Below are 128,331 nucleotides of genomic sequence, written 5' to 3'. Positions count from 1 at the left end.
AGAGTTCTGTTCATGCGTTCAGCTACGCCATTCTGCTGCGGTGTCCCGGGAATAGTCTTCTGAAATCTAATCCCATTTGCAGCACAGAATTCTTTGAATCCTCTGTCGATGTACTCTCCGCCATTGTCTGACCTCAGACATTTTAACTTCAAGCCTGTTTCATTTTCAACCATGGCTCTCCACTTCTTGAATATGTCAAATGTGTCAGATTTATTTTTCAAAAAATAAACCCATACTTTCCTGCTTGAGTCATCAATAAAGGAAACATAGTACCGCAATCCTCCAAGAGAAGAGACTGGGGATGGCCCCCACAAATCTGTGTGTACCATCTCCAACTTTGTAGACTTTGGAGTTCTGCCATTTTTCAGGAAACTAAAATTTTTTTGCTTCCCAAAAATGCAACCTTCACACATGTTGAAATCAGTTGATTCCAACTTTGGTAACTTCCCCTTGGATAATAGTACTTTCATTCATTTCTCACTCATGTAACCAAGCCTTTGATGCCATAGGTTGGCATTTGCGTCAGCAATTGCAACAGTATCTCTAATGCTTGAAGTCATGTATAGAGTACCTGTTTTTGTGCCTCGAGTTACTGCCATAGCTCCTTTTGTTATCTTCTACATGCCACCGGTAAATAGTACCGAATGCCCATCAACATCAAATTGTCCTACAGAAATCAGGTTTCTCATGATCTTGGGAACATGTCACACCTTCGGTAGCAACCATGCACTTCCATTGGGCAGATTGATTGGTATATCTCCTATGCCTTTGATTTCCAACGCTTCACCATCTGCTAAGTACATCTTTCCGAAATTACCAGTGACATAATTCTACATGATTTCTCGGTATGCTGTAGTGTGAAATGAGGCTCCTGAATCTAATATCTAAGATTCAATTTGGTTGTCGATTGAAAGGAGTAAGGCATCTTGGAGGTCTTCTGTTGTGGCATTAGCAGAGTCATGCTCATTCTTTTTCTTTACTTCCTTGCAATTATTTTTGAAGTGGCCAATCTTGCCACAATTCCAGCACTATACTTGTTTTCCGGACCTAGATTTACTTCTGCCTCTTCGGGACTTTGACCTGCCCCGATTTGAACTTCCACTAGCTCATCTACCTCTTATCTCGAGATTTCAGGCAGAACTGGAAGTTGATGCTTCTTCTGTATCTCTTCTATGAACTTCCTCGCTAAGAATATGGTCCCGGATATCTTGATATTTCATCTTTGTTTTGCCATAAGAATTGCTAACAGCTGTTCTCATGACTTCCCAACTTTTTGGCAATTGAGCCAGAGCAATCAATGCACGTACTTCAACATCAAATTTAATCCCCACTGAAGCTAATTGATTGATGATGGTGTTTAACTCATTCAAATGCTAAATAACTGGAGTTCCTTCTGCCATTCTTAAGTAGAATAGCTTGTACATCAAATGCACTTTGTTATTGGCTGATGGCTGCTCGTACATGTCTGATAGAGCTGTCATCAAATCTGCTATGGTCTTTTCCTTTCCCACGTTGCGTGCAACTGATCTTGACAGTGTTAGTCGAATGACTCCCAACACTTGTCTATCAAGGAAACTCCAATCTTCATTGCTCATGTTATCTGGCTTTCTTCCTAAGAGTGGAAGATGTAGTTTCTTCCCATAGAGATAATCCTCTATCTGCATTCTCCAGTAGGCAAAGTCTGTACCGTCAAATTTCTCGATACCAGCACCTTTAGCTTCTTCTTCAGCCATAACTTTACAAATGAGTTCAAATTTAAACAAACAAAAATCACTGTTGCGTCTAAAACACTCGAATTAGCTGGAAACGAGTCCGGAATCGTCAAAATTGGATCAAAATTGAGTTTAAATAGGCCAAAACAGTTTCGGCCAACCAGAGTGCGACAAGTGGCAGGATGGCGTCGGCTCGGCTCAGCAACACGGCGCGGCTCAATAACAGGGCTCGGATCGGCTCGACTCAGGAACACGGCTCGGCTCGGCTCAGTCACGACTACACAGCTCGGCTCGGCTCAGGAACTCGGCTCGATACGGCTCGGCTCAGGAACGCGGCTCGGCTCGGCTCGGCGAGTGCAGTACACACGTGGGTTCCTCTAGGGCGCGTGGGAGCGTGGATTTCACGCGTCTTCAACCTCGGGTGCGCATGGGGCGCGTGAGTTGCAGCAGATGCACGCGCTGATCTTTTCGGGGTACGTTTGTGGCAACGGATTCTTCTCGACGCGAGGAATACCCTGGAGTTGTCAAAAATTGATTTCGACCAACTTGAATTTTCAGGCAGCTCGAACTAGAGCTCTGATACCAGTTGTTGGGAGCTGGTCGGAGACAGAGATGGTTCTAAATAAAGGAGAGACAAAATTTAACGTGGTTCGGCAATTGCCTACGTCCACAGCTGCTGTAATTTCACTATGAAATAATTTTTACAAGAAACCTCTCTTGTAAACTCTCTCTGCTCATCCACTCTCTTTCTATCTTCTCTGCACAGCTCTACACGCAGCACACACTCTCTGTTTTCTCTCTACACTTTTCTGCACTCACACTCTCACCTCATCACAACACTTCTATTTATAATACTGATTGGGAGTCGTCGATGAGAAGGTACAATTGAGAGAGGCTGCACCTTTTGAATTCGGTGCATTCGGTGCCTTTCGGTGCATTAAACGAGCACATGTAATGCATGACCCACCACTCTTGTCTCCATTCGCAACAATGAGGAGGAGGATAAATTATAGTTATTGTATCATATTGAGTGATGAGTTCCTTCACATGCGGTGTGCTGCCCATATATTAAATTTGGTTGTTAATGGTGGTTTGAGAGAGATTTATCAGTTAATATCAACGATTAGATAAGCCGTCAAATATGTGAAGTCTTCACTGTCAAGGTTTTCCAAGTTCAAGGCTTGTGCAATAGAAGAAAATATTAGCAAGAAGATGCTTTGCTTGGATGTTACCACTAGATGGAACTCCACATACTTGATGTTGAGCACCGCTGTAAAACACAAATTAGCATTTGAATGCTATTATATGTATGTGGATAATGAATTTGTGAACCCCATTAGTGATGAGTGGAAAAAAATACAGATTTTTATAGAGTTACTAAAAATATTTTATGATGTTATATTGAACATTTCTAGTTCTTTATATGTGATAGCTAATGTATATTTTCAGGAACTATGCACAATCGAAGATACATTAATTGATATGTGCATGAGTAAAATTAGCATCACTAGGACTATGGGCACGAATATGAAAGATAAGTTTGAAAAGTATTGGGGTAGCACAGATAAATTTAACTTGATGATATATGTTGCTTTTGTACTTGATTCAAGATACAAAATGTTGTCAATGAGGTTTTGGTTATGACGATGCAAAGGGGATGAGTTGGGAGATAAAATAGAGGCTAAGGTTAAACTCTTGTTAAGCCGCTTGATTGAGCAGTATAACAAATTTCTAGTGGGGGGAGTTTTAATGTGGCTCAAGAGAGGTCAAACACTACTTCTACTTCTTCTAGTAGCTCGATTAAATTTGATAGCAAGTTAGAAAAATACCTTGAGAAGCAAGGGTTTATGAAGTTTAGATCAGAACTAGATAGGTATTTGTCGGAGAGATGTGCACCAAAATCACTCAGTTTTGATATCTTGGATTGGTGGAGAATTAATGCTGCTAATTATCATGTTCTTACTAAGGTAACACGTGATGTGTTAGCCACCCTCATTTTCACTGTTGTGTCGAAGTCGACATTTAGCACTAGAGGACGCATCTTGGATCCTTTTAGGAGTTCATTGTCTCCAGAGACTGTTGAAGCTCTTTTTTGCACCCAAAATTGGTTAATGACCAAACCTGTCGACATCCGAGAGTTGAAAGAATACATAGAGTTGATGGACCTTGAAGGTAAGTTTTAAACTTGAAATCTTTTTTTAATATCTATCTAACTTAGTTCATTATACATCTAACTCTATTTTTTTAATATTTTTTTAGATGATTATCTACTTTTATCTTCACAACAGGTTGCTGTGAATCAGCCTTCCCAATCATGTTGAAAAAAATTAGAGTAAGTGAAACTTTTATTTGTTCTGTTTATCTATTAATTAATTCTCAGTATTGAAAATATATATGTGAATAATGTTGTGGACAAAAATATATTGAGGTTACATCAATTTAAGAATTTGTGTTCTTAAATTTGTAGGGCCTTAATTATGAATATTGGGGACATGATGAAGAGCTGGACTAATTGTTTATCCGGGTAGTTTATCATTCTGTTAACTTGTTATTCTTGAATGGTTTGATTCCATAGTAAACTCATATAGCATAGAACTTAAATAATGTTCACTAAGAATCACTTCCTTAATTATCAAATAAAAAATTAAAATAGTCATGAGTACTGGTCATACTGAAGGACAAACTCAAATTACAGCATATATGGACTATGGTATCATAGAAAAGGGATATTGTTTTTCAACGTGTACGTAGAGGATTCTGAAGTCTGATTGTATGCACCATTTCGAACAAATAGATACTCTTGTATGCCTACCAGCAATTTTACAAGAGTGTCTACTTACAAAAAATTATTATTATTTTTATATGAAACCATGATGCTACTTTTGTTCAATACACGCATTTGTATAGGGATTTCCTGAAACTCACTACTCATGATCTGCTGTTTGGTGGACTCTGCATCGTATGATGTTATCTGGGTTTTTATGCAGTTGTGTGGGAAGGTGCATGAGATCATTTCATGCAACTATAGAGGCTGGTACAAATATGTGTCTCTCTCTTGGCTTTTCGCTTGGAGGATTACATGTATGCTACTGCTTTATGTGTACTCTGAAATATGAATCCTTTTTATTTTTTTATTTTTGCATCAACATTTATTTTTTCTTTTTCAACTTCATAGGGCTTTAGGTTTCATTTCATGTTACTAGGGCTGTACAGGAACCGACGCCGCCGACGCCAACCGACCGCCACCGCACGGAACCAGCCGAAACCGGCAGGGAACCGGTCGGCCGTCGGTGCTATTTATGTAAAACCGATGTCGGTCGGTTCGGCAGCGGTTCACCCCCCTAAAAACCGTTGAACCGGCCGACTATTTATATTTATATATTTTTTAAAAATATACTTATCTAAACGGCGCCGTTTCACTCAAAACTAAAGTGAAACGGCGTCGTTTTATGGCTTAGTATTGGAAAAAAAATTTAAACGAACGGCGCCGTTTTAACTCTAGGGTTAACACAGCGCCGTTCCTCTTCCCTTCGTCTTCTTCTTCTTCTTCTTCGTATCTCTCTCTCACCAGCCGCCGCTCCTCTCTCCCTCTCTCTCTCTCTCTCTCTCTCTCTTTCTCTCTTCCCTTCGTCTTCTTCTTCTTCGTATCTCTCTCTCTCACCAGCCACGCAGTCACCGTGGTCTCTCGCTCTCTCTCACGGCGCACACAGCCACCGACAACGCCGACGAACCGACCGGAGTTACGCCGAGACCGAGGACGACGGTTTCCTCCCCCTTCTCCGGCCGGTTTCGGTCGAGATTTTCATCAGTTTCACCCCATCGGTTCGGTCTTGGTTTTTGTCCAAAACCGAAACCGATATGTCGGTTTTCACCCCTACATGTTACTAGTAAGAACTTTTGTTTATTCCCTTTGAAGGACCACTCTTCTTCAGGATTCCATGTTAATGTCCCTTCTTTGATTCTTGTTTTGCAGTCTGATGAGTTATCATATGCTATTGCTCGTGGTCCTATTCACTGAATTCAAGTATATTTTAAGCATTACTTTTGGCTAGTTGTATTCTGAATGTGTTTTTCTAGATTTGTTTTGTCCTTTTATTTGTTAATCAAGTGGGTGTTTGTAACTTTTGTAGCATTACACAATTTCTATATTGGTTTGGATCTTAATAATTGTTGTAAAAATAACAAAACGTGATCAATTTATATTTATAATCACATAATCAGAGTGGCTACAATCTGACACAAGTTTTTTTTTTTTTTTTAAACCGAGTTCAACCCAAAACCCAGAATTTAGATTTTTCAAAACCCGAATGCATCCGGGTTTCGGAGTGGGTCTGACCCGGCTTAATCCGAGTTGGGTTCTAGCCCAGATTTGACTTAGTATCTGAGTGTACCCGGATTGAAAACCGAATAAACAGTCTGCGTGTAGTATATGTGGGAAGGGGGCAGATGAGTAGAGACTCTCTAGAACACTTTTTAAGGAAAAAAACCACTATACCATCTGAATTGTATCGCTACAGTGTATCACTCCCTTTTTTTTTATTTACCAATTAAAAAAGTGATTTTAAGTGTATTGATATATATTTTTATTTATTAATTAAGAAAATAATTAAAAAAATGTGAAAAGAAAATTTAAAAAAAAAATTACACTGGGCGGTCACGCCCAGCGGTAAGGAACTAAGGCTGCCATCCCACTTTTCAAACATCCCTCCCGCCCAAACGCAACGTTCAAATTCAAATCTCACTCCTTAGAGACCCCTCTACTCTCTCTGTGTGTAAACCAAACCGAAGCAGTGTTTCTTTCTCCCATCGAACCCTCTGCACTATCCCTCTCCCCCAACCATGGCAATCGAAAAGAAACGCCCCTTACAGACCAGCAATGCCGCCAACATTGACCCAGCCCCCACCGCCGGACCAACCACTGCCAAAACCATCGAAGAAATGTACCAGAAGAAGTCCCAGCTCGAGCACATTCTCCTCCGACCTGACACCTACATTGGCTCCATCGAGAAGCACACCCAGACCCTCTGGGTCTACGAGTCCGATCGCATGGTCCACCGCCCCGTCACCTTCGTCCCCGGCCTCTACAAAATCTTCGACGAGATCCTCGTCAATGCCGCAGATAACAAGCAACGAGACCCAAAGATGGACTCGCTCAAGGTTGTCATTGACGTGGAGGGCAACTGCATCAGCGTCTGCAACAATGGTGATGGTGTACCCGTGGAGGTTCACCAGGAGGAGAAAGTATACGTTCCGGAACTGATCTTCGGGCACTTGCTGACCAGCAGTAACTACGACGATACGGAGAAGAAGACCACCGGTGGGCGAAACGGATACGGTGCCAAGCTCACCAACATCTTCTCCACTGAGTTCGTCATCGAGACTGCAGATGGGAGACGCCAGAAGAAGTACAAGCAGGTATATAAGAACTATTTAAGGTTCATTTCTTTTTCTCAACATCAATACCTGGCAATTGTATTTGGTTTTTAATTTTTTCGGATATTACAGTTCTGTCTTGCGCGGTGTGGATTTCGGTCTGAGTTGTCAATTTCCGCTGGGAGTCTTAGGTTTTTATTTCTTGTGTCATATATGTTTATATAATGATTGAGTTCTACTCTCCAGTTTGTTCTTGTAGTTATGAGGTACGTTTACAACTCAATTCTTGGCATTAGTGTAAGTAAACGTGCCAATAAATTATTGTTTTTAGGGTGTTTTCTTAATGTGGTTCAGAGTTTATGTTCCTGATTTGTTTGGTAGATTCTTGGGCCTACTGTAATTGGTGCTAAGAATTCTTGGTTTTGATGTGGTTCAATTATTTGCTGGTTTGCATTTATGTTTTCTTAGTGATCGGGAAGCACTTCTAGTATAGGTTCCGGCCCGCCAGGCTCTAAATTAAGGTTAAGTCGTTGGGAAGTCATATTTTTCATCTGTGTTCTAACTTCAGAAAATTGGTTTTGCTGATCTGAAGGTATTCTGTAACAACATGGGAAACAAATCAGAGCCAGCCATATCAAAGTGTAAAGAGAGTGAGAACTGGACGAAGGTGACATTTAAGCCCGACTTAGCAAAATTTAACATGACCCATCTTGAGGACGATGTGGTTGCGCTAATGAAAAAGCGGGTGATTGACATGGCTGGCTGCCTTGGAAAGTCTGTAAAGGTTGAATTAAATGGAAGTAGGGTCCCTGTAAGAGCGTTTACTGACTATGTGAATCTATACTTGGATTCTGCAGCTAAATCCGAAGCCGAGAAACCTCCAAGGTGCTTCCTATGAAATCTTGTTCTCTATGTCCATTCTTCTGTTGTTATTTTTGTTTGAAGTTATATGGATTTTCTTACTAGATTCTTTGATTTCCACAGCTATCATGTGAAAGTTAACGATAGGTGGGAGGTATGCGTGAGTCTTAGTGACGGGCAGTTTCAACAGGTATCTATAAGATCTTTTGAAGCAAAGGGAATAACGTGTCCATTGCAATTGTTTGAGGCTTATATCAATGGTTTTCCTTACCAGGTCAGCTTTGTGAACTCGATTGCCACGACCAAGGGCGGAACTCATGTGGATTATGTCACTAGTCAAATTACAACCCATGTGATGAATTTCGTAAATAAAAAGAACAAGACTGCCAATGTCAAAGCGCATAATGTGAAAAACTACTTGTGGGTTTTTGTCAATGCTCTGATTGACAACCCTGCTTTTGATTCCCAGACCAAGGAAACTCTGACGCTTCGTCAAAGCAGTTTCGGGTCCAAGTGTGAGCTATCACAGGATTTTCTTGCTAAAGGTTTGTTTTGCCTCGTCCTTTCCGTGTTATTTTATTTGTATGACAAATATTGCTGATTATTCATCATTGTAGACATTAGAATACTAACATTGAAGCAGTTGAGACTGATTCTTACGTACCAACTATTTTACAGTCACAAAATCCGGAATTGTGGAGAGTCTCTTGTCGTGGGCAAATTTCAAGCAGAGCAAAGATCTTAAGAAAAGTGATGGAACAAAGACAGAGAAGATTCATGGAATTGAAAAGCTGGATGACGCTAACAAAGCTGGGGGTAAGGAATCTGACAAATGTACCTTGATTTTGACCGAAGGAGATTCGGCAAAGGCTCTTGCAGTAAGTTGTCTTACCATGCAGTTCATTTTCCCACCAATGTACATTTTGGGTTTCAATTTCATGGTTTTTGACATAATTGGGTCTGTACAGTTGGCCGGGCTTGCTGCTGTGGGTCGCGATTACTATGGTGTGTTCCCGCTGAGGGGTAAATTGCTCAATGTGAGGGAAGCCACCAATAAACAGCTCACTGAGAATAAAGAAATCGGCTACATCAAACAGATTCTTGGACTTCAGCAGAATAAAGAATATACCAGTATCAAGTCCCTGAGATATGGTCACCTGATGATAATGACTGATCAGGTGTGACGCCTTAAACTTCTCTTTTTGCCTTTTGTTGTTGTTTTCAAGTTAGATTTCTCTTTACAATGCCAACAGGAAGACATTTATACTGCTGCCAATTACTTGGATAAGAAACTTTTAGCTTCTATGCTTGTACAGGATCACGATGGTTCACACATTAAAGGGCTGTTGATCAACTTCATTCATTCTTACTGGCCATCACTATTAAGAGTTCCATCTTTCTTGATTGAGTTTATAACTCCTATTGTGAAGGTTAGTATTTTTAGTCAATCAATTCAATTGTTTGCAGGCGTTTAGTATTCATTGAAAATCTTTCTTGAGGGCAAATGGACTGGTTATCATCTTTGCAGGCAACTCATAAAAATGGGACACAATTATCATTTTACACCATGCCTGAGTACGAGTCGTGGAAGGAAAGTTTGAGTGGCAATGCAAGTGGCTGGTCTATTAAGTATTATAAGGTTTGTCTTTTCTGTTTGTTATAAGCACTGAGAACCAATTAAATCACCTTTTATTCCTATATCTGTTGTCTTTATTCTTCATCTTTCATATACTTATTTGTTTCTGATTTATAGGGGCTGGGAACAAGCACATCAAAGGAGGGGAGGGATTACTTCGCGAATCTTGATAAACATAGGAAAGATTTTATATGGGTAGATCAGCAAGATGGGGACGCCATCGAGCTAGCATTCAGTAAGAAGAAGATAGAAGAGAGGAAGAATTGGCTCAGGCGATTTGAGGTCAAAGTTTTCTTATCTTTTCTTCATGTTGTTTTTAGTGAACTTATAATTTGTCTCTGAAACAACTTTGTCGTTTTGTGAATGTGCAGCCTGGTACTCACCTTGACCAGACGGCCAAACTCATAAAGTACAGTGACTTTGTCAACAAGGAGCTTATATTGTTTTCGATGGCGGATCTTCAAAGGTCTATTCCTTCGATGGTTGATGGCCTGAAACCAGGTCAAAGGAAGATTCTTTTCTGCTCTTTTAAGAGGAACTTTGTCAAGGAAGCAAAAGTTGCCCAGTTTTCTGGTTATGTGTCTGAACATTCAGCTTATCATCATGGCGAGCAGAGCCTTGCGAGTACCATCATTGGAATGGCGCAAGACTATGTGGGCAGCAACAACATTAATCTTCTTCAACCAAATGGCCAGTTTGGCACCCGCAATTATGTAAATGAACAAACACCAATGTGACACTCTTTGAAATACTGAAGCAAGCCTTATTTTCACATTTTGAACTTTGTTTATGCTATTTGATTTCAGGGAGGGAAAGATCATGCAAGTGCTAGGTACATATATACCCGACTTTCTCCTATCACAAGGTTTCTATTCCATAAGGATGATGATGACCTTCTTGAGTACTTGAATGAAGATGGGCAATTGATTGAACCAACTTGGTATTCTTTTCACTTGTCCTTTCTATTTGGTAGGAGATTTTTTGCTTTTATTTATATGAAGGTCCATCTTCTAAACAAGTAAAGCTTATGAATTTTTTTGTCTATTTTAGGTATATGCCAATCATACCCACAGTTCTTGTAAACGGTAGTGAAGGAATTGGAACTGGTTGGAGCTCTTACATTCCTAATTATAATCCAAGAGACATAATTGCAAATCTAAGGCGCTTGTTGAGTGGTGATGCCTTGGTGCCTATGGATCCATGGTATAGATGGTTTAAAGGAAGCATTGAAAAGACTGCCAAGGAAGGTGGGAATGGTTACATTGTTAGTGGAATTATAGAGGAAGTGAACGAGACAACTCTCAAGATAATGGAGCTGCCAGTTCGTCGTTGGACTCAGGATTATAAAGAATTTCTGGAGTCTATTTCTTCAAGTAATAGAGAATGCAAGGATCCCTTAATCGAGGTAAAATTATTTCAGCCCATCAGATATTATGATATCCACCGAAACGTGTATGGGAATTGTATACTGTTTCTCATGAAAAATTATGTTGGCTGCAGGATTTTGACATGAATTGCGATGACGTAATAGTAGAATTTGACGTCTTCTTGAGTGAAGAGAACTTTACTAGGGCCAAGCAAGAGGGTTTGTTGAAGAAATTCAAACTAACCACCACCATTAGCACAAGTAACATGCATCTGTTTGACCCCAAAGGCGTGATAAAAAAGTACGACACCCCAGAACAAAGTATGTTTTTGAGAAAATTAAGTACTTCGATTCCTCATTATATTTCAATGATTACATGCTTTACTGATTATGATTTTCCTTCCCTCAGTTCTTGAAGAATTTTTTCACCTACGACTTGCGTTTTATGAGAAAAGAAAGGTGAGCTTACTTGTGGTTATAGGAACAATGTCAATAGCTGCTCAATGTTTTTAGCTGATTTTAGTGGGGAAAAGCCATTAACAACAATTCCATAAACACGCAGAACTTTCTGTTGGAGAAACGTGAAATGGAGTTGTTGAAGTTGGAAAACAAGGTTAGGTTTATACTTGCAGTTGTGAATGGAGAGATCATTGTGAGCAACAGAAAGAGAGCTGATCTGTTTGTTGAGCTGCAAAGAAAAGGTTTCACTCCATTTTCCAAGAAAACTAAAGCTGTAGAGCCAGAGGTTGCTGGAGCAATTGATGAAACAGAAGAAACAGAAGACAACTCTCCTGCTGTTAGCAAGAATGGAGTAGTGATCAGTGATTATGAGTATCTATTGGCCATGGCAATTGGAACCTTGACCATTGAGAAGGTTCAGGAGCTATGTGCTGACAAGGATAGGCTCAATAAGGAGGTCGAAGATTTGAGAAAAGAAACTCCAAGGTCCTTTTGGATGAAAGATCTGTATGCTCTAGAGAAGCAACTTGATGTACGATTAAATAAAGCAGAATTTTATATTATGCTTCTCTGTTTCTTTTACTTGACTGATTCGTTTTGTGCGATTCAGGAGATTGAAAAAAGTGATGCTCAGGCAGAGGAGCTGAGAAAGAAAATGAGAAGCAAAGCAAAGGGTCAAGCGCCTGGTAAGGCTGGTAGACAAGCGCCCAAGAACCAACGCAAGGAGAATAAGAAAAAGGCAAATAATGCAGACTCAGTTACTGAAACCATCTCAACATCGTCTACATCTGCAATGGAATTTGGTGAGCCTGGAATGATATCATTTTTGTAATGCCTGAATTTTTTATTTCGATTATTATTTTGATTTTGTTTTTTGCATTTGTTTGCTTTATCAGAAAAAGCTCCTGAGGTGGTGAAACCCAAGGGGAGAGCGGGCTCTAGGAAGGCTCCTACCAAGGTTTGTTCTGTTCCAATATTCCATTCTTCCCCTATAACGGATCTTTCTTGAACTCATGCTGCTTTTATTTTTTTGTTTCCTCGTTTTATCAGCAGCAAAGGTCCACTGTAGTCTTGACTGATGAGGATGACGACGACGACGAGGAAGTGCTGGAGCTCAAAGAACGACTTGCTGCCTATAACCTTGAATCATCTCCTGATCATTCAGCAGGTAAATATCATATACGTTTTGATTATGAATTTGCAAGGTCATTGACGTGTCAGGGTGTTTTAAGCTTATCTTTGGTTTTGTGCCCATAGCCATGGAAACGGAAGTGCCTAAAGTCCCAGCCAGGAAGAAAGAACCTAGCAAGAGAATTGCTGCGCTGAAGAAGCCCTTGGCAACTGTTTCAGAGATATCTTCAGATGATGAAGAGAATGAGGTGGATGACGAAGACTTTGAGCTAGAAGCTGTAGCTGCCCCAGAAAGGGGAAAGAAGGGAGGTAGAAAACCAGCTGCAAACGCCAAGGCTGCTAAGCCCCCTGCAGCAGCAAAGAACAGAGGTGCAGGCAACAAACAGAAACCTCAAACGCTGAGCCAGAAGCTCATATCTGACATGCTAAAGCCTGCTGAAAATTCATCTGGGATTTCACCGGAAAAGAAAGTGAGAAAGATGAGGGCATCTCCATTTAACAAGAAAAGTGGTTCCGTGTTGGGCAGAGTTGGGGAGGCAAATGAGTCCACTGAACCCGAAGAAAAATTGGGTTCTGCTTCTACTTCTGGCAGTACCGAAGAAATGGTTGAAGTTGTGCCAGCAAGATCAAGACCTCAGAGGGTGAACCGCGCGCAGAAAAAGTATGTGGTGAGTGACTCTGAAAGTGAGAATGCCACTGAGGATTCTGACTTTGTTGAAGATGAAGAGGAAGATTAGATTAGGAGTTTGACTGTAAAAACTCGAGATTGGGAATTAAATCTCATTCCCTTCCCCCCCCCCCCCCCCCCCCCCCCCCCCCCCCCCCCCCCCCCCCTCTTATATTTCACTCCAATCTTCATGGATTAATTGGAAGGACACATTTCTTCTCCCTTTTCAGTTGAGTTACTCAATTTTTTCATTTCCATTGTTACGCCATTATTTTCGGGGGCATTGAAGAGTAGTTGTGCCTAAATGGATTATCTCAAATGTGAATGCGCATAGGAAAGAAACATAAAGATGATATAAAGAACTAATGTACAAATATTTGATTACAAAAGAAGGGGGTAGACAGTCTACAACGCTATTGGTTATTACAAATATGGAATGAACTTTGAAGTTGGGGAGCCAACCATGATTTGATTGCTTTGGAGGGTCTAGGAGAGAGGTCTCTCCGTGCTCCATATTCTCTAGTAAAATCAAAAGTTATCTTTCGACAATTGTAAAGACAGAGAGGAGTTATCTTTTGGAAAGAGAAGAAGTGAAGCAATCAAGAAAGAAATCTTCATCTTCTTGGGAGTGGAGTGGCTTGTAGGACCACACGACACGTGCCAGTTGTTAGAGGTGATAGATTGAGGGGGTGGTAAGTGGCAACGGCAATAGCTGCACATTTTGATCTAATAAAAGTAGTCTCTACCTTTGAATTCCAAGTAACAAAGCACAATTACCATTAACCAAAAAAGAAAAGCCATTTTTCCGTACACTACTGCAGCAAGTTTCTCCTGGAAATAAAAGAAAAGCTTCATTATAATTTATCTCCATCAAATCGCTACCCTAAATTGGAACCTTTTTTTAAACATAAAAGAGATCTTGCAGTCTATGTACAGATGCCGGTAATCTGGTTAGCAGCTCGCACATACACCACATAAAAAAAATATATCTATATATATTAATAACAGAAACCTAGAACAGAAGATACAACAACTAAGACATAAATGTGGTGGCTCCGTCAAGTTACCGCAAAGACATTTCAACACTTGCAGATACAAATATCTGAGAAGGTGACAATTCAATAGGAAAACCTGCTGATCACATGGCAAGGTTTCGTTTTGTAGCTTCCATTTTCAGCAAAAGATCTTTAATATCTGCTTCCATCCTCTTCTTCATATTGAAATATTCTTGATGTGCTCTCTGTAGGGCATTGAATTCTTCAAATTTTTGTTTACGCATATTTTCACCCTCAGACAACCGCAACTTTGCAATTCGACTCTTATACTCCTCTTCAATTTTTTCACTCTTTGCAATGGCAATGCGTCTCAGGCCATCGGCTTCTCTTCTTGCATCTTCAGCACGTTCTTGGAACATTTTAGCCTCTGCTTGTTTGATTTTCACCATACTCTCCAATTCATCAAAGACAGGTTGCTTTTGAACACTTGATTGTAATTCTGACTCTAAAGTGCGTTTGTCGTTTCGGTCATAACCGAAACTAGGAAGCATACTAGCTGCCCTTTCCAACTGAGGGCCCTTCTCTGAATAAAGGGACTTTAGCCAAGTGGGATCCTGGCTTGGCCCAGCCATCCCATTGCTTTCTTTACCTTGCTCCTTCCCAGATGAGATTGAAGGATTGCCAAACTTGGAAGAATTAGCATCTGCATCAAGCAGCCAAGGATTCAATTACAACCTTGCGGTTCAGCATGCCAATTCAATGCAACCATACATAGGAATGAACACTGCTTATTTTCATTTGATTACTATGACTATCAAGTATGGACCCATGACAAAAATGTTCGATATTTACTCATTCCAAACCCAATACACAATATATTGGGTTTGGAATGACATACTTTCCCCCCTTTCTATACCTTTATTGGTCTTATATATAAAACTTTAAGGGCATAATATGTGAACTTATATTATCTCCAATCCTCTGTCCAAATTGAAAGGTTTAATTTATAGACAGAGAGACACAATATGTGGCTTTCACATGACCCTACACCATTCAGGGTCCCAAGACAGATGACACTATATGTTGTAGGGGGCTTATATCTATCTCACAATCCAACTCGGAAAGCCAATTGAAATGATTCGAAAGCCAATTGAAAAGGATCATTATCCTAAATCGGAATATGGATTTTACAATGAAGCAAATGTTGAGTGTGTCCACCAGATGGTTTACCAGTTTCTAACACCACTTATACGACAGAAGTCAAATGCTAAAAGGCACACACAACATAAACAAGCAAAACCAGATACATCACAATTTTGAATAAAATATCAACGTAAGGCAGATCCAAATGATAGTCTACTTGGGAGGGAAAGAAAAAGGGGAAAAACATCTACAGGACAGACTTTCTAATTCCCCCAATCTTCGAATTGGTTTTTTTTCTCATTCTTTTCTTCTTAACTGGGTTCTGTTTTTTTAGGCACATTGTATCTCATATGAAATAATTGATTCTCAGTTTAATTCATATGTAATTTTCGAGTTGCCGAAAGGTCAATATTTAAAGTACAAATGGTCCGATATAATCCAGGGAAGAAAATAATACAATTCCTTCTAATGGAAAAATAAAGAACTCACCCCTAAGGAAAGCCATAATATGACCGTAGACATCAGGAAGGTCAGACTTATTATGCAATCTTGTCAGCATCTTGTCAGCAATTTCATGAAGTCGCCTCCCCCTCGTGTCCTTGCTGTCACCAAAGATTCTCCTCACATATTTGAGTTCTCTAGAAAGAGTTTCAGCCGTCCAATCCTTGGCAAAATTTTGAAAAACCTCATTTACAAAGCCGAACATTTCAGAAGGATGATCACAAGCAACACAATGGAACTGCATCTCGGTTGTCCCATAAGTCCCTGTAGCACTCCGTCCATTTCTGATATAAGATTCCCGTAACCCACAATCGGTATGGCACCAGTGTAGACAAACATCACACCCCACCCAACTACATGTATTTGATGCCATGTCAAACTTGGAACATATAAGACACATACAGGCACTGCAAAATCCATTTTTCTGCACACAGACCTTGCAATCACATTCATCCACTGGCAAAGGATTCTTACAGTTAAGATTTCTGCATTTTAAGTACAGAAAAACCTCTGCCAAATGAGTTGGTGAAACACTGTCGTCCTGTTGAAGATAATCAGGTAAACCAGTTTTCAAAGCGACCAAGATTTCCAATTGAGCCCGATGGGATTTCAGTAGGTTATCCATGGTTACGTCAGACCTATTCCGCAGTGCTTTCTGAAATGCAAATAATTGCGGTCGCTTGTCAACATTCAACATGATCTCGTTAATGCTCTCTTTTAGACACGCTATGAATTCTGCCGTCATGTCATGAAATTTCCTAGCCATAACATGCACTGGTTCAGCAACTATCCTGGCAATGAAAGTCACAAATTCAACTCCACCTATCAGAAGCTGTTCAGGCTCCTTCTGGCTACCAGTCCTATATAAACTACCCCCACTCTTCTCTCTCATTCCTCGCTTCCTGTCAAAACTATAATTTGATCCAATATCATGAGATCCTACACTCTGGGAAGGTGATCTAACATCATCAATGTGCCTTGACTGTCCTCCTGAAAGCTGCCTCTGAAAACTCAACTGCCTCTCTAGCCCATTGGCTATTTTAGAGCTCCCTTCTAAAACCCTATGATGTCCTTGCACGGCTTGGCCATTAGAAGTGCCCTGTACCACTTGAGACTGACCAAGAGAGCCATTTCCATTCATCAAGATTCTCTGATACAAGGGAACTTCTTTTTGCTTGGACTCATTCTGAGACTGTCCCTGCCACTCGATTCCCTGAAATATGGGGCGGCTGCCCACTGATTGTTCATAGTTGTCCATCAAATTCTGCGTCAGAGAACAGCTTGGGTTGTGATAAAATGACTGAGAACCAGAAAACGACATTGATGCAGTAAATCCATCCGAGTTAGTGCAAAATGTATTACTCAAGGACTGAACACTCCTTGCTTGACTTGGGGAACCGGGAGTAGCTTGATTCGTATCAGCAGCACTAATCGGTAACAAAACATTCGGTAAGCTTAGCGAAAGATCTAGTGGCTCCAGCATCAGCTTTTCATCCTTCTGCTTACTATTAACACCAGATCGATCGTCTTTCTCTTCTCTTCTAACAGGAGAGCTACTAAACAACTCGAACCCACGAGTACTAGGTCCTTCCATATCTCCATTATCCCTGCAAGTCTCGAACTCCCTGGTTTCCCTTCCAATCCACACATCATCTTCCACAGAATCTGCAACATGGGTAGGGGCAATAGACACACTTTTGCCTTTATCCTTGAAATTCTGACTCTTTAAACTCTCTGTTTCTATCCTCATATTGACTTCAGAAACTCCATTTCTGTCCTCATTCAAGGCGGCTATTTCCACATCCTCTCGCTTGGCCGCAAGATCTATTATACCCTTGTCTTGTTGTTTACCCTCCTCTTCAAATCCCATCGAAGTCTTACGAAAAACCACTGAATCCATCTTTGCTTCCTCCTCACATTGCCTATCTTTCCTCGCACCTTCTTCTTCCTTATTACCTTCTTCATCATTTTCCACCAATCCATCATTGCTCTCACTTTCACTCTGTTGTACTTCTTCATCAACTTCCTTTTCTTTCCCCTCCTCATCATTCGGTAGCTCTCTCTCAATCTCCATATCTATTTCCATGTCTATCTCTTCCTTGCATAATACTTTATCCGCTCCATCTTCCACAGCCATATATGAATCCTCAACCCGGCACTCGCTCTCAGCCTCAACCACCTTATTCACACTATTACCCAGCTTTAAACCTACATGGTCTCTGACCTCCGTTTCCGTTTCAGCCCCAGCTTCATGACCCAATTCACGCTCAACCCCACGTACTGATTCCGAATCCAGGTTGGGTTCTGGTTCAGTCCCCGGCTCCGGCTCTGGCTCCGGCTCAAGCTCGCCTTCCTCCATTTCACTGCCACTCTTACTGTCAACCTGCACCTCATCGGTACCCCTCTTTGCCGTCTCCACATCCACACTCCTCGATTGTTCGCTCGCTGCCGATTCCCTCGACCAACTTGGAGATTTCGATTTCGATTTAGAGTTGTCCTTCGAGTTTTCGTTCGTCCTCGGACTAGCTCTTGAGGCTCGTATCGGTGATGAACTCGAATTTAAAGCCCTCATCATCCTCGACGGCTCGCTTGCAGCTGAATCCCTAGACCACGTCGGCGACTTCCCGTCCCTCAAGCCAATTCTACTTCCTCCTCTGCCGCTCTCCTCCGAATCTTTGTTTCCATTATTATTGCTCCCGAATCGACGCCAGGACGACACACTCCCCTCGCGCCGCGACCGCTCTGATGCAGCCGAAGAAGACCGCTCCGATCGAAACCCCTTTGGGAACTCTCTCCTTGTCGACGACAACCCGCCGCAAAAGCTCTCCGACCGATGCATCAAAGTTCGATCATACCCTCCTCCTACTGCTCCACCTCCTCTGTTCTCTCCGCTGTACCGATCAAAGCCACCCTTTCGTCGATCGAATCCTCCCTCGGAATCGTGGTCCGATCTCTTACGCATCATCCGAGAGCCCTCGCGATCCTCGTCAGCGGATCGATCCCGGTCGTACCGAGCCATACCTTTCCGTACACTGTCGGGCTTGTAGTAGAAGCTCCGGTGCGAAGATGACGACGACCGATTCGGGTTCGGGTTCGGATCCTTGCACTTATCTCCATACGAATCGAGATCCTCGCTAGACCTCAGCCTCTTCATCTTTGAAAGCTACGAAATTCTCTGAACTTTCTTCTTGCAAAATTCATATACGAACTCACGGAAACTGCCCCCTCCGAAAAAGCAAATCTAGGGTTTTGACCGCAAGAAGAAGGATGGAGCTATGAAGAGAGCTAGTAGAAGTACGCCTAAGTTTATGCGAAATTATACGTACGGGGGATTAGCATAAAAGAAAGAAAAATAGGGAGAGGTCGGAGGAGAGATGTATCGGAGAAGTTGACCGGCGAGAAGGAGGGGTGGGATTGTTGGGATTTGGTGTGGGCATAATTGGAAATAAGGGTAAAAAAGAAAGAGAAGGTGGTAGAGTCGGGGGTTGGGCTTATAGCGCAGTCAACGCAGTTTTAACTACTGAAGAAAACACAGAGAGCGATTTGGATACGCAATGTGCGTGGAAAGCAATTCTGGTAAAGGACAAAAGGGAGAAAGAAACAGAAAAGGCCGGGGTGCGTATTTCGCCACACGGCGCATGGTAGTTCAGAACTCGTAATATGGTGCCAGTGGGGTATGATAGTATCACAAAGTCTACTCATAAGCCCCTTGTTTCACCCACACCACACACCGATGATGAGGATTTGTTTTTTTTTTTTTTCTTTTACTTTACTGCATTTTACTCCCCAAATTGCTCTTTTCCCAGATCAGGTTTCCTGTTCAAATTTATGAAAAAAAGACGTTCTCCTACCGTCGTTTGCCATAGCCTTTCACCGCCGATAACTTCGTTCTCCTACTGCAGTGTTTCAAATCATCTTTTTACACTATGATTCTCTATATGGCAATCTCTCTCTCTCTAAAAAATTTCAGTAAAAAGATTTCTAAAAAAACATTCTCTTGCTATTGTGTTTCAGATCATCTTTTTACACTATGATTCTCTCTCTATGGCAATCTCTCTCTCTCTAAAAAATTTCAGTAAAAAGATTTCTCAAAAAACAAAATCCTACGATTCCATCAGGATGTCATCTTCCACTTTAAAGGAAACTGAAAAAGAAATTTTACACAGGATGTCATCTATCGAATAAGCAACATGAGCGAGAATCAGGACTCCAAAGATGCCAACGATGAACTCCAAACACATTTCAACTGAAACGCTTTCGTTGATTTTCTCCGATCTCCATAGGGAACAACTTTGGAGTTAAATTATGACTCTCAAATTCCTTAACCAACAAAAATAAAAAATAAGAGGAGGGTCCTATGCAGTCCTATTCTCTTATTTTAAGTTCTCAAGTCACAGATCAAGAGGTAGCTTTTTTCATGATTTATAGATGTTCAAACTAAAAGCTTGGAGATTTTCTTAGATCTCTAAGAGATTTTCTTGAGGGCTATCAACGGGGAGAGGGATTTGGCAGAGGGATGGAGGGAGGGATTTCAAGGGGGATTTTTTAGTCCTCTTAGGACTTTTCACGAGGGGTATCGACGGTATAGAGGGATTTGATTTTGGGAAGGGGGGAGACGGATTCGGCGGAATGAGGGGTTAGCGCTGAGGGAACATGATCTTTGGTTAAGGGAGAAGAAAATCTTCAGAAGAACGGAAGAAGGAGAGGGGAGGAGCGAAAGCACAACTCAACTTAGGGTGGACCATTTTTTTAAATAGACCGGGTCTGCCACATCATCAGTGTGTGGTGTATGTGATCAGACCGGCTTAAGAGTAGAATTACTCTAACTTAAAATATTATTTTTAATAGAATACTCTTACGTAAAATCTATAAATATCGTATAATTTTTTTAAAAAATGATAAAATTTATTATTAAAAAATTAATTAATTTATATAAATATTTTATTTATTTATTTTTTTAAAATAATTATACGTTATTTATATACTAGTTATTGTATTTTTATTTTTAATATATGCAACCCAAACCTATAAAAAAAAAAAAAAAGATGAAGGATAAATTAACTATTTTTTTCCTATTTTTCTCACAAAACTACTCATAATTATGGATTTGTTAAATGAAATCACGTATTGGAATTGCATCTACTCTCCTTTTAACCCTTGCATATAATTTAAGTAGAAAAATATTTATTATTTATATAAAATATTTAGATTTTTGTTTTTATTTTAACCGTAAATGAGTTCCGGTCCCGTGCACGTACGTGGCGTTTTTCTATAGGTTATTGAGATGCCAAAATGCTTACACTTTTGTCGGGGTGGGGGGTAGTTCTAACCTTAAAATTATGGTCAGCTGAGATGGATTGCTCAGAAGCCCATTGCCACTCCTTGACATCGGAGTAAATGACAACTCGCGAGCTTAAACGGCCTTGTGTTCTCTGCTCTACACGTGTTAGTATCTCAAAGCGAGTACGTTCCAATCTCATAGATGGACATCTTATGTAAATAAAAACGTAAAGAAAAAGCAAGGAAGGTTTGACTCTATGTAAGACTTTTGACGTCACGATTTTTGTACTTTAAAGGTGTAGGTTTGAATAAAGGGAACTGTGTATCGTAGCCGTTGATTGAACATGGGTCCCACCATTAGAATAACGAGTGCCGTGTTGTGAATGGTCTGGGGACTACTGATACGAAGTCAATGCCACGGATTTAGTAACTGTTGCCCAAAGAGATTCCCCTTAAGAGTCCCGCAACTGTGCCGCCACACTTCACCGCTCAACTGTATCGCTAAATCATTTATCATTTTTTCTCAATTTTTTTTAATTATTTTAAAAAAAAATTTAAAAATATAAAAAAAATAGTACACTAAAAATTACTTATTTAATCATTAAATAAAATAATTAAAAAATAATAAGCGATGCACTTAATCAGTATAATGCGGACAGCATTGTATCCTACACTAATATTTCCACAGTCAGAGCACTAGCATTAGTTTCTTTATATGCATATTCAAAATCATAATTTTTAAATATTGATTTTGTATATAAAGAAAAACCTCCATATTAGATTATGCATTTTTAAACCAAATAATACTAAAATATTATTATTTTTTTAATTATTATTTTTATATATTTTACAATTAATACAATGTGCTCAAAAATACAAATTCCATATATTTAAATATTACCAATTTTATATATCAAAATGACTATTTTTATCAATAAATATTAATATATATTAAAAAACACTTTGTATCATCAACTTAATATAAACTTAATATATCAAAATCATATTAATACAAATTTCACAAAATTAATTTTAATGGGTAGGAGAGAGAAAAAATAGTAAAATAATGTTTGAAGAATGAATTGTGGTTCTTCAAACTTGAATAAATATTATTCATAATTCTTCAAAATTTTAAAGATACATAATCCAATATAGACTAATTTAGAAAAATATTATTCAAATATAAAGATGCATAAGCCATTTCCAATACTCTTACCACTGATAAATTTTTACACAACCACTTCTCTCACATGATTCTGAGTGACATGTTGATGTAAAAAAAATTAATTTTTAAAATTGAAATACGGGTTTTAAATAAGAAAAAGTCTAAACTCAGCCATTAACCTTGCAGCCCCGTGCACGCCTTCCAACGTGGCAAAATGAAAACGGTGGGTTGCAAGAAAAGCTTCCTGAAGCTTGTGTTCTCTGCCCCTTCCCTATTTCATGCTGAGATGCCGAGAAAACAAAAAACCTAAAACAAAAAGTGTACATACTACAGAGTCTACTTAATTAGATTCAAATCTTATGAGTTTCGAAATTTATTTGGTCTATGACTGGAATCTTCTTTTCTGAACTAATTTTTATGGGTGTGCTCTCTTTTTTTCCTATAGTAAAATGCTAGTTAGCGGGACAAGCTTGTAGGCTCGTACCCCTGCTTCGACGTCGAAGAGTGGGTAGCAGCAGAGAACGCTGGTTGATGCTCAACCTAACGATGGAGCTCAATCACTTCATCCAAACACCAATCTGAGAGAGAAAAAGGATAAGAGAAGAGATATGGAGCTGAGGAAGATCTGAGGGAGACAAAAGAGCTGAGGAAGATCTAAAAGAAATGAAGGAAACAGCTGCTGACCTACATTGTGGTGGTTTCGGTTGTGTTAAACTCTCCTTCCTCCGTTCGACTATGCTTTTCTTTGTTCTTTTTCTTCTTTTCTACTTTTTATCTTTTTTTATTTTTTAAAAATATAAGCATTAACGTGGCATTTTGCCACACCAACGGCTTGCGCACACAAGCACAAATTTATACATGTACGTAGCAGTTCTCTTTAAATAAGAGTGATATATGTATTTAGTAGGAGTGTGATCGTTTAGGGTTTATTATGATTTTGTACAAATTTTGAGACTAATTTGATGTATTCTATTTTTGTATTTTTAAAAATCGATTACGTACGGATTTTTTTTTTAAAATAGATATTTTCGGTTTTATTAATTTCGGTCCAATTTTTTTTATTTTAATAACTCATTAAAGTAAAATGTAATTAATATACTGGTGCATACTAATTAATTAAAATAAAATATAATTAATATATTAATTTATATTAGTATTACTAATGTATTATATATTTATCAAAAGAAATATATTTAAATTTTATTAGGCCATCAAATATAATTAATATATATTTTATATTAATAACATACGATCAAACAAATGTTTATATTTTAAATTAAAATTTTATGTTATAAATTATAATATAAAATTATTTTATATATAATTATATTATTTATATATATAAATTTCATATATAATTATATATAAAAATTATATATATATATAAAATATTTTATATAATATTAAAATTTAATTTCATATATATATTTTTTAAATCAGTTGAATCTGGTATTGGAAAACTAAAAACTAAAACTGGATTTTTAAAATGTAGGAACCGGTTGATTTGATTTAAATTTTCACTCCAGTGTTTATAATTTTACATATAAAATTTATTTTATCAATTTAAAAAAAAAAAGTAATAATCTTGGTATCAATAACATATTGTGATCAATAATGTGATTGTGATGTAAGTAAAAATTGTATAAATTGCATTTTCTTTTAAATAATAAAATTATCAAAACCCTGTGCCCCTAAAAAAATTCAAGGTAAATTAGAGATATTTTCCTTCTGATAAGACTTGCAGCCAGTCCAAATGATAGTGACTGTTTTGTCTTCTCTTTGCAATTTCCTCCCTTCTCAAGCATCCATGATTCGTGAACGTAACAACCATCTCTACCAACTCACCCTCCTAAACTTCCATCATTCCAAGTAATTCCCATTTTACCTTCCATGGCTGCTCTGCCTCTCCCAGTTGGCCATTCCTTATACAGAAATCACAGCACAATTCAAGGACCCAGAAAGACCAGCAGTTCAATTCCAAGAACGCTCATCCTTTTATGCTGCCAAAGCCACAAACCTGAAGAAACTTCCAAACCCAGAACGAAGAAAGAGAACCGCAGAAGGAAGTCGCAGTTGCCGGGATTTCTTTCTGGTTTTGACAAGTTTGGGAAGGTTATGAAAGAGAACCTAAGCCCACGGCAGAAGGGTGATTGGAAGGACGTGATGTTAATGAGCTTATCATTTGCTGTTTATGTGTACATATCACAAAAGATTGTTTGTGCATATTGTGCTTGGATGGCCATGCCAAAGCAACCGTGGTAGGCATTTTTACTGTGTTGGCTAATTGGAAAGGGTGTAGCGGTTCGAATTTATCTCCTCTCTGTTTGCGTTTTCATCTCTTTTTCTGTTTGGAATTTTATCATCTTTCTTGTAACAGGACTAGTAGAAATAATTAGAGATACCCAAAGCTTAACCACTTGAGAGGAGCACTATCCTAGATTTTTTCTTCAGCCGTTCATTGTACTCCACCTTGATTATGCAAAGAAAATGATAATATAAATAATACCATAAAACCAATTCTAGCGTTGAACTTGCCCACAAAGTTAATACGCTTGTGAATATAACATCAATTCATTGTTTTAGGGTCTTACAAATTCGTCAAAAGTTCATTTGGAAGCAGATTTAGGCTGATTAGCTCGTACTCGAAGAAATTTTTGGGTGCCTGTCTCTGAAACCTTTGGCCACAAAACATACAGTACCAGAAATCATACGTGCTAAGGACACCACCCCTTGGCACATCTGCTTTGATTACTCTGCTTTATGCCCTCCACGCCTGAAAAGGCCATAGATTAGCAACAACAGCCATTGCCAAAAGCGAACCACCCAATTAGTTCGCTTTGGTTTTGATTCAGGTCTTGGTCCAAACAGTCCTTTGTAAATCTCCTTTTGCTTCTGATAAACAGCCTTGTCATGTTCAGCAAGCACACGTAACTCCCTTGTAATTGCTTTGTCCGCCGGTGCAAATTTCCGTGCCTTTAGGAAGTCCTCCCGGGCAGCATCAGTTTGCCCAAGTTCTGCTCTGGCCTTTCCTCTCCTAAACAGTGCTTTGACGTTGTTTTCTTCCTCTGCCAACACCTGCGAGCCCATCATCCCATTAAGTATCGATGTTTTCTTTTCTGAGAATCAGTTAAACAAGTGTCGATGTCCTTGTAACATACGAACCTATAATTTAGGTTAATTCAGTTAGAAATTATTTAGTTATGTTCTGATTATATTTATTCTTTTTATTAATTACTTATTTATTAAATTATCTCTATGGTAAGATTTTAAGTAATTAGATTGCTACGACATGTTTTCTAGAAAGATTAGTAACGTCTAGTGCCTCGTATAGGTCACGAGCTACGACGTGAGATTTCAGAAGCACCGCTAAGAGGTAAATAGTATGATCATATAAATGTACGCGTAATGTAAATATTATAATTGGGTATGATAATATGATATGGTTTTGATGGTTATCTACGTTGCGCTAAGAGCCAAGTCAAGGTTAGATCGCTTTCACGAATTTCTATGAATTACGATGATTTACATGAAAGTAAGCCTATATATATGTTATACTTTTATGGATTGTTGATTAATGGATTGAATGTTACCAAAATCACATGGAAGTCATGATATGATCATATAATAATTTAAGATAGGTATTCTATGAATTAAAATAGCCAGATCATGCATGCTTCATTCATGTAGTACTTAGACCATATATGCCATGTATTGTTCATGCAATAACTTAAGTCAAGCATGCCATGTAATAAATAGCCAGATCATGTATGACATGTTCATTAGTTCTCAGATCATGCATGCCATGAAATGTCATAAAATGATTAAATCATGTTAGGCCATTTCATGCTATACTATACCATGTACAAGAATATATCATGTTATGCCATGCCATGTACAAGAATATGCCATGCTAGAAAAGTCTAAGAAGTCCAAGAAAATTATCATGCATCAAGAAAGATAAACATTTTAAGGTAACACGGACCCAAGCGTGTTTACCACAGTTATGCTAAGACGGTACCACAGACTCAAGCGTGGTTACCACAAGTTAAGTGAAACACGGACTCAAGCGTGTTTCACTCCATGTTATGCAAGTTAAGTGAAATACGGACTCAAGCGTGTTTCAGTCCATGTCATGCAAGTTAAGTGAACATGGACCCAAGCATGTTTCACTCCATGTCAAGCAAGATAAGTGAAACACGGACTCAAGCGTGTTTCACTCCATGTCAAGCAGGATAAGTGAAATACGGACTCAAGCGTGTTTCACTTCATGTCAAGCAGGATAAGTGAAATACGGACTCAAGCATATTTCACTTCATGTTATGCAAGTTAAGTGAAATACGGACTCAAGCGTATTTCACAACATGACAAGTTATGTGGTGCCATGGACTCAAGCGTGGTTCACTATGAAATAAGTACAATTCAAGATAAACAAGTTACTCATGCATTCACGCTTCATGTTTGCCATGATTATGAATGTTTCCGCTCATGTTAATCCATGAATGTTATATGAAAGTTATGATAAGGCTTTAAAAATCAAATTTATGCTAAGGTAGATAGTATTTTACGGTATGATGTATTATTTACTGAGTATTCGACTCATTTTTGTTGTTTGTCTTTTTGTTTTCTTCTATGTTGATTGCCACAGATGGTGATTATGATGATGCAGAGCTGGATGGCCAGGAGTAGATTTAGTATAAGGACTTAGAGACGAATAAGTGTCATTTACACAAGAATTAAGTTTCTTTTATGTCATTTCAATAACTAGTCTTGTTTAAGATTAGCTCATGTTTTGCGTTAATCAGTTTCAAGTTTCAAGACTATTTATATCCTTTCAGTTAAGTTTCTTTCAATAAATGAGGTATTTCAGAGTAATGAGTCTCTTTATCGGGCCTTTTATCATGTTTGTTAGTAACGTCTCTATCCTACGGGAACGGGGTGTTACAATTGGTATCATAGCCCAGGTCGAGAGATTCTGTAGACTCTTTTTGTTTTTTTTTTTTTTAAAAAAAAAAAAAGAAGAAAGAGAGAGAAATAAGTTAGGATAGAAAGTACCTAGGACGACTCCTGGCCAGCTTGAGGTTCACGAGGATCTTTATGATTATGTTTTAATTATTGCTTTGCTTGATTGAGTGCTTCATTGTTGATTGATTGTATTAGTTATACTCATTGCATGAACGATGTTATTAGAATGGCACCGGTTACTAGGCGTAATGAGCACCCTGAAGGCTCCATAGAACCACCATCGAATGAGCCTGAGGTATTGGCTGCTGCTGCTACTGCTACTAGACTTCTTCGGTACCTTGCTGATGATCAGGGTTTAGGAGTGAGGAATCCCAAGGTCGGTTGCACCCTAAACCAGTTTACGCAACAGCACCCTCCGACTTTTGACGGCAAAGCAGAAGCACTTGATGCAGAGAGTTGGATAAAAAGAATGGAAAAGATTTTCAGAGCTCTGTTCTGTATTGACGAACAGAAGGTAGAGTATGCCACTTATGTGCTCGCTGATGAGGCAGATGAGTGGTGGACCTCTACCCTGGAGCTACTGCAGCTTGAACTTGGTGAAGGGGTACCCATCACTTGGGACCGCTTCAAAAAAAAAAAAAGGGTCTTTTTGGACCGATTCTTTTCTCCTGCACTCCGGGAGGCAAGAGCTAGGCAGTTTATTGACATAGCTCAGGGAACCATGACGGTGGAGCGCTATGCCGCCACCTTCGTGGCATTATCGAGGTTTGCAAGTTATCTGATTCCTGATGAGGAAAAGAAGTGTGAAAAATTTGAGCGAGGCTTGACTGTCCCCTATCCGTTGCGACACCTACCGGTGAGCACGTAGTTTGCGACACCATCCTTAAGAATTGCCCTATAGATATTAGTGGGAGGCACCTGCTAGCAGACTTGGTAGTTTTTGATATGATGGGGTTTGATGTAATTTTGGGAATGGATTGGTTATCCCGAAATCACGCCTGTGTAGACTATTTTAAAAAGGAAGTAGTTTTCAAAACCCCGGGCAAAGAAGAATTCAGCTTTTGTGCAAAGGGAGGAAACTCCCCACCTCGACTGATCTCAGTTTTGCAAGCAACCAGATTACTAAGACAGGGATGCTTTGGGTTTCTGGCTAGTCTTGTAGCACCGCCTGTAGAGGGACCCAAGCTTGAAGATATCCCCGTTGTCAGGGAATTTCCGAATGTGTTTCCGGAGGATCTTCCAGGGTTGCCCCCGGATCGGGAGGTTGACTTTTCAATTGATCTCCTACCTGGGACGGCACCTATATGGAAGGTACCTTATCGTATGGCTCCGGTGGAGCAGCTGGAGCAGTTGAAGGAGCTGTTGGAGAAGGGTTACATCCGCCCTAGTGTGTCACCATGGGGCGCACCGGTTCTTTATGTGAAAAAGAAGGACGGTTCGATGAGACTCTGCATTGATTATCGAGAATTGAATCGGGTGACAGTGAAGAACAAATACCCCTTACCAAGAATTGATGATTTGTTTGACCAGTTACAAGGGGCTCAAGTTTTCTCCAAGATTGATCTACGATCAGGCTACCACCAGCTCAAAATCAAGTCAGAAGATGTTTTCAAGATGGCGTTCAGAACTCGTTACGGACACTATGAGTTTTTAGTCATGCCATTCGGTTTGACGAATGCCCCAGCAGCCTTCATGGACATGATGAATAGAGTGTTCAGGGAGTATGTAGATCAGTTTGTTGTTGTGTTTATTGATGACAATCTAATCTACTCTAAAAGCCCAGCAGATCATGAAGGACATTTGAGGGTTGTGTTACAGATATTAAGGAAGCAACAGTTGTTCGCAAAATTCAAGAAGTGTGATTTCTGGTTGAAAGAGATTACCTTTTTGGGGCATGTCGTGTCAAAAGAAGGAATTTCAGTAGACCCGATGAAAATTGAAGCAGTTGTGAACTTGGCCACGCCAACCAATGTTAATGAAGTCAGAAGCTTCTTAGGTCTTGCAGGGTACTACAGGAGGTTCGTCGAGGGGTTCTCCAGTATCGCAGCCTCGATGACTAAGCTAACGAGGAAAAATGAGAAATTTATATGGACTGAAGATTGTGAAAGAAGCTTTCAGGAGCTGAAGAAGAGACTAGTCACAGCTCCTGTACTCATTGTTCTCTCTGGCAATACAGGATTTATCATTTACAGTGATGCTTCTCTTAAGGGTTTGGGATGTGTCTTAATGCAGCATGGGAAGGTTATTGCCTACGCTTCTCGACAACTCAAGAGTTACGAAGAGAATTATCCGATGCATGACCTAGAGCTTGCAGCTGTCGTGTTTGCCTTGAAGTTATGGAGACACTATCTCTATGGGGAAAAATGCGAGATTTATACCGACCATAAGAGTTTAAAGTATTTCTTTACTCAGAAAGACTTGAATATGAGACAGCGCAGATGGTTAGAACTTTTAAAGGATTATGATTGCAACATCAACTATCATCCAGGTAAAGCTAATGTAGTGGCAGATGCCTTGAGTCGGAAATCGTCCTCTAGTACCCTCGCTTCTATGTACACCCCTCAGAAGCACATTCTTTTGGATATGGAGAGAGCAGGGATAGAGATGATTATGGACACACAGGCTCGGTTGAGCAGTCTGACTTTGGGATCATCATTAATAGATCGGATAAAAGTTGCCCAAAATAGTGATCCAGGCTTAGTGAAGATCAAAGGAGAGGTACCAGAAGACAAAAGGCCGGAATTTTCAATATCTGGGGATGGCACTCTGAGGTTTAAAGGAAGGATTTGTGTTCCGAATGTTAAAGGGATGAGAGATGTGATTTTGAAAGAGGCTCACCGCTCACTCTATACAGTTCACCCTGGTAGCACTAAGATGTATAGAGATTTGAAGCAACAGTTCTGGTGGAGCGGTATGAAACGTGAGATAGCTAATTATGTGGCTCAGTGTCTAACTTGTCAACAGGTCAAAGCAGAGCATCAGAGGCCATCCAGGCTATTACAACCACTCCCTATACCGGTTTGGACCTGGGATGAAATTGGTATGGATTTTGTTTCAGGATTTCCTAAGGCACCAGGGGGTCAGGATGCGGCATGGGTGATTATTGACAAATTGTCAAAGTCAGCTCATTTCATTCCAGTTCAGATGACGTATTCTACAGACAAATTGGCAGAGTTGTATGTACGCGAAATTGTCAGGTTGCATGGAATCCCTTCAAAGATTGTATCAGACAGGGATACTCGTTTCACTTCAATGTTCTGGGGAAGTGTACAGAAAGAGTTAGGGACAGAATTGACCTATAGCACAACCTTTCATCCGTAAACAGATGGGCAGTCAGAGAGGACAATGCAAATTTTGGAGGATATGCTTAGAGCTTGTGTGATGGACTTCAAGGGCAGTTGGATTAAATACTTACTCCTGATCGAGTTTGCATACAATAACAGTTACCAAGAGAGCATTCGGGCGGCCCCATATGAGGTTCTTTATGGTCGTAAGTGTCGGTCACCCCTTTATTGGGATGAGGTTGGAGAACTTAGAATCCTTGGGCAGGAAATTATTCAAGATATGCGTGAAAAAAATAACTGTCATTCGGAAAAGGCTCGCCATTGCGCAAGAACGATAGAAAAAGTATGCAGATCAGAGGCGTCAAGAGCTGCAATTTGAGGTAGGAAGCAAAGTATTCTTGAAAATTGCACCGATGAAGGTAATCATGAGGTTCGGAAAGAAGGGCAAGTTGAGTCCGAGATATTTAGGCCCCTTTGATGTACTGGAGAGGATTGGAGCTGCAGCTTATAGGTTGGCTCTTCCACCGTAGTTGTCTGCCATTCACGATGTTTTTCACATCTCCATGCTTCGGGAGTATATACCAGATCCGACACACATTTTAGAATACGAACCCCTCCAAGTTCGTGAGGATCTCACCTACAAGGAGTTCCCAGTTGGGATCCTTGCACAAAAGACTCAAGTCCTCCGTAAGAAGACCATTCCGATGGTCAAAGTACTTTGGAGTAACCACACGGAATAAGAGGCTACATGGGAACTAGAGGAGGACATGAAGAACAAGTACCCATACCTATTCGATTGAGGTACGTAATCTCGAGGACGAGATTTTTCTTAAGGAGGGGAGATTGTAACATACGAACCTATAATTTAGGTTAATTCAGTTAGAAATTATTTAGTTATGTTCTGATTATATTTATTCTTTTTATTAATTACTTATTTATTAAATTATCTCTATGGTAAGATTTTAAGTAATTAGATTGCTACGACATGTTTTCTAGAAAGATTAGTAACGTCTAGTGCCTCGTATAGGTCACGAGCTACGACGTGAGATTTCAGAAGCACCGCTAAGAGGTAAATAGTATGATCATATAAATGTACGCGTAATGTAAATATTATAATTGGGTATGATAATATGATATGGTTTTGATGGTTATCTACGTTGCGCTAAGAGCCAAGTCAAGGTTAGATCGCTTTCACGAATTTCTATGAATTACGATGATTTACATGAAAGTAAGCCTATATATATGTTATACTTTTATGGATTGTTGATTAATGGATTGAATGTTACCAAAATCACATGGAAGTCATGATATGATCATATAATAATTTAAGATAGGTATTCTATGAATTAAAATAGCCAGATCATGCATGCTTCATTCATGTAGTACTTAGACCATATATGCCATGTATTGTTCATGCAATAACTTAAGTCAAGCATGCCATGTAATAAATAGCCAGATCATGTATGACATGTTCATTAGTTCTCAGATCATGCATGCCATGAAATGTCATAAAATGATTAAATCATGTTAGGCCATTTCATGCTATACTATACCATGTACAAGAATATATCATGTTATGCCATGCCATGTACAAGAATATGCCATGCTAGAAAAGTCTAAGAAGTCCAAGAAAATTATCATGCATCAAGAAAGATAAACATTTTAAGGTAACACGGACCCAAGCGTGTTTACCACAGTTATGCTAAGACGGTACCACAGACTCAAGCGTGGTTACCACAAGTTAAGTGAAACACGGACTCAAGCGTGTTTCACTCCATGTTATGCAAGTTAAGTGAAATACGGACTCAAGCGTGTTTCAGTCCATGTCATGCAAGTTAAGTGAACATGGACCCAAGCATGTTTCACTCCATGTCAAGCAAGATAAGTGAAACACGGACTCAAGCGTGTTTCACTCCATGTCAAGCAGGATAAGTGAAATACGGACTCAAGCGTGTTTCACTTCATGTCAAGCAGGATAAGTGAAATACGGACTCAAGCATATTTCACTTCATGTTATGCAAGTTAAGTGAAATACGGACTCAAGCGTATTTCACAACATGACAAGTTATGTGGTGCCATGGACTCAAGCGTGGTTCACTATGAAATAAGTACAATTCAAGATAAACAAGTTACTCATGCATTCACGCTTCATGTTTGCCATGATTATGAATGTTTCCGCTCATGTTAATCCATGAATGTTATATGAAAGTTATGATAAGGCTTTAAAAATCAAATTTATGCTAAGGTAGATAGTATTTTACGGTATGATGTATTATTTACTGAGTATTCGACTCATTTTTGTTGTTTGTCTTTTTGTTTTCTTCTATGTTGATTGCCACAGATGGTGATTATGATGATGCAGAGCTGGATGGCCAGGAGTAGATTTAGTATAAGGACTTAGAGACGAATAAGTGTCATTTACACAAGAATTAAGTTTCTTTTATGTCATTTCAATAACTAGTCTTGTTTAAGATTAGCTCATGTTTTGCGTTAATCAGTTTCAAGTTTCAAGACTATTTATATCCTTTCAGTTAAGTTTCTTTCAATAAATGAGGTATTTCAGAGTAATGAGTCTCTTTATCGGGCCTTTTATCATGTTTGTTAGTAACGTCTCTATCCTACGGGAACGGGGTGTTACAGTCCTAGACTCTCACTGGCCACTATTTTCATGGGTAGTGATTGTGTGTGTGTGTGTGTGTGTGTGTGTGTGTGTGAGAGAGAGAGAGAGAGAGAGAGAGATTGTCCTTTTCTTTTTTTAAATGCATGTTGCCCCGTCACAGAATATCATATCATTTAGTAGATAGCAGCTAAAAGCTGTCAATACTTCAACCTACTTTCCGGGTTCTACAAAAGGAGCAGCGACCTGGTGTGAAACGAATGGACTTAATACAGCCCCACATTACCCCTTATAGATATAAATGTATACCCATAAGTGCTCTCTAGCTTTGCATGTTATTGTCTGGATGTGCATCATACCAGATGGCAAGGTGCAAGGTGCAAGGTGCTGAAGACTAACTAGAGATACAAACTGTCATTTGGGTTGTCTGGAAAGCAGCTGGTAGACTTTTTGATGTTAGTGTTAAGGATATAATATAAATAATTAAATCTATTTTTTTCTATCTGCTTAAGTTTTTGGGATACGCAGTGATTTAATATAGTATTAGAATAGAAGTTTTGAGTTTGAGCCTTGACTCCATACTTCACCACATTAATTAAAAATTTTACGTGTTGGGCCTACTTAGTGAGGGAGGGTGTCAAGGATGTAATATAAAAATATAAATAATTATATTTAACTCTTTCCATTCGCTTAAGTTTTAGGGATAAGGGATGGTTAGAAACATTTGATGGGGAAAAAGAAGTCATCCTCTGATCAGTTATCCGAAGGAATAAGAGAAATAAAGGATGAAAATAGCCATACAGCACAATATAGAACAAAGACAAATTTTATGGAAGATTATGTGGTGCACAGAAACATGTCATTGTAAGTTATTATATTGAAGCTGGAAAGGAATTTCTAGAATTTATGAAGGCATATCTAGGTGGCTCATTTGCTTTTAATTGATTCATCATCAGATGAAAGCACTACAGTTTTTTCCAAGCAACTTGAAAAGACATTTGAAGATGTAGGCTCAGAGTAAATATGCCAATTCATGCATTTTTTATATCCCTAAGTATGACTCAAGATTCTTTAAATTCTTTTTTTTTTTTTTTATTGACACTGGGTGTCCGGGAAGTCCTGACTAATCCGAAGATGAAAAGTATATAGCATCTGAAATGAAATTAAATCTGTCCATGAAACATCAAACTACATACGTACAATGCCGCACTGCATGATTGCCTCATCAAAGCGCTGGAGCTTTATTAGACATGCTGCCATGTTAAGGTGACATGGATTTTTAACAGCTAAAGCCATGTCCCGGTACTTCCCAAACAATTGGAACATGAAGTCGTCACCCATATATGCAATGGCCTAAAATGTAGAAAAATCATCAGAACTTACTTAGAAACAAAGAAAAATTACATACAAGTTCAGATGCCAAGAAAAAATATTATCCAAGGAACATTAGTGTGTAACCATTTCATACTGTTGCATAGCCTCCTCCAGTTTTTCCTCCTTAAATAAATCATTTCCATCCATCTTTCTTCGATCTGCTGCACCAATCCTTTCCTCCACAGTCATGTCAGCACGAGCTTTTCCCTATGAAATGTATTATCCATCACCATTATATGTGCTGTTAGCATCCGACCAAGGTCAAGCTCATAGAATCAAACAGAAACTTCGAATATCCATAAACAAGTACTTCGAAAGTCATTTAAGAGCAACTTACTTCTTTGGTCTCATCAAACCCTATGAACTCAACTTCATATATTATGTCTGCCATAGGTGGAACATTTGGGAAAGAGAAACTTCCTTCTTTCCCATAACCTAATTCCCAGCCCACATGTAACAGGGCATGTTCGCCAGATTTCATGCTGGACAAACCAATAGCCAAGCCAGTCATTTCTTTCTTCTCTGTTGCAAAAGAAAATATGTCAATGTGCTGCAGCATGTCCAACAGAGCATAACACCAGATAAATACTGGGCTGGTACTTAAAATGATTATGCACAACATGTGAATGTGAATGTGTGAGGCATGTTTATGCACTGTATAAAGTAACTGCATTCTCCAATATTATTTTTCTTCTGTTGTTTTTTATTCTTTACTTTGAATCTAGTTGAAATAATGAGAAGTGACATGTAGCCATCCCAACATTGCAGAATCAAGCCTCCCATGAGCTTCTGGTCCTTATGAAGTGAACCTAAATAAATAAAGTTAGTGAATCACGATACCAGTTTGAACCACTTTATCTATTCAGCCACTGAACTAAATATGATGAACCCTGCTGTAGAATACTCAGTAATCAGGTATGAAATGATCATTTATAGAAAGGTTCAGATAAGGAGGAACAAACAAAACTAAGGGTGGAAAAACAACAATGAGACCACGCACCACATAAAAAGTTTTATGCAGATTTAGTATACTTTTGGGAAGAAAAAAAGGATCATATATAAATGTACCTTTTCCTAATACCAACTCAAGCGGTCTTTGTTCCTCCCGCGTATCTTCAAACTTGTGCTGGGTGCTTTCCGTCCATGCCCTGTAGTGCACTATCACACATGCAATTTGGAAAGCAAAATGAATTAACATTATCCATAAACATCCCGTGAGAAAATCTTGAATAGATTCTTTGATAGTTAGAACATAGGAACATGTCCAGAAAATCAAACATGTAAATCAATTCAACTACGTCTTAATCTCAACTCATTAAACAGATCCACCGAGAGCATACAAATATGCAATGGTATGATAGTACTAGTTTCTAATTAATGGTGGATGCAAGAATTCAAGGATTTTGATTTTCATGGGAAAGAAAAGACCACCAAAAGAAGCCTATAATAATATTATTAATGCTTGAGGTAAATCTGCCAGAAGTACAAAAATAAGCAACTATCTGGCACTTACAGAAGCATGTAGAATATTTGGATGGCTTTTGACCATGACCTTCCTTAATAATTTGCTTTGTAACTTTCTCGTGAAGGATTTCCACCTCTGAGTCAGCTTTTGGGGGCCCATTAGCATCTTGAGGAGGTTCCCCATGCACAAATGCAGCAGTTTCGGCAACTATTTCATTTTCATTATCTTCACCTGGAAAAGTGTGGCCATTCAGGGTATAAGTACACATGGGGATTCCTGATGTTACATTCTAAAACCAACGTTTCAATGCAGCTGTTGCAACTAAGAATGTCCTTTTTTGAAATTTTCCCTCAACAATACCCATGCAGAGAGAAAATACCATTTTCTTCTTGCTAATAAGGCGAAAGTCAGAGAGAGGAGAAATCTTGTAAGAAATAAGAGCGAGAAGCACTCTCGTAAGTAGAATAATTCAGTATAAATGACCACAAAACGGAAGCAAAATAAATGTATTTTTCTATTTTATCCTACAAGACATAGAAGTTAGATCATGCAGACACAAAAGCTAGAGTCTGCTCAGTCTGAATCTAACCTACAATAAATGGATTTTCAAGAATGACCATTTCATGAGACAAGTTCAGTCTGCTGCGTCTACTAGTCCCACCATCGTCGGCTAGTCACATAGCTCTTTGTAAGACTACATGCAATCATTACAGTAACAAGGAGAACCCATTTCGTATGAGACCTCCCACCATCTAGTATACTCCTTTTGCTAAGTAAGATAAAACTTTATTTTTTTTTATTGGCAACCGGTGTTCAGGAACAAAATCCTGACTAATCCAGGGGGTGCAAGAGCCCTCTGCAAGGAGTTTCCCACAACTGTAACTCAGGTAATTCAAGGGAAAATCTCAACCTGATGGCCCCCTAGAAATTGTTTGCGCCCAAAGACTTGAACTTTAGATTTAGAGGGAGCATAGCACCAAGACCAAGGCTCTTAAACAAAATGGCACTATCCAAGTTCTCAAGGAATATACATTAGATACACTTAAGTAGACAAAGAAAGAGATCAAGAAAATTCTAAAAGCCTTTTTTTGGCAAGTAATAAGAATTCATTAAAAGGCACAATCCAAGTGCAAAGGAAAAAGAACACAAGAAACACACTAATAGGTCCACCACCCTTTTAGACATCACCCAATCTAGCCCAAAGACTCTTTAACAAAACAGATATATCAAGACATATTTCTTAGAATATAAAATGATTTTTTTTTTTTTTTTTCTGATCGGTAGAATATAAACTGAATATATGGCACCTCAGCTTTTGGTAAGCCTGAAAAAATGTTACAGCTAGTACCAACAGGTTGATGTCAACACTCTGCATATCAGTTACACTAGGTCATCTATAGGGGTTTGACTGCATCATCACTCCCCAGGGGTTTTCAGAAGAAGTGAAGCATCAAATTAGATGTCCAATTCAGGGATTTTTATTAATATACAAAATTATTCTTAGAATCAAATCATGTCAGATGGAATAAGAGGTTGTCCAGAGCATGGCCTATAATGACTAAGCCTACAAAGAAATGTCATGAAAATATGAGTTAGAGAAGTAAGAATATCTATTCAGTTGAAAACACTGACTCCTGCTCTGATACTCCAAGAGCACCTTAAACCAGGTTTTTCATAAACTAAAATTCCCCTTACAGAATGGTATTAAACTGTAAAAATCTTAATAGGCAGCCGGAATGTACAACCTAGTTCAAAGAAACTTAAATTTAAAGAATAAGAATTAATTATATGTCTATATGTATGGCTGATATCACTTGATCAAAACGTTCCACGTATGCAGTGCTGCATTACACTGCCGCACAGTGAAGTTTATACTGCACAATAACTAGTAAGTATAAACTGAACAATATCCTCAACGCTTGGAATTTCCCTTCACTGTATGTTAAATGTGGCAATATAAACAGCTCACAATCGTTTCCGTGTAAAGTATCAAACAAAAAAACTTGAAAGTTATCAGATAGGCACTAATCCAGCACAGGAATTACAAAGATCAAACATTTGATTTTCCAAATTGAAGTTTGAAATTACCAAGTGATTGACTTTGATGCTCGTGAACTTCATCCATTTCTCAAAAATTCAGCGAAACCCGAGGGCTCTCCTGAAGTTCTGCAAAGACCCAAGAAGAATAGATCGGTATATTACAATTCGAAAAACCCGTACACAAAGAGAGGATCGAAATTCCAAAGCGGATTCTACACGCCGTTTGGTAACCGAGAAAATGAAGCTGGAACAACGAAACAACTATGAAATCAGAGGGAAAAGCTCCAGTCAGGTGAGCTTTAAACAAGCCTAGTTTAGCTCAGTTGACTTAATTTCCTGAAAACAAATAGGCCAAAAAACACCGTCCGATTCCGGAACCTTTTACGTGCACTCATTCTAGTCAACCAAACGGATCACAGAGAGAGAGAGAGAGAGAGAGAGAGAGAGAGAGAGGACTGAAAAGGGTCAAGCTTCCACTTACGGTGGGAGGAAAGGGATCAGAATTCAGAAAGCTTACCAATTGATAATTTTGCCGAAATATGAGCAACATAAGAATTACCAAACCGGATAATTTTTTTCACGCCAATATATAATTTATAATTTTTATGTTAAAATATTTATTTAAATAAAAATTAAAAAATAATAAATTACATATATTAATATATGAAGGCGAAAATAAATAGCAGCATTTCTCTTATAATTTATCGTATTTAAAATATATTGTTTTTTTTTTTTTTTTGTTTTAAGGGGTGGCATCTAAAAATGTTATTTACTGTTTAATAATTATATAATTAAAATATTTTGAAATATGCCATATTTTTTTAAAAATAAAATGTTTTTTAAACTAAAAATGACATAAAAAGTTATTGTGAGATCAAATGGCAAACTTGTAATTATTTAAAATTTGTTTGAATATTTTTGCTTATTGAAAATCTTCTTTAAAATTATAACTACATTTTGAATTATTTGGAAAATAATGTTTGGGAAAAAAAATATCAAAATGATTGTTTTCTTGAAACTAACTTTTCAACTTTGTTAAGGTTAAAAAGTTTTTTAATATCTAACAACTAAACAATCTAATATTATCATTAAACAACTTTTGAAATTATTAAATTTTTTTTATAAGAGAAAATATTATTTATACTTATAATTTATATTTATATAATTATATGTATTGATGTGTCAGTTATTGAAAATTGTAAAAATTTTAAAATTTGATATTTGAAATTCAAATTAAATAAAAAAAAATTGATAAAATAAGGCTGTCACGTTAGGTATAATATTGTGCAGCATGTTAAAATGATAAAACGCATTCTATATTTTCAGGAGGCTCGGTTTGGATAGTAGGTTAAGTTGAGATGAAAATTTAAAATATTATTTTTTAATATTATTATTATTTTAGAATTTAAAAAAATTATATTATTTATTATATTTTGTGTTAGAAATTAGAAAAATTATAATGATAGATGAGTTTGGCTGGGTTGGCTCTCCCCCCACATTAGATAGATGGTTGATTCTCCTAACACTACTCCTTTATTTTCTCCTCAAAAGATGCATTCATTTACAGCCACTCATTATTCTGACCGTCAAAGCAAAGAAACGGTGACATTAATCATTTGCAACAAGAAAACACAAAGAAATTAGTAAATAAGATCCTTTTTTTGGATCAAAGAAAGCAGGGAATCGAAGTGGAAAGAAAATGGCAGAAAAGAGTTTAGAAGATGACCCATGTTCGGGTAAGCTAACAGCAATATTTACAAGGGCGGCAAAACATGTTTTCGGTTTCTTCTTAATGGTGGTTCTCTGCAATGTCACGCATTTCCTTTTAAAGCCCTTTTCACAACCTCGTATCACCTCTGATACCTTTGTAAGTCTCTCTCAGCCTCCATTTTCTTTCAAGAAACGAGCCAAAAAAAAAAAACAATTGTCTGTTCATTGTTCTCAACTTTGAAGCATTGTTAACAATGTATATGTATATATTCGTGTGTTTCCTAAGTAGGTGTCTTATAAATTAAGTTTTTTTAAGACAATATATAAATAATCAAATCCATACCACCACATATATTACACTACTTCCCACATGAATTGCATTTCGTGCATATAGCGTAGGGGCTAGAAGTTTGGTTTGAGTTTAAGGAAGAAGATAGTTATAATCATATGGTTGTTGTCTAACATGACTTCTTCATCCCAACTCCAAAACCATGAATAGTTTAGGATATTTTGCAACATGGAAGGGGGGGTCATTGATGTATATTGGTGCATGCCATCATTGGAAAAGGGGAGAGTTGCATGATGCATGAAACCAAGTTTGTGCTAATAAAAAACACAAAACCTACCAGTAACTTGCATTGCATGAATCCCCTTAACCTCTTTCGTCGTGATTAAATTTCTCTGTCTTTTTGTTTTTTTATGCAGATAGGGATGATCATCGGCAACTTAGGCATCGTGCATTCCTTAATTGATAAATCAGCAGCTCAGACTTTGCGTTTCATAATCGATTTTGGGATGATATGCTACATGCTTGTGTTGGGTATAGAAATGGATCCATACGTGCTCTTTAAAGTTCCAACTCGGGATGCTAAAGTAGCCTACGCTGGAATGCTCTCCACATTCATCCTAGCCTGCTTCCTAACCCCATATCTTAATTATACACACGAATTTAAGATACACTTCACCCTCACCCTCTCCACTGCCCTCTCCAGCACTGCCTCTCCTGTCCTGACCCGCATAATTACCAGTTGCAAAATAGGCAAGTCAGACATCGGCCGGCTTGTGATTGCTGCAGGAATACACTCTGATTTTATATCCACTCTTCTCATTTCCATTGGCTATATTGTATGTCCAATAAGAGAAAAACCTTCAGGTAAGAGTCGACTTCAAGAAGGCATAGAGATGAGTTCTGCACTAGTTCTCCAAACAGTGATCACTGCCAAAGTTTCACCCATTATTATGAACTGGGTTAACAATGAAAACCCTGAAGGCAAACCCATGAAGGGTTCACACCTAGTGCTCTCAGTTGCCTTCATGGCCTTGGTATGCAGCTGCTCGCCTGCATATGGGTACAGCCCCATACTTAGTGCCTTTATGGCGGGGATTTTCTTGCCCAGGGAGGGGAGAGTATCAAAATGGGTTATTAGCAAAGTCAACTACTTGTTAACTACCATTTTCTATCCAATTTTTTTCATCTGGATGGGGTTTGAAGCTGATTTCCGGGAGTTTCAACCTGGCGAAATAGGAACTTGGACACACCTAGTTCTACTCTTTGTGATAACGACAGCCGGGAAGGTAACTGGAACGGTCATCTCAGGGGTGGTGTTGGGGTTTCATTGGCCGGAGTCAGTTGCACTTGGGCTGCTTCTCTCTACAAAGGGCCATTATCAGATCTACTTGGCTATTGCTGCTAGAACTGTAAGAATCTATTTTAGTATCTTCTTCACAATGTTTTGTTCGAAGGAAACTTCATATATTCTCTTTTTCTTGTGACTTGATAATCTCTATGATATTTATGCTAAGACGAGTCTAAGCCACCGTCCATTTGCTTTTTAAAAAAAATTTCTCAACCTTTCCTTTTCTCTGTTTGGTATCTTCATGAGTTGTTAAACACACAAAATGCTTCTAATTGTAGTACAAGGCAAGCTTTTTGGGGCCTAAAAGCAGTAGGCATATAAACACTAAGGTGCCTACAGGCCACCAGGAAATGGGATATTTTTGTTCTATGTGTTTCTTGTATCATTCTTTGACACCAGGCTATATCCGAAAAATCATGACAATACGTAAATAGATGTGCAGCTAAGGCTAAAGGGTTGCAATGCAACCTGAAAAAGAAATCATACTACTCAATAAATGATTCTGCGGTAAATAAGAAGAATTATCTTGAACAGCTAACAAAAATTAAATTTACTCATTTCATCCCAATACAAGTAAGAAACAGAGACTAAAGACTGCGACAAATGATGGTGACATATCCATGCCCATGAGCACTAGAGAGCTACTCATCACCATATAGAACGACCATAATCTTGTGACTTTGTGCTCTTGTAACCAATGCAGGCTGGTACCACAACAACTACAACCAGCATCGTAATGGTAATTGCAATCTTTTTCACTGTTGTGCACACCCCATTAGTTGTTGCGCATATAATTAAACGTGCAAGGAAGCGCGCACCAACTCAGCGAATGGCACTTGAATGGCTTGATCCATCAAAAGAACTCCGAATCTTGTTGTGTGTTAACGGGCCTCAAAATGCATCTGCTGCCATCAACTTCATGGAGATCTCTCGAGGCACAGCTGACCATGGAATAGAGGTGTATGTCACTGACATGATCGAACTCACGGACCAGATAGCAGCCACACTTGTGCAAGGTGATGATGGAGTAAACACGTTGGCTGTGACCGACGAGTCAGTGACAGACATGAGAGAACAAGTAACTACTGCAGTTCAAGCCTATTCAGATATGAATGGTGATGGTGTCACAGTCAAGCGAACGCTTGCACTCTCCACGATCAATGGCATGCCCCAGGAGATTTGCATTTTGGCAGAGAACTTGATGGTAGCACTCATCATATTGCCATTTCACAAGAGCCAGCGTGCAGATGGAAGATTGGATGCAGGCCATTCAGGGTTCAGATATGTGAACCGCAAGGTAAAATCAGAATATTTTACCAAACTTTTAATCAGGAAAAGCACTAAATTAAAACCATCTCTCATCCAATTATTTGAAAGCTTGTCTTCCAAATTGTAGCTTGCTTATAGATGTGGTTTTCAACAGGTTCTCAGGAGTTCCCCATGTTCAGTGGGGATTCTGGTGGACAGAGGTCTTGGATTGATAGAAAAAATATCAGGAGCACATGTATCTCTCAATGTTGCAGTTATTTTCATTGGTGGCAAAGATGATAGAGAAGCACTAGCCTATGCGGGGCGTGTAGCACGGCATCCAGGAGTAAAACTCACAGTAATAAGATTCTTAGTGGAAACCAATTCAGAGAATGCATCAAGAAGAACAGGCAACAATAAGGTCAAAATTGCAGAGCAGGAAGAGGAAATGAAACTTGATGATGAGTGCTTTGCACAGTTTTATGGAAGACATGTTGCAGGGGGGCGCGTTGCATACATGGAGAAGCATGTTATAAATTCAGCTGAGACCTATTCTACTTTAAGGTCATTGGAAGGGCAGTATGCACTTATCATTGTAGGACGAGGGGGGAGGGTAAACTCAGTATTGACAGTGGGAATGAATGATTGGCAGCAGTGTCCAGAATTGGGTCCGATAGGAGATGTTCTTTCGGGTTCCGATTTCTCAGTGAAGACATCGGTTTTGATCATTCAACAACACAACGTAAAAGGAGAACTAGATGGACTTGATGATGACTTCTCGATTATGTAAATGTCAAACTAAATGTGGTAGCTTAGGACATTAGGAACTAATTGTAACAAGGTAACAGATGATTTATAGAACCTTAGTTTGTAAAAATGACAACCACTATGTGAGAGTTTGCAGTGGGATTGGCCAAAATTATTTATCTAAAGCGTGCAAAAACGAAAAAAGTAATTAAAAAAAAAAAAAAAGATTAGAAGGTAGAGATACAACTGGTAGAAACAGCTATAGAAAAGTAGAAAATGAATGGTGCGCAATTCAGTGTGCGAGATGAGTGTTGATCTGTTACAGAGGCGAGTCATTCCTTTAAATTCTATTAGTAGTGAAGGGTCGTGGAAACGATGATTACACTTTGAGCTGTTCTTGAGTAGTAAAACGAAAACAATGATGACACAAGTGTCCTGGTATCCAGTTGCTGTTGTGATATATGTATGTTCGATCCCACTGTACACCCGTTTGTTCTCTTCCTTCGGCCTAAAATCCGACATCCATTCGAAAATTTCCTCTCTTTTTTCCGCATGAGCTATCCTCCTAACAGGATGAAACAATTAGGCATATAAAGGAAGTCCATCCAAACTACTTGGCAGAGCCAAAATCAAGCTTCTATCAGGATTTAACTTTAATCTTAACATATGGTAATAACACCTAAGTCAATATCTTGAGATGGTAATAGTCCCAGTTCAGAACGAAAATCATGAAGCCATAACGCATTACCGCAATTCATCTTCAAAAGATGAACCAAATCAATGGGGCTGCTTACGAATGAGACCCACAAAGGGTGCATCGATTCATAAAAAGATCCATATGGTCCAGTTAATTCTGCAATTTGCTTGAAGGGCTGGGCACAACAAAATGCTATTAATTGAACTACCATCAAATTCTTCATTAGAACATTTTTTTAAGAAAAGACAAACTCCTCATTAGTATATTTAACATTCTTCCTGACTGCATAGAGGTTCATTAATCCATTACACAACATCAAATTCAAAGTAAAATTCCTGTAAAATTCTGACCCTTCCAAATTCCAACTGAGAAGAAGCACCCTAAACGTGAACATTGAACACGCTGCTCCATTGCTTGCCTTCAAAGCATATTAGTAGTTAGTACTCTCTTGAATGCTTTGCCAACTCAGTCTGCAAGCAGGGATTTAAGATTGTAAGAACTGAGCGGTTTGATGTTCACAAGAATATGCGAATGCTTGAAAATGTGAGATCAGCATATCTTCAGAACTGAACCCCTTAAATTATTTAACCTTAAGAGTGCAACACTCATATCCTCTCGATATCATTGACAGGAGGTTCCTAGATATTTTGTCGTTCAACTCACTTCATGTTGTCCAAAACTAAGAGGACCAAAATCAATGCAAACACACAATTCACTTATCTCTTTGATATGAGGAATTAGGACCATTGTGATAGACAATAAAGCAGCACTATTGCCTTTTTCTACTTTAAAAAAAAAATCTAAAATGCAAGCATCATCTTTGTATGTAATGAAATAAAATTTTATTATAGAGGAATAGCCACAAGTACACACATTGTATACACCAAAACCTCCAAACAAAAGGCTAAACAGTAGTACGAATGGTAGACATTGAACTCATACAAAGATTACGCTTGGTTAAAAAGAAGAAAGCACTAGGGCCAAAGCTGAGACTAAGAAAGTTGCAACTTTTGAAGAACCCACAGCAAGTATCCTAGTTTTTGTCTGTGGAAACCTATCTGGCACTGGATGCTCTGAAGGAAATGGAATGATTCTACATCATCTCACAACGCCACAGATCTTTCCACGCAAAGAAATTGTGCGGTACAATATGGAACAAAAAAACACACTAGAAAGTAGATCCAACTGGAGGGAATAGATGCCCTCTCTGAGTAGAAAACAAGATCCGTCCATTCTAGACTCCAAAACAATATTCATCCAACATACCAACCTTCCCAACATGCACCCAGCAAAGATGGCAAGTGAGGAACCCATGTTGGACCCACCATGAGACAGGCTCTTTCACTCACAATCTTGGATCGATTCAATTCATTTCTAAGACTATATACAGCAAGATGTCACCATGGAAGATATAAAAAGATTATTACACCAAAAAATATGACAAACTAAGACATTTTCCCCACTAAGCTTATATGTATATATATTATATACCAATGTCTTGATACATGAGATTTTCTAAAGATGCGAGCATGGGAAAGAGAATTTTTTTATTATTAATCAAGGATTTTATCAATGAAATCATTGGCATAGCCAACGTACTCAAGAAGTATACAAGAAAGACAGCATGGAAAAGAGAGATTAATATTTACGGATACTTATACTTTCAACATTCTCTCCAAATGCAGGATAAATAAGGATGTTATACCTCGAAAGCATTCTTCAAATGATCAAGTTCCTTGTCAAGATCATTGATAGCGTGGTTATACGCCTGCATTGGTGATGACTGGCTTGTGGTGTGTATCTAAAAAAAAAAAAATCCACCAAAGCATGAAGAACAAAGTCTACACAACATTAAAAAGTACGAAGAGACCAACTCATGAAAAATAAAGAGTGGACTTTTCAATCATCAAAATATAGTATAAATGGTAGTTGTATCAGTATGAGATGCCCCCAAAAATAGCTTCTTAAACGAGCATTAAAAAACACAGACTGAAAAAGAAATCATCTGACTGAAATGCCAAAATAAAAAATATTCAACTAAGATAGGTTTTAGAATTAATATCCCACAGTGGAATTAGCCTACAGACTGCACAAATATATATATATATATATATATTTTTTGGAAGAGGGGAGAGAAAATCACCAACTCTAACAATGATTTTATACTGAAGGGGGTGAGGAAGCTTGTACCCGGCGAATAAAACATTCGGGTCCCTGTGCAATTGCCTGATAAAGACGAAAAAAAGCAAGAAAAGCAGGAGTTTTATTATGATGTTTTAGGAAAAGTAATAACTTAAGATAAATGGAATGAAAAATTCGAAGACAGTACATGCGAATAATGTTGCCGATTGTGTGGTCCTCTCTCTCGACGGTGAACGATGCAGCGTTGATTATCTTCGTGTCCCTCTCGTACGACACCCTGAAAATTAAAAGTTAAAAGAAACTAAGAAAATGAGGGTAGAAAGAGAGGGGTTTAGAGATAAATCTTTGTAGAAAGATACTTTTTGGTGCCTTCAGGGACGACGAAACGTTCATAGCGGTCGGGAGCGTTCATATCTTTTCTTGTTCTTCTTCTTCTACCGCTGCTTCTGCTCTATTAACGCCCTTTCACGGAACTGAAGTCATACGCTTCTGCCATGCTACACCATATTGAATGATGTCATTTATATAACTTTAGAAAAAGAGAATACCTTCCATCAGGTGCATCCGACCTATTTCAAGCAACACTCCAATTGTGGCATGCCACGTGGACCCCACATTCTCTCAAAGGTAGACCACACTGCAGAGGAAGAAAAAAAAAATTATGTCCCTCGCTTCCTCGTTTCCTCTCATTCTCTTTTCTTTTCTATAGTTTCTCTCTTCCATAAGGTAACACCACTCTCACCATTTCCATCCCAAACAAAACTTTGTCACCTTCACCTCCCTCATAAACGACTTCGGTTGAGACAATCTCAACTTTAGGAGAATAGGTAATGAGAGATTCTGGAATAGAAACCCAATCAAGAGAGTCCTTGGTCCCAACAGGACGCTCCTCAATCGCTGGCGAGAGAATCGTCTCGATATCTATTTCAAGAGATGGAGCTACTATCTGGGACACCCTAGTAGGAGGGTCTAAAAGGACTCCATAAAACTATAAGGAGAGCAACTCCTCTCTCAAGGAAAGGTTCTCAAACCCCCTTTCGTTGCCTGCTGGGGTCGTAGAAGGAACCTCGGAAAAACTTGAGGGGCCCCTTGGGCTGAGGAACATTGGCCATCAAATGGTTGGCTTGGACCTGTTGAAGGGCCTCAACCCCAACCAACTTACATGGTGAAGAAGGAGAAGATGCAGCTTTGAGAGACGAGAAGGGTTTCCCACCCCTCTCCGAGGATGGCTTTGGCCACGAGACAAGCACAAGAACAAAAGACTATCCCGAGGGAGGCATTAGGGGTGCTACCCGCACCATACGGTGCGGGGTAGCCCCCTCCCCGCACCCCGCCCCGCACCATGTGGGGGTGGGATTTTCCTCCCCGCCACCCGCCCCCGCATCCCCGGGGCGGGGTACCCCGCCCCGCTAGGCGGGGTGCGGGGCGGATACCCAATCCACCCCGCCTTATTTTCACTTAAAATATTAACTATATTTTATTATTTTAAAAAATTATTTCTAGATCTAAAAGTGATAAAAAATATATTTTTAGATCTAAATTGTAAATTTAAATTTTGTAAATATGACTATAATTTAAAAATGATATAATTTTTAAATTTACTAATGCATATTTTGTGTAAGTTGTAGTGTAATAGTTTTTAAGCTATATAGTTTTTAAATTTGCTAATGCATAATTTGTGAACAAGTCTAACAAATTATAATATATATTTATATATACACAATTTGTAAAATATAAATATATATTTATATATATAAACATATATTTATGTTTTTGTATATATAAATATTTATGTTTATATATATATATATATAATATATATATATAGGTGAGAGCGGGGCGGGGTTGGGCCCTCCCCGCCCCCCGCCCCCGCTAGGGGGACTAGATGCGGGAAGGGGGCCCCCGCCCCGGCCCATGCGGGGCGGTGTACCCCGCCCCGTCGTGCGGGGGCGGGGCGAACGGGGGCGGGGTAGCAGAGTGCGGGGCCCCGCTGCCCACCCCTAGGAGGCATCGATGTTGAATCAAAGTTGTTGTGGGCGAGAATGTCCCTACTGGGTTTCTTCCCTTTCCCTACCATCGAGGGCCTAGGGGAATGCCAACAAACTTGGAGAATGGCTAGTTGCATCGGTATACATCAATCGACAAAAGCACATGTTGGTCGGGGGAGCAAGGTATCATCAGAGGCTACTCTCATCTAGCAGGGCCTTGGAGTAAACATCATTCATGTGTGCCTTCACCCAAGCCCTAACAATCTCAATTTGACTCACCTCATCGGGAGTTGCCGACAACTGAAAGTTTTTGTCCTTGCAGCCAACTCCTTGGATGGCGCGAAAGGGATAGTTGCATCAGTTGACAGGAAACTCTCATCCTTTGCTTGACAGGAAAAAGAAACGTCGGTTCCACCGCTTTACCCAATTCTATTGCGGCGCTAGATAGGCCAGTGCATGGATGGACCGAAGTTGCACGTGTTGCTGTTTTGTTTCAAGAGTTGTGGGTGTGAAGGAACCCGCGAGCGGTGAGGTCAAGGCATTTTGAACCCACCTCCAATGCCAGCTGCCAAATAATGCAATAGGACACCAAGATTCTCCACTCGTTTGAATGAAGTTGTACAGGGCCATCTTCGAGGCGTAGCTGTCAAAGTCTATCGCTCCTTCTTGGGGCATTGACACCACAAACTCCATTATGTTAGGCACCTTCAAAGTTGATTTCAGAGACTCAAACTCACTGGGAGTCACCATTGATTGCTAGGAAAACCCATCAAACTGTTGCGACTTGGTATGAGCCTCAGGAGGGTCTAAATCCCCAGGAGCCAATAAGGATCTTGAGGGATTGACATAATTGGAGCTATTGGGAGCAGCATAGGAAGAGTTCTTGGAAGCCATGAGAATATGAAGATAGAGGAAGGGGAGGCAAGAAACACACATAAGAGGGGAATAAAGGGAAGCAAGAAAGTATAAGGGATTCAGAGAAGGAAGACAATAGCAAGAAATGCAGGTAAGCTCCAAATGATGAAGGGGTTGGGGTTTAAATAATCCCTGAAGACTATTGGGATCCTAGGTCGTGGGAACACATGCACCCCGTGAGATCAATAGATGGGCATGAATCCCACAACACGATGACACCATCAATGCCAAGGAAACTGAACAAATGCAATCAAGTGCCAAATTTAACTATTAGAGAACATGCCACAAAAACCCAGAGAGAAACAACCACCTAACACCATTAATGATAGAGAAAACTGGATGGGCACAATCAGGTACAAACAATCTAGGGCATGTAACCAAAGCTAGGAAGAGTAGTAAACAATCTAGGGGGTGTAACCAAGTACAAACCACCCATTTCGAAAGCCCTAAAGTTCAATGGACACACAATCACATACAGGTAAGAATAAGAAGAAAATGACAAAAATAAATTCTCACATAACGAGTCCAATAAGAATTGGTGGAGTAGTTGTAAAGAGGTTTTCCCTCCCTAAGCGTGTGTGACAAGCCCATGAGGGACCTCAAAGGGCCCAACAACCCTTCTCTAGAGAAGTCATTGGTCCTTACGAAGTACTTAGCCCGCAAGCTAAACCAACCCATAAAGCAACTCCATGCGGGAAAGAAGAACGGTAGAGACAAATGAGACTCGTTGCTTTGACACCCCCTAATAACACCTAGCACTAGAGAACCTGTACAGACAGGTGGGTGAGAGATGTGTAGGACACTCGATCTCTTGGCAGAAGGTATGAAGAGACTCGACGATGATCACTTGCAGGCTAAAGTCTATTGAATGAGCCACGTCACATTAATGACACCACTCTACGGACTCCATGCCACATTAATGACACCACCCTATGAGCTAAGTTGCATTAAATGATTCTGACCAAACAATAGTCAAAGTGACATGACACCCTAAGGCAAGGTATGAGATGTCCTCCCCAGAAGTCTCATATAAAAGCCGACCTCCAAGTACGAAAAACTTTCTCTAAGCTCTGGCACTCTAGCACAGACCACTAAGGAGATATACTGACTTAAGTATTGGAGACTCTCTGGTTGACACCAAGTACCTCCTTGCCCTTTCTTCTATTTTCCAGAGTGTGTAGGTATAAAGATTCATATTCGAGTTGCAGAAACCCAGACTAAAGGTGTACGGAACACAATGTTAACAACTTGTGTGCTATATAATAATAAAAGAATAATGCTAGATACAGTTTTATGGTGTATAAGTCTATTAATTATTAGACTAATTATTAATTTTTGTAATAATATGATGGATAGATAGCATCATATCAACAAAAGCAAGATAATAATAAAAGTCTAATATTAGATACATTTTTAAGTTATGCAAGTCCCATATATTTATTTTGAAAAGAAGTAAGGTTTACATTTAAAATTTTTTTTTTTTTCACATAGATATTAGATTTATCTATTTTTATTAAAAGGAATGGACGAAATTTACATATTTTAAAATTGTAAATATCATTTGTTAAGATAATAAAATGATACAAACATCGTTGCATCATTGGGTGATCGCATGGCACCCTCCCAAGACAGTAATATTGCGTTGAAAACCACCAGGCCAAAGGCAAACAGGCGGCCGCTTCACTTCAACAAAATGTACGCCGCGAGCGGAGCCAGAGAATAGCGATCCGTCGCTCGCGCACACGGTCCCTCAAGTCTGAACCAAACGCTCAGGAAACGAAAAAAAAAAAGAAAAAAGAAAAAGAAATTATAGTCTACAAACTACATGGCCTTTCACGTAGCTTGCCCAATTACATGGTATGGTTCCCTTAACCAACCCCCCCTCTTTAAACTCTCTCTCTCTCTCTCTCTAAAAAGTATCTCTCTTTCTCTGCTTCTTCGTGTGGTTGCAGTCAGCGAATTTGTTCCTGTTCGCTAGGGTTTCCGGGGAGCCTTCACAGCGCCAATGCCAGGATTGACTTCCTGCTCGATGTTCGTACCATCGATCAGTTTCTCAACGATCCCTCCTCCTCCGGTATTTTGGCCAGTCCCGAGTACGCCGCCGCCAGTAACCACACCTTCCAGGTTCTTGTCCCCAAAGTCGTCGCCCTTCCTTTGGTTTTATCCGACGGAGGGGTTTTTGGTGGAAATGCAGTCGACGAGGTCGCGCCCTCCGTATCGACCCAGAGCAAGCGCATTGCCCTCCAGAAGAAGACGGCCGCCGCGATGGTCGCCGCGGAGGACTACGCCAGGCGGTTCGAGTCCGGTGATCTTTCGGCGGTGAGTGAGCTTCCTTGCATCTCGATTCGATTTATAAGGGTGACTTTACTTGCGTTTTTTTTGGGGTTTGGATTCTGTTACGATTTTAGTTTTTCTAAACTTCCTGAAATGTGAGTTTTGCGGTTGATTGCGAGCTTTGGTTTGTGAATTTTAGGAACTAGGTTTTGCTTAAGCTTGCATTTTGCGTTTCTGTTTTATCTATATGAAGATCGTTTAAAAAAAAATTCAACGTACGAGATTTGTGGGGAATTCGCTTTAGTTAGGCTGTTGAATGTTTACCAGATGAAGTTTTGTTTTTTATTTTTTTGGCTGGACATAGTTTGTTTTTATGGGAATGTATCTTGTTATATACTAGCAGTTCTATGCTAAATGCTTGTCTTTGGTATTTGTACTTCAATATACTAGATTTGTACTTTTCTCAATGTTGTTTGGTTCTTGAATGCCAAAAAATGTGGAATGCATTCTAAAGTTTTCTGATGCTAGATTGACGAATCCAAAAAAAAAAAAAAGTTTTCTGAGGCTAGAGCTTTTTTTTTTTTGATACGTAAGAAGTTAATTATATTGATATGAATGAAATAGGCATAGCCCGCGTACACAGGAAGTATACAGAAGAACACCTTAATACATTCTAAATTAAAGACAAAAAGTCATGAGCATTGTTTCCATCTAGTACAATGGCTGAAAATCAAACTATTGAAGTGTGCATAAAAAAGTTCTGAAACACCTCTATTGTGCGTTCCCTATCTTCAAAGCATCGCTCATTTCTTTCCAATCAAGCACACCACATGATACACAACGGGATCATCTTCCACACTTTCGCCACTTGAGGACAGCCTTGAATTTCCTTCCAGCCAGAGGCTAGAGTTTGGGAACTATAAGTTTATACTGAGTGGTTTTCATTTCAATTTGGAGTTATGTGGCAATATAAGTTAATTTAATGCTTGAGATTCTGTTTTGTGCTGCAGTTAACTTCTGTATTCTTTTTGTTTTCTTCTTGTTTCCATTTTGACTTATTTGTTATGTTCTAGTTTCTTCTGTGGCTATCCTGATTGGGCTTTCTATAAAACAGGATGCCTCAAGAGGTCAAGCTGAGGAAGATCAGTCCAATGTGAATTTAATGTGTCGTTTGTGCCTTTCTGGTGAAAATGAAGGTAGTGAGAAAGCAAGAAGGATGCTTCCTTGCAAGAAGTGTGGCAAGAAGTACCATAGGAGCTGCTTGAAGTCTTGGGCTCAGCATCGAGGTAAGATTATTTACTGGTTAAACATCTCTATGAAGCTCCAAGCAACACATTCTCTCATTTGTGGGAGTTGATTACAGATTTATTCCACTGGAGTTCATGGGTCTGTCCCTCTTGTCGGATATGTGAGGTAAAAAATGATGTGCAGTACCGCTAGATCCTTGTTGTTACATCTTTTCATTCTAATTAAAATTATTCTTTCTTTGAAGCTCTAGAATGGATAAAGGTTGCTATATATCCAGTTGATTTTTTTATTTTTTTTAAGTAATTGATTAGAAAAGAAAGTACAATGGAGGGTTGCAATCTTAGTACATGATAGGAATTGCAACTCGTACGTTATCCAAAAAATCCAAGACTATAGAATATATGTGGACCATGGCAATAGTATAATATTACTTGAAGCCAATGGATAGTGAATGTAATCTTTGCTATTTCTTTATTCCTTGCCAGTAGAAATCAAAATATTTCTGTACTGTATTTTTCCTGTCATTAGCTGTTATAATTTATTTTTTTATACCTTTTAAATTGATTTGATTTGCGCATTAACAAAAATTAGAGTCTGTGTAATGCTCAGGATCAATCGATAAAACTATCAGTTCATAGCACTCCCTATTGTCCATTTTATTAGCATTTTTTTCCATGTTTTTGTGTTGTTTTGAATTTTCACTTTGAATTGTTTTGATATGAAATTTAAAGTAGATGTAGTTGAAACTAAGATTATGGGCTCGTTTGGACACTTGGAGTATCACAAAATTCTATGAATAAAATTTTTTTGACCGATCAAAAAAGAAGAAGTGAATAGTAGTGAAATAGTTTGAGTTAAGATGTTTTATTGGGTTTTGGGAAATGTGAGAGAAAATGTTGAATAAAAATATTATGAAGTTAAAAAATTGTTTGAATTTTATTTTTGTTTTGAAGTTTGTAAAAGTTGTAATGATTAAGTAATGATTAGATGAAAAATTTGAAGATATAGAATTGAGAAGTGTTTTGTGCTTGAGTGATGTTTGGAAAGAAAATTGTAGGAAGTTTTGAGAGTTTCTCATCTCATCTCAATACCCAAACAAAGCCTAAATTTCCAAAGGAAACTTTGTCTAGCTGTGACCTACAATCTAATTTCTTCTACTTGCAACAGAAGGGGGTGAGGGATCTAAAACTCTTGAGTTATATTTGGAACTGACGGGCTTGGTTTATTGGAAATGGACGACCCCTCTGGTTGGTATTGGGTAAGCATGATTAGCAAACTGAAGGAATTTAATTGGAAGAATGATGATGTGCTACATGAAGCTTTACTGGTTTAATTTGGGGCAGAGAAATTTCTTTAGTGGTTGTTCTAATGTTGGTATAATGGGAATGAAAAACTGATAAAATGCCATTTTTAAGATATGTTAGCAAAGATTTCCTCACGATGAAGGACTGCCAGTCCTGCAAAAAATGTAGCTAGACTATAAGTATGGGCCCATTAATTATAGAAGGTCTGATGTCCTGAGTATTCAAATGACCAAGATGGTGCACCATAACATTTGTGGGATTCCTACTGATCAAGCTTTTAGTAAGCACTTTCCTTTCAGCTAAATCTGCTTTCTTCTCAATACGCTTACCTAAACTCATATTCAGAGACCAGCTGTGGACTTTCAAGGATATCAAATTATTATAGTAACAAGCTTTAAGAGATATGATATGATGCATTTTTTTGCCTATGTTGTACCATGTGCTGCCTCTGTATGAGCAGAATCAACAGAAATATCAGTCAGGGTTTGAAAAATAAGCTACCAAAGTAAGGTCAGGACTACAACTTCTGTAGCTTCTTGGGATCCTTTTTTTTTTTTTTTTTAATCTAAACTTTGTCAATAAATAATAGGAATACCCGAAGGTTAGCCTTTTTCATCGACTGTAAAGCATTTTCCCCTTGGAGTTGCATTTACATTATAACTTTACTCGTCAAGTTCCTGCATATCTTGTTGGTATTACCTGGTTTTCCCTGTTTATAATTGATATCTTGTGTATCACATTTTTTTTTTTTTGCCTTCTGCTTTCTCTAGGTATGCCTAAAAACAGGAGACCCCAACAAATTTATGTTCTGTAAAAGGTGCGATGGTGCTCACCATTGTTACTGCCAAAAGCCTTCTCACAAGGTGAGTGTAAATTGTTTCTTCTCAAGATTCTATATCTTAGTTAAAAGCTTGCTTAGGCTTGTGGATAGTGCAGAATGTCAACTCTGGCCCTTATTTGTGCCCGAGGCATACAAAGTGTCACAGCTGTGGCTCAACTGCCCCTGGAAATGGCTTAAGTGTGAGGTATTGATTCTTAGACGTGATATGCTGTTTGTATACCTCCTGTGTACTTGGGCTATGCCTATTTACTTATATTAATAAAGTGTTATCATATAAAAAAATTATTCTTAGACCTGATAACAGACTCTTTTATATGTATTTGATGTTTAATTGATTGTTATAGTGTTTTGCACTCAATTGAAGTGCTTAGGGTGTCAATGTTGGGCGCTGGGAACTATTTCGTGATCATTAGGCCTTCTAGAACTATGCTTAGTTGTGTCCTAACTTTAATGTACAACAAATGGGGAAAAAGTATATTCATTGAGATTTAGTGCTCATGATAATTAATGAGCTTATGGCAGTAGCTTTATTGACTAGTATATAAGAGCTTAACACAGCTTGCTAATGGTCTTTTAAATCAAATTGCATGTCCGTATCCATAAGCAATGGGTGCAGTGCTTCAATTCTGTATGGACGTGGCACTAAAAAACATTGACGCAGCTTATTGTTGTTTGCACTTTTAGTAATTTTAATACTTATCTTAACTGGTTGTGGAGCCTGGATTTGGAGTGTGTGGTTCTGGATTTGTACCGCCAAATAAAATTTGTATTTAATATCTTTTTTGATGTCGAAAATTTGTATTTAATATCCATGATGCGTCTTTCTATCTTTCATTTTTTTATAGCTGCTTTTAGATATTTTTACCATGCTTTCCACCCCCAAACTCTAGCTAGCAAATAAATTGATGGAAATAAAAGACCACTTCACCCTTCTCTTTTGGAGTTGAGTACAGGGTCTACCATACACTGTAACACTATGGATTCATGGTTTGCTTTCTAAATGTACAGGTGGTTTCTAGGTTACACTTGCTGCGATGCGTGTGGAAGATTATTTTCGAAGGGGAACTATTGCCCTGCTTGTTTAAAGGTATCGATTATGCTCTTGATATTTATTATGCTCTTGATATTTATCTGCCTTTAGAAGTTCCTTTACATGATTCATTTGCACATTTTGCATTGGCTGTATAATGCACACTTAATGGTTTTAGTGGGATGATTATGACAAAGTGCATTCAAAGGTTGTATGCTTGAATGTAGTACATGAGTCCTAGTTCAATTGACATGTCCTCTGCCAATGAAAATGGCAAGGAGAGTGTTGTGAGTTCAATATCCAGGGTTCATATAAACTTACCAATTCTTGGTAACTGTATAAACTTATCAATTCCTGTTAAAAACGGGAAAAGGTTCACTTGTATGTGACTTCATTAATGTTTAAAATCTGTTACTCTCTCCCTCTCTCTCTGCGCCATGAGTTGATCCCCCCCCCCCCCTCCCCTCTCCCCCCTGGCCACAAAAAAGGAACTCGACTTAGTTGTGTTGGTCCAATTTTGTAGGTATATCGAGATTCAGAATCGACACCAATGGTTTGCTGTGATGTTTGCCAGCACTGGGTGCATTGCCAGTGTGATAACATCAGGTTCATTTCTGCCTCTGTTCTTAGTGGACCAACTATGTTTGTTCTGTCCTATTGTGTTTTTTTGCTGGTTTCCTGGGACAGATCATTAGGAAAGGTTAGTTGCAATAGTAAATGTCTTCGAGAATAATTCAATTATTAAGAATTAGCTTTTTTTTAGCCCTGAACTGGTGAACCATGTTTTACAGTGATGAAAAATTTCGGCAGTTTCAAGTAGATGGAAATCTTCAGTATAAATGCCCCACATGTCGTGGGGAATGCTATCAGGTTTGGTTAAAAAGAGAGTGCATTCTTCCATTTCATTTGTTATCAGGTTTTGGGTTTGGGGGGTTCTTGCATTTGACTGTTGTTTTTGTAACTAAAAATATCTGTATGTCAGGTCAAGGGTATTGAGGATGCTATTCGAGAGCTTTGGAGAAGAAAAGATGAAGCTGATTGTGATTTAGTTTCTAGCTTGAGGGCTGCTGCAGGTTTGCCAACCCAAGAAGAAATATTTTCTATTTCACTTTATTCAGACGACGAAGAAAATGATCCCATGAGAATGAAGAATGACCTTGGACGGTCCTTGAAGTTTTCTCTTAAAGGGTTGGTTGAAAAGTCACCAAAAAAGACCCAGGTTTATGTAAAGAAATCGTTGAATAAAAAGTATGCCAAGAAAAAAGAATATGAGGCACCTTTAGTCATTAACCTAGAATATCAGGAGAGTTTTGAAGGACACAACAATGCCCAATCTTTTGGATACAACTCGGATGACAACAGCAGTGATGATAAGCTGTTCTGCAGTAAGGAAGGTCTACAAAGGGATTCCTTTCCTGTGGCTGGAAGTCTGAATCAAATCAAAGGGATTTGCTCGATCAATCAGCCAGGTGTTTTGAAACACAAATTTGTTGATGACGTGATGGTGAATGATGAAGATAGGGCCCCCAAAGCTGTTCGACTCGAGAATGTTAAGCCTTATGATTTAGATACTGGAGAAGACTTTGGAAAACATTCTTGTAAGTCAAAACGTGTGAGAGGGAAGAAGATAGTTATAAGTTTAGGTCCCCGAAAAAAAAGTGTAACCAACTCTCCTATGTCTGATGCTTCAAGCTGCCAAAGAGAAAAAGATCTGATGACCCCTAAAGGTATGTATACCACTTAGAATTTTGTTTTCTTTAGTTTTATCATAATTATTGTTAGACAGGGATGGTTGTTATGATATGAGGATAGCCGTGTGTGTGTGTGTGTTTGATTGGGATTTGTAGTTATTGCACAAGATTTGTTTATTGCTGCTGAATTTGATATGGGTTCGTCTTTCTTCTTCCTGTTTTTAGGAAAAGGCATTGATAATTATGCTAAGAGGAGAGTAGTTTTATTGATTTTTTGTCTGTGAATGGTATAGTTTCTTCTATCAATCTGAGAAAAGTGATCACATTGTGTAGTTTTATGAGAGTTAGTATACTTAACAATATAAGTGGAGAATTCAATTGGATGCCTTCCATTTGATTCTTGGTATTGGTGAATGATACTTTAAAGGATTTTTCAATAGTTATTGTGATTTGCACAACTCACAAGGGGATCTTGTATCTCCATTTTTTCAATCATTGTTAATGAAATATTGTGTATGATATCTGCTATGGTGCATGAGGATTTGTTATTAGGTTTGCCGTGGGACCAAGAAATGTAGATAAATTGATTATTTCACATGTAATGCCCTATATTGAGTACAAAAGGGTAGAGAGGATAATGTACTGCTTGGGAGAGAGAAGTTCTTGGGGGTTTGTAATGAATCTAAGGGGTTCCAATTTTAATCTTCACTAGCCTTTTTGGAGTATAAGGTCAGATGTGGCTTGGGATAATTGTGGGTTGTTACAAATGGTATTGGAGCCAATTCTTAACTGGAAGAGTGGAATTTGAACCGTGCCACTTACAATGAAAAGGCTTGATGAGAACTTCAGAGATTTTTAGCTAGGAGATTGAAATATCCCAGACTGAGTATTGGAGGGTAGTGATTGAGATTCCACATTGTCTAGGAGGAAGAAATTCTTGCAATTTGTAATGATTCCAAGAGGCTCCAATTGTAAGCTTGGCTATTCATTTCGGAGTATAAGCTCATTCATTTAAAGGAATGAAGTAGCAAATGGTTAGTCAAGATGACAATATGGTAGCATGTGGATTGGATGGCATTCAAACGAGGTCGGTGGGCCTTATGGAGTTGGGTGTGGAAGAACAATTATCTCTTACTTTAAAAATGAAAAACTGATATTGAATGGCAGCTATAATGACTGTATAGGGTTTGTGGCTAAAATTGGAAGGGTTTGTGGATAGAGTCAAACAGTGGTGGTCTTCCTATCAGTTCCAAGGTACTCCCTGTTTTATTTTTGCGGGTAAATTGAAAGCTTTTAAAAGAGACCTAAAAGTGTGGAACTTGGATTTGTTAGGCAATGTAGGGGGAAAAAAAAAATAAAGTTGCTGGAACTACAAGAGATCGAGAGGATTCAAGAAGTACAACCTCTTACTTAGGAAGAACAAGATAGGAATTTGGAGTTGGTTGTAGAGGTTGAGAGGATGTTATTATTAGAAAAGATGTCTTGGCGTCAAAAGTCTTGGGCATTGTGGCTGCGGGAAGGAGATTGAAGCACGAGTTTCTTTCACAGAATTGCAAACTCGCATAGGAGCTGAAAGTTGGTGTGGAATGTAGAGACGAGCAGGTACTCCACAATCATGTTGTTGACTTCTTTGAGAACCTTCTAGCGGAGCAGGTGGGATGGCGGCCTCCACTAAATGTGATGGACTTCGATACCATCGGGTCGAGCGATGTGGCACGCTTGGAAAGGGATTTTGAGGAGTTAGAGGTTTATGAAGTAGTGAGGAAAATGACTAGGGATAAGGCTCCTAGACTGGATGGTTTCTCTATGGGTTTATTTCAAGATTGTTGGGAAGTGCTAAAGGAGGACCTCATGAAGGTTTTTCAAGAGTTTTTCTTGGCTGGAAAATTTGAAAAAAAGTCTTAATACCACTTTCCTTGCACTGATGCCCAAGAAAGTGGGGGCCACGGAGATCAAGGAGTTTCAGCCTATTAGTCCAGTGAATGAGGTGTATAAGATCATCTCTAAAGTACTTGCGAACAGATTGAGTGAGGTGATGGGGAAGATTGTTACGAAACCTCAAAGCGCCTTTGTAAAAAGTAGACAAATTTTGGATGCAGTGCTTATTGTAAATGAATGCCTCGATAGTAGACTGAAAGTCGGGAACACAAGAATCATGTGCAAACTTGATGTGAAAAAGGCATATGACCATGTTAACTGGGACTTACTTCTTCATTTGCTCAAGAGGTGTGGTTTTGGGGAGCGATGGAGGGCGTGGATCCATTGGTGCATATCTACGGCAAAGTTCTCTGTGTTGATAAATGGAGTGTCACTGGTTTTTTTCAGAGTTCTCGCTGTTTGAGACAAGGGGACCCATTGTCAACCTTCTTGTTTGTTATAGTCATAGAGGCTCTAAGTAGGATGCTCTTGGCTATGGTTGAAAATGGCTTTCTAGATGGATTCTCGATCGGAACTCCAGAAAGGGGTATTATTAATATTTCTCATTTACTGTTTGCAAATGATACACTTATTATGTGTGAAACCGAGCAAAATCAGATTCAAGTCTTGAAGGCCTTCTCTTTTGCTTTGAGGTAGTTTTCGGTTTGAAGGTGAACTTGGAGAAATTAGAATTGGTGCCAATTGGGAAAGTTTCTAACATTCGCCAATTGGCTAGAAAGATGGGATGCAAGATAACCTCCTTTCCTATTACTTGGGACTTCCGTTGGGGAGTGCCTCGAGAGTGCCTTTGATCTGGGATACAGTGATCTAGAAAATAGATTGGAGATTGGCGGGGTGGAAGAGAATGTACCTGTCGAAAGGTGGAAGGATTAAATTGATAAAGAGTACACTTTCTAGCCTTCCAATTATTATTTTTCTCTCTCTTCCCAATGCCAACAAGTCTGGCGGCCCGTATTGAGAAGCTTCAGCGTGATTTCTTGTTTTTTGGGGGGGGGGGGTTTGGGCAAGGAGTTCAAGTTTCACTTGGTTAGGTAGGAGCAGGTTTGTCATTCTATCTCTGGGGGAGGTTTGGGTTCTAACCTAAGAGTATTCAATCGAGCGTTATTAGGTAAATGGTTATGGAGATTTGCTAGGGAACCAGACACTCTATGGAAATTGGTGATTGAGAAGAAATATGATGGTTTATGGGGGGGATTGGTATATTAAAGAAGTAAGGGGGGCTTATGGAGTTGGGTTGTGAAGTAAAAGGGGGGGGGGGGGGGTTTGGGCAAGGAGTTCAAGTTTCACTTGGTTAGGTAGGAGCAGGTTTGTCATTCTATCTCTGGGGGAGGTTTGGGGGTTAGAAACCTAAGAGTATTCAATCGAGCGTTATTAGGTAAATGGCTATGGAGATTTGCTAGGGAACTAGACACTCTATGGAAATTGGTGATAGAGAAGAAATATGATGGTTTATGGGGGGGATTGGTATACTGAAGAAGTAAGGGGGGCTTATGGAGTTGGGTTGTGGAAACACATTAGAAGAGGGTGGGGAGTGTTTAACCGTTATGTTAAGCTTCAGTTGGGTGCGAGATCTAGGATCAAATTTTGGAGAGTTGTTTGACGTGGCAACAAGGCTTTAAAAGATTCATATCCTTCTGTTTTCCAGATGGCAAGTGCCAAGGATGTCTCAGTGGCGGAAGTTATGGAGATATCGAGGGGGCAGATTCTCTGGAATATTAATTTTAATAGGGCGGCACAGTACTGGGAAATGAGCAGCTTTACAGATTTCTACAACATCATATATTCCATAAGACCAAACATGCAGCAAGAGGATGTTTTGTGGTGGACTCTAGTAGGCAAAGGTACTTTTCCGTTCGTTCCTTCTATAGGGCCATTTCTCAAGAGCCAAATTCTCAGTTTCATTAGAGAAAGATTTGGAGACACAAGGCACCTCCAAAAGTTTCTTTCTTTGTATGGACTGCCTCCCTGGGTAGGATACTTACCACTGACAACTTGAGGAAAAAGAGGATTATTATTGCAGACTGGTGTTGCATGTGCAGAGGTGGGGGAGAGTCGGTAGATCTTCTTCTCTTGCATTGTGATATAGTAAGATCTCTCTGGAATGAGGTATTTGCTCGATTGGATATGGCCTGGGTTATGTCAAAAACCGTGTAGGCTGTTTTGGCTAGTTGGTCAAACATAAGAGGTAGGCAACCAATTAAAGCTATTTGGAAGATGATTTCTCTATGCATTATGTGGTGCTTGTGACAGGAGTGCAATGAGCGGACTTTCGAAGACCAGGAAAGATCGTTGGAGGAGCTTAAAGTTTTATTTTTTAGAACTCTTTGTAGTTGGGATATTGCTGTGGATTTTAATGGCATGCCCCTTAATGATTTTCTTGCCGCTAATATGCCTACCTAGTTAGGGGATTAGAGTTGTATTTCTGGCTTTACCATTCTTTGATCAATATACTTTGTTTATTTATCAAAAAAAAAATGATTGTATATTCCCACTACATGACTTGCATCATTCTCAACCAATTCCTTATTTTAATATTTTCCTTTCTTTGTTGTCTTCCACATTTTATTTAAAGCGACTTACTGAGCAATTTTACTTTCAGAAACTTGTTTATTCAAATATTATTATTATTATTATTTTATTGGCACTGGATGTCCAGGAACAACGTCCCGACTAATCCCGAGGGTGCACAGGCCGTTGGCCAGGAGTTTCTTGCAAGTGCACATCGGGTAATTTAAAGAGAACATCCCCCCGTCTGATAGTCTTTAGAGATTGTTTGCGCCCAAGGAGATTTGAAGTTTGAACCTTAGATCTGGGGGGGAGCATACCCTCAAGTCCAAGGCCTTTACCACTTGAGCCAAACCCTAGGGGTTTATTCAAATATTATTTTCTAGACTAAAATGTATTTAGGTGTTCTTTTGTATACTTCTTGTGTACACAGGCTTCGCCTTTTTCATTCGTATCAAAAAATTTTCATCTTACCTATTAAAAAAAAAAAATTATCTTCAAGGCTCTTGCTTCTTTGGTTCTGTTGTTTAGTCTGAACAAGAAGGAACGCAAAATGTATGTTTCTAATATAATGAGTTTAACTTTTTTTCTCTGTACACTACAATTTTCTGTGAATTGAAAGATGATAATTATAGTATGTATCTGTTTTGGGATGACTTGTTGATTGACAAATTGATGTTGGATAGACATTTTGGTATTGCAAAACTTGGTGATGAGGTAGGAGTTGTTTGGACTTTTTCATCCACTGAAAAGTATGATCCTCCACTCTTTATGTCTAAAACCACTTCTAATTTACAATAATGTATGAAGTTGATATTTATTTAAGTTGCACTAAAAACTTCGTTTGGACTCTCTGCAATTGGCAGGAGACAGAACTGATGGCTTTGGCCAATTGAAACTTTTGAAGGTTGCCGGGAAAGAAGGAAATTTGCTAAAATTGAGAGAAGCTAAGCCTGAAACTTCTGATGTGAACATCAAATTTGGCAGAGGTGGTGCTGAGGCACATGAAATTATTACTCAAGAGCGTACACAAATGTTACTGGGAAAGAGAAACAGTGAAGGAAACATGGCTGCAGCAGGGTCCTTAGGTGAAGTAAGAGGTAGCAAGGAATTGTTGGGGAAGCCAGCAGATAGGTCTGAGAAGTACGACGAATCCAATGATGATTTTGGCCAGACAACCGGTTCACATTTGCCAAAAGATATCAAATCCTTGCTGAAGTTCAAACTTAAGAAACCCACTCTTGAAAACCAGAATTCTCCTCATCCCGAGGAAGAGAAGAGTTCTATCAAGGGTCAAAGGTCAAAAAGAAGGAGACCATCTCCCTTGGAGAAAACATCATTTAATGAAAGCAGTTTGATGGATGCTAATTGGATATTGAAAAAGTTGGGTAAAGATGCAATTGGAAAGAGAGTTGAAGTTCATCAGTCATATGACAATTCATGGTGAGTTTTTTTTTTTCTTTCCTAGTTTTTTTTTTGGGTGGGTGGAGGTTGGGAAAAGGTAATCACGAAGGAAAAAAAATGAGAAAAATATAGTCCACTAGAAACAGTGTATTAGTTGTCAGCCGAAAGAGACCTTTTTTTCAAGTTTTGTGTACCAATTTTTGTCTTCAAGCGGAGAAAACAGAGTCCACTAAAAAGGTAATCATGAAGGAAAAAAAAAATAGAAAAAACATAGTCCGCTAAAAATTTGTGTGTTAGTTGTCAGCTGAAAATGATCCCTCCCCCCTTTTTTTCAAATTTTATTCACCAATTTTTGTTTTCAAGCTGAGAACACATTTGATTGTTCTATCTATCTACAATAGGAAGTCTAGAATTGGTGTAGGATGCATAAATAGTTTAGTATGATTACTTAGAAGTCTACTCATTTTTTTAACTTTTTTTTTTTATCGGTAGGATTAAATGAAAAAGCGTGTCCTCATTCCTCTTGAGTTTGCAAACTCCATTAACACCGAAGGAAAAATGAAGTAGTTTGCTGTTTTGTTGAAAATGCCATGAAACTGAATGATGAATCCCATACTTTTTCAAACTCAAATGTCTCCATTTCCCCTGAAATAATTATGAATCCCTCAATTGCCGCGTCTCTGCAGTCTGGGTTAATTATCCTTCCTTATCCAGGCACAAAGGAGTGGTTACCAACATAATTGAAGGCAAATCATTATTATATGTGACCCTAGATGATGATAAAGTGAAGACCTTGGAGCTCGGCAAACAAGGGGTTCGCTTTGTTCCTCAAAAGGGAAAGAGATCGAGAATGTGAAGAGCTTGTTCTTGATGGGTGTGCAATTTGTTTGTTTCATGTTAAAGATGAAGAGACAGCTCTCTGTTCCCCAAGGTCTGAAGAGGTTCAGCATTCGTCGAGTCACTTGAAGTACTGCCAATATTTTGCTGCAGGATTATGTTATCCATCTCTTCTCAATGTTCAACCTGGGTGTTTTCTACTACATAAAAAGTTCCCTATATTTCATTCATATTCTATACATGAATCTGAGAACACCTAGTCCTAGCTTTGCTTCGGTCACCACTTTGGTGGGGAACTCAGACATTTAGGGATCCACTGTAACCAAGTAGGAATGAGTGGCCTGAAAAGTGATAACGTTCTTTATCTTGTTAGTGAGTACATAATGATAACATTCTTTGTCTATTTAGCATATTTGAAGGGATCGAATACCCCACTCCCCCCCACCCCAAACAACAAAACGCACCCTTCACTTTTTGTAATATTTTTTTTTTTTCACAGCAATAAAATTAAGCTATTGTGGTTTTTCTGACTACTTGGGAAAGTTTTTCAGTTTTAGTTTTTGTCAAAGTTGTCTTGTAGTACTGTCTGTTTAACTTTTATCTATTTGTTACTGTCTATGAAAACAAATAAAAAATAATTTAGGGATCTTAGTGTAGGAAGCAAACTAATTTTGTTGACAGCCTGTGATGTCTGATTGCATAAATGTGATTAAGAAAAGGCATGTTTTAAAGGTTGAAGCAATGTAACATTATTGGGGGAGTGATAAAGCACATACTAGCCTGAAGTCTTCCGGTTGGGAGGTGTTTGCATGCCCGCCTAATAAGGTCTGCCGAATATGGCTATTCCTACATTACAACTTGTGGAGTGGGGGACCTGCTTTCACGTGGTCCGATCATTTTGTTCTTCGGTGTTTGTATCTACTCTTTTTTGTCTCTGATTATTCTAATTCGGGGAGATATAATTGAGTTTGTTGCCACCCCGCATCAATTATAAATGGGCGTCGAGTAGATTAGAAATATCAATGGACTTTGTCCCCAAAAATTCTGATTGACATAAGCTGTATATATATATTGAGTTTCATCTCATAATATTCTAACTCTTCTTCCCATAGATAGGCTCAAACTGGTTTCTTCCAACAAGACTCAGAAGAAAATAATGCCCCAAAATTAGCCCAATTGATGGAGAGCACTGACTTTAATCACTTTTTTTTTTGGGGGGGTGGGGGATGGGGGGGTGGGGTTGGTTTGGAAATTAGATCTATGAATGATTCTGGGCCATATGTAGGTTTTTTTGGTGATCTTAGAAAAAGCTAGCTGCGACCATGACATGCATGGTCCCTACTCTCAGCTGCAGCTTTTTGCAGTGACTTGTGAGCAGCATGCACAACGTAGCCAGTCATGACTTTTGAGTACATGACATACGACAGCCTGTTATTGAAAGGGGTCGTGCTACCAACAGTCTCTAGGAATGTCTGGTCGTCGATGACTTTGTTGTAAAAGATCTTTTTCTGTGGAGATGCTTTGAGCTGGAATGCTAAATTATTTGATCGATCGCAACGTCATGAGAATTGTCTATTTTGTTTTCCCGCTTACCTGACATGCCTTAAATCAATGAGTATTCCCTTAATTTTTCAGAGGCCGGATTTCTTGGAGGAAAGCATGCATTTCCGGCATTTTCTCTATTTGCTTAATGTAAATATTTCATCTTATTTTATTTTATCATTATAATTTTTTTAAATTAAAAAAATAATATTATAATAATATTTTATTCAACTTTAATATAAAATCATCTCATCTCGTTATTTAAAGTTCAAAATATTATATTTTAGATATGAATTTTTAGTTTTAGATAAAAGTTTAAAATATTATATTTTAATATTATTATTATTTTAAAATTTAAAAATTTCAAATTAGGATTTAAAAAAGTTGAATTGTTTATTATATTTTGTATAGAAATTTGAGAAAATTGTAATGATGAAATAAGAATTTTGTGTATGAACTTAGTTATCAAATCTAACCTAGTTGGCTGAAATCATTCATATCATACGATTTGATCTTGATATAATTAATATTATAATATCGGACCTTCAAAAAAACGTGCTTGTATTAAAATCAACACATTGAACATACGACTCAAAACCAAATATGCATGTTTTAAAACATGACATTTTTCATTATCACGTTGTCGATCTGCATGTTTTAAACATGACATTTGTCATTATCATGTGTATTTTTCGTCTACCATATATCATGTGTATTAATTGCTAGATATTTTAAATGAAAAATGATTTAACTAATTGTAATTAATACTTTTATAATTTCATGATGTGAATTACAGAGTAATCTTCTAAAATTACAATTTATTGTTAATTAAGTGATATGATTAGATTAATTAATTACAAAATAAGTTACAAAAATATAGAAAAATTCAAAAAAAGTGGTACAAGATCATCTCGTGATGAATTATTGATAAATAATCTCAAGATGGTTGAGGACAAATAAAAATGGCAGGAAATTGAAGGGACGTGAGGTGCATGCACTATGAAAGAGTGGTGAACTGGCCTGGCCGGCTGGGCCGACAACAAATTAATAATAAGCGGCTCAACTAGTACTACTGGGAACCGAATTACGAAGCTAGCTAGCGACGTCTTGTCAAGTTGCGACGTTGCGTTGCAAGCCGATATTATTTAATGACAAGCTGGGGGTACTATACTATCATATATGCAGCCTCAAGCTTTCTTATTTCTTTCTTAATACATTGGAGAGAGAGAGAGAGATCATCGGAGAGAGAGAGAGAGAGAGCATGGAGGCCGAGGAAGGAAAGGGATCAGTACTGATGAAGCACGTAGTTATAGCGAAGTTCAAAGATGGAACTTCAGCTGCACAGATTGAGCAACTCATCAAAGATATGGCCAACCAAGTCAACCTCATCGACCCACTGAAGTCTTTACACTGGTACTCATCATGATTCCTACCTTCACTAATAATATTTAAGATCATATATCATCACACCCTTAATTCTCACCATATATATATATATATACAAATAAATATATTACATGATACATGATGAGATGATCATTTAGATGATCATATCTATATAAGATGAATATTACAGGAAAACTACGTACATATATGCGTACCGCATGCACACATATATATAATTAAATTTAGGTGTTGAGAAGTGTTGAAATATATTATGAATAGTAATAAAAAATAATAATAAAATATTAAATAATAAAAAAAAATGAAAGTTAATAATAAAATAATCAATAATAATAAAATATGTTAAGAAATACTGTTGATATACTCTCGATCCCTAAACACAACCAACTTGAGTACATACATAATTCTATCGGTCGAGTACAAGAGCTAGCTTAAACATACGATCCTGAGTAATTATTTTTTTTTATCAACCAACTTGAGTTTTTTATTTAATTCATATGTCCAAAAAATTAATTAGGATTTGAATTCTCTTGGAATTAGATATGTTCCTTTTTGTTTTTTTCTCTACTTTCGTTTAATTTTGAAAATACACGATGTACGTAGTCTTGATCACAAGTATTAGTGATTAAAACTAGCTGCTAATCAATTAATTAAGTAATGACCCGGCCTGCGTGCAACCGCTGATCTACTATAAGAAAATTGGTTTTTTACATCACTTAAATTGTCGCAAAAAATACAAAAAACGTTGTAGTTATTAATTTTTAGCGTTGCTTGAAAATCGACGCAAGATGGTCAGTACTACTGAATTCCAAAAAATTTTTCGCATCAAAATGAATTATCAACACAAAAATAATTTTTTTGCGATGATATTTGTTAATGCTAAAGGATGTCAAATTCGACACAAAAGATACTCCAATGGTGAGAAAATGCTCTATTAGTGACTAAAGTTCAATATCGCAAAAACAAAATAGCGCTGCAAATAACCTCATTTTTACCATGTATATATCATGGCAACCTCACTTGCTTGTCGTAAATGGATTATATTTTGCATCTATCTATATTGATACAAAAACTCACTGGCGCCACAAATATCTCTTCGCAAAAATATTGACTTGTCATAAGTGAATTTTTTTTTTGATCGCTCTATATTGTCGAAAAAACTATTTTCTCATTTTACAAAAGCACGTGTGCCGTAAATGGATTTTTTTGTGCCACTCTATATTATCGCAAATAATTAAGTGTTAATCGACAGCAAAAAATGAGGTTATTTCTGTCGGACTACTGATGGATTTATAAATTACGTTTTTGGCAATAATCAAAATGATGCAAAGATACAAAATTAAGTTAGTAACGTTGAATTGAAGACAAAAACCAAGATGAAAGCTCTTCAAATACATATTCTGATAAACACCCAATTAAAAACATCATTCTTTACATAAATAGGCAAACATACAAAATCATTATTCAATTGGCAGGCTCTTGTCGGTGAGAGTTACACATCCAAAATCACCAAGTTTATAAACACCATTCTTATATAAATTAATGTCATCAGGTTTGACATCAAGGTGAGCATAATTCCTCTTTCATGTATAAACCGCAATGCCTAATTTGCAACCTGTGCAAATCAGACATAAGAAATGACATACAATAATGGCACAAGAAAATTCATATTGAAGATATTCTGATCAGTTGAAGAGTATGAATTAGCACCAAGTTCAGAAAAATTAAAATAAAAGACTGTGCATTTCATCTTTTTTAAGCATTGCATAATGTATTCATATGAAGAACAAATCTGAACACCAAATTACAAACAGGATAAACCCTCAAAATCTATAATTCTTCACAAAGTTCAATGATAAGACTTATTTCCATGCTAACCATGGGTGCCTTCCAGTATTTCACTTAACATTAGAATATTTAAATACGTCTATCAGTGATTGACATGCACTGCACACAGGAAATAAGTAGCTTATAGGTAAAAGATTACCATCCAAAACAGATGGATATTTTAAAGAAAAGTATAAAAGAGTTGACCTAGCTAGGAGCATTCAATCACGAGCAATGATACTTGCAATCTAGAGCTAGGTAATTTTATTTTTAAAAATTTTTAAAATTATAAAAATATCCATTTTAAAATGATATTTTTTCTCATTTAATATAGAGTCTGTACATGCAGTTTCCAAGTGAAGACTACAAATAGAATTTCTCTTCAATCATATCTACTTTTATATCTTTTTTAAAGCAAAAAATAGGAAAGATATAGCAGTAGATCATGTATCTTCTCAGACATATTGTTCATAAAAGCATTCTAGATTAGTGATCCATAAACATGTTCCTTTTGCAAAAGAAAATAAAATTAATACAACACTGTTCTATGTAGTCATTCTAGTACTTATGACTTCAGGTACTGCATCATGTGCAACACGTTATATGGCCATAATATTTTTTCAACTGTAAGGTTGGCTTACAAAGTGTTACTGAGAGAAGATAACCTGATGCAAGGCTAGCAATACTTATTGCTCGGTTAATAGTGGAGAAGATTTAGTCATAGATAAGCTCTGATCACATAGCTCCATCTGAATGTATAGAGAATTTCTCATTTTCAAACCAAGAAGTATCCAACTATATTTTCATGAGACCCTACCAAAAGATGGTGAAACTAATTACTAACATATTAATTAAGAAGAAATCCAACTATATTAATGCATGTTTTTATTTTATTTTTTTATGTAATAAATTATATTAATGGTAATAGGGGCAAGGATGTGAGCCCTTGGAACAAGAATGAAGGTTACACTCATGTGTTTGAATGCAACTTTGAGAGTATGGAGGGAATCGCAGAGTATGCTGCTCATCCTGCCCATCTGGAATACGCAAAGAGCCTCCTTCCGTACGTGGAGAAGTACATTTTGTTTGACTACAAACTCAATACTCAGGCGGCGGCCATCATCTAGATCTCGATCATCATCATCTGCTTGCTTGCTAGCTTCAATATATATATCATGTAATCTCTAGCTAAGGAATATAAGCTGTGGACACGTCCAAGTCTTTTTCTAAATAAGATCATCAGATCGATCAAGTACGTACTGTGTCCAAATTAAAGCTACGTACCTGATAATTATATTATTATTAATGCATGCATGCTAGCAAGCTTAATTATAATGAACCTATTTGAATTTATGTAGCTAGCTAGGTACGTGATCAAGATCTGTAACTCATGATCTCAATAAATCATCTTGTACTCAAATCTATATTATATATGATATTGATATATATTCAAATAAATGTGTTTGTTTATATATATGCTCGATCGTAGCATGAAATGTTCTTCCTAGCTAGCTCTGATCTCTTTCTTCTTCCTAGCTATGAGAAGTAATTAGGATATACGGATATATAGCATGCATGCAGCGTGAATACCTTCTTCCCTTGCCTTCTACACGAGGAAGTTCTGACGTTTGTTAAGGAGTCTCGATCGACGATATAGTTAAATAGATCATCAGAAGTATACGTCTAGAAATAATTTAGATCTAGTAGATAAGTACTCATGCTGTTACTTGAGATTTTGTACATATAGTATAATATATAGTGGCCTTTTTCTACACTCTGCTTTAGTTTCTTTTTATACAGATGATTTCTTTCCCAGTTTTGCGAGTCTTATGTTTGCTAGCTAGCTGTTTGTATTTTTGGATAGCAGTAGCTTGGTTGTGAAGTTTTGTAATGTTTTTTAATTTGTATTTATGAAAGTAGTACTTCTGTTTGGATTGTTAGTCTTTTAAGCTTGGTTTTGGATTTTTATTCTCCAAGCTTTTTGTAATAATGGTATACATTCTTCTGTTATAAGTGAGAATACACTCTTCTGATTAATCTGATTTAATCAGAATGTATTCCTGAATCCTGGTTCATAAGAAAACTCCTAACAGCAGAAGACGGCTAGTGGCTCGACATACATCTTTTATTGAATGATCATTCCCCATTACACTACCTCTTTTTTGTGGTAGAATGAGTATAGACATGTTTGAAACTCTCTTGGCAACAGGGAGGAAAAAAATTGGTTGTTGGAAAGGAAGGTTGCTGTCTAATGGAGGAAAACTAGCTCTTATCAAATCGGTTTTGAGTTGTCCCTTGCCACATATTCTCAATGATGAATCGATCCCACGAAGACAGTTTTTGAGCTCATGAATCAAGCTTTTACCAATTTCTTTTAGGGGGAAAAAATTTGGGTGATGTTTCTCAATTCTCATGCCCTGCAGTGTAAAATGGCAATGATGTAATTGCGATTTGGGCTTTAATATTTGTATCCTCCAAGCTGGTGGTCTTGATGTAATCATGGTTTCCTTCGCTGAGGATTTGAATCAAATAAATATGTTTGTTTACTATAATTAATGCATATCCGTAGACCCTTTGTTTACTATAATAAATGTATATCAAGTAAGGACTAAGGAGGTAATGGTAGCAGAGGGAATTTCTTTCTCACTTCTCCCTTGCCCTTCTGACTAGACAGTAAAGAAGGTGGCTTAGAATTTCCCCCGAAAAACAAATGCCAACAAGCATTAATGGAATGACTGTTCTACATTAGTTGTCATTATATATAGTTATACAGTACCTCCGAATTGTGTGCATTCTCTTGAACAAGAATGCTGCTCTAGCACTTAGTCATGCATACGCATTAAGACTCAATAGTCATCATTTGAAGTCGCAAATAGGAATATCAAACAGAGGAATTAAGGCACGTACGCTCTTAATTTGGTTATTGTAATGATTAACCTTGCCTGCAACTCACTGTTGTTGGAGTGTTAAGCAGTCAGGCACTTGGATACTGCGCATGTCCCGTGTCATTGGACTCCAATGTTACGCCAAGCAATCAAGTTTCTTTCAAGACGAAATGGGGATTTAATTTATAATCAATGAATGCATTACGACATCCCATTAAAATATAATTTAGTTTTTTAAAATTATCTTCAATCTCATGTAAAAGTTTTAAAATAATTATAAATTATTCTTATTAATTTAAAACTAAGACTAAATGTTAGTTTATAAAACTAAAATTATAAATTCCACTGGGCTCACGCTATGGAACCTGTAAGATGAATAAATAGTGGACTTAAGTTGAGCCCGTGAGTCCTCCAATGTCAAAGTTAATTGAGAATTCTAAATATGTGAATAATGAAAAAGTATGCAATCCTTTATTGTGGAAGGGGTCGAGATATTTATACCTAGCTTGGGCTCTGACTCCGAAGGGATCATAGGATGTCAAGTCGTGTATAAGTTAGACTTATCATACCCTTGATCCTGCGATGTAGTGCCATACTGTGGTCGTGTGGTCTCAAAGGTGTGCTATTGCATGCTGGTATATTCTATTATGCTTTAAATGTGACGTATCGCTAGTTGGGATGCCCATGATTGGATAGGTCTAACCTCCGACACGCTGCAAGGTTTCCTACTTGATGTGATTCTGTCAGATTCCAACTCTTATGATGGCCTTGAGTGGTTTGGTCTTGTAATAGGTCTCTCGGCCAGCTATGGGCTGTGACTTGAGGGCCCTTCCATGGGGCAGGAGAAGACTAGAAGTTGCTAGGACGGGCCTTGTTCTTCCTCTCTCAGTCCCTCAGCCTCCTGTAGGTTGGGCCCCCACTTTGGACTGTCATGGGTCCCCTTATTTTTCTTGGCTTGGGACTCGGGTCCGCCTCCCCGCTCCCTCTCCCAAAATACAGTTTTAAAGTATCTGTGCATTTCTTTTATAAACAAATGGAATTTATTAGAAAATTAATTTTTAATACAAATTTATATATTTATTCGTTATTTTAAAAAATAGTCGAAACTTGCCCACACCCTCCAAATAATAAATATCATTTCTCTCTAAATATTTGCCGCGGGATGTAGATCAAGAAAAGCCACACACGGCTCTCTGGATCCAACTCTCTCCTACTATCTCGGGTGCAGCCCTGAAGTTTCCCACGGCTCTCACGGCGACTGTCTTCCTCAAACCCTAAACTATATGTACACGTACATGGACCTATATCTATTTTTTTTGGATACGTGTGGGTCTACGTATACAACCCCGTGCTGATAATCTGTTCGAGAAAATGCCTTCTTTTTTTTTTTCCCCATTCGTTCAATCATTTGTCCATTGGATTTGCTTCACCTGCATTTTATGTTCATTTGATGCTTGTCGTTCTTTCTTTCTTTTTCTCTGTTTTTTGTGCGTTTTCACTCTATTGGATGGAATTTATCCCTTTTGTGAATAGTCCGGAAACTCTCTTCTTTAGCCTGACTGGATCTAGAAGTAGCAACTACGATGAGTAATTTTAGTGAAACTGGATTTTATAGGTAATTCTACAGAAGCTCCGAATGGAATTGTATTGGAGTTATAAGTTATAACGCCGATGTGACTAGAATTCTTTCTGGGTCATTACATTCGGCTTGCAAAATTTACACAAATTTAACCAGCCTAATTAGATTGCCGACTCCTTTTTGGTCTTCTCGAAGATATATTTTTCTCGAATACGGCAGTACGTAGCTAGTTGAGTTTATATATTTCTATTTACGAAACTCCAATCTATGTAGTGTTGCTCTTTCATTAATTTATATAAAGCCGACTCTTCTTTCAAAGGGAAACATGGATTTTTTTGCGTTGCAGTTCTACCAGTATATGAGCTTTTTTCCTTCAGTGTATAATCTTCTAGGAGTTTATGGGGACGCCTGTCAATAATTTTTGCTGACTCAATAAAACCATCTTGTTTGTCTCTTTTTTTCACATGTATATGGCTATATTCGATGGATAGGTACTCAATGGAGCAGGCTATGGTCTGATTAGAGGGGAATGAAGTTTTCGGGATGCTCTCTGACAGCTTCATTCACTCCTATTCATTCATATCTCGTAAAAACCAATAGCAGATTGCTATTCGCTATATTCCATAGTAATTTGACCAAATCAAAGAGCCTGTCTGCTTATACTCCAAAAGATCAACTACTTGCGAATGCTGTGATGGTTGCAGGGCGCTATCCTCCTCCCTTGTTTAGGTGGCTATTCATATGTTTCAATTTTGTATGCTCAAAACTAAGTGTATTGATTCTATGAACCTTATTTTATATTGGTTTTTGATCAGTGTTGCTCCAATGATGGAGTGGACGGACAATCATTATAGGACTCTTGCCCGTCTCATCTCGAAACATGCATGGCTCTACACAGAGATGCTTGCAGCTGAAACAATTGTTTATCAGAAGGATAATCTTGTAAGTTAGTAAAAAAAATTTCCTTTTGAAGGAGCTTGAAGAAGTATTAACAGTATTGTGAGCAACTGAAGTATTTAGAACATGAAAAATGACGTAACTTTGTAGGATGGAGCATGCAAAATTGTGAGCATGATCCATTAACGTCATAAAATTTTTGGTGTTATGTTGCGTATTGGATGAATCCAACTCCAGGCTTCTCTTCTCCTAGGAATCCGACTTGGTATGCAAGCTCAAGAATGATGGACCTTTGGTCCATGATTAAGATGGAGTAGTACACCTAATTGTTTGGCTTTCAAGCAACAATTTTTAACTCATTTTGAAGCTTGTTTCTTGCCTCATTTTAAGTTTATTATATCCTGATGTGGTAGATGCTTGAATGGTTATGAAATTTCAATTTCCAGTTTCAATGCCACGAACGTTGCGTTATGCCCTCATTTTCTCAAATTTCAGTGTATCGGATGCGTTGCTGTCCCCATACTTTTTTTTTTGATCGGTAATCAAGAAGTTTTATTCATCATAAAAGGCAAATCCCACGTACATAGGGCATATACTTGAAAGATACCTATCTAGTTACAACCGAAACAAGAAAGTCTTGGACATTTAGTCCATTACATACAATGGCTCCCACCCAAGAAAACAAAGTTTTGAAGACTGTCCCCATACTTCTCACTCTTATATTTATATTTCTCTTGCTCAGGGCAGGTTCTTGGAATATTCTCCAGAACAACATCCCATCGTGCTTCAGATTGGTGGGAATAATTTGGAAAACCTGGCAAAAGCAACCAAACTTGCTAATCCGTACCACTATGATGAAATCAATTTCAAGTTTGTACAATTTATTGTGCCATAGCTTTAAGTTTCTTTTTTCCTATTCGAACATTGGACTGAGCCATTTTAGTTTACCAGTTGCGGATGTCCTAGTCCAAAAGTAGCTGGACATGGATGCTTTGGTGCTCGTCTTATGCTTGATCCAAAGGTTTGATAACTATGCTGATTAATTTGATTACTGCAACATGCTAGTGCATAAACGGCTATGCTTACCAATAAAAAAAAAATGCTTACCGTAACATGTCTGGATAGTAACCTTCTTTCTCAATATGTTCTGATATGGCAATTGGTGTTTACAAGGATAGTTTGTTGGGGAAGCCATGTCAGTGATTGCTGCCAATACAGATGCTCCTGTTTCTGTTAAATGTCGAATTGGTGTCGATAATCATGATTCATATAATGAGCTCTGTAAGGTCCACTTATCAACATTTTTTTTTTTTTTGGTCTGTTCCAGTTTAAGGCAAACAATTTAAGTTAAATTTTCTCTGGTACTTTTTTCTCTCTTAGTCTTCAAATTTAGAATGAATTGCTGGAGGAGAAGAAACTAGGACCCAATTGTGCTTTCATCCGAAAATACTCTGCAACCGTCGATTCTCTATGGTTGCATTCGAATGTCTTGCCAATATATGGGCTTTCAGCTTAGAAATTCTCTTACATACATACATACATTCATGCATGTGTATATAGCTTTCTCTGGACAGCTTTGGACAGTTTGCTAGACTTTAGACTTTAACTGTCTCTTTCTTTAAACAGCTTTGATAGACTTTAACGGGCATAGCTTTCATGATTTTGTTGTTTCTTTTTCTTCTTCTAGATAGGCGTATGTCTTGTGTACTTATAAAAAATATATATATAACTGTCTTATAAAATCTTATTTCTTACAGTAACATGGGATTGTTGACCCACAATTTTGTGGTTACTGTAGCACGTGTACATTTGATTGTAACAGGCATTAGGTTATATGGGATCTAATTCAATAATGTTATTGTAAATAATGCAAACTAATTTCTTTTATTTTTTATTATTTATTATTTATTATGGATTTCGTTTTTGTGAGAGCAGTTTATGTAGATAATAAGCTTAACTGTGGCTTAATTTCTGCCGAATGCTATATTTCTATGCTTTTCCATGTCTTTTAGCAACACATACTTTGTTACATGATTCCTCTCCAAGAGCTGGCTATGTTTTTTTGCTGTTGAGCCAAGAATCAATATTCTAGACCTATGATTAGGTTATATGCCAAGGTTGCTACGGTTGCATCCTCATATTTTTGTGGTTGTTGTTGTTCTTTTCATCCTTTCAGGTGATTTTATCTATAAGGTTTCTTCTCTATCACCAACTAGGCATTTCATAATACACTCGAGGAAGGCCCTCCTCAATGGCATCAGCCCAGCTGAAAATCGAAGCATTCCTCCCTTAAAGTATGTACTTGATTATTCTACTCTTACTAAAACTAATTACCACAATTTCCACTCTTGAGCACTTGGAATGCGCCTGTTGAGATTTTGAATGAATATTTTATTATTTATCAAGACATGAGCATCAGAATCATACACTGCTACTCAGGATATGTCAATTGCAGATATGCACTGCTATTAATTGATATATACACTTTCCAATATATTTAATTATGCAGATATGAATACTTTTATGGTCTCCAGCGTGACTTTCCTGACTTGAGATTTACCATCAATGGAGGCATAACTTGTGTTGATGAGGTGAGGCAATTCTCTGTTTTTTTTCTCTGTCAGTATATGCCTGGGTGTCAAGAATTGTATCTATAAAGCAAACATGCACACACATGATAGATGCATAAATACGACCTATGTAGGGGTTGAGATACATCTAAAAGCTGGAATAACTGAGGAAGACAATGGCAGCTTGCTATTAAGAGTGTTCCTTGTATGTGGCAGAGCGTAAGAACTTGGATTGGCCCATTTGCATGACTTTACTACAATAAGCCTCTAATATCTCCCTCAAGGCACTATTGTGATTCCCATGCCTCCTAATGAAAATTGAGATCCTTTATGAAGTTACTACTTTTTGCTTATATTCATCCGGTGTAAATTAATCTTGTTTTTTTTTTTTTTTTTTCATTTTATAACTATCTGGTGTAAATATTTGTTATTTTGTGCTTATATATATATATATATGGTTCGTTTATATTTGGTCCTAGCTTTTTATTTTGCTTTTCTTTTCTGTTCATATATTGGTTCTAGCTTTTGATATGGTTTGTTAGTTCTGAGTTATGCTTCACGCAATTTTCTTTAAATGAATTTGCTATCTTGTAATTTATTGATGAATTCTCTGATTCTTCCACTTTTACCTATTTCATGGTCATTTAAATCATAGGCCAATGCAGCTCTAAGGGCAGGAGCTCATGGTGTGATGATTGGGCGTGCCGCATACAACAAGTATATGTTATACATATTTTGAGAATTTTCTTGGTCTGGTCATTGATAGAAAGTTTTAAAAGTTGGTTTCATTTATGTGATTTCTAGCTTGTGCAGTTTTAAACAGTAACTGTAAGTATGGTAATTCTAGTTCAATTGTGACTGCTATCTTTAGTGCAATTAACATAGAGTATACAAATGCACCTGCGCACAATGCAATTAAAAATCCTTATTTTGAGTGAGGGAGTGGGAAAGGAAAAATTGGGTGAATTCCCTAGCTTTCATGAGTTTTGAGAGTTAAACAAGATAATTTACATGCACACAATACTTCCCGCTGTTGATAATGTGTAGTTGACGAAATACCACTTACCATTTTTAATACAGTCCTTGGCATACCTTGGGACATGTTGATTCAGCAATTTATGGTTCACCAAGCAGTGGCCTTACACGTCGTCAGGTTTATTAACAGATTCAGCTCTCAAATGAATGCATACACACATTTTCTCTGATCAATTTACTTGACTTACAGTTTGTACTTTCTTTGTCATTCTAGATTCTAGAGAAGTATCAAGTGTATGGAGATTCTGTTTTGGGAAAATATGGGCCGAGACCACGTGTCCGGGATGTGGTGATGGTGCGAATATTTTTACTGATTATTGTTTTGCTTTTTATTCTGTTTCTTCACTAAATTTTTTATTTTAATATTTTTTTGCATGGTAAGATTTACTATATAGCCATACTTCTTGTGGACATGGTTGATTGAACATTAAAACAGAATTATCCCTGCATTATATACTGTTCTTTTGTATTAGGCTACCTTGGCTATGAAGCTGATTTGATCCCAATTTGGTATTGGAATTTAGGCTATGTAGCATTGAATCCTTTAGTATATGGGAACATATGTTGCCCAGAGATGACACCATTTTGTGAAATTTGGCATTTTATTTGCATTATCTTTAATCCAATTGATAGTAGTTTACTTATCAGTCCACATGCCTAAGAGATGTAGATGCTCGGGTCACAGATCATCGATGTTGCTGCTATGCTACTTACAAAAAAAAAAAAAAGAAAAAAGAAAAAAAAAGATGTTGCTGCTATGCTGGCCCAGTTTAACTGCCTCGTTGTTTACTACCCGTTGCCTTATAGTGTCCTATTTTGGAAATGAATATGGAAGTGGTGGATATAATTAGAAGTGCAAAGTAAATATTGTATTAGAATCCCTGGTATCTGATTGCTGCATATAGACTATCTGGGACACTTATTTTTTCCCTGAAGTCAGTTTACTTGCCCCCATCCCCCGTCTTTGTCTCCTTTTCTCACTTGCTTATGCTTACAATTGGCCTAATATGTTCTGGCGTGTCTGCTGTGTTGCAGCCTCTCATTAACTTTTTCCATTCAGAGCCTGGGAATAGTCTGTGGAAGCGCAAAGCCGATGCCGCTTTCCAGCATTGCACGGTGAGAATTGGTTTATTTTTTTTTGTTGTTGTTGTTGTCAATTGTTGCATTTTTGCTTGAAGAAAGATTCTGACACAAATATGAAAACCATGTAGACGATTAAATCATTTTTGGAGGAAACCCTGGTGGTAATTCCGGACCGTGTGTTGGATTCAAGTGTTGCAAAGCCAGGAGCTGGTCGTGATGATCTTTTTGCAGATATACATAATATGTTACCCCCTCCATATAATGTTAGAGAACAGGAGGTGGTACTGTATGCGTAGTTTTTGTGTCTTTTTTTTTTTGGGAATATTCCTTCATATAATATTAGTTTCAAACGTGAGCTGATTGGTCTCTCATGTAACATTATGTGTTAAATTCATTTGTGGATAATAAATCTTGAGGTGATTGATTACATACAATAATGTTAACATTATTAACAATCAAAATGAATTATATCAATCACAACAGAGTGAGTGGAAACATTGACTATTCGTCAATCTTTGTTGCAATTTGTCGTCAATCTTTGAATAAAATATATTTTTATGGGTAAAGATTGTGGTGGGGCGGCATCATGAGATCTTGTGTTGAAATCTTTATGCAACCATATTAGACAATAGACATCACTGCGCAAAAAAATTATAAAAAAAAAAAAAAAAGTCTAAAATTTTAGTGGTTAGGCGACTTGCTTTTAGAATTACATCACATCTAATAAAAAAAGATAAAAATATTTCAAAAAACTATCAGAATAGAAATTATTTCATCAAATAATAAAACAAAATCTCCAGCAGAATCCATTTAAACTACAACATTATTATTACTCTCTAATTTGCAGAGGGATTAATTCAATATTGAAAATTATGCGGTCGTTTTAAATTTAAATGAGAAATGATATTTACAATTGTGATTATGCAAGTGCCATGCAGTCTTTTTAAAAAAAATGAATTAATACAGAACCTACTTAAAAAAAAATTAACTTTTTAATCATAAACTCAACTATTTTTTAAAATGATTGTATGGTATTTACACACTCTACTACTATTTGTAACATTATTCCAATTTAAATTGCTTTAAAAATCTCTTATGAAAGCATTGAATATTTTATTTCCATTTGCACACATTATATTTATCTGAATAATCGAATTTGAACAAAAAAATAAATTAAAAAATATAATTTAGTTATGCAATGCACGGTAAAATTGTATTGGAAATACGCAAGGAGGAAGCTTTATCTACTGTGAGAGAGTCAGAATCAGACGAACTCAAACGCACCACACCAGCAATGGAATCATGGAGCTCTTCAACCAACTGGACCGTCACCGGCGGCTCTCTCGTGAATTCCCTCGCTTTCGAGTCCTCTCTTTCCCCGATCGACGACGACGACGACCCAAAAATCACCTGCAATCCAACCCTCTTCAGATCCCCTCTTGTTCTGCGCTCTCCTTCGCCGGATTCCGGCCCTTGCGAGATCACAAGTCAGTGCTGCAAATTTCGCTTCTTTACTCCTTTCTTTTGCTTCTATTGGATTATTTTGTCCGATAACTTCTTCCCGAGGAAAAATCACTTCTTTACTCCTGTATTATTTTGTTTTTGTTTTTCAAATGAATTCATGTTTGCAAAAAGGTTCGGTTTTATCCCTCTGCTTGAGGGAACTTTTTTTGTAAGAAAAAAAAAATCCGGTTTTCTTTTCCCAAGTTTCAGGAAATTTGTGGAGCATAGATTTTTCTTCTTCTTCTTCTTCTTCTTTTTTGATCTGGTTTTAGAAAAAGCATGAAAATGTCGCTTAGCTCAGTAGAGGATTACGCGTAAGAGAGGATTGTTTGAACGATAGTTGAGATTACTTGTTGGTACACTATATCGCATAGTTAATGTGTGGTTTTATTTTCCTCACATATGAGCACCGTTTTTGTAAGTGATGGAGTACATAGATAGGAGCTGTTTCTTTGAGGACAAGAATTAGGCATAGTTGGGTGTTAGTGATGACTTGTTGATTATTTGAACAAATTTGTAGAATATAATAAAGGTGAAGAATTGTTTGTAATGGCCTAAACAAAAGTAGTAAGGATTGTCAAAATTGTGGATTTGTGAGCAGAACTCTGATTTACCAATTGTGAAGAACTTAACAGGAGATATTATTGCATTGAGCTGGAGGAATTAACTTAGTTTCATATTTTTACTTATAAAAAAAAAAATTAACTCAGTTTCAACAGTGTATGTGTAGTGATAGCATCAAGTTCATTTTCTTTCAAATATGAGCACTTTTGTCTTCTCTGCATTGTGATTTGCGGTGTGGCACCCATGAAGTTCTGGGCATGCTCAAAAGGAGTTGAGAGGGCTGCTGCCGCCACCACCACCACCACCAACTCATTGATGGTTTTGTAGTTTCTGAGTCCTCTGGTAGAAATTATATTTTATGCTTTGTGCGTTCGAAAGGATTTGGGGAATCCTATCGATGTTGTTATGTTTTAATTTCCATGTGAATGATCAGGCCCAACCCGGCTGTGCCCAAACTCGAATTTGCTTCCTATCATGAATTGTGAAACTCCAGCTTGTTTACTCATGTGATGTCAGTATTGGTATTTTACATCCACTGTTTCTCCTTGCTTCTTAGGAAGAAGAAATGTAGAAGCCCACTACACTTGCTATAAATATGGTCATCATCTGTTCCTATTATATTGAAATTTGTTTCTGATATGATGTTTATAGATTAAGGCTTTCGATCAAGTAGCTCTTGAATTTACACTTAATTTTCCAAAAACCTTATTTATTTTCTTCGAGTGAAAGTAAATGAGATAATTGTTGGAACCTTCCACGTTATCCTTGCAAATAATAAGCTTCTGTCGCAGTTGATTTGATGCAAAAGCACGAGGTGAGGCAGGTTTATGTTCGAAGTACTGCTCGAGTCTATGAGATGTATTATCATTCTGGTCTACAGTGCGGCAATGAGTATCTCTGTACTGTTCGCTGTGGCATTGCTGCTAGAGATGAAGAAGTGCTCACAGCTGAAGTTGAAGAAGTTATTTCTCCCAATCTAGATGGGACTAATAAAGGCCTGAGTGAAGCAGATGTGAAAAGTGGGCGTAATTTGACTGGTAGTGAAGATGACTGGGTTGAAGTGAGAGTCCCTGATACTCCTGTGGCTGAGAATAAAAACTCATCTTTGACATCAGAGGCTGATAGCGTTGCAGGCAGAAACAAGCAGGTATATTTTGGCTATCTATGTACTTATTCAAGCAAAGCTCTTTTTGTCCCCATTTCCTGTTCTTAAATGGTGGGTATAATATTTTGATGTATATCACTTGGCGGCATGTATAGAGGCTTCCATCCCTTCCCAAGAAACACAAAGGGAAAAAGAAAAAGAAAAGAAGGAATGATCTAGCCATTGATTGGGCCAAGTAGATTAAGAGTGCAAATGATTAAAGTATCAACTAACGAGGGCATTTTTTCGATAAATTTATCTTTGGGTGAACTTCTTCAACCTCCCTTGCATTTTGACAAATAACATAGAAACTTACCTTCTCTGAAAAAATTACTTGGGCATCCCTCAAGTGCCACGGAAGGCATATATTTGAGTCCATTCTGTTAATTTACCATCATAGAATGAGTCAGGAGTTATCATAAGTATTTTTTCCAGTTCCAATACATACAGAAGTTTGAGTTCACGGAGTCCTCGTTTCTCGTGATATGAACACAGCCTTGATTTGTTTCTTCTTAAAGAGGGGGACTCAGTTGATCACTATCTACTACCACCCTGGGTAAAGGCCACCGGTTTCGATAAATATAGCCACCATTCTCTCAAGCCAAAGTTCCACTATCATCTCCAACCTCTGTTGCTCATTGAGCAGACCCAATTCGGCCATTGATCATGAGATCTTGGTGTTTAAGGTCGCAGGCGAAGTTTTGACATATGAGCTTTTTCTGTCTGCAACCAAAACATCTGCTCCTTAAACCTGATTCTAAGGGCCAACGCTTGTGATGGCAACAGAAGTCGATCTGGAATATTTTATGCTTATTGCCAAGAGCGGTAGTCATTTTACTATACAGATTGAGATTAGCAGATGGAATGTGGTTGGGGTTAAGATTGTGGATTGGTGATTGGAGATTTGGATTAGCAGATGGAATCTATCTGGATTTGGGATTCAGTGATGGTAGTTTGGGGTTTGGAAATTTAGGGCTGGTAGATGAAGGATATATATTAGAAAAAGAAGAGGGGGGAGGAGGATGAACAACATGAAGGTTTTAAATTCTAACTTTTTAATTTTTAATGAAGCAAATCTCTTAACATTTTATCAAAAATAATGAAGGATAATCACCAGTCTCCATTTTCTGTTTATGGCGCGTCTTTTGTCTTGGATGGGAGTGTAATTTTATAAAATACAAGGGAGGTACATGTATTTGAAAACTCTAGGGAAGGTTTAAGCAATTTACCTTCATGTGTTAGGCTTACTTCTCCAAATCTAGTTGGGGATGCTACGATTTGATGCTCAGAATAAGGAATATCCAAGTTTTTTCAGCTTTCATGACGTCCTATGGTTTTTTTCCCTATTTGCTCTTGGTTTTTCTTCCATGATCTTTTTCCCCCCCTTAACCTTAAAAATTTACAGGAGTTTTATGAGGCTACAGCAGAGATTACTGATGCAAGTCCTTGCTTATCCCTTACACTTCGTCTGCTCTCACTTCAGAGTAAAGATTGTGTTTATGTTGATGAAGTGTATGTGTTTGCTGATCCTGTTACTTCAACTGACTCTGAAGATCAGGAGGATCGGGTGGAAAACCCAGCTGGAAGTTCTCTTATGGCCATGCTTGTACCAACCCTTTTGCAGTTATCTAAGACAACTAAGCATAGTACTGATACAATGGAAAAGCAGAAATTCGCTGACTATGGGTCAAGGTCAACTGATCCGACGAACTTTGCAAGTAAAATTAAACAGCAGGAAGGAAAATCCAGTCAAACCGATCATCAAGAAGTGAAGTGCCAAGAGGTGAATGGTTCTAGTGCAGGTCCAGCACATATGCTGAATCCTCCACAAGTTCCTGTTTCAGAAAATAAGCCTAATCATCCCTCACATTCTCATCTTGAAAGAGCCATGGATCAGCTTGTTTCTCGAGTAGGCAGAATAGAAGATCTTTGTTTGAGGTTTGAAGAAAACATGCTAAAGCCCATAAGCAGCATTGAGGTAAGACTCCAGAGGGTAGAGCAGCAACTTGAAGTACTGATGAAGAAATCACTCAATTCTGAGTTGCCATCTTGCTCAAGAATTTGTGCCCCTGATTTTTCATGCAATGAATCAGATTCCAACTCCTTCTATAACAGTGGAAGTGATTATCCTAATTGTGGATCATTTGAATCAGATAAGAAGGACTTTTGTCCAGATGTAACGCCCATCCCTCCTTATGATGCATGTGATTCAATGAACGCTGCTCAGTTGCTCCCAGGTCTTGTTGTCACTGCTCCTGAGTTTTCAAATTGTGATGATGTGGAAGAAAATTTTGCAACAGACACACTGAAAAACTCTTTAAAGGATAGACCAAAGCAAGCCTTTTCAATTGATGATGCTCTAGCATCTGCACTTGCAGGATTTGTATCTTCAACTTCAATCTCGCCTCCAACCTATACCCAAACTCTTGCAGTTAAAGCCCCTGAGTTTTCAAATGAAGATGATGAAAGTGACAATAAGAAAGCTTCACCTGGAGTTCAATATGAAATAGATCATCCAGTTTCTAGCTATAGAACAGATGGGACAGAGTGTACGAAAGATTCAACTTCATCCAATATTTGTCTAGAGGATGATGGAAATGTAATAGGATCTCCTAATGATGACTGCCCTGAGGAGACGGCTGGGGGAGCTGACAAAGACTGCTGGCTCGAGGGAGGGGAAGGTGACTGTCAGGCCACAGGATTTGACCCTATAGTTGAACACGAAATAACAAGAACAGATTCCAATCAGATATCGAATGGTAGTGTAAATTTAGAAGTGGGCAACGAGGAAGGCAATACCTCAGTTCCTAATAGCGAGAATGTCTCTGATACCAGCCAAGAAGATGATGTTGCAAGCTCTGAATTGGCTACTACGACAGAAAACACAAAATGTGGATCTGAATTTCTGCAGAAAGTCCTTGACTTTTCATGTGCAGCTTCTGTAGTGGATTTTAAAATTCCAGTCCTGGATGTGAAATTTGCATCTCAGGAAAATTCCAATACTAAGGCTCCCCTTGAAGCCCTTTTGACTGACATGCAGGAATCAAACGTCGAAGTTCCTTGCATCAAGGATACGGATGAGGACTCCCCAATTACCGAGCAATGCAACTTAATTTCGCTGGAGGATGGTGAACTGTCAGCTCCAGCAGACAACAGCCATATTTCGGTGGATATGAACTACTGCGATGTAGTGGACGTGCCTTTGATCATTGAGGGTGAAAGGCTGCAGGACCATCGTACATTCTGCAGCCATGAAATCTTTGCAAAGAGTCTCATTTGACACCTTTTTTTATTTGTATAAACTTGGTTTAGGCAAGTAATAGTTGTATGCTGCTCATCATTTTATTGTATATCCTTTTTTACCTCTTTCTCATTTTGTTGTAACCATTTTAAAAGTAACTTGAATGTCTAGTACATTTTGAGTCTTGACCATGGAGAAACTGCTGTGAACTCGGAATGCTCCTATAAAAAATTTCAATCATTAAAATATCCTCAGCAGGAGAATTGTAACATCTCCAGCCAAAAAACTCTTTATCCTATAAATAATTAACCTTACAATAGAAATGTCTCTAGTTTTAACAGAACTTATCCCATTATCTTCATAAAATAGTGTTGGAGGGACAACATGCGTATTTGTATGAGGTTACGTTTGGATGTTAAGTTCAGCTGTGAATAGTAATATTTTGTGAGTCTTATTAAGACGTGTTAAATTTTTTAAGTTGAAATGTATGAAATAGAGTGAAATAAGTTTAACTATTAATGATTGATTTGAGATGAGTACAGTTTAGTTCAGCAACCAAATTTTGATAATTCAGATTGTTTTATCTATGTATATACGGGTGACGTATATTGAATTATAGCAAATTTTTCCTCAGAATGTTTTAGAGACTATCAAAGCCATGATAAAAAAAACTACTGAATTAAAATTAGTCATTAAAATTGTAGTAGCTGGATATTAGAATTATCAAAACAATCTGAATCATGACTCTAATATGTCAATCATCTTGTGCAACACTTTTCTTATTGGGTTATTCAATTGACAGACTACAAAAATTATACTAACAAATATTACTACTAATAGGTTTTTTGTCCCTTTTATAATCGCAATAATAATAATAATAATAATAATAATAAAATTACAGAAATTCATATTTTATCATTATTAATTTATTGTTAATATTATTCACAAAGAAAGGCCTCCACCAAAGCAGAAAATACTAGTCCAGTGGGAGAGAGTGCTCTGAAGCGCCAGCGGTCAGCACGCCAACGATAAAAAGGTGGAGACTTTTTCGAGCTTTGAAACACTGGCACCGTTTGTTTTACTCACTTCCTCTGAGCTTGGGTAAGCTCTCTCATTGCTTCCACAAAAATTTTAACTGAAGCTTTTTGTGCTCAAAATCCTAGGGTTTTGTCTTGGTTTTGAGCCGAACCAACTCGATGGAAGCCGCTGTTGTCGACGCCGGCTCCAAGTTCCTCAAAGCTGGACCGGCAATTCCCGATCAGGCTCCCGCCATGGTACTATAAAGCTTGCCCCACCCTATGTTTTTGTTATAGACCAGAGTGTTTTTCCTCAATTCTTATATTTCTAGACTTGATTTCTTGGCTTATAGAAGAGTAGTGAGATGTAATGTTTGCAGATTCTGCTTCACAGTTCACTCATACGGCACGCTGCATAAGTTTTGTTTTTTCCTTCCCATTTGTTAGCGGTGGCAAGTGTAGAAGAGAAAACAGAAGAAGTTGAAGCTGATATTTCTTATTGTCTTGGGTTTAGTTGAGTAATTTTTTTTCCATTAACGTAGAACATTGAAAAAAAATACAAATTTTGTAACAGAATTTTTTCCCATGATTTTAAAATTTTGGGTGGATTAATGTGGGACGAAAACCTAATGAGAAAATTCGTGGTGAAAGGCTTGGTTTGAACCGTGTTTGTTTTGTTCTGTTTGGCTACCGGGACAAGTGAGGACTAGCACGGAAAGTAAATATTTTGATTTGATTTGGTGACTGCTGTGGTTTTTATTATGTAATGGAGAAATGGCATGGTTGCATACCCTTGGTTGCTTGGAGAACCGAGGAAGCTGGTAGAAAGTGTTTACTTTCGGTTTGGCTAGAATACTCAATTAAGCCAAGCTGTTCTATGTGGATAGATGGTATACGCTTTTGCTTACCTTCAGGCTGATCTCTTATTGAAGGCTGGGAAAAGGGAGAATTTAAGTCTCTGGTTGAACCTTAGTAGCTATCCTCCCCCCCAACCCAAAATCCTTACCCTTAAATGGCATTTGCCCAGAACAACATTCGCTTTTGATTGTTCGTGCAAATTTGTGTCATCTTTGGAGAATTACATAATATGGTCTGCGTTGCATCCCCCCCCCCCCCCCCCCCCCTCTCTCTCTCTCTCTCTCTCTCTCTCTCTCTCTCTCAATTTGTGTCCCCATATATAATGTATATTAACGCCCTTGAGACTTATTCTTTTACTTTTTTTCTCTGCAATTTAGATAATTCCCACTCAAATGAAACGCATGCTTGAAGATGGGTCAATGGCCGATAATTCGTTGTGTGAAGATATTACTGTCGATCCAGTTGAGCGAGGTTTTATTAGAGACTGGGATGCTATGGAAGATTTGCTGCAACATGTTCTGTATACAGGCCTTGGATGGGAGATAGGGAATGAAGGACAAATATTATTTACAGATCCACTTTCTACCCCGAAGGTTAGAAAATCCTTATTTCTTGGAAAGGTTTTTTTTTTTTTTTTGGAACTTAAGGTTCATTAATGTAGAGAAAGGCATGGTGCAGAGTTGCAGTATTCTTTGAAAATCATGATGGTCTATATTTTGTGGAGTAAATTATTATCTTTCTTATTATTCATGTCACCATTACTATTATTGATATTATCTAATTTATGAAGGATTGTGAGTACATTTTAGTGTGCATGTGCACTGGCTTAATGGAAATTTTGTGTCTTTCTGCGGTGATGTGCGTTTTTCTAGTTGGACTTGGCAAGGGTGTTTTATTTTTATTTTTTTGTTTGGGTTTATGTGGTGTGGAACTATTAAGCAGTTTTCAACCTTTAAGATCCAAACTTGCAAAGCTATTTCATTTCTTCGCACTATGATGGAAGTTTGCCAGCATCAAATGATTCAACATTCTGTTTTTTTAATAGCTGTATTTATTTTCTGAAAATTGATTCACAATTGTTTTTAACAGTCTTTCAGAGAACAGTTGGTGCAGTTGATGTTTGAAACATTTAACATCTCAGGCTTTTATGCATCAGAGCAAGCAGTATTATCTCTCTATGCAGTAGGACGTATCTCAGGTTGCACTGTGGATATTGGTCATGGAAAGATAGGTATATATATCTTACAGAAGGGAACGTCTTATCTCTTTAAGCCTAAGAAGCATTTCGTTTTATAAATACCTATGAAGCAGTTTACTAGGATTCTTTAGGCATGATAGTGAGATCTGTGTGAATCCATATCATTCTAAAATTTCAATTGACTGTCTAGAATTAAGCACATCTATATTCTCTTTGCTGTGGACCAACTTTTATGTTTTATAAAGATGTAATCAATTAATTACTATTATATCCTTTCCAGCATATGATCAATATGCTTGCATGATCTTCTAGTGAGGTAGCTATTAAAATGAGGTACTAATGATCAATAATGTTACTTTTATTAAGCTGTAACCATATTGTTTCTTTACTTTTTTTTAATCGGTTTACAGAAGTTTATTGATAATAAGGCATTATTTATTAAAAATGCTGAGTTGTAAGCAAAGGATATTGTTACCTTTATGAAGCTGTAATGATAAGCATAGAGCATCTAGAGCATTTGACCCTCACTCAATGAAAAAATCCTAGATTATGGCCTTAAATCTGATCTTCTTGTGTTGTATCTATGTATTGCATTTGGCATTGTGCCATGCCTATGCTGATACCGTTTACAGCCTTTTCTCTTATTGGTTCAAGTATACACAAGTAAGTTAATACTTTCTCCTCGGGCAATGTAAGGAAGAGCTTCTAAGCAATTGTGTATATATCCTGACTTTGAAAAATGTGAAAAAAGTAACTTCTCAAAACTAGCTGTGGACTAAACTTATGGGGAAAAGTAAATATATGTAGCTCTAATTTGTAACTCGGTGTTCTCAGTTATATACTTCTGGTGTACTTGGGCTGTGCCTTGTTACTTGCTTCAATTAAATTTTATCTTAATTATTAAAAAAGAAAAAGGAAACATATACATATACACAAAAATATCCAAATATACACATAAGCATAAATTGAGGCAAAATATTGTGTGATAAATAATTGTAGTACAAACCTGAATATCAGACTTATTTTAGAGAACTATTGTTTCCATTGCCTTCGAGTTTTCAAAAGTAAGGTGACCATAATTTCCAAGATTGCAATCTGTTCATGATAAGAATCATAATTCCTATTGCATTATGAATTACCTATATATAAAAAAAAAAAAAGAATCATAATTCCTATTGCATTATGAACAAAGAAAATCACTCCTTGAATACGTTCTATCTCTTAGCTGATGTAGAGGGTTTACTTATGGCCTTTAGAGCATTTGTATGCACAGTCTAACTACTGGACATGCAACAACTCAATGGTCTTCAGGCGAAGAACGCCATGATTTGAACTAACCGATCTTTGTGTTCCACATGCTCTTTCTTGCTTTATAACCAGATATTGCACCCGTAATTGAAGGTGCGGTTCAGCACATTGCCTCTAGAAGATTTGAAATTGGAGGTATTGATTTGACGAAGTTACTTGCTCAAGAGCTTGGAAAATCTAATCCACTAATAAATATCAGCATGTCTGATGTTGAGAAAATGAAAGAGCTATACTCATGTTGTGCTGAAGATGAACTTGCTTATGAGAAGACCAAAAATTCATGCCAGATAGAGAAGCATACCCTTCCGGATGGACAGGTTTATGTTCAGATTTTTCCAGTTTTGAGCTAGCTTTTCATATGTAAGCCTTCTAGAACTAATTCGATACAACTTCAGACCTGGCAAGAGACTGATTGGCTTATAATGCCACTCAGGTCTCTCTCATTCTACCTGTTCTTTTATTTTTATTATTATTTACCTTTGCACTTGTTAACGAAAAAAGATAACAAATTAAATCTTCATCAATTGGTTTCACTTCTATAAGGGGAATGGACTGAAGAGGCAGAAAATGGAGGTACCATAACATATGAAGTTCTGAAGATTTGTTACTTGGTTTAAATAGTTCTCTACCAGACATTGATGAACAATGAACTCCCTAAACAGGAAGCTTTTTGGTTTAGGTTGATGGCCAATACGAAAAAAAGTTAAGAAATGTGACTTGAGTAGTAAAAGACTTGGAATGGTTGGGATGACTATTTGTTGACTTGAGTACATGGTATTGTTCCTCAATCTAGCCAGAATATTTATATGAAATCTTTTTTCTTGGTGGATTTATTTTGATGGGAATCATTATTTTTCAGGAATCCGAATCATTCAGAAAACACTGTAAAACATGATCTTATCCATTCTTTTCAACAGTGTCCTTGAATAAAGATATGCCGACAAATCTTGAAACACTTGCCAACTTTATTCTCTTGTATTTTTTATAAGTAATAAACTCATTAAAAATTGCAAAAGGCGCAAATCCAAGTACGCAAGATGTTTGCGGTCTTTTCTTACATATTGAAATGTTAAAGTTGTGAAAGCATTGGCAAACTTATTCAAAAGATATGTAGGTCGCATGCATTATTTTATTCCAAATGTAACCTACCAATTGGCTATACATGCCATCCAACAATATAAGAAACTCTGCATCATGAAAGTTATGTGTAGCTTAGGAGCTTCAGCATGATAGATTTGTAGACATAACATCTTGTTATTATCTCAGGTGATAACAATTGGGAGAGAAAAATATACTGTTGGTGAGGCTTTATTTCAACCATCTCTACTGAGTTTAGATGCACATGGAATTGTTGAGCAGCTAGTTCGTAGTATCTCAACAGTGTCGTCTGATAACCACCGGCAGCTGCTTGAAAACACAGTACTTTGTGGTGGCACTGCTTCTATGCCTGGTGCGTTGTAATTTATTGATTCTGGTGATGCTGTAGATATCATTACCCCCTCCCCTTCTCTCTCCCTCCAATTCTGCTTCTTAAATAGTCATTGCTTATGGATCTCCGTGAGCATCAAATGGAGCTCTACTTTTTTCCATGGATTCAAAGGTGTACAGGCTCTTCTGATTTTTCTTTTAAAACTTCAGTTTTGAGGATAAAATAAAATTGTCTTATTTATAGCTATGGAGACAGTGGGCACATCATACATTTTCAAGTAGTAATTACTGATCAAGGGTGAAATGTCATTGATATCATGTGTTATTTACACAAAAAAGAAATCATTTCTTACAGGCATTGGGTTTAAAGAGGGATGGGCGTCTCAATATAATATATTGGGTGAAGTTATGTGGCTTAACGCAGATAGCCAACAACCTTATCTTTATGATTTTCTTTTATTTTGATTTTCTTGTCACTTGTTCTTTTGTGATTTGTAAGTGCAGGATGTTGCCCTTTTTTGTCTGTGGCAACCTAAACCAACCCTTAATGGCAGATTGAATTATTTATTTTGTTTGGCGTGGGGGTGGCTGGGGGGTGAATGACTACACCTCTACGGTTAACTGTTTTTACAATAATTCTGATATGGTGATCGATCTAAGCTCTTAATTACGTAATTGATTGATTTATTTTAGGTAATTGATTGACAGGATACATAAATTGTTCTCAATTTTGGCATGAAAGGAGGCTGTCTTGCTTCTGTCAGTGAGTGAGGCTTATAGGGAAATTGAGTGCTGTATTGCCCATAGAGGTCCTTAATAATCATTAAGCTCGTGAGAAAACAAAAACTATTCAACTTTAGGTTATTATTTTAGATTTATGACGTGGATGCTCCATTTAACATACCATGTAAGATAGAAAATAGATTTGATGAGCTTGGAAGGTGACCTTTATCTGTGTTGCCAATGCAGTCCTGGTGAGAAGGCATTAGTATTACCAAGTACCTTGTCAGTTGAGCTTACCTTTAATGAGGAAAATTGTTGCTTTATGGCTGCTAACCAGTGGTTGTATTAATCCAACTCCAGGTTTTGAAGAAAGGTTTCAGAAAGAAGCTAGCCTGTGCTCATCTGCTATTCGTCCTGCTCTTGTTAAGGTAACCTATTTTATCACAAAATGGGATGAATTATATATTTTAACTCTTTTCTACCAGACTAAAGTTTGTATTTTCTTGCATTTTACATTATTGCAACTATGGGCTTGATTTTCTGACATCTAGAATTCAATAATTACATGTAAATTTTCCTTAAGTCACAACTGGGTGGATATCTTCTTATTTTACGCATGGATTAATATTTTCAAAATGAAAATGGTGAGGAATCACTTTCGATTCCTACTCCCAGGACTGTTTTTGTAGCAATTTTGTTGTTTATTATGTGGACATGTATGGTGCTTGTTTTATGTAAAGAAATGGAAATTCTGAATTCTATCTTTTTATTCATTACAGCCTCCAGAATATATGCCAGAGAATTTGACAATGTATTCGGCATGGGTGGGCGGTGCAATACTTGCCAAAGTTGTCTTTCCCCAAAATCAACATGTAACCAAGGCAGACTATGATGAAACTGGACCTTCCATTGTTCACAGGAAATGTTTCTGACGATGTTCATCCGAAAAATTTCTCGAAGTGTTTAGTAGGTTCATCATGCCTCCTTTTGTATTATAACCAATGTCTATGGTAGTAGAAAACCAAAACCGAATTCTAGATGAAGAAAAAGTCTCCATAACTTACATGATCTAACACATTGTAGTTCATCTGGTTCACCCAATTTAAAGGGTTGACTTCTTTTATCAATTCTAGTAACCTAATGATGTCTTTTGGGATTTGTGATTGACTGAGCAGGCATTAAGCCATGGCCACAGCCTTTACTCGTAGCTAATTAGTGTCATGTGATACTGGGACAAACTCTGGTTTATTTTGAATGAAAAACCTATGATGCATGTGATAGAGAGCACGGTGGGGTTCGTTAATGTTTCCACATGGCTTAGTCATGTAGCATCGTGGCTAGGCCGGTAGATTGGTTGCTAAGAGGAAAAAAACAATATATTGCTCAGGTTGTAGTCGCAACAACAATAATTTGTAGGGATATTATGATCGCCCTGCTCTCTCTCTCTCTCTCTCTCTCCCCCAGAGAGGGAGTTCTTTTGTTGATCCCACACTAGGCCTCTTCTCTGTGCCCTTCACTTGCTTTGCCTGTAAGCTGTGGCACAGCACAAATTCTGATATGTCAAGTTTGTAATGGGGCACAGAAGGTCAGTTATTTATCAAAGCCAAAAACAAAAAAAAACAAAAAACTCGGATTCACACTCGACTAGCTTTTCTTCTCTTTGCCGCACACCGAAACTCAGAAGGGCACAGAAGAATAATCAGAGGCATATATAGCCATCTAGCCTTTCTTCTCTTTACCGCCACCCCCACAGGCGCATATTCTATGATTTGTTTTTTCAGTCAATGGCCTTATGACTTTGATGAAAGAGAGATGACTTGTGGTTTTTCTTCCTTTTTTTTTTTTTTGTTGTTGTTTACTGACCTTAATGAAATGGAACCAAAATATGACAATAAATATACAGATGGGCCCATTTTGAGATAATTGAGCAAAGACCGAAATATTTGGGCCCATTTTGCTGTCCTCTTTTTTGTTTTTTTTCAATCAAACGGAACTACTCCAGGGCCCAGGCTCCAGCACATATAGGGTATAGTTCTCTGAAGTATTTCTCCTGAATATATACACGTGATGATGGATGCTTAAGGTCTAAAGGTTTAAGGGTTCCCCCACTTGAGTAGTCTTGCCTTCTACCTTGTTACGGACTGGCGCATGGTCCTGCAATATACAATAAAAAAACCAGTAACAATTCTGCCCCACTTTCGCCTGCAACTTTATTTTGTCATCCTCTACAATAATTCAGCCACCAACCCTACTAAAATGTTCTCTTTGGAAACTGTTTTTATTTCAAAAATAAAAAAAAGAATTGAAATTGCATTTCAAGTACCTCCATTTTCTTTACGAGTTCTTCTGCTGTGTTTGCAATAATCAAGATATGGCTTGCTGACTCCTCTATGAAACCCTCTTCCACTCCTTTATCAAATAAGGCAAGCAAGCTGTTATAATATCCATCTACGTTCAATAACCCCACCTGTTACACAATGAACGATATAAAACAAAAGCCATTGATAATGATAAATTATTGACCAATTTAATGGAAGCTGGTACGTGAGAAATTTCAAAAGAATCATCTCACTGGCTTGTCATGGATTCCAAGTTGAGACCATGATATCATCTCTAGCAATTCTTCCATGGTCCCATAGCCACCTAAACGGATTAAAAGTTGAATCCAATAAACATGCATAAGAACTTATATATTCTGTGTAAGAACAAGTGAAAGTGGATCTATATATATATATATATATATATTTATGGATGAAGCTTAATTAATTACCGGGAAGTGCGATGAAAGCATCGGCATGTTTAGCCATTTCCGCCTTCCTTTGGTGCATACCTGAAACTATTTTTACTTCCCCGATGGCCTCTCCTGATATCTGCAAGCTGAGGAGTTTGCTCAGTTTGATTCTTTCACAAGGAAGTTCAATTGAAGAAAGCATTCAACAGTGGAATAAAGATTGAGTACCTCATGACGCAAAAGAGCTTTAGGAATCACTCTATACAAACATAAAAACAAAACAAAGATACACGTTGATTCTTTTGCGGACATCTAAGGAAAAGAAAATTGATGCACGGGTTAATAAGACATATATATAATGTATACCCAAGAACATTGCAACCTCCATTAAATACTGTCCGAGAGACCAAGCCCATTAAACCTACGCTTCCTCCGCCATAAACCAAATCAATCTTCCTATCTACCTGTTGAATAAAGAAGCTCGATCTGAGAGACATGCAACTTCTCCAAAAAAAATAAAAGTAAATAGGGGTTAGAAGAAGAATTTGTATCTCTTTTGAGTATGGCTGATTGGATATACATGATTACCATTAGTTTAGCGAGCTCGAGAGCTGCATCACTAAATGCAGCTTTATGTCCTCGTTTACTGCCACAGAAAACACATATTCTTTCGAATTTTCCTTTCTTTTGGTTTGGTGCGGATGTCCCTTCTCCTCCTTCCATTCTCCCAAAGATACTATGTAAGGGATAAGAAAGTGTAGCCAATGGAGAGAGAGAGAGAGAGAGAGAGAGAGAGAGAGAGAGAGAGAGAGAGGTGTATGAAGGAAGCAGAAGCGAGATACTCTTGCTCTTGAAACTCCCTTACTTTTTTCCTAATTGAGACCTCTTGTCTGCTTAAATAAGTAGTTGGTGTTGGGTGTCAAGAGACAACATGAGCCTCTCTCTCTCTCTCTCTCTCTCTCTCTCTCTCTCTCTCTCTCTCTCTCTCTCTCTCTAATTCCAGAGATTGCACCTATCTCTCTCAATCCTTAATGGGCCTTACTTAATTGGACGGCACTGTACATTAATGTAGTTGTCTTAAAAAGTTCATCCCATTTTAGGACCAAATAACTTCTTGTGTTACTTCTGTTACTCGTTTACGGGAAAAACAGAAGGATGCATTTTTTGAAGTATTATATTTCGTACAGTGAAGTGAAGTATCAAATTATGTATAGTGAAGCATATGGGTTACACAACGAAGGGTTACTATTTCCATCTCAGGGTTCATTAGTTCATGGATGGATCCTAAAGTGAAGTGAGAGAGAAAGAGGGTACTGATTCTCTATTATAAACTATTTAGTAGGAGGGCGTAAAAATTTGTAAGGATTGAAGAGAGATTTTATTTTCTACTTTGGCAGAGGTGAAGATTGAAAGGTAGGAAAAGGAATTTTGGTGCAAGAAAATTACTTATCATCATGTAGTTCTTAAAGAAATTGGTGATTTATTCATTAGGAGGATGGATCGGGCAAGTTCTTAAAAAATATGACTCCTTTCCCCATACATACCAATTTTCCTCCCATAATCCTTCCAATTTGAAGGATTGGAAAATGTGGGCCCAACGTAAGAATCTTAAACCGTTTGTTTCTTTTCCTTTCTTTTCTCAGCTTGAAGTGTTTGTGCACGAAAAATCGACTATTTTCTCCCCCAGTGCTTTGATATGGAGATAAAGATGCAGTAATTAATTAAACAAAATCCATGACTTATATTGTCTTGTATTCGATGAGATATACTTTCTTTCTTCACTTCTAAGCCTAACAAACACGAAATTTGACTAACATCAGTGATATTTACAGCATAGACATAATAATATGAATATCGCTTTTCCTCTGAATGAATCATGAGCACCGTGGAGAGACTTTCCCCTTGTTTGTCAATACAACATTGTCGCAAGAAGCTTTGACAGTACTCGCATCTCCTTCATGTGCTAGATTAATATTCTACAACTCCAACGATGAGGATTTCTATTACTGAAGTCGGATTTTAGGCATCCTCCGATGGCACTAGTTAGTAGTGCCTTTGATGTTTTTGTAAACCACATGCTTAGTTGCACGGCCGAGGCCTACAGCCAATAGAATAAGATGATTTGCATCATCATGATTGCAAGGATTGTGAGTGAAAGTACGGTTTTTAGGAGTTTTACCTGTTTCTTTGCACGGAGCTTTGTTTATCACTACAGTTATAGGATTGCTGACATTATTCATTTCAACCTTTGAAACATGATGCTTTTGGCATATCCGGAGCCTCCCTGCATATGGATAGACAACAAAAAAGGATGTTGGAAGCGTAAAATATATATACTATGCATAGTTCACAAGTGTCAAGCTAACAATATATGTTTAAAATGCCAAGCTAAATTGTAATTGCACAACTCTACACATTGAGATTGTTGCTTGGAGTTGAGATAAGGTAAAAATCAAATCTTTTAGATATAAATATGAAAATAATTTGTAATAATCAAATAAAAGATTCTTGATTTGATTTCATCTCTAACAATCGGTATTGCTTATACAGTCAGTGAAAGTGCTTGCTTAGGCAGATTTATGGGGTGCTGCAATGGAATTTTAGGTGGCTCGATCGCAATTCAGATCGCAACATAAAGCATGCCGCCTTTGCAGACTACAGGTTACTGCTTTAGTATGTATGTCATGAGACAACATGAATTGGGTTCTGTCACTTACGTGTCTTTTTTTTCGACATATGAAAGTGAAATCTATGTAAGCTCTTCCCGATGAGAAAGCTCCTCTGTTCAAAACGCACAATGCGCAGTTAATTATACCATTCAGTATTTTCAAAGACACCCAATTTCTGGTTTGCCAAACAACCGGTAGTGAGCGCTTGTGGAGTTATAAAAAAAAATGGCTCTTTGTTTCAAATCCCAGCAGCGGAAGGAAGTAATTTTTTAGCTGTATATGTTTGAGATGTGCCGTTATGGTTCACAATATATGTTTTGAGCAAGAGAATGCTATCTTTTAATGCAAACACTGAAAACGAAACTGTGTTATGTTAGATCACAGAAGGACGGATAAATGAATCCCTTAGGTTAAATCAGATCACTAAACCTGGTAAAAAAAAAAATCCCTCAGGATGCCTAGTATCAACCTGGGAGGGCATGAAACCATGGGTTCCTCAACCTCTGCAGTAAGCTTGCAAATGGGAGCCCCCATGCTTTTCCTGAACTGTGAAATCCATTTCCATGCACCCATTTCAGATTACTAAACTCTTCCTCATTGGGATCAGAAATTACAGAAACCAAAATACTCTGACACACTGAGAGAGAGGGAGAGATAGTACCGTTAGCCGTTGGGGAAGTGCGCCGCTGTGAAAGTGTGTCGAGGGAGCTGTTCTGCCGCTAGGGCTCGTGCTACGGCTCTTAGATTGGTGACGGTGCTTTAGCCTTTAGCCTTATATACGCCCTAAGCGCGAGCTGGTGTTTGCCTGATGACACGATTCCCTTTTTTCATTTCTTTCTTTTCCTAAAATAAGTTTTTTTCTTTATTTATTTTTATTTTGAGAAATATTCCAATAATAAATGAAATTCACTAAAATAAATTTACAAATTAATGTATTTTAATGTGATTCATTTAATTATAAAATGAATTTTATTATAAAATAAATTTTATAGATTTACTTAAAACTATACCACTTTATAAATTTACTTTCATCAAATTCTTTTATATGTCTATTGAGTGTTTTCTTTTCTTCAAAGAAAAATCTAAAAGTGTCGGGAAAGAATTTATTGGATGCCAAAATATTTATTTTTCGATTAAGAAAGGAACGGGGAAGAGCTTAAAATTAGCTTCTTCTAGTACCAAACTATATCTACCTTGTTTTATACCTTGTTTTTGCTTCTCGTACCGTTTACTTGCTTCATTTTTGTTTCCTTGTTTTGTTTATGTAGACATTTTTGGCTAGCAATATCACACCAATGATTCAATGAAATTAGTTTGCTAATGATGCAGACTATAAGCTCTGATCCGGATTGGCTGTCTATTTGCAAGAAAAAAAAATTGAGAATAAACTTATGATTCCAGTCTGATGTATGCCAGAAATCAACACCTCCAGAACCATGACATCTGGGGCTCATACACGAAATGAACCAAGGAGAAACCAGACTTTCTTAATTTCCTCCCAACCCCTTATCTCAACCGCCCTATGGGATGGAGGGCTGTTATAGCCTACCACACATCCATTCAATCATAGATTGATAGGATGAACCTCCTATCTGTGCTTAGCATCTTTATTGTCATCTAACCAATCAAATATGCAATGTCATGGCATGCCATGCCATGGACAAAGATGTTGGCATCATACTATCCCAAAGCAAGGACAATGTTCTTGCTTGCTCAAGTCAAGCAAAGGCGACACCGACAAACACTAGTCAAATTGCAATAAAAGCAGAGAGAGAGAGAGAGAGAGAGAGAGAGAGAAGCTCATAACATTGTCAACACAGCACCATCAGGCTAGCAAACTCTGTAATAAACAAGCACCACACTTCTGAAACCTCCATACCTAAATTGTTGAAATTTTACACATACATAACCATTCCCTATTTGATAAGTTAGGAACTTTGAGCATTTTACACTGGGCGGGAAAAGGAAGAAAAATGTATGAACTTCAGACCATAATAGCTGCGAGTCATATTTATCTCCCTATTCTCACCTAGAATTAAGACAAGTAACCTAGTTTTTTTTAAGCCAAGAATGAATTGCCTGAGAAACACGAGGGTTTCTCCCAAAGCTGGATGCAGCGAACACCTTCAGGTTCACCTGCACAATAGTCTCTCATAAGATGCAAAGTTACTACGTTCTCAATTACAACTAATATCAAGAGTCATTAGAACTGAACTGGTAAACTATTTCAGGCGGCATCCCACCTTCAGCGAATGTCATTTAATGGGAAGTGCCCCATGTGCAACCCTGTTCACCTGCATGCTCTCTCTCTGCTGACCCAAGCAATCTGCCTCCTTACCATCATCACTAAACAGTGAATGGTAAGTTGATGACAGACCATTGCTACTGCTGTTACCGTTGGAAAAACTGTGTGCTTCGTGTGTGTTGTGAACTATGGGCAGTGATCCTTTGTGCTGATTAAGCGAGGAACTTGAATTCCCATTGCCATTGTTGAAAAAGCACTTAGAGCCAGATGAGATGGTTGGCCCCATAGAAGGTTTAGCACCCATATTCATGCCTTCTTCTGAAGGGGGATCAGAAAGATTATCAAGCTTTTTTGTATTAAGAAAGCGACCCCCACAGCCTCTCGCCCTCCTCATAGCATGTAGATGTCTAGACTCGTGGAGATATGGCTGGCACATGAAACCATCATTCAATATCAGGAATCCTTCCGGCCATTCTAAATTTTCACAAGTTAGAAGGTTGGGGTTGGAGAAGCAAAACAGAAGCTGAACTCACAAGATAACCATATTATTACAAGTCCAAGCTCCTTAAAATATTTTTATCAAACAACTTCCAAAACAACCACACCCTTTTTATGTTTTCTACTGAGGATAGGCATAACTTCAGCCTCAGACATATTGAATCCCATCCCACCTACTCATGCCCTCACCATCTGCCATGATTGAGGCCTGCATTTGACTCCCCATAAACAACAGTATGGCTTAAATATAGACCACTTCTTAATTTGTATCAAGTACATGAATAGGTTCGAAAGAGAAAACTCATTCCAATTATATAAAGCAACAGAAAAGAAACGACTAGATTTTTGCAAAGACGATAAACTTTCATACTGGCACTCCCATCATACGAAATCCCGATACTAAAAAAGGGCAGCAACATGCTAAATCTCCCTAACTAATTCCATTCTACACATAGAACATAGGCATGTAACAAGGACCTGGTCCAATGACAGAAATTGTTGAGGTCCACTGGTCAACATTATTAATATCATTCTGCCTTCATGATTATGGGTTTTTCATGCCTTCAGGCAAACCCTGTCCAATTTGGTTTGATTGGAAAATACTTTAGACACAAAGGGATTACACAAAAGTAAACCCACAAACTGATGTGGTACATCAAATTGTAAAGTTACCTTTATTGTAAAGTAGATCTAACGGATCCTATGAAACCACATCATTTTGTGGGTTTACTTTGTGTAAATTCTTTGTATATGCAGCAGTTCTCAGTTTGATTTGTTGAATCATGTGAATAGAATCCTTTCACTAAATAATGCAACTTCAAGCATCTAATAGTATGTAGACTGACAATATAATGAGATAGGCTTTTAATTTGCAAGTGTGAATGATGAGTTGCAATCCCCCAATGCAGCAAGCATTAAGGGAGTCAGTTATTCAAAGAGGAAACAAAATTTCTAATGAATACTAAGAGAGCTAACCAAGCTATGAAACCCAGCAGGAAAATTTCCAGCATGCAAACACACATTAAGTAACAATGTCCATCCACAAGGGCCATAATGAAATACAAAACCTAGAAGGAAACTTGCCAATAATGAATAAATTTAGCTGAACATAAAAGAACTTTGACCAGAAAGAGATATAGTAAATGAAAGTTGCATCAAACATTCAATGCATGTTTTTATTCTGACAATATATTATATATCCCAGTTTATATAGCATGGTCCAGGGAGGAAAAAGAATACAAAAAATTAATTTTACCTTCCGAACTTTTATCACTCTCTTCTCAAGCTCAGCCTTAGCACGTGATTGTCTTCGCCTCAGAATACCATGATATTGTTTTGCATTTACATAGACAGGTTCCTCTTCCATTTCAAGAGGTAAAGGCATTCTAGCCTGATGCATTCCATATAATTGAGGTATCTGGCATCGCAGCAGGTAGCATCAGAAGATTGTTACATCCCAAAGCAGATGACTAGAAAGAACTACTCCCAACACCAAGCAGAGTGGCTAAATAATGAAATTCGGTTTTCTTATATGTGGAACATACAAATACCATATTCTATCAAGTGGATCTTAAATTTTTAAAGAGATAGCAGTCAGTTCTCATTGAAATAAGCAAGAAACGGTGTTACATCAAATTGAATACCATAGGTTGGGGCCCATAAGAAGCAAACATTCCACCATACTGTTGATCTGAATAAGGATATGATGTCAATACCTGCAAAAATTACATTGAAAAGTAATAATTTTTTTCAGTAGCCCAAATAAAAGTAATCCAAAGCACCAGATTATTAATCAAACATCCAAACATGCAGGTGTATGAATTTGAGAGAGAGGGATGAACAGGACTTACAATCGAGTGGCCAACAAGCTCCATCTGGGAGTTGGGATCAAGGTGTTCAACCATTTTAGGGGTTAAGGATGGAACATGGTTATTATCTAGGTGGTCTTTCCCAATATTCCCATCTGATATGAAAAATAAATTTGAATATTAACCAGATACTCTGCACTTGTGACATACATGATCATATAGCAGAAAACAATGACCTATTAAAATCTTAGTTCTAAGATATAAGAAACATTCCATCCACACCTTGGCATAACATTGCATTTGTGAAGTTCATCTATCTCAGATCACATGAATATCTAGACCTATATTTTCCCACTATTCTGGGATACCTGGTGGTGTAAGTCGACATATCTTCCTAGTAGTATTTCATAAGAGGTTCACATAGAAAATACTAGGACATTCAGTTTGGGAAGGACCCAGTAAGGGACCATAAAATAGGAAAAGGATACAAAAGATGGTCCACATCTTGACCTATTTCACTTACTCCGAAAACTGAAGCACAAAAAGGGGGCTTGCAATTTCTTGGTCTGCTTGTCTGCTATAGTCAGCTTCACATTGCACCAACTGAAAGAAAATAGAAGGGAGAGGGGTTGGGGGGGGGGGGGGGGGGGGGGGAGGGAACTAACACTCTTAAATAACAGGGCCCAGGGGACAAGATTCTAACCTATCAACTTTTCAATTAAAAAGAAATCATACAGGTGTATATATGCAAACATAATTTAAAATTAGGAGTAACTCCTAGTGCCATCAAGTAAACATTTTCCAGCTTTTCAAGACAAAAATATTAGCGGAGAATTTTAATGCTCTGAAGAGACTTCCATGAAGCCGTCAAAGCCAAATTTCTCTCCTTTCTGCAGTAAGGTTTTGTTTTTACTAAATTACAAAATTTTTCAGGAATTTAATAAACAAAAGTAGTTGAGGAATCAAAATTGCAATCATCAACCATTTGGATAAAGAGAAGTGGTTTCTCCAATTCAAACAATGTGTGGTTCGATACATTCAATAGCTAGTAAATAGATAACACGCACACACACATACAGATAAACATATATCAAGCAATATTCACAACACTTCATTGAGAAAAGGGCAGCTCAAAAGATTACTACCAGATTTTGATGCTACAGTGCCCCGTGTTTCTTTGTTGAATTTGGCTCCATCATCTAGCGGGCCATTCCCTTTCAATTGCATGGCTCCATTCCCAACAGAAATATTTAAGTGTTCCATTGAAGTTGATTTCGAAGCATTGTCACCTAAGGACACGTTGTTCCCCACGCCACGCCACCAAGGTTGAGAATATGTGGCTGACTGCAACCCAGTCTGCCCACCATGTTCTAATCTTCCATCTTCATTTCCAGGCTTTGCTGGCATCATTCACAAATTCCTCCTTCAACCCATAAAAGTAAACAACTAAAAATAAATAAATTTTGATTCTTACCAAAAATATATTGGGCAAATTCGGGATTCCATACGCAAGCAAGAGAGAACACGCACACTCAAGGACCATTGTTCGTCAGCTCAAAAATTTGCAGGAAGAAACAGAACAAATCTTATTTGAGTTCTAAAAATTCAAGACCCTACTCCACGAAACTTAGCTTAATACAACTATTTAGTCCGATTTGGCTGAATGTTTCGTCTGGGTATCTCTATTTCCACCCTAAAGTCTGATACGCCCAATCTCTAACAATTTATAACAAGTACATATTCGGAAGAGGAAAAAACTTTTTGAAGAAGGTCTAAAAGATCGACCATCCTTAGCATTTTCAAGACCAAAAAAACCAAAGCTTTTCTCGTTTTCCTCGTGTTTTCTCAACAACCAAACACTGGATAACAAAGGAAAAGTAGAGAATTTAGGTACCAGTAAAATCTATAGTTACATATTGTGATCAAACTCTTGAATCCAAGTCCAGGAAGAGAGATATGAGAGGAAACCGTTGGAGTAGAACTTACGATGCAGCTGATCGGAACTCAAGATGCTTTGGTCTTTCACAAGTCGAAGCTCATCGGGACTGGAGTCTCTCTCTCTCTCTCTCTCTCTCTCTCCGTGTAACCTTAAAGAGAGACAGTGAAAGGGCACGAACAAAGGGAATAAATATATTTAGAAAGAAAGATTTTATTTAAGGTTTTTGAGATAGAATTTGTTTTAATATTATTTTCTTGCAACTCGAGAGAGTCGCTCTCTGTCTCTTTTAAGAAAATAAAATTATTTTAGGCGTAGATATTGGAATGCCTTTGCCCCCTACTTGTAGATAAAAAAGAAATCTAAAATTCATCTCTATTACAGTACTGACACGTGTCATTTAATTCATGTCTTCTTCTTTCCTTTTTTTTTTTTTAAAAAAAAAAATTCTTCCTCTCTCTCTCTCTCTCTCTCTCTCTCTCTCTCTCTCTCTCTCTCTCTCTCTCTCTCTCTCTCTCTCTCTCCGTTCTTCTTATTAAAGTATTTATAATGTGTTAAAACCATAGTTATATTAAAAATGTAAAACAAACTCCTGAGAGGTGATTATTCCTAATAATTGACCCAACACCCACTCAGATTGGACAATTTTAATTTTTCAATATAGTCTAAATGTATTTAATATGCTTAATTTGAGGCTTAATATATTAAAAAAATGATATTTATATTGCTAGAGTATGTAAATTTTGTACACTCAATTTAAAAAAAATGAATAAATATGAAATTTGTATGAAAAATTAAATTTTTAATAATTAATTTTACTCTAAAAATAAATAAATATAAAATCTGTTTAATAATTAAATTTTATTTTTTTATAAAAAATAGTATGTGAGACTTGCATTCTCTTAAGAGAATAATACGAAATGTTGATAAAAAATAAAATAAATGGGGATTAAAGAATTGCCGAATTAGATTCCTACTGAGACTTATTTAATGTAAAGTATGTGTATGTCGATGCCGTTCATTGACTTTATATGAAATGGATGAATCATTCAAAGGGTTCACATATCAACACCACCACAAAGTAAATTAAGTAAGAAAGAATAGATTCCATTCTATAATTTGTTTTTTTATTTATTTTTTTCTAATTTTGTCCATTCCATATTACCAGTTTATCTAAATAAAAAAATATGAAATTGCTTTTTATAGATTTGTTGCTTACCTTCCTTTGTCGTTTTGTCGGTCCTATTAAAATGGCATATATGCTTCTTTTTCTAAGTAAAAAACAAAAATTTATACATTATCTCTTCCTTTCATTCCAATATTAAAATGGGAGCAGATAACAACTACTCTTTTTAACTAACACCATTATTGAGAGAGACTTGAGCTTAAAAACAACTTAATATGACCAAAAAATATCCATAGCTTTACCATTTTATTTTAATTTTAAATTGAGATCTGAAAATGGCATTGCCAATTTGCCAGCCCCACGACAATTGTATTCATTTAATATACAACGTGGTGTCAGGATTAATGTTTTGAATACCGTACTGAATGCTGTATCGGTCAAGGTATTGGAACGAAATATTTCGATACTGGTACCGTTTTGGGATAGTCGATATATAAATAGATTATATATATAAATATATATATTAATTATATTTCAAAATAATAATTTATATATAAATAAATTATACATAAATATATATATCTATATAAATTATAAATAGTTTAGTCCAAATTGGAAGTAAAAAAATGAATTTATAATTTGAAAAAAATGAAAAAAAAAAGAAGACCGAAATATCGACCGGTACGGGCCGATACATAAGCCGGTATAGGCTGAAATATCGGCCGATACGATCGGTATTTGAACCGGTACAAAATATATAGAATTTCTGTACCGATCCAATGGCCGGTATGGTACGATTTTAAAAACAATGGTCAGGACTAGTGCACCTCTTCACCTACATTTAGCTGTTTCATATTTCAATAATGCTACGTACCACCGGGGCGTAACCCCGGCGCGTCCCCGTGACTGACCTGGCAACTGCCACATCAGCCGAAAAAAAAAATAATTAAAAAAAGAAAAAAAAAAAAGAAGAAAAAGGCCTGGAGAAAGCAGAGTTGAACGCGGGAGGAATTGTTTTTGACGTGATTTGAAGAGCAGCGGGCAGAGGCCAAACCGGAACCTCCCATCGCTGAACCGGAAGCTCCCATCGCCGACGAGCTGAACCTTTGATTTTTCTATGCTTTCAGCTGTATTTGTGAGTAAGTAAGAGAACGGTTGGTTAATCTTTGAAGAATAGTGAAGAAAACTATACAGGATCTGAAAACCCCCTTTTAAGACGTTGCCGAGGAGGTAGAATTGGTTTTTAGCTTGAGATCTGAAAATGGCATTGCCAATTTGCCAGCCCCACGACAATTGTATTCATTTAATATACAACGTGTTAGGATCAATGTTTTGAATACCGTACTGGATGCCGTATCGGCCAAGACATTGGAACGAAATATTTCGATACCGATACCGTTTTGGGATAGTCGATATATAAATAGATTATATATAAATATATATATTAATTATATTTCAAAATAATAATTTATATATAAATAAATTATATATAAATACATATATCTATATAAATTATAAATAGTTTAGTCCAAATTGGGAGTAGAAAAATAAATTTGTAGTTTGAAAAAAATGACAAAAAAAAAAGACCGAAATACCGACCGGTACGGACCGAAATATCGGCCGATACGGCCGGTATTTGAACCAGTACAAAATATATAGAATTTCTGTACCGGTCCAGTGGCCAATACGGTACAATTTTAAAAACAATGGTCAGGACCAGTGCACCTCTTCGCCTACATTTAGCTGTTTCATATTTAGCGGTGTGATAACGGAACTGCACCATAAGTAGACGGCTTCTTGGTTGTCGTCATCCTCTGTAGCAGCCATGCCTAGATGTGTGCCACCCCCATGGCCCATGTTGCGATGCCTTGCAGAGCTCCCAGAAATCCACACGTCTCCATTAATGGCAATGATGCCTCAATGATTAGTGTAATACTCTTCCTAGTCAATCATATAAGTGATACTCAAAAGTAGAATGCAACTCCGACACATCCTAAAGCAACCAAACATTTTCACACGTACACACTTTTTTTCATAAAATTTATTTTTTACTAATCACATTAAATTAGTACATATATTAAATACACACTCGTGCTTACAACTAGATTTTTCCTTTCATAATACACCAACTTCAAACTCAATCAGACTGACATGTCATCTTAAAATACAATACAAACCACAAGTGGAAACATTGCTACTTCATGCTTACCATTCCCACGCCACCAATTGTCACAATCTTAAGTAACGTATCAAAGCGTTTCTGCCTAGCAAAGCTTCTCTCTTGCCACTGTTGTCGCTGCTGTTTGTTTGTTGTTATCATGTACACTAACAAAAGACAAATCATTCTGACATCATTTTTCCCTCGCTCTGTCACAATCGCCGGTACTGCTCCAAATGCGACAAAAATAAGTTGGAATGCATTTCCCTGAGGGAAGGGACAAGAGGGCAAAGCCGGATTAAGAAAATGGAGTCTACTTTTAGCCTTCCCTTCCCTACTGAACTGGAAAAAAAAATATACACATGTATTACTCTTCATCGGCCAAGGTTACATGTTTTTAACTTTTCCTCCATTTCTAACTGCCAAATAGGCAATGAAGATATACCTTTGAATATGGCAGCAGTCATTCAGCTGTTAGTCCCTCACGGAAACATCCCCTCAAGAAACTCATCAAAGTTATCATCGTCATCAATTTTACGATCATCAGTTGAAGTTGAAGCCTTTTTCCCTGCAAACAACAACTTAGTATAAATTCGCCACAATCAAACAGAAACAACCAGCAAGGATCTTGTTGAGAAAAGATAGGGATGTGTATGCTGGAGCAAGTTTCTATCCAAATTAATAGGTGCTAGTCTTTCAATCTATTGTAGTGGTCACAGTTACAACAGACGCTTGGCTAGCTCAATGAAGGTAACACCATCATGTGAAACTTGGAGGAAGCCCTATTTAATATCGGAATATCCCTATCCACATATCCATGAAGAGAAAGTCAAACTGAAATTGCTCCAAGTCTTGGATAGAGTTCGTCCTAGCAAATAGGTAAAACCTTCTCGGTAACCAACTCCAAAAAATTGTCAAACTTTAACCACAAATATCACTATACTGTTACACAGATCCATTTAATTTATAATTAAACTTGTACTAATTTAAAAATCAACAATATTCAAGAAGTGACTTGCCCACAAATGGATGGAGTAGGTTGAAAGTTTTGAAAACCAAAAGCTCCTAAATTCTAGTCATGGTCACAACCCCTGGAACATCCCTTCTTTAACCACATGGAACTGGTGCGCACAATCCTAAGTTTAATTCGTAATTGCAGAAAGCAGAGTATTAAATAGGAGTTCCAATCATTTCCAAGACCTATCCCATGATCCTACCACAAAGTAAAACATTGCTAAGCCACAAAAAACAATAAAAACTAGATGCACTAATCTGAACTGAAAATAGGCACAATAAACTGCAATGAAAAAAAAGGGAATGAGCATAGCTTATGCAATATTGGAGTTCAATCAGAGGCAAGTCCAGACCTTTTCTCCTCTCCTTGATCCCTTCATACTCGACATCCGTTTCATCATCACTTCTCGACCGGTTCCTGGAATAAGGAGCTGGTAATTTAATCAGTAACTCAGTACAATATACACTGCAAAGCAAACAATAGACTTGGATTGGGACCTCTTCCGTTTATTTTTTTCTTGCTCTCTTTTCTCTGATTGCTCCTTCTCTTTCCGCCTTTTATAATGAAGCTTCTCCGTGCATCTATTTGAGAGTGATTGACAACATCAAAATGTGTTGGAGCATATTAATGAAAACTTCAAAACCAGTGAACCAAAACATTCATTGGTAAGAGAAGAAGACGTGTTTGTCCAACCCAATAAACCCAACATCAGAAGATGATATCTGATAACTGACTTTTTTTGATAGGTAATATCTGATATCTGACTTGTTATTCGATTTACCTGTGCCAGTTAAAATGTATATTATTCTGAAATTGAATTTGAGGGAAAACATACTAAATCCCATTCAATTATAATGGTCAATTGCTGGCAGAATTTACGATGAGAAGCAATGTTTCAAATACCCCTATAGAACTATAAAAAGGAGAGGGGGGGGGGGGGGGGGGGGGGGGGGGGGGGGACAGACACTCCCGACCAAAAGAAACTTCGAAAAAGAATAAAGAAGTTTCTAAGCCAGTTTCTTTGTAAACCAAAAAGGTCCCTAAAATTAAACAGGGTTGATCAATTCAACCACCAATTGGACAAAAATGTTAAATCAACTATTTTTCTCTCAGGTGAACTACTTTTTGCCCCTTAACATAGACTATAATCCTTTCAAACAGTACATCATACTTCCAACTTAAAATAAGTATTATTGTCCAACTCTGCTATGTCCCTGCCAGGAACATCAATAACAGATTGGGAAAACAAAGTCAACTAATGTTTCATTCATCTGTATAAACTCCATGTGGATGCCAAACATTCATAGTAAACAACCAGAAGGGCCAAACTTCATATAAAAAATATATATTTTCAGAATAGATTATAACAACCATCTGAGATTTTAGATCCTGCCGAACAACAACATCAGCTAAATAAGTTACATGACCATTTCAGACATAGATGAAGAAATAAATATAGAACCAGCAAAAACCAACTAACCTCTCACAAGTCATCAATTTTACAAGGGCCTGTTTGTTTTCTCCAGCTTCAGAGTAAGAAAAGTTCACCTGTAATGTAACAGCCAAGAAGTGGTATAAAACTTCTTTGATACATAAACACAAAATTTTTTTATTAGAAGAGCACTAGGGAAGCAACCAAGTGCACATGAAGTATAAAAAGGCACCTAGTTAAAGCAAAGAAGAAGCACAAAAATCCAAAATCACACAGAGCTCTGAGAATAGAGTTTTCTGACTCTGGCAACGCCCTCTTGTTATCTTCGAGAGTGGTATAGAACTTGAATAGAGAACAGAGCTAATAGGATAATATAGCATAATTTACTGTTCCTTGAACTAAAGCTTATATATTGAAAAAAATAATAGCAATCATATTCCACTATTAGTTCAAACATGAACAACTTTTACTTATCACAAAAAAAAAAAAAAAAAAAAGAAGGGAGACAAAAATGCAAACCAATATTAAATAGTTTACAAGGGTTCGACACACACATAGATGAAAAGAATTAGCTTTATGTAATTTAACCATCTCACGTGTTGCAAGTACCATCCAGAACCAGTGCAATAGTGGTATAAAACATTACTCGGCATGGAAATCGGTATCGAATATCTGTCAGAATTGATTTTGTGTGTGTGTGTGTGTGTGTACACACAGTTGAGACAGCTGAAAGCATGAGGAGGCCTCTCACAAAATTCAACCTACGCTCCTAGTTCATTAAATACATCAAGCATGACATCTTGAATATGAGCAAAAAATGGACAGACAAAGCAAGTCTTACTCAAAAGATTGTAATGATGTCCAAACCAGATAGTAACAATTGCAATCTTTTTATCTTTCATTCTATTTAAAGACAATGGACATCATGTAAAAAATGCAATCTTTTTATCTTTCATTCTATTTAGAGACAACACTGTCTGAATTTTAAGTACTGCACCCATATTGTTGGTGGAATATTGAGTACTCATATTAACAGAATCATCAACAAGACAATCACTGAGTACAATTATACAGCTTTCTCCTAAATAGGTGTATTCACATGTATACTTCCAGTGTACCTGGGCTATGCCTATCTCTACATAAATAAAACATCTTATTACTTATCAAAAAAAAAAATTATACAGCTTAAAAAAATATTTCTCTGATGACAAACTCCAAAAAGTGGTTAAATAATGAAAAATAAGAGGGGGAGTGGCTCGATGAAATTGGTTAATAGATGATCCTTACATAACAATATGGTTCTCAAAGTAGCATACCGACTGTAAAAATATTACCCAGCATTGGCATGCACCAACGCAATATATATATATATATTTTTTTGATAAGTAAAATGGTAGTATTAATAATAAAAGGCATAGCCCAAGTACACAAGATGGTATACAAGAGATAAGACCTATCTAGGTCGCTATAGAAGTTGCAAGGAACTCATGTACATTTAAACCATTAAAGTCTATAGCTAGAGTCCACAGGAATAAAGTACTGAAAAAAATAGAACTAAGCTCCTCTTTTGTCCGCTCCTTATCTTCGAATGTTCTCTCATTGCGCTCTTGCCAAATACACCACATAATACAAATAGGGATCATCTTCCACACCGCTTTGATTTGTGAATCTCCACCCGGCATCACCCAACTGGCCAATAATTCTACCACTGACTCCGGCATTACCCAACTTAACCCTACTCGACTGAAAACTTCACACCACAAAGCTCTAGCTGACTCACAATGAAGCAGGAGATGGTTCACTGTCTCTCCAGTTTTCTTACACATACAACACCAATCAGTGATGATGATCCGACGCTTACGCAAATTATCGGTAGTCAAGATCTTTCCCAACGCTGCTGTCCAGGTGAAGAAAAGTGACTTGGAAGGCGCCTCATTCCTCCACAAGCTTTTCCATGGGAAAGGAGAATTTGGTATATTTGTAAGGGCCTTATAATAAGAGCGGACTGAGAAAGTACCCTTACCCACCGGTTTCCACCATAGCTTATCTTCATGTCTTCCATTCATCTTCATAGAGTACACTAGGCTGAAAAACTCTGTGAAGCTATTTACTTCCCAATCATGTGCTGTTCTACAGAAAGAGACGTTCCAATGGACTTGATCCCCTGAACGAACTAAAAGATCTGCCACCGAAGCTTCTGGATCACAAGCCACTCGAAAAACCAACGGGAAGGAATCCTTCAAAGCCTCCTCCCCACACCAGATATCTCTCCAAAATTTTATACGTGTGCCCTCCCCCACCAATAGTTTCGTATGGTTGACAAACAACCCCCACCCTCTTCTTATATGCTTCCAAATCCCCACCCCATAAGGCCCAGGCCCCTCTCTAGTGCACCATCCCCCCCATAAGCTGCCATGTTTACTCTCGACTACTAATTTCCATAATGCTTCCGGTTCTCTATTGTATCTCCATAACCATTTCCCGAGTAGTGCCCGATTGAATTTTCTTAAGTTCTTTATCCCTAACCCACCTGAAGAAATTGGTCTGCATACCTTATCCCAACTGATTAAGTGAAACTTGAATTCATCTCCCATCCCACTCCAAAGGAAATCACGATACAATCTTTCTATTCGTGCCGCCACGGAAATTGGAATAGGGAAAAGAGATAGAAAATAAGTAGGTAAGTTAAAAAGAGTACTCTTAATTAGAGTCACACGGCCTCCTTTCGACAAATACAATCTCTTCCATCCAGCCAATCTTCGCTCTATCTTCTCCATCACTGGATCCCAAATAGAAACAGCTCGTGAAGGCGCCCCCAAAGGTAGGCCCAAATAGGTCATAGGGAGAGCAGCGACCTTACATCCCAACGTACTAGCCAACTGACTAATGCTACTGACATTCCCAACAGGAACTAACTCTGATTTATCAAAGTTCACCCTCAAACCTGACGCTGCTTCGAAGCATAACAGAAGTGCTTTCAATGTCCTTAGTTGTTCTTTTTCAGCCTCACAAAATATTAAAGTGTCATCTGCAAAAAGTAAGTGGGAAATTGAGATTTGGCCCCTGTTCAGATCACCCACTGAAAATCCAGCCAGTAGACCATTGGTAACTAACGCCATTAGCATCCTACTCAGAGCCTCCATGATGATGACAAAAAGAAATGGGGATAAAGGATCTCCCTGTCTTAGACCCCTCGAACTGTTAAAGAAACCTTCTGGACTGCCATTGATCAACACTGAAAATCTTGTTGTTGAAATACACCATCTAATCCACCTACACCATTGTTCCCCAAAGCCACACCTCTTTATTAGATAAATGAGGAAATCTCAATTTACGTGATCATATGCCTTTTCTATGTCTAGCTTACAAGTGATCCCTGCAATACCAGACTTTAATCTACTATCTAGGCATTCATTGGCTATTAGGACCGAATCTAGAATTTGACGACCCCTAACAAAGGCATTTTGTGGCTTTGAAATTATCTTGCCGATGGCTACACCCAATCTGTTAGCTAGCACCTTTGAGATAATTTTATAAATCCCATTGATGAGACTAACAGGCCTAAAGTCCTTCACTTCCGAAGCCCCAGTCTTCTTCGGTATTAAGGCGATAAAGGTCGCATTCAGGCTTTTCTCAAATTTCCCAAACAAGAAAAGTTCCTGAAAGACATTCAAAATATCCTCTTTTACCACCTCCCAACAAGTTTGGAAGAATCCCATCGAAAATCCGTCTGGTCCTGGTGCTTTATCTTTCCTCATTCGTCTAATCACTTCATACACCTCCTCTTCCTCAAAAGCTCTTTCCAACCCTGATGCGGTCTGTGGTTCAATCAAATCAAATTCAAGTCCATCCAGTTTTGGCCTCCATCCCTCTCTTTCTGTAAATAGCTGTTCAAAAAAATTCAGCACGTGCTCCCGGATCACAGGAACCTCCGTACATTCACTACCATTGATTCTCAGCATCTCAATGGTATTATTCCTCCTATGAGAATTTGCCACTCTATGGAAGAATTTTGTATTTCGGTCCCCTTCTTTCAGCCACAATTCTCTTGACTTCTGCCCCCAAGAGATCTCCTCAAGTGATAATACCCTTTCCAGATCGGCGGTCAGCATTGCCTTTCTAGACACTTCCTCTGCAGTAAGTAATCTAACTTCATTGAGCCTTTCTAGAACCTGTAACTCCTCCATCTTATTTTTCTTTTGTTCCCCTACATCTCCAAAACTTTGTGTGTTCCAAAGTTTTAAGTCCTCCTTAAGCGCCTTAAGTTTGCCTGCAAGAATATGAGAGGGAGTACCATTAAATTGATAAGAAGACCACCAATTCCTTACCCTGTCCACAAAGCCCTCACTTTTCAGCCACATGTTTTCAAACTTAAAATAATTACGCCCACTACGAATGCCTCCTCCATCCAACAAAATTGGGAAATGATCTGAGCATAGTCGCGGTAATCTCCTCTGACATACCTCCGGATAATGGCATTCCCAATCCGGCGATATTAAAAATCTATCCAGCCGGGACCACGTCTGACTATTAGACCAAGTAAAACGACCCCCCATGAGTGGAAGATCCACCATATTCAAGTCAAAAATGCAGTCGGAGAATTCTGTCATGGCTGATCGTAGGCGACTATCACCAGATCTTTCACTAGGGAACCTTATAATGTTAAAATCCCCTCCTATGCACATAGGAAGTTCCCACCAGCTGTGTACACCCGCAAGTTCTTCCCATAAACGATGTCTGTTGTTGTCTACATTCGGTCCATAAATTCCTGCAAAAGCCCACAAAAAGTTGTCTTCTACCATCTTAAAAGAACATGCCACCGTGTGTGTAATCCCCTACGAACTCCTCCATCTTTACCACTACCCTTTTGTCCCACATCACAAGAATACCACCCGAAGCCCCATTCGACGCCAGATAAACCCAATCTACATAAGGACAATGCCAAACACTTCTCACAATATTTCTAGTCACCAATTTCAATTTAGTTTCTTGTAAACAAACAATATCAGCCCGCCAATCTCGAAGCAAGTTTTTTATTCTTGCTCGCTTATTACTCTCGTTCAGCCCCCGCACATTCCAAGAAACAATTTTTGGCTTCATAAAGAAATACACGTACCCTTCCCTTTGGCCCTTTCACAACTTGAACTTCCCTCATTCAATGACCAATTCAATCTCTTGAGCTCCCTACGTTTCTTATCACCCTTATTCTTAGATTGCGAGTGACCCACCTCAATGGCTGTGAGGAGAGCCATAAACTGTTCTTCATACCCCACACACTTCATACCCACAATATGTTGAATATCCTTTACCTTATTAAACACCCAATCCGACATCTCACCTTCATTGGGTAGCAAACAGTCTAAAGGAAACGGATTCCTTTCACCATACCCCTCAAACTGATTTGTCCCTTCCCATTCCAGCACTGTCTCCATTATCTCCATCCCATCCGAGAGGTGATTTTCTTCTTGAGTGTCAGGAACCATCACCAGATCACTGCTACCAGATCCCAAAACCTCTATTTGTCTGGTCGATGGGTTCTGTTTGTTCACAACAGGTAAGGAAGCTCCCGAGCGTTGGTTTTCTTCATTAAACTTCACGGGCTCCTGCACTTTTTCCGTCCCAAACTCTAAAAAAGTATCCAGATGATTCATAAACTACACCAGGGACCTGAACTTGGGAAGATAAAATCACCCCATTTATTTTCGATTGGTTCTGTGCGACAAATTCCTGAAAAAAAGCCATCGGAGACTGAACCCCGACGTTTTCCTCCATCCGCGACGGCAAAATCTGCTCCTCTACCGTCGCCGGCGTAGTCTGTGCCACCGGAGAATGCTTCGCCGTCGATATCTGTTCAACCTGGACCTGGGTTATCGACGGCTTCTTGGGATCCGATGGATCTGCCTGTTTCGGATGGATCTGCCTGTTTCGGATCCTCCAAGCCTTTGGGTCTTTCGGCCCATGGGATGGCCCTGGGTCTTTCCCTTTATTGGGTAAAGCCTCAACAACGGGCTTCTCCTTAAAGGCCTCATCCACCCCCCCTTCCAGGCCCATTCCCGATCCCTTATAGGCCCGGCCCCACTCTTTCCTTATTAAATGCTCTATCTTCAGCTGCAGATCACTTATCTGCGATTTAGCTTCCCAAAGGAGTTTCAGCATCTCCCCGTCAATCACGTCTCTTACTTGACTATTGCCTACCTGCCCCTGAACAGGGCATGCCTCTCTGACAGGTACCTGTCCCGTAGCCTCACCAACTTGTATGAGCCTACCTTCACCTTCAAACCGAGCCACCTTCGGCTGCACCACCATCAACGCCTCCCTGTAAGACTGTGGGTTTGCATTGGATAATTTCCTGATCAGCCTACCATCCTTCCTCTTTTCATCGGAACGCTCCCACAGCGCCTCCCCCATCTTACTCCAACCATAACCCACTTCCTCAGGGACGAAAATGAACTTTCTCCTCCCTCCCGCTCCATATTCCACCACAGCCAGATATCGGCCTCTTGCATTTGAACACCGTTGAGCAATAAAGCTACTGCTGCCTTCCCTTATGGTGGTGTAAAAATCATTTTTATCTTCCTTTGTGCACCCATCCATGGCGTTAGCCAGCCATTTTACTGCTGAAGGTCCCAGGACTACCTTAGACATCAACTTCCATGTCCTTTCCGTGATCACCACTCCGCCCCCCTCCTTAACCAGAGTGAAACATTTAGAATCTATAACTAATTCCTTACACGAATACATGATGTTCACAGAAAACCAATACAACCGTCGTGAGGACCGTAGCTAACCACCCAAACTAACGCAAGAAAACTGGCTGCAAGCTAACCATCATCAAGAGAAAAGTGTACGGAGAGAAAAAGCTAAGTGTACTCTTCCAGATACTGAAAAGCTAATTTTTTTTTTTTTTACCAACGCAATATATTAAAGATTGTATATATAAAATTTCCCCAATGTCGTTTAGATGAAACATTATAAACCAAAAATAAAAAATAAAAAAAAAATTAAAATGCTTAAGAGATCAATGACGTTTATAGAAACACGTGCCTCATAACTTGCCAAGCCATCTTTCTCGTCACAATGTTTGTTACCACATATAAACTGCCCTGACAAAAAAGGGTGACAAGTCGATTCTAAACTCAAAACAATTCTCAACAATGGTATTAAAATAATTAATGAGGAGAATGATATTACCTTTCCCAGACATGACTTCCTTTTCTGTCCTCCACCTCAGACCAATCTATAAAGAAACTTTTATATATTAGAGTAAAATTTTAGATGTAATGCAAGTACTACAAGACAATCAATACAGCACAACACAGAAGCTATAAAAAACATGTAGCATTCATTCTCTTCCCCTTAAGCATGAAATTTCAATTGGACTCTCATTTATCAGAATCGATTAACCAATTAAACAACTCCATTATGTCAGCAAAGTTTATCTTTTAGAGGCTTCCAACCCCCAAATACTCTCCCATGTAAAAGGACTTCCTTTTTTTATCAGTAAAAGGACCCCTCTTAAAACCTCTTCACGTTCACATCCCCTTAGATCCCATTATTTTAATTTACCTATTTAAAAAATAAGAAAAAACCTTGCCAAAGGCCAACGGCCTGATGGCATGAAGCCCCACCTCCAAAAGTGAGGTCTGGGGTTCGATCCCCTCCCCAAATCCCCATATCAAAAAAAAAAAATAAGAAAAAACCTCTTCACATTCACAAGAACCCCCGAAACTCAATTTATCAGTCTCCTATCAAGCCATTTATAAGAAATGAGAAGGAATCTAAAATCCATCTTTCTTGAACATGTTCTGTTTTCTGACTAACTTCCTGCAATAGATTTTAGCGAGTATCTTTAGTAGAATATTTTTTTATTGGCACCAGGTGTCCGAGAACAAAGTCACAACTAATCCCAGGGGTGCACAGGCCCTCGCAAGAAGTTTCCCGCAAGTGCACCTCAGGTAATTCAATGGGAAGTTCCCCTAATCCGATGGCCCCAAACTTATTTGCACCAAAGAGGATTTGAACCTTAGACCTGCAGGGAGCATACTGCCAAAACCAAGGCCTTTACCACTTGAGCCAGCCCCGAGGGGTTTCTTTAGCAGAATATTGTAAAAGAAGCACTGACAATTCTCAAACTAAAGTAGTTAAAAAAACAAAAACTTCCCCAAACCAAAATGCTAAATAGTACCATAGACCCAAAACCAGATTTCCTGCAAATTTAGAACAGCTTACAGAACAAAATGACAGAAACCAAAATGAAAGGAATGGAAGATACAGAGGAATCAAAAATAAAACAAGAGAAGAGCAGAATGCGATCTACTTCACACATTCTCTCAATAACTTTGTTTATTTCACTGGAAAACTCATCAGAAGACAAGCTTGCCTTCATATGCAGGTAAAGGAAGCATTTTCAAAGGACTAAATTAAAATCATTACTGTTAGGTTCATATCTTAAAAGAAACTGAGATTATAAATATGTGCTGAATAAGCAATCACCTTGCCACTTTTGTAGTGTGACATGTCAGCTATGCAATATCTTCGGCAAGTTTAAGGCAATGAACAAGGAAACATATCTGAAACAATTTCACAACTTTGAAGTAATATCTTCTCTAGAAGGATACTCTTTAAAAAGCTTTTCATAATAACGCTTCACCAGCCTTTGCTCCCAAGAAGGATCCATATCATCTTCCTCAGTACGTATAAACCTAATCAATGGGTGAAAAGAAAATCGAAGTCTTAGATTGAAGGAAGAGAATTTCACAAAAGTATATTGGGGAGACTACCTCTGAAATGGGAAAATAAAATAAAAATAAAATGATATAAAACTAAAATAGCCAAAGGAAACACTGCTGCATTCTTTCATTCTCTTTTGTATCTCATAAGAAAATAAAAGTCCATATTTCTTTTTTGCACTTACGAAAATAGAAAAACAGTTTTTTTTTTTTTTTATGAGTAACAGAAAACATAATTGTTTGTAATTAATATCATCTGGTATTTAATAAGCATGTTTCCTCCATGAAAGTAAAGTACAATGCAGCCACCAGACTTTCCCATGAGCTAGTAAGTAGGGGTTGCGTCTAAGTGCAAAGAGGAAGATGAAATTCCATAAGATACTCAAAGGCTGCCTAGTGGAACAGTAATCAACTTGATTAAATGAAATTCAAAATGATCCAACCAAAAACCAGAAGGTTTTCCATCAAATACAAATGGAAAATATCTGAAATTGAGTAATAAATATAGAAAACAACACATCACATAATATAAGCCAAAGGGGTGTAATACAGACGTGCAGCCAATTGCGAACTTGTAGAGAGTAACACAAGAGGACATACCGATATCCCTCTCTTAGGGTGTCTTGATCAGTTTTAACAGGCAACTTTACATGTGTGGCTTTTTCTTTCCCGTAAAATCCAACTGCAACCCAAAACAAGAATCTTAATGAATATGCATTAACCATAACTACCATTATGTTTTAAAAAAAAAAGCAAACTGCGCTCAGCTTTCCATTAAAACTCAAAAGACTATTTTTTTAAGTTTCAATCGAAAACTTAAAGGACTGATGCAAAAAAAAATTTCTTATTGAACGTTGAAAACAATAACGAGATGTATATGTGATACAGAGAAGGGTTCACAACAAAGTATTATAACTCAATGCAGCACTACATCCAGTAATAGGTTCATCGAATGATGAAATTTAAAAGCAAAGAAAATGAAAAGTATAGACACTTGATGTGAAGTATAAATCAGCAACATTTGCTAAATAAAAAACTAAAGCACCATAATTGTATAAATCATCCTGCTCACAATGAGCAAAGCGAATGCATTGCTTGTGGCATATGAACATTGACAACTCCAAAAAAAAAAAAAAAAGACTAAATAGAAAGTTAAGTACTTATTCATAAATAGAATCTCATAATTATTTTGTGAAATGTAGAATCTCATAAAAGATGATTCTGATTGAGTTAAATAAATCCACAACAAATTGGCATGGAAGCACGTGCACGAGGCGTACATACGTAATATTTCTAAATACGTATCAAAATGCTGCAAAAACATTGAGTATGAGCTCCCTCACAATACATTTGAAAAATAGCTACATTTCCTACCTCCCTCGTAATATGTCTGATCACTTCAATATCAAAAATAGCAACTACTAGATAATTCTGTCTACAAAGAATATATGGATGATTGTAGCCCCCTTCCTCCTTAGTGGAGAGGATTGTTCATCACCCTTATTGCTTTAGGACAAGAGGAACCAACAAACAAAATGCTCGTCATTTGCATCCATCTCATGTGTCCATTTCAATCACAACCTATTCCCCAACTAATGGGAACAAAACTAATGCTTATTTATCGAATCTAGTTAGATAAATCAGTCTTCCAGAGCTCATATATATTCCTGAATACAAGATATTATTCGCAAATAAATGAAGTCAACGACTCAAAAGTGCCATTTTATGCAAAACATGGGAATTTTCTAATTAAATGCACGAAATCAATCCAAATTCTGCTCCTAAAATTCATGCTTCAATATATATATATATATTTGCGCAGTACAAATTCGAAGGGTGCTTAAAAAACGATTCAAATACACAGACACAGAAATAGTCAGAGAAAGAGAGACGAGCCGTAATCATGGAGAAACTTCTTGTGGCGGTCGTACGCGTTGAGGCCGCGAATGTGAGCCTGGTACTGCCTGTAAAAGATTAGGGTTTTGCAGTTAGTCAGCAGCAAATCGAACAGTGTGGGGAAATTTAAGGGAAAAAAGGAAAGAGAATTGGCTTTTTTCGCCGCCGGGGGGGGGGGGGGGGGTGGACTTACTGTTTTCGCTCTTCTCGGTCGAAGATTTCGGATCTCAGTGATCGGAACGACGCCATCTGGTTCTCCTCTACTCTTCCCTTCGATCGCCTTTCGCCGTTCAACTGGTTCTAAGTTTCTAACTTCTGTTGTGCCCTCGACCGTTGTTCAAACCAAGTACTGTGTGTGATAAATAAATAAGCTTTCCTAAATTTATATAACGCTTATTTTTCATAGAGAACTGCTACAGATACCCGCCGTTAGTTATCTGTTGCAGAATCGCTGACGTGGCTTAATGTCACGTCAGTCGATATATTTAAAAAAAAAAAAACAAAAACCAGACAAACAGCGTTATGAACGAAACCCATTTCAGCGGCAAGGCGTGAAACCCATTTCGTAACCCAAATCGGTAGAAAACGATTCCGAACAAACCAGTTCTCCTGCCCAGCAACTACACTCCTGTCGGCGTCGAATCCAAAGCCACTACATTGTGCAGGTAGTATTTATTCTTCCTCTTCTTATTTCTTTCTTCAAATTCCAGATGAAATGTGTGTATAAACGCTTTTGAATGTTGGGTCTTCTATCAGATTTGTTCCTCCCCCCTCAAGATCGGCATTTCCTTTTCCCATCCGTATAAACGCCCTTGTTCAAAGACCTCGACAAAGCCATTGTTGCTAAAGAAGTTACCCAACCATCTGTAATTAAAGAACACCCTTCCAAATTCAAATTAGTGATAGAACTTGCCTCCCCAATCGCTGCAAGAGCTTAATTCGTAATCAAATTGCACCAACCCAAATCCAAGTTCGTCAAAGTTGATGCCAAGTTAATCAGCGAAACAACTCCAACATCCCCAATATTCGTCCTCCTGCATAGCAAAACTTTCGACAACTTGCGACATTCGATTGCTAAAGCACATATACCATCGTCGCCAACATCATCGCAGGGTTGATCAAACTCATTAGAATTTTCCCGAAGGAGTTTCAAATTAAGGTTGAGGGCCTCGATTTTGGGAAATGTTTGGGCCAAGAATCTAAGGTTGTCATCAGTGATCCGTCGTGAACATTCGAAGTTAACTAAATTTGGGAATCTTGGTAAGAAACCCCGAAAGGAATCGAGGTCTAGAACCTTTGTGGATAAACGGGTAAGACCCTCCACCCTCAGCCATTGCTTGCAGACCACAGAGAGAGATTTTCTGGCATATGGGTCGTCGACCATCGTCACCCAATGTTGACATAACCCAAAATTGTGTCCTTTGTCCTCGAAATCAAACTTCCAAAAATTACGAATAGAAAGTGAATTAAAATATAAAACCCCAATAATGTTTACACTTGTTAGAGCTTAAAGACTTACAAAAAGCATTCCTTGATCGGAGCGTATACATGCCTCCTATTAGAGAAGTGCGTCTTATTAGAGAAGGTTAATCGAGCTAACATAGAGAGAGAGAGAGAGAGAGAGAGAGAGAGAGAGAGAGAGAGAGAGAGAGAGAGAGAGAGAGAGAGAGAGAGAGAGAGAGAGAGAGAGAGAGAGAGAGAGAGGGATTTTGAAGCGGTTGCCTGTAACATACTTCACCAAAAGAACTTCTCATCTGAAGGGGGAAAGAACTTCAGAACCAATTCTGAAGGCAAGGGGCTGTCGATTTTACGAAGGTCTATTGAAGACAATAGGAATACCTGCTGCGCACTGTTTCATTAATGTCCACGTGAGACCCGTGTACGCGCCGTGTCCCCAACGGCGTGTGCAACCAGCATTTCTCTTTTTTATATCACCTGCAATCTCCTTTAATTTTTGAAAAAGAAAAAGCATGTAAAATAGTTTTGCCAAAAAAAAAAAAAAAGAGTTTTCCTTTCCTGACTTTAAAGCAAACATGATTCTGAATAGATTGAAAATGGCTTATTTATTTATTTATTTAAAAAAAAAATCCAAATCAAATATTTTTGCCATGGCTGTAGTCCTATCTAAATATAAACAGTACTTTTGTCGTGCATGTGTGTTAATTGTATGTGTGCAGGAACGATAATCATTTTAGATAGAAGCAGTTTGGAGATGAGACGCATCCAGTCTCTCACTGTCGAAGCCTCTCATACCTATATTGTTTCTCTATAAATTTCTTCTCATCCTACAGATACAGCTTTAAAAGGCATAAGCCCTCGCCTTTTTTTTTTTTTTTTTTAATCATGCCTCTGAGCAAAGACTAATCCCATCAAGGCAATTGGTGTTCCTCTTTTGGGACAATTTTAGCTGTAAAGATTGAGAAAGAATGGACATCTTAGTCTAGTTGTCATGGTTGGTCAGATAATTAACTTCAAAGTATCTGATTTTATGATTGGCAAATCATGTGGTTGGAGCATCCATTATTTGTCACAAAATTATGAGGCTGCTGTTGTTACAGGACCATCTAAATGCGACAATCATTTCTGCATATTTTAAAAGGGTGAAAAAATACAAATGCCGACACTTCTATCAAGAGGGAGCTGAACCCAGAGGATATATATATATATGTATATATGTATATATATATAATCAAGATGAGAAATGAGTCAAAGGAGGAACTGCATATATTATATGGTTCAATAGAACATGCTGGTTTAGCTTATATAACTCATTGGGAATTTAAGAGATAAACCACCAATCTCTCTCTCTGTTTTTTATTTTTTATTTTTTTTATTTTATAACTTTTAATCAGAGGTTCATTGAATTGGAAGTTATTTCATATTCAGGGCTATATCCAAACTAATCAACACTTACATTTGCTTTGAAATCTATTTATCGATAATTGAACGCTGTCTTTAATCATACAAGACAAAATGCAGAATGGAATCAGGTTCAAGCAATTTTTCCCGATATTAATACAAAATATCACTTCTATAAAAAATTTTGAAATTGAGAAATATTGAATTATATAATAAGATCATGAAGTTATCAGTAATTAATAAATATATCATTCTTAAGTTTTTAAATGAGTAACAAGTTATTTATTATCCGAATAACATTTTTTCTTTGATAAAACCAATACAAATGAAATGATTGGACTATGTGATTACTGTGATCAGATCACACTAGATCACGCACACGCACGGAATATTTAGACTGTCGGTGGAGTAACTCTTAGGCTCGTGGTTGCTGTCCCTTTCGTTTCCTCTAAGCCATTTCCACGGGAATTATATCTCTACAATCATCAACAGCCGCACACGCTTCGTTTAAGACTCAGCGAGACAGCGAGAGACAGAGCTGGGCTTTACTTTGCATTGCTCGTCCGCTTGGGTCATTCGATCTGTCTCCCCCACTTCGATTATCTCTCTCTCTCTCTCTCTCTCTCTCTCTCTCTGTGGATTCTTGGTACGGGATCTGTAGGAGATTCTGGTGAATTTTCCGGAGAAGTTAATTGGGTCCTTGGAAATCCAACTGATCGAGTTGTTTTTCGCACAAAGATTGCGTCTTTTAGGTAAGTGCCGCCAGTGGGATGTGTTTCGTTGCTGTGCAAAGTGAGAAACGAGAGCTGCGTTTCTTCTGAAAAATTGCGTTAGAATTATGATTCTGGGTGTTGAGAAAACCAAGGAAGAGTTGCATAGCGAAGTGATTTTAATAGCTCAGTTCATAAACACTGCAAACTCCTCCAAGATTGTAATTTTACTGGCTAGTTTTTCTTTTCGTATGTTTTCTCAGCTACCAAATAGAACATGTAAATTTACAAATTTTCATTTACAGGAGCTATTGATCACTGTTGAAGGAAATAAACTGATTCTTTTAATTATTTTCAGGTACTTCTATGGAGATCTGGCTTTCATTTGATAAAAGGCTTGTTTTTTAATCATAGAGCTTTGAGGCATGAGTAGATCCTGTTGAGACTGATTTACCATATTGATCCATTGTACCGACCTGGGCTAAGAGAAGCGGGTTCCAATGGAATCAGAAGGAGAAATTGGGGTGAGTGTCGGAAAGCTTCAGTTTTAGCTTGTAATCTGCCCATTGTTTGGTTGATGAGAAAACTGAGTCAAGGCAAAGGTTAAGCGTGTTCACAGTTAAATTCCCGGTATTATTTTGATTATCAGAATAAAACATATTGTCCTTATCTTAGTCCACTAGTTACATTATGTTCAGATGAGTGGTAATTGTGGTTATCTCAGGTCCCATGCGATGAAAGAAATAAAATAAGATTCTCTAGTTTCTTTCTTTCCGCCCTCTACCTTTTTTCAGCAGCCAGATCGGCAGAGATCGAACTTTCACCTTCGCTGTTTTTCTTGTTCTCCTTTGATTTTAATTTTCCATAGACTGTGGCTAGATTTACTTATCCAAAAAAAGAATAACTCTAGGTACATTAGCTTAGTTTAGATTGTTCTGTTGCTTGATTCAAATTGATGTTATCAGTACTTAAATTTGCTGAATATGCCTCAGGCAAAGGCCACAAAGAATCTGGGTGGGCAGGTCTGCCAGATTTGCGGTGATAATGTTGGGAAGACTATAGATGGTGAACCATTCATTGCCTGCGATGTTTGCGCTTTTCCTGTATGTAGGCCTTGCTATGAGTATGAGAGGAAGGATGGGAATCAGTCTTGCCCTCAATGCAAAACCCGATATAAGAGGCATAAAGGTAAGTCAGTTGTTATCTAACTGGAAAGTCTGCCACACTAGGACACATGGGAAAAACATGATTGCAAGAAAGTTGTTTTTATTTATTTTTTGGATCAGTATAGAAAGTCGACTTATTTTAGAATATCCATATTCTCTTTCCCCCAACAAGGTCAACTGCAACCAACTTGTTACGTGTCTCATTCACGAGTCTGTGATATTGTCGATGAACATTGTGGAAACTGCAAAGATGAAAGAAAAAATGATAAATTTATTGAATGGTGTAAAATGAGAAAACATGTTTTGTCAACTCTGATAGTATATGTTTGTGGTATGCTCATACTGTCATCTCTGAACTTCTTTCTACAGTTTGTCCGGTATTGCTGGTAAAGCTGTGGGTTTTTTTAATTTTTTATCACAATTTTCTGACTGTATATTGTTTCTCTTTGTGTTGCCAATTCCAGGAAGCCCTGCAATCATCGGGGATGGAGGAGAGAATGCTGATGCTGATACTGATGCTGATGATGGTAGTGACTTCAATTACACTTCAGAAGATCAAAACCAAAAGCAGAAGATTGCTGAGCGCATGCTGAGCTGGCATATGACATATGGACGTGGGGAGGATGTTGGGGCTCCCACTTATGGTAAAGAGGTTTCTCACAACCACTTCCCTCTGCTCACTAACGGAACGGAGGTAACAAAAAAAAAACGAACTTCTGACATGCTATTTTCTTCTGTTTTTTTTTTTTTTGGGGGGGGGGGGGGGATGACTTTTGAAGTGGAAGTAAGCTTTTGGCAATTACTAACTTCCAGGTTTCTGGAGAATTGTCTGCTGCATCACCCGAACGTCTTTCTATGGCTTCTCCTGGAGTTGGTGGTGGAAAGTGTGTGCATCCTCTTCCTTATGCATCTGATGTTAATCAGTCACGTATGTGTCTCACCTTCACATGCGATATGAACTCTATACTTTGTTTATGTGTTGATATCAGATATTGATATGTCGGTGTTGGTTATACTTTTTCTGCAGCTAATATTAGGATTGTGGATCCAGCAAGGGAATTTGGTTCACCAGGCTTAGGTAATGTAGCCTGGAAAGAGAGAGTTGATGGATGGAAAATGAAGCAGGAAAAGAATGTTGTTCCAATGAGCACTGGCCAAGCCAATTCTGAAAGGGGGGCTGGAGATATTGATGCCAGCACTGATGTGCTTGTGGATGACTCTTTACTGTGGGTTCCCTCTTGATTGAACTTGTGAATCTTTGGCTGCTATTTTTGTATTTTTAGTTGAGGCTTTACTCTCTGGAATAGAAGCTTAAGACTTACTAGTTTGCTTTCTTGATGGTACAAACTTTACTTCATATTTACTTGCCAATAGTAGTTATTACATTTTAGCAATGCTTGCAAATTGAGTTCTGAGTGTAAAGCAAGTATAGGTGCTCAGTCAATTTTCCCAAGTTTGATTTCTAAGATTATCACATGTTAAATTCCACAGAAGAGCTGCAATTGATTTGACGTCCCTTATGTTTTGTTTTGCAGGAATGATGAAGCTCGGCAACCTCTCTCAAGAAAGGTTTCTATTCCATCTTCTAGAATAAACCCTTATAGGATGGTCATTGTTCTGCGGCTCATTATTCTCTGCATTTTCCTGCACTATCGAATCACCAATCCTGTGCGGAATGCCTATGCTCTGTGGTTAATATCTGTGATTTGTGAGATTTGGTTTGCGATATCCTGGATATTGGATCAGTTCCCTAAATGGCTGCCTGTAAACCGTGAAACATATCTTGACAGGCTTTCTCTGAGGTAAGAATATCTTTCAGCCTACTCTCAGCTATCATACTTGGTGATCAGATCTGCATTCATGTGTCTCGGACTCTCCAGTAGCTGTGTCATTTCAGTTTTATTCTTCCTCTTATATAATTTTGAGTCCAAATTTCTCTAGTATCCATCCTGTGTACTTGAGTTATCTGTTTTGAATTGTCTTATTACTTATCAAGAAAAAAAAATTAAATGCTTTGAATTTTTCAGTAAATTTTCGATCACTGACCAAAAACATTTTCCATATTTATATGAATTACAGATATGACCAAGAGGGAGAACCGTCACAGTTAGCTGCAGTTGATATATTTGTCAGTACTGTTGACCCATTGAAGGAACCTCCTCTTGTGACTGCCAATACTGTGCTATCCATTCTTGCTGTTGACTACCCAGTTGATAAGGTCTCTTGCTATGTATCTGATGATGGAGCTGCTATGTTAACATTTGAAGCTTTGTCTGAAACATCAGAATTTGCAAGGAAATGGGTTCCTTTCTGCAAGAAATATAGCATTGAGCCTCGAGCCCCAGAATTTTACTTTGCACAGAAGATTGACTACTTGAAAGACAAGGTTCAAACATCCTTTGTCAAAGATCGTAGAGCTATGAAGGTAAGGTTTTACCATACCAATGTACCTTGCTGCGCCATTCCCCCCACCCCCCCAAGGTGTCCTTATGTTACTTGTTCATGTCATATTGCAGAGAGAATACGAAGAATTTAAAGTCCGTGTTAATGGGCTTGTTGCCAAGGCACAAAAAATTCCTGAAGAAGGATGGATTATGCAAGATGGTACACCATGGCCTGGAAACAATGTCAGAGACCATCCAGGAATGATCCAGGTATCTTTTCCGTCACATTGGTAGATCTGTTTATGCTGAACACTGTTAGTTAGCTGGTTAGATTTCAATCTGTTTTTAAAGTTCATAAAAATAATCTATATATGACAATGGTGTTGGAATAGTGACAGTTACTGCTGAGAACCTTCTCTCTTTGTATACAATTTAAGTTATCCTCATTAAGTTTGTTTCCCAACCCCTCCCCCTTTCCAATTAGTGTTCTGATACATTGGGTTCTAAAGTGGATTCTAGTATCTCTGCTCTCTTGTATAAGTATCATTTGGTTACTTTGTGAAGGTCTTCTTGGGCCAAAGTGGGGGGCTTGATTCTGAGGGCAATGAGCTGCCACGTTTAGTCTATGTTTCTCGTGAAAAGCGTCCTGGTTTTCAACATCACAAGAAGGCTGGTGCCATGAATGCACTTGTGAGTAATTAACAATATGCAATTGGAGTTCTTCATTCTTTTGATGTCCAGAAGTATCTTATCTTTGGTGGCCAACACTCTCTTGCAGGTTCGAGTATCAGCAGTCCTTACCAATGGGCCTTTCTTGTTGAATCTTGATTGTGATCACTACGTAAACAACAGCAAGGCCTTGAGGGAAGCTATGTGCTTCCTCATGGATCCAAACCTTGGGAAACATGTTTGCTATGTTCAGTTTCCTCAGAGATTTGATGGTATTGACAGGAATGATCGATATGCCAACCGTAATA

At 37.9% G+C, this 128,331-nt stretch overlaps 17 protein-coding genes across 37 annotated transcripts; 10 read left to right on the top strand and 7 right to left on the bottom strand.

The window, feature by feature from the left end:
- The first annotated feature begins 6,460 nt into the window (after window positions 1-6,460).
- Window positions 6,461-13,430, top strand: LOC122294929 (DNA topoisomerase 2-like). The gene is made up of 20 exons (XM_043103923.1): window positions 6,461-7,127; window positions 7,678-7,970; window positions 8,070-8,136; window positions 8,221-8,491; window positions 8,625-8,824; window positions 8,915-9,124; window positions 9,263-9,376; window positions 9,475-9,585; window positions 9,700-9,864; window positions 9,954-10,295; window positions 10,389-10,522; window positions 10,633-10,987; window positions 11,083-11,269; window positions 11,358-11,407; window positions 11,511-11,939; window positions 12,018-12,210; window positions 12,304-12,365; window positions 12,458-12,575; window positions 12,665-13,325; window positions 13,362-13,430. Exons 1-19 carry the CDS (start codon window positions 6,552-6,554, stop codon window positions 13,273-13,275), a joined length of 4,488 nt encoding a protein of 1,495 aa, XP_042959857.1. The 5' UTR covers window positions 6,461-6,551; the 3' UTR covers window positions 13,276-13,325; window positions 13,362-13,430.
- Window positions 13,431-14,080: 650 nt separating this feature from the next.
- On the bottom strand, window positions 14,081-19,395 carry LOC122294930 (protein OBERON 4-like). The gene is made up of 2 exons (XM_043103924.1): window positions 15,833-19,395; window positions 14,081-14,903 (listed from the first exon to the last, which is right to left on the bottom strand). The coding sequence occupies exons 1-2, from the start codon at window positions 18,996-18,998 to the stop codon at window positions 14,344-14,346; spliced, it is 3,726 nt and encodes a 1,241-aa protein (XP_042959858.1). The 5' UTR covers window positions 18,999-19,395; the 3' UTR covers window positions 14,081-14,343.
- A 4,589-nt stretch (window positions 19,396-23,984) lies between these two features.
- LOC122294319 lies at window positions 23,985-26,994 on the top strand. Of its 2 annotated transcripts, none has more exons than XR_006237579.1 (2): window positions 23,985-24,547; window positions 26,935-26,994. XR_006237579.1 is itself a non-coding variant. In XM_043102946.1 (2 exons), the coding sequence occupies exons 1-2, from the start codon at window positions 24,180-24,182 to the stop codon at window positions 25,637-25,639; spliced, it is 387 nt and encodes a 128-aa protein (XP_042958880.1). In that variant the 5' UTR covers window positions 24,052-24,179; the 3' UTR covers window positions 25,640-25,664. The 2 variants fall into 2 exon arrangements, 1 of the variants encoding a protein (XP_042958880.1); XM_043102946.1 differs by lacking the exon at window positions 26,935-26,994 and adding an exon at window positions 25,621-25,664 and having other exon boundaries at window positions 24,052-24,547.
- Window positions 24,810-38,606, bottom strand: LOC122294318 (peptidyl-prolyl cis-trans isomerase FKBP42-like). Of its 4 annotated transcripts, none has more exons than XM_043102944.1 (8): window positions 38,549-38,606; window positions 38,080-38,157; window positions 36,040-36,222; window positions 35,595-35,684; window positions 34,864-35,048; window positions 34,611-34,733; window positions 34,353-34,505; window positions 24,810-25,364 (listed from the first exon to the last, which is right to left on the bottom strand). In XM_043102944.1, exons 2-8 carry the CDS (start codon window positions 38,114-38,116, stop codon window positions 25,038-25,040), a joined length of 1,098 nt encoding a protein of 365 aa, XP_042958878.1. In that variant the 5' UTR covers window positions 38,117-38,157; window positions 38,549-38,606; the 3' UTR covers window positions 24,810-25,037. The 4 variants fall into 4 exon arrangements, with proteins under 4 accessions (XP_042958878.1, XP_042958877.1, XP_042958879.1 ...); XM_043102943.1 differs by having other exon boundaries at window positions 38,513-38,569; XM_043102945.1 differs by lacking the exon at window positions 38,549-38,606 and adding an exon at window positions 38,248-38,499.
- A 975-nt stretch (window positions 38,607-39,581) lies between these two features.
- Window positions 39,582-43,552, top strand: LOC122294394 (cation/H(+) antiporter 28-like). The gene is made up of 4 exons (XM_043103095.1): window positions 39,582-39,898; window positions 40,447-41,439; window positions 42,082-42,675; window positions 42,802-43,552. Exons 1-4 carry the CDS (start codon window positions 39,731-39,733, stop codon window positions 43,414-43,416), a joined length of 2,370 nt encoding a protein of 789 aa, XP_042959029.1. The 5' UTR covers window positions 39,582-39,730; the 3' UTR covers window positions 43,417-43,552.
- A 713-nt stretch (window positions 43,553-44,265) lies between these two features.
- On the bottom strand, window positions 44,266-46,733 carry LOC122294395 (DNA-directed RNA polymerases II, IV and V subunit 11). Its single transcript, XM_043103096.1, has 5 exons — window positions 46,572-46,733; window positions 46,400-46,489; window positions 46,218-46,296; window positions 45,776-45,871; window positions 44,266-44,540 (listed from the first exon to the last, which is right to left on the bottom strand). The coding sequence occupies exons 1-5, from the start codon at window positions 46,622-46,624 to the stop codon at window positions 44,508-44,510; spliced, it is 351 nt and encodes a 116-aa protein (XP_042959030.1). The 5' UTR covers window positions 46,625-46,733; the 3' UTR covers window positions 44,266-44,507.
- Window positions 46,734-50,727: 3,994 nt separating this feature from the next.
- Window positions 50,728-64,720, top strand: LOC122294393. 2 transcript variants are annotated; one of them, XM_043103094.1, is made up of 12 exons: window positions 50,728-50,972; window positions 51,068-51,434; window positions 52,504-52,675; window positions 52,753-52,802; window positions 54,712-54,804; window positions 54,878-54,966; window positions 55,791-55,869; window positions 56,336-56,418; window positions 56,604-56,682; window positions 56,795-57,539; window positions 62,813-63,389; window positions 64,037-64,174. In XM_043103094.1, the coding sequence occupies exons 1-12, from the start codon at window positions 50,941-50,943 to the stop codon at window positions 64,044-64,046; spliced, it is 2,376 nt and encodes a 791-aa protein (XP_042959028.1). In that variant the 5' UTR covers window positions 50,728-50,940; the 3' UTR covers window positions 64,047-64,174. The 2 variants fall into 2 exon arrangements, with proteins under 2 accessions (XP_042959028.1, XP_042959027.1); XM_043103093.1 differs by having other exon boundaries at window positions 50,730-50,972; window positions 64,065-64,720.
- A 2,177-nt stretch (window positions 64,721-66,897) lies between these two features.
- On the top strand, window positions 66,898-70,434 carry LOC122294392 (stress-response A/B barrel domain-containing protein HS1-like). The gene is made up of 2 exons (XM_043103092.1): window positions 66,898-67,142; window positions 69,889-70,434. Exons 1-2 carry the CDS (start codon window positions 66,991-66,993, stop codon window positions 70,085-70,087), a joined length of 351 nt encoding a protein of 116 aa, XP_042959026.1. The 5' UTR covers window positions 66,898-66,990; the 3' UTR covers window positions 70,088-70,434.
- A 2,519-nt stretch (window positions 70,435-72,953) lies between these two features.
- Window positions 72,954-79,438, top strand: LOC122294391 (tRNA-dihydrouridine(20/20a) synthase). Of its 5 annotated transcripts, none has more exons than XM_043103088.1 (13): window positions 72,954-73,136; window positions 73,916-74,153; window positions 74,240-74,366; window positions 75,064-75,191; window positions 75,273-75,342; window positions 75,500-75,602; window positions 76,498-76,615; window positions 76,831-76,912; window positions 77,547-77,608; window positions 77,972-78,044; window positions 78,141-78,221; window positions 78,962-79,042; window positions 79,138-79,438. In XM_043103088.1, exons 2-13 carry the CDS (start codon window positions 73,954-73,956, stop codon window positions 79,303-79,305), a joined length of 1,293 nt encoding a protein of 430 aa, XP_042959022.1. In that variant the 5' UTR covers window positions 72,954-73,136; window positions 73,916-73,953; the 3' UTR covers window positions 79,306-79,438. The 5 variants fall into 5 exon arrangements, with proteins under 5 accessions (XP_042959022.1, XP_042959021.1, XP_042959020.1 ...); XM_043103087.1 differs by having other exon boundaries at window positions 72,954-73,460; XM_043103086.1 differs by having other exon boundaries at window positions 72,955-73,130.
- A 767-nt stretch (window positions 79,439-80,205) lies between these two features.
- Window positions 80,206-85,709, top strand: LOC122294229. The gene is made up of 3 exons (XM_043102808.1): window positions 80,206-80,496; window positions 81,868-82,223; window positions 83,626-85,709. Exons 1-3 carry the CDS (start codon window positions 80,208-80,210, stop codon window positions 85,498-85,500), a joined length of 2,520 nt encoding a protein of 839 aa, XP_042958742.1. The 5' UTR covers window positions 80,206-80,207; the 3' UTR covers window positions 85,501-85,709.
- Window positions 85,710-86,404: 695 nt separating this feature from the next.
- On the top strand, window positions 86,405-93,150 carry LOC122295198 (actin-related protein 7). 3 transcript variants are annotated; one of them, XM_043104312.1, is made up of 8 exons: window positions 86,405-86,497; window positions 86,625-86,735; window positions 87,713-87,928; window positions 88,425-88,566; window positions 89,914-90,158; window positions 91,108-91,291; window positions 92,353-92,420; window positions 92,772-93,150. In XM_043104312.1, the coding sequence occupies exons 2-8, from the start codon at window positions 86,658-86,660 to the stop codon at window positions 92,922-92,924; spliced, it is 1,086 nt and encodes a 361-aa protein (XP_042960246.1). In that variant the 5' UTR covers window positions 86,405-86,497; window positions 86,625-86,657; the 3' UTR covers window positions 92,925-93,150. The 3 variants fall into 3 exon arrangements, with proteins under 3 accessions (XP_042960246.1, XP_042960247.1, XP_042960245.1); XM_043104313.1 differs by having other exon boundaries at window positions 86,411-86,497; window positions 86,620-86,735; XM_043104311.1 differs by lacking the exon at window positions 86,405-86,497 and having other exon boundaries at window positions 86,512-86,735.
- Window positions 93,151-93,878: 728 nt separating this feature from the next.
- LOC122295199 (cytokinin riboside 5'-monophosphate phosphoribohydrolase LOG1-like) lies at window positions 93,879-95,574 on the bottom strand. 2 transcript variants are annotated; one of them, XM_043104314.1, is made up of 7 exons: window positions 95,312-95,574; window positions 95,090-95,187; window positions 94,952-94,982; window positions 94,763-94,862; window positions 94,565-94,635; window positions 94,316-94,459; window positions 93,879-94,146 (listed from the first exon to the last, which is right to left on the bottom strand). In XM_043104314.1, exons 1-7 carry the CDS (start codon window positions 95,444-95,446, stop codon window positions 94,078-94,080), a joined length of 648 nt encoding a protein of 215 aa, XP_042960248.1. In that variant the 5' UTR covers window positions 95,447-95,574; the 3' UTR covers window positions 93,879-94,077. The 2 variants fall into 2 exon arrangements, with proteins under 2 accessions (XP_042960248.1, XP_042960249.1); XM_043104315.1 differs by having other exon boundaries at window positions 95,090-95,224; window positions 95,312-95,450.
- Window positions 95,575-96,420: 846 nt separating this feature from the next.
- Window positions 96,421-98,633, bottom strand: LOC122294602. Its single transcript, XM_043103491.1, has 4 exons — window positions 98,598-98,633; window positions 97,862-98,078; window positions 96,903-97,007; window positions 96,421-96,821 (listed from the first exon to the last, which is right to left on the bottom strand). The coding sequence occupies exons 1-4, from the start codon at window positions 98,631-98,633 to the stop codon at window positions 96,763-96,765; spliced, it is 417 nt and encodes a 138-aa protein (XP_042959425.1). The 3' UTR covers window positions 96,421-96,762.
- A 567-nt stretch (window positions 98,634-99,200) lies between these two features.
- LOC122295197 (nuclear transcription factor Y subunit A-1-like) lies at window positions 99,201-104,088 on the bottom strand. Of its 3 annotated transcripts, none has more exons than XM_043104308.1 (7): window positions 103,930-104,088; window positions 103,089-103,366; window positions 101,986-102,098; window positions 101,779-101,850; window positions 101,391-101,552; window positions 99,636-100,064; window positions 99,201-99,528 (listed from the first exon to the last, which is right to left on the bottom strand). In XM_043104308.1, exons 2-6 carry the CDS (start codon window positions 103,351-103,353, stop codon window positions 99,648-99,650), a joined length of 1,029 nt encoding a protein of 342 aa, XP_042960242.1. In that variant the 5' UTR covers window positions 103,354-103,366; window positions 103,930-104,088; the 3' UTR covers window positions 99,201-99,528; window positions 99,636-99,647. The 3 variants fall into 3 exon arrangements, with proteins under 3 accessions (XP_042960242.1, XP_042960243.1, XP_042960244.1); XM_043104309.1 differs by having other exon boundaries at window positions 103,089-103,389; window positions 103,930-104,065; XM_043104310.1 differs by lacking the exon at window positions 103,930-104,088 and adding an exon at window positions 103,418-103,901 and having other exon boundaries at window positions 103,089-103,343.
- Window positions 104,089-107,020: 2,932 nt separating this feature from the next.
- On the bottom strand, window positions 107,021-120,614 carry LOC122294294 (protein FRA10AC1). Of its 5 annotated transcripts, none has more exons than XM_043102910.1 (12): window positions 120,429-120,610; window positions 120,236-120,303; window positions 118,940-119,021; window positions 118,229-118,312; window positions 118,104-118,143; window positions 116,802-116,847; window positions 116,655-116,713; window positions 109,659-109,726; window positions 108,676-108,759; window positions 108,531-108,595; window positions 107,609-107,731; window positions 107,021-107,500 (listed from the first exon to the last, which is right to left on the bottom strand). In XM_043102910.1, the coding sequence occupies exons 1-11, from the start codon at window positions 120,482-120,484 to the stop codon at window positions 107,646-107,648; spliced, it is 738 nt and encodes a 245-aa protein (XP_042958844.1). In that variant the 5' UTR covers window positions 120,485-120,610; the 3' UTR covers window positions 107,021-107,500; window positions 107,609-107,645. The 5 variants fall into 5 exon arrangements, with proteins under 5 accessions (XP_042958844.1, XP_042958845.1, XP_042958842.1 ...); XM_043102911.1 differs by having other exon boundaries at window positions 107,021-107,390; XM_043102908.1 differs by having other exon boundaries at window positions 107,021-107,505; window positions 120,429-120,608.
- Window positions 120,615-123,506: 2,892 nt separating this feature from the next.
- On the top strand, window positions 123,507-127,283 carry LOC122294731 (cellulose synthase A catalytic subunit 3 [UDP-forming]-like; the record flags this gene model as incomplete). 3 transcript variants are annotated; one of them, XM_043103654.1, is given in 8 exon segments in its annotated part: window positions 123,507-123,846; window positions 124,163-124,328; window positions 124,797-124,992; window positions 125,435-125,664; window positions 125,784-125,898; window positions 125,998-126,196; window positions 126,506-126,772; window positions 127,050-127,283. In XM_043103654.1, coding segments are annotated over 7 exon segments (1,265 nt in total), but the record flags the coding sequence as incomplete, so codon positions are not given.
- Window positions 127,284-127,389: 106 nt separating this feature from the next.
- Window positions 127,390-128,325, top strand: LOC122294599 (probable cellulose synthase A catalytic subunit 8 [UDP-forming]; the record flags this gene model as incomplete). Its single annotated transcript, XM_043103488.1, has 4 exons — window positions 127,390-127,395; window positions 127,487-127,624; window positions 127,919-128,044; window positions 128,133-128,325. Coding segments are annotated over exons 1-4 (463 nt in total), but the record flags the coding sequence as incomplete, so codon positions are not given.
- Between the last annotated feature and the right edge of the window lie 6 nt (window positions 128,326-128,331).

The sequence above is a fragment of the Carya illinoinensis genome, chromosome 14 (genome assembly GCF_018687715.1).
Source record: "Carya illinoinensis cultivar Pawnee chromosome 14, C.illinoinensisPawnee_v1, whole genome shotgun sequence".
Lineage (NCBI taxonomy): Eukaryota > Viridiplantae > Streptophyta > Magnoliopsida > Fagales > Juglandaceae > Carya > Carya illinoinensis.
The sequence above is the reverse complement of the archived record's forward strand: the minus strand, read 5'-3'. Positions and strand labels throughout refer to the sequence as shown.

Excerpts from the sequence above, each read along its gene's own strand:
- LOC122294929 (XM_043103923.1), top strand. The coding sequence starts at position 6,552 with ATGGCAATCGAAAAGAAACGCCCCTTACAGACCAGCAATGCCGCCAAC. Across the intron at positions 8,137-8,220 it reads GTGACGGGCAGTTTCAACAG|GTCAGCTTTGTGAACTCGAT; the intron begins GTATCTATAAGA and ends TTTCCTTACCAG. Across the intron at positions 9,377-9,474 it reads TTATAACTCCTATTGTGAAG|GCAACTCATAAAAATGGGAC; the intron begins GTTAGTATTTTT and ends TCATCTTTGCAG.
- LOC122294930 (XM_043103924.1), bottom strand. The coding sequence starts at position 18,998 with ATGAAGAGGCTGAGGTCTAGCGAGGATCTCGATTCGTATGGAGATAAG. Across the intron at positions 14,904-15,832 it reads TATTATGGCTTTCCTTAGGG|ATGCTAATTCTTCCAAGTTT; the intron begins GTGAGTTCTTTA and ends TGCTTGATGCAG.
- LOC122294319 (XM_043102946.1), top strand. The coding sequence starts at position 24,180 with ATGGCTGCTCTGCCTCTCCCAGTTGGCCATTCCTTATACAGAAATCAC.
- LOC122294318 (XM_043102944.1), bottom strand. The coding sequence starts at position 38,116 with ATGGATGAAGTTCACGAGCATCAAAGTCAATCACTTG. Across the intron at positions 36,223-38,079 it reads GCATCAAAGTCAATCACTTG|GTGAAGATAATGAAAATGAA; the intron begins GTAATTTCAAAC and ends ACACTTTTCCAG. Across the intron at positions 34,506-34,610 it reads CTATGCAACAGTATGAAATG|GCCATTGCATATATGGGTGA; the intron begins GTTACACACTAA and ends TCTACATTTTAG.
- LOC122294394 (XM_043103095.1), top strand. The coding sequence starts at position 39,731 with ATGGCAGAAAAGAGTTTAGAAGATGACCCATGTTCGGGTAAGCTAACA. Across the intron at positions 39,899-40,446 it reads GTATCACCTCTGATACCTTT|ATAGGGATGATCATCGGCAA; the intron begins GTAAGTCTCTCT and ends TTTTTTATGCAG. Across the intron at positions 41,440-42,081 it reads TGGCTATTGCTGCTAGAACT|GCTGGTACCACAACAACTAC; the intron begins GTAAGAATCTAT and ends TAACCAATGCAG.
- LOC122294395 (XM_043103096.1), bottom strand. The coding sequence starts at position 46,624 with ATGAACGCTCCCGACCGCTATGAACGTTTCGTCGTCCCTGAAGGCACC. Across the intron at positions 45,872-46,217 it reads AGTATAAAATCATTGTTAGA|ATACACACCACAAGCCAGTC; the intron begins GTTGGTGATTTT and ends TTTTTTTTTTAG. Across the intron at positions 44,541-45,775 it reads ATTTGAAGAATGCTTTCGAG|ACTGAGTTGGCAAAGCATTC; the intron begins GTATAACATCCT and ends CCCTGCTTGCAG.
- LOC122294393 (XM_043103093.1), top strand. The coding sequence starts at position 50,941 with ATGGCCTTTCACGTAGCTTGCCCAATTACATG. Across the intron at positions 54,805-54,877 it reads GCCAAAAGCCTTCTCACAAG|AATGTCAACTCTGGCCCTTA; the intron begins GTGAGTGTAAAT and ends TGGATAGTGCAG. Across the intron at positions 55,870-56,335 it reads ATTGCCCTGCTTGTTTAAAG|GTATATCGAGATTCAGAATC; the intron begins GTATCGATTATG and ends CCAATTTTGTAG.
- LOC122294392 (XM_043103092.1), top strand. The coding sequence starts at position 66,991 with ATGGAGGCCGAGGAAGGAAAGGGATCAGTACTGATGAAGCACGTAGTT. Across the intron at positions 67,143-69,888 it reads CCACTGAAGTCTTTACACTG|GGGCAAGGATGTGAGCCCTT; the intron begins GTACTCATCATG and ends TAATGGTAATAG.
- LOC122294391 (XM_043103088.1), top strand. The coding sequence starts at position 73,954 with ATGAAGTTTTCGGGATGCTCTCTGACAGCTTCATTCACTCCTATTCAT. Across the intron at positions 76,913-77,546 it reads GCATAACTTGTGTTGATGAG|GCCAATGCAGCTCTAAGGGC; the intron begins GTGAGGCAATTC and ends TTTAAATCATAG. Across the intron at positions 79,043-79,137 it reads CCGCTTTCCAGCATTGCACG|ACGATTAAATCATTTTTGGA; the intron begins GTGAGAATTGGT and ends AAAACCATGTAG.
- LOC122294229 (XM_043102808.1), top strand. The coding sequence starts at position 80,208 with ATGCACGGTAAAATTGTATTGGAAATACGCAAGGAGGAAGCTTTATCT. Across the intron at positions 80,497-81,867 it reads CGGCCCTTGCGAGATCACAA|TTGATTTGATGCAAAAGCAC; the intron begins GTCAGTGCTGCA and ends CTTCTGTCGCAG. Across the intron at positions 82,224-83,625 it reads TTGCAGGCAGAAACAAGCAG|GAGTTTTATGAGGCTACAGC; the intron begins GTATATTTTGGC and ends AAAAATTTACAG.
- LOC122295198 (XM_043104312.1), top strand. The coding sequence starts at position 86,658 with ATGGAAGCCGCTGTTGTCGACGCCGGCTCCAAGTTCCTCAAAGCTGGA. Across the intron at positions 87,929-88,424 it reads ATCCACTTTCTACCCCGAAG|TCTTTCAGAGAACAGTTGGT; the intron begins GTTAGAAAATCC and ends TGTTTTTAACAG. Across the intron at positions 92,421-92,771 it reads TTCGTCCTGCTCTTGTTAAG|CCTCCAGAATATATGCCAGA; the intron begins GTAACCTATTTT and ends TATTCATTACAG.
- LOC122295199 (XM_043104314.1), bottom strand. The coding sequence starts at position 95,446 with ATGGAAGGAGGAGAAGGGACATCCGCACCAAACCAAAAGAAAGGAAAA. Across the intron at positions 95,188-95,311 it reads TCGAGCTCGCTAAACTAATG|GTAGATAGGAAGATTGATTT; the intron begins GTAATCATGTAT and ends TTTATTCAACAG. Across the intron at positions 94,460-94,564 it reads TTGGAATCCATGACAAGCCA|GTGGGGTTATTGAACGTAGA; the intron begins GTGAGATGATTC and ends ATTGTGTAACAG.
- LOC122294602 (XM_043103491.1), bottom strand. The coding sequence starts at position 98,633 with ATGAAGCAAGTAAACGGTACGAGAAGCAAAAACAAG. Across the intron at positions 98,079-98,597 it reads GTACGAGAAGCAAAAACAAG|CGGCGCACTTCCCCAACGGC; the intron begins GTATAAAACAAG and ends ACACTTTCACAG. Across the intron at positions 96,822-96,902 it reads AGCTCCGTGCAAAGAAACAG|GCCTCGGCCGTGCAACTAAG; the intron begins GTAAAACTCCTA and ends TATTGGCTGTAG.
- LOC122295197 (XM_043104308.1), bottom strand. The coding sequence starts at position 103,353 with ATGATGCCAGCAAAGCCTGGAAATGAAGATGGAAGATTAGAACATGGT. Across the intron at positions 102,099-103,088 it reads CACTGTAGCATCAAAATCTG|ATGGGAATATTGGGAAAGAC; the intron begins GTAGTAATCTTT and ends TTTTCATATCAG. Across the intron at positions 101,553-101,778 it reads CTTATGGGCCCCAACCTATG|ATACCTCAATTATATGGAAT; the intron begins GTATTCAATTTG and ends CTGCGATGCCAG.
- LOC122294294 (XM_043102910.1), bottom strand. The coding sequence starts at position 120,484 with ATGGCGTCGTTCCGATCACTGAGATCCGAAATCTTCGACCGAGAAGAG. Across the intron at positions 109,727-116,654 it reads ATGGCTTGGCAAGTTATGAG|GTGAACTTTTCTTACTCTGA; the intron begins GCACGTGTTTCT and ends GTTACATTACAG. Across the intron at positions 108,760-109,658 it reads AAATTGATGACTTGTGAGAG|ATGCACGGAGAAGCTTCATT; the intron begins GTTAGTTGGTTT and ends ACTCTCAAATAG.